This window comes from Candoia aspera, chromosome 2 (assembly GCF_035149785.1).
Source record: "Candoia aspera isolate rCanAsp1 chromosome 2, rCanAsp1.hap2, whole genome shotgun sequence".
Lineage (NCBI taxonomy): Eukaryota > Metazoa > Chordata > Lepidosauria > Squamata > Boidae > Candoia > Candoia aspera.
The window spans coordinates 107464970-107609148 of record NC_086154.1 but is presented as its reverse complement, the minus strand read 5'-3'; the positions used below and the strand labels follow the sequence as shown (position 1 = coordinate 107609148).

Below are 144179 nucleotides of genomic sequence, written 5' to 3'. Positions count from 1 at the left end.
TGTTCGGTGGATCCCCTCTCCTCGCGTCCCGTCCCGTGGCTTCTTCCGCTGGGGAAGCTTGCCTGTTAACATTTGGCCCATGGGGGTGCCAAGACCCGCTCGGGGTTTGAATAGGGGTGTGTACCTGCGCGGGTAAGGTCATGTAAGGCATGGAGGACATCAACGACTGCAGCATGGTCCCGAGGTCCCTTAGTTGGGCTTCCATGGCCGTGAGTCTGGCTTGCGTTTCTCGGTCCAAGGCCCGCGCCGCAGCTGTGATCGGACCGGTCGGCGTCTCCACATAGTTGGGCCACCGATGGGGGTCAGGCGTTTCTGTCCGCTGGTCAGCTCCCTCGACTTGGGAGCAAAACGGCTGGTTCATCCCTCCGTCCTCCACCGCGTTTCTTGCAGTTGGGCTGAAGCTCCACGCCTGTGGCTGGGGTGCGATGTGGGGTGGGGAGATCTCCGCGGGTCTCGGGAGGTATGTTGCTCCCTCCCGTGGTCGGGTCGCCTCCGCCTCCCTCCAGGGGTGGGGCTGAGGCTCGGGATGGGCTGGGAGGGTGTCCGTGGCTCCTGGGGTCCGCACTGCCTCTGGCCGCTGTCGGTTCTCCTCCGCCTCTCGCCATACAACTCGCCTGTCCTGGCTGCGGCACGTCGGCTCCATCGCTCTCCGCTCGTGTTCTTCTCGCCGTCTGTTCCTCCCACGGCTCGTTCTTGTCCGGTGGGGCTTGGCGAGGCTGAGTTTAGGACTCTCAGCTTTATGTCATGCGCTGCCTACTACTGAGTAAGACACAGACACTAATTTAGGGAAAATCAGGTTCTGGTTTATTTCAGCATAGTGCATAGCTAGAAAAAGCTGAGAGTGAAGGGAGCGCGCTGGTACGGGGTTTAAATAGCCCGCGCCGGTCAGCGCCCCCCCCCCTTGGGTTGTGTCATCCCCCCAAGCCCTGTATGCTTCGTTGCCGGTAGGTGAGGGGTCGCGGGGCCCCTGCTGGTGCCCCGGGCTTCTCTCGTAATCGTCTTCTTCCTCCGGCCGGTGATTACTTTCAGCTGGGCGATATCCTTTGCGTTCCTGCTGACAGCTCCAGGTGTGCCTCGTGATCCGCCCTGTCTTTGTCGCTCTTTCTTCCCCCTTTGCGTTCTTTTGACTGGATTTTCCGGCCAGGGTCGTTCCCTTCTCCTCGGGGTCTGTGTCTGTTGTTGTGCGTCGCTTTGCTTATCTTTTAATCCCTTGCTCTTGTTTCCGTGGTATTGTTATGTGTGCCGTTGTGCTGATGCATTCAGCTCAACGGTGCTCATGACAATAGATAATATAATAATATAATATAATATAATATAAATATAATCTTTTCATTGGATCTCTCAGTCTGATACTGATTCTGAATGACTTGGAATGTTGAGAGCTATAGTCCTGCTATACCTGGAGGGCATTAGGCTAACATACAATGTCACATTTGAAAGGGGAGGATGTTAGACAGAGATGAAGAAGCTCCTTTTCTTCCACACTTTTATCCATAACCTAAAAAAATATTAGATAGGGAATCTGGAATTTTAGAACGGGACACTTTTATTTTTTTCTCCTTTTCTAGAGATGTAGCAGGACCTCCTGTTCCAGCAAATATAGAAGTTAATGCAGACAATGGCCAATCACATGGGGCAGAAGAAGCATAATGGACGTGTTTGGAGCTAAAGTACCCTATTAAGGCATTGGCATGGCATACACTTTCAGTATATAGAGCAGTGTTTCTCAACCTTGGCAAGTTTAAGATGGGTGGACTTCATCTCCCAGAATTCCCCAGCCAGCCATGCTGGGGGAATTCTGGGAGTTGAAGTCCACCCATCTTAAACTTGCCAAGTTGAGAAACACTGGTATCTACAGACAAACAGGGAGGTTAAGATGGTGGCAGTGATTAACTTTCTTGTCCTGGAAATCAGGATCAAACGCAACTGGTTCAAACATCATGAAATTAAAGCGCTGCTTTTCGATGAACAGCAATATCCAATATTCATGGCTTTCTGCCCTTGCTTTGGACAAAATCTGAGGATATAACCTTTGGGTGCAAGTAAGGTTGAAATGCCTGTCAACCTCATTAGGTGAAGATGCATACTAAAAGAACACACGTGAGAATAACATCCACTTTATCTACAGTCTTGAAGAAGAGGCTGTAACATTTAGCAGGGAGCAGCCTTTCTCATTCATATCTTTTGATTTCATTTGTGTTTTTCTGAATAAAGGGATGTCCAAACAGAGAGCAGGACCAGAGAAAGAAGCCATAAGCATGCAGTATGATCGTGGGGGCTGCTATCTTTAGTTTGAGTGTCAGCTGAATGCAACATCAGAGACGTCCATGTGTAAGTGAATGTTGCTGATGTACTATAAATGCAGATTCCCAAATGCATTGTGTCAAGATCTGCTTCTGAAATCAGAAGAGAAACCACAGCTCAAATACGCAGCTGCTCCATGTGGTGAATAAGCAATGCTGCAGATGTTAGCATCTCACAGTCCTTTGAGCCTTTGCCAAAGGATCATTCTGGAGCATCCCTCAAGAGGAAGCTTACCAATGGCAGAAGTAGGCAGGAACAAGCAGGGGAAGACCTATGTAGCCACTGGTCTGTACAGTAAATATCATGCCAGGTTGCTTGTGATCATCCTGTCCCCCCCAAATCTTCCTCAGCTGGCTGGAGCAGCCAGGTTAATGCTTTGGGTAGAGATGAAACTGATGCATTTTCTTTCTTTAAGGGGATCTGTGCTGAAAAGGGAAATCATTGGGTTGCTTGGCTACAAAGCTGCCATTGTCTTTTCCCCAACATAACTTCCCAATAATTTGCTTTTCAAAGGGCCCTTAAAATAATGTGGAAATTGTGATAAAAATAATACAAGCCTGACATCAGCTCTGGTGAGTTCATGGAGTCCCAGGCATCTGTGACCTTCATATCTTATGCAGACACTAAGCTTGTCCAGGGCAACCAAAGATACTCAGGAAGAGCTCTCAGGGGTTTCTTGCCTAGACCTGATGGGCTTCTGCACATTGACACGGGTCTTGGCATTCTCTTGGTTGTTCCTTACTTACGCCCTAACCATTAGAGTGCTTATCGTACCCCCCGTACTACTTTTTAAGCACCTCCTATTGGCAATGCAGGCCTTAGAGCTGGAAGAGGGCATTTGAATCATACAGTTTTCAACAAGGGGCCAGAAGTTCCTTTCGACTAACTGCAAAAATCCCATACAAAGGAAAAAATGGTCCCCAACAACCTGTGGCAAGATTTACAAAGCTTGTGCTCTTTCAACCCTGCTATGGAACGTGGAGCATCTGGCACTCAGGGAAGACAATATTGCATCATAATGATAGCCTGCAGATGTCTCCGCAGACCCTTTCAAAATCCATGAAAATGACACATGGAAAGCATGAGAGAACTGTGCAGATTTTGATCCAGCATCAAACTGAAAGTGAAAAGAGGAGAAGGCAGCAAAGGAGTAGATTCAAGGAGAAACTTACGGCAAGAAGTCAGCCCGGGGAGACAATTCAAATCAGAGAAGAGTATTGCTGCCTTGCACATGTTTATTATTAATGCAGATTCATTTTGCATTGCATTTCTTAACCATTGGATCATCTTCAATCACCTATAAGCTGGGGCACAGCAGAGCCCCCTCCCAACAGTCCTGGCTCACTCCCATTCTCTTTTCCTCTCTTCTTCTCCAAAAAGCCATTCTTAAAAAGTAAGCTGTGTTGACCAAATCTGTTTCCATTGGCATAACATCATTTTACTCTAAGGTGACACACTGATCTAATTCTGGGAACTTTCAAATGTCCCATCTGCTTCTTTCATTTTATAGAGGATTTAAAACACAAAATTTGCAGAGCAGGCCTTAAGAATCCTTCTTCTTCTGAAAATGGACTAAAGAAACTCAACTGATGGAGGGGAGCAAAGCCTTGTCTAGGCTATATAAACTTGCAAATGAACTTTTTACTGAAGAACCACATTAAGCTGAAACACACTGGGTCAAGGATGCATCCAAGCTGGCACATTCAGTAGTTTTTAACTACTAGGAAGAGTCTTGTGGAAAGGGCAAATAATGGGCATGTGAGGTTGAAACTGGGAACTGGCGACTGAGTAATGTTTATTTGTACCTTCAGTGTTCAAATTCAAGGATACTATTTGAGTATTTTGGAAAGCCATGCTTTCTTTTCCATATTTCCCCTTCTTTCAGGGGTGGGGAATCTGTGACATTCCAGGTGCTGATGCATGACAACTTACAGCACCTATTATCTTGGCCATGTTGACTGAAAACAACTTTTCAGGAGCATCTGGAGAGTTGTATTTTCATTCCTGTCTTGCACTCTCCATAATGCTCTAGTTCTTGCTGTCCTTACACAAATCTATTAATACTAGCAGCATAAAGAACCTTGACTTTAAGCAATGAAGCAAATTATAGCAGCTGTACTGGTTTCTTTCAACTCAGCTCTGCTGTCTGGAGGAAATGCCCTTCTTTTAGAATCGTACTTATTCTCGTCTTCCTTGCCTGCTTCTTTGTTCTTCGGTTCAGTCATGTTCTTGGCCCTTTATAAAACTCATTTTCCTGCATTTTCATAACAAGCACTATGTTGGCAGATGCTGGGAAAGCCTTTAGCCCAGGAGAGGTCAACAAAGTCACACACCAAGCATTTCTATAAAAATAATTTATTTACAGAAAGCAAAAACAAAAACAAAACATTTAAAGGACTTAGTTCCCTTTGGAGCAAGCCTTGCTTGCTACATATCGGCAGAGAGAAAAAGAGGAAGTAAGAACAAGTCCGGGCAGGTTTCCTCCCCCCCCCAGGTGATTTGCATGAAGCACGTGAGAGGAGACAATCACTTGCAACCTTTTCACCGGGCCAAAATGACTAGGCACACACAGCAGTCTTAATCTGTTAGTAGGAAAACCTCAACACTCCCCTTTTTACACTACAGATTAAGATGCATAACCAATCTTCTCTGACACCTTTATATGTCTTTCCATTCACATTACTTTACCATTATCTCCCCTTTGGTTCAACAGAAAGCTACCATTCTTCTTCCTGTGTTTTTCCAAACCTAGGTTATTATAATTCCAAGGCTTTTTAATGTGAAATGGCTTTTCATGCAGGCTTCAAAATCAAGCCTTTGTTTTTCTGTTGATGTGAACAGCAGCAAATCATCAACATAAATGCACAGAAACATACAGCCTTGTTTGTCCTTCTTCATATATACACAGGGATCTGGTTTTCCTTTTTCAAAACCAAAATGTGAAATGGCTCACTGAGAGCCTGTAAGAATGCAAGAGCCTTTAAATACGTTTGTTTTCTGTAAATAAAATTATTTTTATAGAAATGCCTGGTGTGTGACTTTTCTGATCTCTCCTGGGCCAAAGGCTTTCCCAGCAATCTGCTAACAAGAAGTTCTTCTCAAGAGATCAGAATCTCTCTCTGGATGTGAAAGATTAACGAGCAAATCTCACTTTGGGAACTTCTTCTTCTTTCTTCCGTCCTCTTTCTTTCCTCTTCTATTCTTTTTATCCCCCTCCCATCTGACAGGATTTGGTTCCTGCCCTGTCTGTTGACACTCCTCCAAGTGTGCATGGTAAAACTGTCCACTTGCCCATCCCTGAAAATGCACCCTTAGTGGGTTTAATGTTACCCCCCTATTTGCAAGGCATTGCAAGGATAGTGGGAGATAAGGGATGATAAAGATTGCTACTGCTGCCTTGAGATCAATAAATCAAATATGATGACATTAATAAATCTGATCCCTTAAACATTTTCCTCCAGGCTAAGGCCACCCAATAGAATTGATATAAAATGTATATCGCATTACACTCCAGGGTGTAATTGGAAGTTTGAGAAAGTTGGCCAGTACAAGCCACTACATTATGCTTCTGTCTAGGAGAGTAATGGCAAACCTTTTGGGCTTGGCATGCCAAAAATTCAGAAAATGCCTAACTTGACTCTGCTGGTGTGTCAGCTCACCCACTCAACAAAAGAGAAAAAATTCTTTACATATTCATTTATTTAAAAAAATACAATACAGTCATGCGTGGTGCTATTATATAAAGAAACGTCAAATAATTGCAAAAATGAAATATGAGTAAAACAAACTCAGAAACATGTAACATAATAATAATACGTACCCCAATCCAAGCCATTCCGGGCTTGGTCCCTCCAGCCCCAAGCCAACTCCCCCCCCCCCATGCCTTGTGGGGCTGCAAGCCTCAGCAGGAGGCAGCATTCGTTTGCTCCCCACAAGCGGCAGCATTCACTTGTGCCCCACCATTCATTCACTCTCCAGCTGCTTTCTCTCCCAGTTCCCCATTTCAACCTTTCTGAAGTTTTGCACAAATTGCAAGTAGCTTCTCCAGGAACCAGCTTGGGGGCTGCTATTATTATTATTATTATTATTTATTATTATGCAAATGTGTGCCCTTTTGCACAAATTGCAAGCAGCTTCTGTAGGAACCGGCTTCACACAAGAGAATAGAATAGAAGAATAGAAAAAACTTTTATTGTCATTCCACTATACACCAAAGTGCACATTAAAATGAAATTTCGTTGCAATTGGCTCACACCACAAAAAATAAATACTATAATATATATTCTTTACCATTCAACTCCCCTAATCATTATCCCTAATAAATATCACGGTCCTACATGCAACATATATCACCATGAAGTAAGAGGGGATTATTAAGAGTTCAGGAGTCTAATAGCCCAGGGGACAAAACTATTGCCTAATCTGGCTGTTCTGCATCAAATGCAGCAGAACCTTTTCCCAGAGGGTAATTTCAGTCTACTCGGATTAACGATCAATGCCAAGGGAAGTAGCAATCAAGAAATCAAATGACGTATCATGCTGGGAAAATATGTAATCAAAAACCTATCTAAAGTTCTCAGAAGTAAAGATGTCAGTTTAAAAACAAAGGTGTGTCTGACTCACGCCATGGTCATCTCAATTGCCACATATGCCTGTGGAAGTTGGACATTAAAAAAGGAAGATGGAAGAAGAATTGATGCATTTGAATTGTGTTGTTGGTGAAGATTATTGAAAATACCATGGACTGCCAGAAGAACAAACAAATCAGTTTTAGAAAAAATACAACCAGAATGTTCCCTAGAGGTGAAGATAACTAGGCTTAGACTCTCATACTTTGGGCACATCGTCAGGAAAGACCGATCTCTTGAAAAGGACATCATGTTTGGTAAACTTGAGGGCCAGCAGAAAAGAGGAAGACCTTCCCTGCGATGGATTGATACAATTACTGCAACAATGGATGCAAACATTGTCAGACATATGGCACAAGACCGAACAGCATTTCGTTCTGGTATACATAGGGTTGCCATGAGTCATAAATGACTCGATAGCAACTAACAACAAACAAGGAAAACAAGCCATAATGAGGGTGGGAGGGGTCACTGACAATATTTTGGGCTCTAGACAAACCTTGTGTATACAAAAGGGATATATATACCCCGCCCAGAGTCCCTCTTTTGGGGGAGATGGGCGGTAATTAAATTTGAATTATATGTGTATGTAGGTAAAGGTAAAGGTTTCCCTTGACGTAAAGTCCAGTCGTGTCCGACTCTAGGGGGCGGTGCTCATCTCCGTTTCTAAGCCGAAGAGCCGGCGTTGTCCGTAGACACTTCTGGGTCATGTGGCCAGCATGACGACACGGAATGCCGTTACCTTCCCGCCGAAGCGGTACCTATTGATCTACTCACATTTGCATGTTTTCGAACATGTATGTATGTATGTATGTGTGTATATATATATATATGAATGAATGAATGAATGAGAGGGAGCAAGAAAATGGCAAGGTGAGCTGGGGCAGTAGAGGGCAGGGCAGGGCAGGGCAGCAAGGGTCTTGGAGGTGTCAAGGGTGACTGCGGCAGGGACTGGGCTGGGGCAGCTGCGGCTTCCCGGGTGTGGCAAGCAGCCCCAGAGCCACACAGTTCTGGGGCTGCTTGCCACCTCGCAAAGCAGGGTGCACGGGGGCCAAAAGGGCAGAGATTGGGGGAGAGATAGGTGGGTGGGTGGACTTGCAATGCCTTCTGTTCATTCAGGTTCTTCGGTAACTCAAACAGGGAGAATAGTTGTCAGGTGTTGGTGAACGCTGGTGTGTCACCCAAAACATTGTGGCGTGTCACCTTTGACATGCCCATCATAGGTTTGCCCTCACTGGTCTAGGAGATGCTGCTAAGAAACTAAACACTTCTGCAAAATGAGGGAAGGGCTTTCCCACAAGATTTCCAGAGACTCTTAAAGGATGAATAGTTTTTAGTCTGGGCATGTTGTTTGGACATGGGAAATCCTGGAAGACCCATGTTCGATATTCCCATGTCTACCTACCCACCCCCAAAGTAGGCTATGCAGACAAGGTATCCAATCTCCCTCCTAGCCAAAGCCAAAATGGTGTTGGAGGCCCAGTGTCCAGTGACTGAAAGAGGAGGGAGAATTCTTCCCTGGGATCTTTACTGCCTTTAGTTCAGCATACAGCAGATTGCTGAACTTTACTGCCTCATCCCCCGGCTGCTCCCAGGGTTGCCCTAGTTTGCCTGCTTGAGAAGTCTTATGCCAGGCAGGAGAGAAGACACCAGAAGGTCTAAAGTTGATTTCAGGTTGCCTCCGCCTGATGATGATACGGAGACAATGTCATTCTAATCCTCTGGGGACCTTTTACATGTCTCCCCAAAGTGAGCGTCATTGAACTCAGTGGAGTTTGGAGCTAGATGAGCAAGTGCAAGGCAGCAGCCTTGGTTGCTTAAGAAATTAAGACATCTTCTTCAAGAAATAAAAATATACTTTAAAGTAATTGTAAGCTAAGTGGCATGAGTTAAGAATCAAGAGTGATGGACTGGGGATAGAAAGAACATATATACCAGAAACATAAGTCTTGCTTCTAAAAAAATAGCCATGGTAGAGTGGAAAGCAAAGAAAGAATTAGCATGTGCAATCAGATCTGATCTCTCCCTTGCAAATCTCAGCCACCTAACCGCAAAAAACAAAGATAACAATATTGATATGTACAGTATCTTAACATTTGGATTAATTACTCTCTTTTATTCCTTCCTCCCCACCTCCTTTTCTTCTATCATTAAGACCATCACATTGAACTTTTTGATAGAAAAAGACTTCTGGGCCTAACCAAGATGTTACTTGCAAAAGTTGGCCAGACTACTCTTGGCTATTCTGAATCCCTAAGAATGTCATTCCCTGTGGAGGGTTGAACTGTGGAGTCCTTGGTGCTCTCTGAGCCTTGTTTTCTTGCAGATGTCACTGCCAGACTAGGCAACATCTTCCGTGTGAAAAGGGAGTGGGCCTTGCTCTCTGTTTATATATGGTGGCATGCCCTGCTTGTGTTGGTGGAGGTGTTGTTCTCTCCCTGGGAGTTCCTTGATTGGGCTGTTGTTTGCTGCTTGATTGATTGACTGAGTTAATAGTTCCTTGATTAGGGTATATTGTGATGTTTGATGGTTCATCTGGTGTTAATCCTAGTGTTAGTCTCTGCATATCTGGGTGTTGATTGCTGGTGAGGTGGTGTCAATTCCTGTCAGGTAGATGACTCTGAATATTGAGAATGCGGAGATTACAATTTAACAGGCACCTCTTGACTTTATGCCATCTGGGTGTAAATAGTCTATGATCTGCCTTGCTTAAGTGGGTTTTATTTCACTGCCTCTGTAAAGCTGCTGCTTTTCTTTGTCAGTAGCTCTGTGGAAAGATGAACTACTGTAGTTTGCAGGCTGTCAATCTTTTTCATTCTTTTCCCTATCCGTAAGCAGAATCTGCTGAATTTCACTGGACTAAACAAAAGACTAAATCTTAATTGTTAGCTTAATGTTACCTGTGGGCAGATGAGGGGGACATTAGGGATGTTTCTGCCCAAACGACTGATGATGAAAAGGAGGCTTCTGCATATTGGAGTTTTAATGGTTATATGCTTCCTGGGACATGCTGTAAGGATTGCCTACCCTAATAGACTCAGACTCACAAGCAGGAACTTAATGATATCTGATTTATTAAAGAATAGTATGCAAATACAGAGAAAGCTGAGAATTAGCAAAAGTGTGCCAAATACAAACTAAAAACCCTCGGCTCAAACGTAATCCCTCCCCTCGCCCTGCTGTTGCAAATTTCTCCCCCCCCCCCCAGGTGCTGGTAACCGTTTCTGCTGATGTCCTGGGAAAGGAACCTTGAACACACAAGATAACCCAAACACATTCCAATCCAGCTGCTAACACATAACAATCCCACAAGATGGAATCCTCCTCCCCTCCCAGACAAAACACGCATCAGCCAAATGACATGCAAAAAGTTATGATGTAACGGTAACATTGGAATGGAGAACATGACATACCGCCCCCCCAAAAACACTAAGGAGCAGGTTTCAGAGGATAAGCTAGATGAAAGCGTCTAACTAAAACAGAAGATGGAACATCACGGGCAGACACCCACTCAGGGTGGGGAAAGTGTTTCCACCGAATGAGGTACTGCAGGGTGCCACGAAGTTGGCGAGAATCAAGGACCTCCTTCACCTCAAAATGTTGCTGTCCGTCAATTATGATCGGAGCAGGAGGTGGGGGTTGCGGATGCCAATGATCGGAGTGGTTGACAGGCTTGAGCAAACTGCAATGAAAAACAGGATGTAAACGTTTCAGATTGTGTGGCAAATCCAGTTTAAACGTGACAGGGTTCACAACTCCCACAATGGGAAAAGGACCAACAAACTTAGGAGCCAACTTCTTCGAGGGCTGAGGGGACTTAATGAACTTGGTGGAAAGGTAGACCTTATCACCAACTTTAAAAGCAGGTTGAAGGGCTCGTCGCTTATCAGCGTGCAGTTTATAGGCAGATTGGGCATCAGCCAACGCCTGCTGAATCACTGGCCACGAATCAGCCAGTTGCGCAGCCCAATCAGAAGTGGAGCAGGGCTGTGTGGGGGGTTGAGGCAACTCAGGAATGGGAACAAAATCCCAGCCAAAAACAGTATGGAAAGGGGTGTGCCCTGTGCTCTGATGGTGTTGTTATAAGCCACCTCAGCAAAAGGTAGCAGATCAACCCAATTATCTTGCTGATAGTTGACAAATGCCCTCAAAAATTGCTCCAGGGTTGAATTAAGAGCCTCCGTAGATCCGTCAGTCTCCGGATGCGACGCAGTGGACAACGCCTGCTTGGTGCCCACCAACTTCAAAAATGCATTCCAAAATTGGGGAGTGAACTGTGTCCCGTGGTCCGTGACCAAGCGGGAGGGGCTACCGTGAATCCCGTAGATGTGGATTAGAAAAAGGCAGGCCAATTGCTGAGCAGACGGAATAGAAGCACATGGAATGAAATGGGCTTGCCTGGAAAAGTAGTCCTTTACCACCCAAATCACAGTCTTTCTCTGACTAGGAGGCAAATCCACAATGAAGTCCATGGAAACCTCCTCCCAAGGACGGGAGGGGCTGGCCACCGGCTGCAGTAGCCCTTGCGGTTTACCCCCCTTCCGTTTTGACATGGCACAGACAGGACAAGAAGCAACATAACTTTTTACATCACGTCTTAATGTGGGCCACCAAAATTGGCGGCGTACCAGATGCAACGTTTTGGCAAACCCAAAATGACCAGCCACTTTATCATCATGAGACCTAATCAAAATTTCCCTTCGCAAACTGTCAGGGACATAGAGGCGGTTTTGCTTCCAAGCTAAGCCTCTGTCAAATGTAACATTGTCTCTATTCGCTTGCAACCAAGTATCAGATTTCACCTCTAGCAGAAACTGTTGTTGCAATTGCGAGGGAATTGGCGTTCTTCCCCCAGCCGGTGAAACCGAAGCTGGGGGCAGCTGCGCACGAGTTTGACTGCATGTGACAGCTTGCAACCCCAATTGGGGTGCTGTCCACACTGTACTCACAACGTCAGGTGCCTGGACCGAATCCTGGGGCAGGCGGGAAAGTACATGAGCTAGGAAGTTTTTCTTGCCCGGAATGAACTTCAACTTAAAGTCAAAGCGACTGAAAAATTGAGCCCAGCAGATCTGCTTAGGACTGAGCTTACGGGGCGTGCTGAGCGCTTCCAAATTTTTATGGTCAGTCCAGACCTCAAAAGGACATTTAGTCCCCTCTAAGAGGTGGCGCCATGCCTCCAAAGCAGCCTTGACTGCAAAAGCTTCTTTCTCCCAAACATGCCACCACCTTTCTGTCTCGGAAAATTTCCATGACAGATACGCACATGGCTTCAGGTGGTTGTCAGCATCTGCTTGCAGCAAGAGCGCTCCAATTGAGAAATCGGAAGCATCCACTTGAACCACAAAGGGTTTAGTGGGATCAGGGTGTTGAAGAATGGGTTCAGCAGTGAACAGGCTTTTGAGTTTGTTGAAAGCCAACTGGCAGTCAGGTGTCCAATTGAGCAATGCCCCCGGGTTCTTTACCTTGCGTGTGTCCCCCAACCTCTTTGTACGTAACAAGTCAGTGAGAGGCAACGCAATTTCTGCGAACCCCTGGATGAATTGGCGGTAATAGTTGGAAAACCCAAGAAAACTTTGGAGCTGCCTGCGGGTGCGCGGGCGCTCCCACCCCAAAATGGCTTGAATCTTTGCAGGATCCATCTCAATGCCCTTGTCAGAGATCCTGTACCCCAGGTAGTCAAGCTGAGTCTGATGAAATTCACACTTAGAAAGCTTAGCATAAAGCTCAGCCTTTCTCAGTTTGCTAAGCACCTGTTTCACCAAGCGCTCATGTTCCTCTTCTGTTTCAGTATAAATCAAAACATCATCCAAATAGAGCAGTACACCCTTGAACAAATGTTCATGTAACACTTCATTGATCAATTGCATGAACACCCCTGGTGCCCCCAACCCAAAAGGTAAAACTTTATACTGAAAAGAACCCAGTGGACAATTGAAAGCAGTCTTCCATTCATCCCCCTCCCGTATTCGGATGCAGAAATAGGCTTCCCGCAAATCCAGCTTAGAGAAGATTTTCCCCTTAGCTAGATGTGGTAACATGTCCTTTATTAATGGCAGAGGATATTTGTTTAATATCGAGACCGCATTTAATCCGCGGTAATCTGTACAAAGTCTCAATGTCCCATCCTTCTTTGCTCTAAACAAGACGGGGGCGCCCACTGGCGAATTTGCTGGTTCAATAAAACCCCTGGCCAAGTTTTTGTCCACAAACTCCCGCAATGCTTCCAGTTCCTTTTGCGTCATGGCATAGATTTTTGGTTTGGGCAGTTGCATGTCGGGGACCAACTCTATCGCACAGTCAGTTTTTCGATGGGGTGGGAGTTGGTCCGCTCCTTTCTCACCAAACACATCCGCAAAGCCTTGGTATTGCTCCGGCAAGCCCTCCAGTGGTGTCACAGCGAAATGCGGGGTTGCTGCCACCATCCTCCCCACTGCAGCCTCTGGAGCGTCGTCCTCCCCAGGGGCTTGATAGAAACCATCCCCAAAAGTCGAAGTCCTGTGCACCCAATTTATATAGGGGTTTTGTTGGACCAACCAAGGAATCCCCAGAATGACTAAGGGATGCCCCACAGGGGCCACCACAAACGGCAGCCCCTCACGGTGGCTGCCCATTTGCAACGCCACCATGCCCGTGAAATGGGTAACCGGTTTCCCCCCCGCCGTAGAACCATCCAGCTGGGTGAAGATCATGGGACGTTGCAGTGGAAAGCTGGGTAACTCCAAAGCAGCCACCACGTCAGGGTGCATCAAGCAACGCGAACACCCCGAATCGATCAATGCCCGAACTTCAACGGTTCTTGTGCAGGAGCCTAACTTCACTTTCACGTTCAGTGTGGGATAGTTGGCACTCACCAAAACATGTTCGCACCCGTCCTCCACCACCTGCTCACAGGCACTCCTTAGAGCAGGTGGCTGGCGTTTCCCGCCGGCTGGTGTAGATCGGGCTCCCCCTCGCCCCCGAAGTAAGGAACCTCCTCCACTTCAGTTTCAGCCATGGCTGCCTTCATTTTCCTGGGTAGGGAGGGAGATTTCCCCGACGGCATCCCCGAACAATCATTTCGCATAGCGGTGCTCCCTCTCCTCCTCCCAGGCACGTTGATCAGACTTTCCAGTGGGCGCAGCAGGGCAGGAACCCTTGCTGAGCCCAGCATATCTCATCACCTTCCTGTGAGCGAAGGTTTCATGGGCATGCTCAGCCTTCCCTGCCAGCTGTATCCATTCATACAGGGTATCTGGGTCATCCCTACCGAGCGACCACCTCAGGACCTCTGTGTTCAGACCATCCTTAAAAAGTTCTATTCAGGTAGATTGGGACCAATCCTCAACCTTCCCAGCCAGAGCCTTAAATTCCAGAGCATAGTCTGCTACCAATCGTGGCCCCTGGCTAAGCTCCCTCAGTGCCCGTTTTGCCCTTTCTTTAGCTAACGGGTCTTCAAAGTGTAGCTTCAACGCCCACAGGAATTCTTCGAACTCCTCCAGTTCAGGGGCATCCAATTGACATAACTGCACATACCAATCGGCAGCCCGCCCCTTGAGCTTAGTGGCAATGGCATTAATCTTGGCTCTTTCTGAACGAAAATACGGTCCCCATTCATCCATATAACTCCTTGCATTAGTAAGGAAGAACAACAACTTAGTTGGATCTCTGTCCAATTTAACTGTAAAGTCCTTAACCCCCACTCCGGGCAGTCCCTTCGCCACAGCTGGGCGGTCGGACTTTCTTTTAGCTCCCAGGGATCTCCACTCTCGAGGAGGGGACCTTGAAATTCTCACCCTCGGCGCCCTTGCCTCCTCTCTGCACCGGGTCCTACTCCTTTCCTCCGAAGAAGGTGGGGGCGAAGAAGGGGACGAATGCCTATTACTAGACTCCTCTCTCCTCCTCTCCTGGGGACCCCAGTCTATTGATATTTTCTGAAGCATAAATTCTATTGACTCCAATTTGGCCTCCACCAGTCTTATACGGTCAGGGGTTTGGGAATCCTCCTTTCCCTCCTGCCTCACCACAGTTGGGGAACTCGGGTACCACTGTTTCTAAGACGTTTTGGACATCCCTGGTAGGGGTCCCTGTGTTTCATCCCAGGTGATCAGTTCGCCTGGCGACTCGCCGGTCGGTTCAGGGGCTCTTTTACCTCCAACCTCCTCTTCTCCCAGGCTGGAGCTCGACACCTCCCGAATTTCTGAGAGCTCCCGAGTAGGGACCCTCTCTGTTCTTCTCACCGTGGAGTCGGGTTCCCCCTCACTCGATTCCTCGCTTTCTGTGGTTTGGGGATTTGGTTTGCTCATCGCTAGCACTTCTCCCTCGCAAAATAAATCTGGAAAGGGGCTAACGGTAAATATTTTGAGATTCTCAGCTTTATGTAAGGATTGCCTACGCTAATAGACTCAGACTCACAAGCAGGAACTTAATGATATCTGATTTATTAAAGAATAGTATGCAAATACAGAGAAAGCTGAGAATGAGCAAAAGCGCGCCAAATACAAACTAAAAACCCTCGGCTCAAACGTAATCCCTCCCCTCGCCCTGCCGTTGCAAACTCCCCCCCCCCCCCAGGTGCTGCTAACCGTTTCTGCTGATGTCCTGGGAAAGAAACCTTGAACACACGAGATAACCCAAACACATTCCAATCCAGCTGCTAACAGATAACAATCCCACGAGAGGGAATCCTCCTCCCCTCCCAGACGAAACACGCATCAGCCAAATGACATGAGAAACCTTACGATGTAACAGTAACATTGGAACTGTGAACATGACACATGCTGACAAAAGTTTTGGGACAGGGAATCCCTAAGAGGGAAGCACATCAAATTTAAAGAACTGCTTCAGACTGGAGAGGAGTTAGACTCTCCTTAGCCCATGTAAAGGGCTCCATACCCTCTGCTCTGACAGTCAAGCCCTAGATGGACAAATGTCTTTGTCGTGTGCCAGACTATCTGTAACTGGGTAACATGTGTATCGATTAGCCTAGAATGTAAATAGAATATATTTTTGCTAACTGTGAAAAAAATGGAGATCTGGCCTTGGGAAGGGGGTAGAGAGCAATGAAATGTTAAAGGAGGAGAAACAGCAATTTAGTCCCAAGAAAGTAAAACGTGTGAGAAAGAAACTCAAAATAACCCCACCTTGATTTTGTTTGATGGGACAGAGAGAAACTGGCAGACTTCAAGATTCTGCTATTTTACCCTACAACAATAAAATAGCATTCCTAGAATCCCCACTGCTTCTGTTTCTTGACTTGACTTTGCCAACCTGGGAGGGCTGACATTGATTAATGTACCTCCAATAACAAGTGATCTGTGCTGCACTTATTTCTATCTGTGTGCATTACTTAAGGCATATGCAGCACATATACAGCATATACAACAGGGGTCTCTGACCCAAGGCTGCAGCAGATGGGCAACCAATAGGAACTGTTAAGAAACTTCTTGAATAAAAATCTGTGCATTCACTATAGTCATTTGTAAACATGGCATGCAATTACACTGCTGAGTATGACCTCTTGGTTAATTCAGCACCCCTCTAATTATCAAATAGAGTCTAACCAGCCCTTATAACAGCAGACAGTTTCTGATATAAAATTGGCAGGGTTCATCCAATTTTATCATGAAGATGAAATTCATGTGATATTTTAACTATCTGTTTCTGGGTCCTATGAGATTGTGATTTCTATTCCAATAGAACTACTATTATTCATCTCAAACTGTTTATGTGATCTTGTACAAAACAATACAGGGATGGTCTGGGCCATGCAAACAACCTTTGCCCATGTTTCTATACTGTTTATTCCTAAGACTGGTAAAAGATTTTCTAAAGGGATTTTCCATCATCTTCCATGTTGTGAAGGAGACTAAGATTAATCCCCTCTCTGCAACAGAAAAAGGCAAGGGAGAAAGGGGCCTCTATAGAGAAAAACATTTTAAAAAAAACCTAATTGGGAATTGTAAAGGTCCTATTCAGGCCTGAAGAATACCAGGACAGAGTTGTCACTTAGCAACTTGGAGCAGTGTGGCATGGCTTGGATTCCAGAGTGGGAAGGTGAACAATAATTCCGTCTCACCCGACTGAGAACTCAAAAACTTGAGGATCTACTCCTGAGAGCAAGCAACAGAGCATAAAAGATGGAGAAACCTCTCTCTAGAGAACAGTCATTATTGGAGAGATGGCAAATATAACAAAAGGTTTTGCAAATTGCCACCTCACCCCAAAATATCAGGAAGAAAGGAGTTACTGTTGTTGGCTGCAGTTGTCCATTGGAAATCAAAAAGTCAAGCAAATCTAGGAGGTTACATTAGTTCCTAGTAACAAGATGAGAGAAATAAATTTAATTCCTTTCCCATCATAGGAGGCTTAAATTAAATAGGACCTTCTGTCATCTTGCTCAGTTGTGTCTACTCTGATCACCAGCAGCTTTGCCGGGATTCAGAAAGGTATTTTTCATGGCCTCTTAAAACTCCAGGGATTAAATGAGACCCTTTCATGTGCAAAATGCCTGCTTCACCATTTTTCCTAATTCCATTTTTCCTAATTGGATTCTACAGCAAACAAACAAACAAACACCTCTCTTCGCAATCTACATATGAAAAAAAGGATTTACTGTGAAGCCAAGTCCATTTTCATATTAAAATATAATGGATTCACATTAAAACTAAGCAGTCATGGTACTTGTTTTTTACTGATAAAGAAAAAATGCTTACATTGTAACTATGCAGGATAGAGTTCCAGACTATGGGATCTCAGGCAGGGCAAGTAGGTCAGGGGTCCAATTATCTGGAGGACCACTCGCGAGCACCAAAGAGTTTTCTGTATCCCTTTGCTCCCATTTAGAGGTTGTCTGGATTGTTACAACACAAGTTTAATAACCCTAATCTCAAGTATCAACAAGCTCTTTTGCCTGAACATTTGGAAAGAAATAGACGGCAGAAATTGCCCGAGATAGTGGACCTCACAGTACTATTCCGCTAATTGTAATCAAATTCTCAGGATTTAATTATTCCTACATTAAATTATGCTCTTAAGTAACAGCATCTTTTTGTATCTTTTTGTCCTGGTTGGATAACAACATTCATGGTGTGGGTATTCTGGAAAAATCTTAAGTGTCACGGAACCACTCAGAAAAAAATTATTAGCATATCTTTGATAATAGAATGTCCAAATAACATCCCTGTTTCCAGAGTTTGTGTGTCATAGCAAAACAACCCACCCTAGCCAGGAGTTCATAGTCTGCTTCTGTCAGGTTCGTTGGTAGAGCTTCATAATGTTTGCATCGTGAAGTTTTTTCCATACCTTCCGTTCCAGACCAAAGTCATGGTTGGCATAAAAGATTAAACGCTTCTTTTCCTTATCATAATAGTGATCTGAATACTTCTGGTAGCCTTCAGTGATGTACCCATATGCACTTACCTGGGAAGGCAAAGAGTTATCATTGGGGAGGGAAATAAATGGGGTTGACCTGGAAAAAGCCAAGTTAGGGACGTGAGAAATATAAACTTAATAAATAAGTGCATGAGCTCATTGGATTCAGCGAGATACAGTATCTTCTTCTTCTTCATCATCTACCAATAGCTCCATGTGAAGCTTGTTTGAAGGCTGGGACAGTGGCCGTTTGCTCTTTACCCGCCTGAAAATATTCCCCAGTGGTAGTGACGAGGGGAGGAAAAAAGGCAGACCTACAATAAATGCTCGGCCTATGGGATTGGAGTGGGAGGCAGATAAAATCCTCCCCAGAGTATTGGCTCCCCAATCTTAAAATCAGCTTTTATAATGCAATGAATACGTTACAAAATTATGGCACACATTATCAGCAGTCTATAGAGCTCTGATTTGAGAAAATGGAGCGATACTTGCCATTTAAAGGCATGTGTAGATGGACGAAGGCACACATATAGGTATGTATGTATGTATGTTACCTAGATAAAACATTCATTTGATTAGCATCCCTCAAACACCCAGAACAGGGAGCTCTGGCCGAAAAGCCAATATTTTAGGGATGGTCTATATGATCTTAGTATCATTAAACCATTAACACGATGAGTTATGTATTCCTATATTTTGTCTGGGAGAGTGAGTAAATGCCTGTGAATCTTAGATCTTATTTGCTTTAAAATTAATTGATCCACACCTTGTCCCTCCTCTGGAGAGCATTACCATGAGCAAAATGAAAACATGCAACTTCAAACCAGCTCTATGCGAAGCAAGTGAGGAGAAACTCTGTGCTTGTACAGCTACCATTCTTCTGCAGCTGAGCATCATGGCTTTGAGGGATGAGGGGGAAGGAGAGCACATCACCTCAGGAAGGGTGCTTAACAGATGATATTTGAAAGGGGACGAGAAGGGGAAGAGAGCAAGATTAATTTAAAGCCCTTTGGAAGAGTGGAAGATAACTTTGCCCCCATACGGGTATGGTGAATTAACTCTGTGGAGATGACCAAGGAATCCAAGAACTCGCAAAGCTGTAGAGGAAGCAGAGGAAAGAAATGAGCCCATTGATCCTTATTTCATTGAAATCTGCTTTCCAGGAAGCCTTTGGGGATGTCAAGACTTTCAGTGTTCCTGCAAATAGATTGTTTTACCCAAATTAACTTCACTAAGATAGAAAAAAGACATGCAGCAGAAAAGGCTTAACCATAAGTTAGGCATTAAAAGCGCATTATGTGGCTGGCATGCAAACTTGGAGTTCATGAAGTAAACCAATGCCGGGATAACTCACTCATGCAGAAAGGCTGTTGAGGTGGTGGCTGTTTTAAGTCAATAAAGGAAGGGTTGAAAGAATATGATTGAAGCAACAACAACACAGAAATGGTCTTGCAGGGGGGCAATGGCTAAAAGCATATGTCCTTGTCCTGAGGCGTTTCTCTAGTGAACTAGAGAAAAAATCCCAAATGCTGAAATAGTAGCAGATCCACTGATTGCTCAACAGGTTTTTTCCCTAAGGGATGGCGCAAGAGAAAAATGCCTCTGTTAATTTTGTGGCTCACAGGATCACCTTTAGATTCTACCTAGCACGTTTGAATACTTACCTGATCACAGAGATGGAGCGCAGTTAGAAGAAGGAAGGCACCTGTTGTAGGTCTGTAAATTCGCCAATAGGGTTTTTGTAGACTTTGGGACTTCAAAAACCTGAGGTGGGTTATAAAGCAGATTTTAAACGGTAGAATTGGAAGATGATGAAAGCTGAGCAGGTCTCTCTTGGAGGTGTTCTCGAAGAATCAGCTGCCGTTCCGCACTCAACAGACAGGTTGAAAGTCACCTAGAAGGTGCTCTTAAAGCTGACTACAGACATATTGTCACAACGAATTGTGCTTGTTTTTAAAGTTGCCTGGTTCAATCTGGTAAAGGGGTCCTTTACTTTTAAGCCTGTGAAGGAGACACACTTTATTTTTTCACAGCCACATCCCAGAGAATTCTTGCTCAATGCCAGCCTGATTACTCAAAGCCCAGGAGTCCCATTCTGAACTGCATCTGGTTGCTGGGGATGGCAAAAGGTCCCAACTTTGGAACATGCCAGCCACAAAAGAGCCATTTCAGATGTTCTGAGGGCTTTGAGCGTGAAATAAAACTCACACTATTTTGTTCCAAGCATGAAAGAAAATTCGGTAATTTCAAGAGGCCTAGTTTTGAGGGTTCTGACTTCCAAACACTGAGGTAGAACTGCTGTTTTGTGGCTTCTTCCTTCAAAGTTTCAGACTGACTAGTTCAGAAGCTAGGACTGGTCATGTTCCTGCTACTGTTGCCTGAGACTGGATGGAGCAATGTGGGGGTGGAACATCAAGAGGAAAAAGACAGGTCGATACATGGCAAAAGAAGGTGGTTGCTCAGAGCTGCCTGCCTGGCTGCCTGCCTTCCAGGTTAGTGCTGTTAGTTGGTTTTTAAGGAACTTTGTTCTTGGGAAGCTGGAGTTCAGGTGGGTAAATCGATGGATCCTATGAGCACTGAGCCTTTTTTCCCCCCAGGGCAACTATGCAAAGGGGAGATGCCCTAGTTTGGGTCATTCCACCAAGAGTTATTACTGAACTTCTGCTGAGGTTTAAGTACAAAGATCAGCAATACAGGATTGGGGTGTTGAACTTTATCTCTGTGTGTGTACCCTGTGCACACCCTCATTTCTGATCATAACATTACAGTACTATTCATTCAGTTAGGAAGCATCATCAACCTGCTGGTTCTCCCCAGAGTGGAAGCAAAATCATCAGAAAGCAATAGTGTTGCTTTTGTTAGGTTTGCACCTGGCAGGTAGGCTGCAAAAATAAAATAAAAATCTGTGCCATCTGGAACTTGGCTAAGGAAATGTAAACAAAAACAAAAACATTTTAAGACAGCTAGTTAATCACCAAAGAGTGATTAATTAATTGAAAGGAATGTTAAAAAGTTTACTTGCTTTCTTTGTCCTGTAAAGTGTTGGCTAAAGAAACTGAAAAGACCATTATCTGTTCTTTCTGTTAGATTGGGGGGTGGGGGAAGCTGCTGATAACAGATGTTAATCTAAATATAATTTTCAGATGGTAAAAGTACTATTTACAAGAGATGATGTTTTTAAAACCACACGTTTGGCCAAAATTTCTTCAATTTGAGTATTGTGGCAATCTCTGTTGCACCTGCCCTATGGAGCAACCTCCCCCCACCCCTCCCCCAATTTGGTTGCCGCCATCCCTGCCATCCTTTCAGACGGCCTTGAGGATGTACTGCGCGGTAGTTCTTCCCCTAGGCCCTGGACCAGGAAGTTAGATGAGCCTGTTGTGCAATCTGAACTACGTATCCGGTTCCTGGTATAGTGTGTTTCACTTTATTATATCTTATATTTTTATCATTTCCCTTGTCCTGGATGTTTTTAACTCTTGTTAGCCACCTTCTTAGAGTCATTTAGCAAGTAGGTGGCCATATAAATAGTGTAAATTAAATAAATCAATGAATTGCCACGAGCCGTGTTTTTATAGTCCTAGAAAGAAAGTTAAGGAAGCTGCAGCTGGCCCCAAGTTATCATTGTTTCCTATAGCCAGAACACTAAACATTTCAGTTTTGTTTTGACCAAACATTGAACACTCAGCCCGTTTCATGTTTCATTCCAATAGAACACAGCCAGCTCAGAACAATTTTGATGGAATCTTTTGTGTGGAGCCACTTTGTTCCAAGTTCAAAACAAAACATTGTTTGGTGCATCTATCCATACTGCCAACACTGCTTGTTTGAAATCTTGAAAGTGTTCCTGATGTTTGAAGTTCACTTCACATATGTCTTACCTGTTTTTTGTGTATCTGAGAAAGTCTGGATGAATCACAAAATATTGATCCAAGCTGAAATTGTCAAATTTGTCCCGGGGCCTTCGTCTAGGAAAATAAATATATCTTCAGGCAAAGTATGTGCAGTTCAAATCAAAACTGGTTTGGCCAGCTTTTCTATAAGTTTTATCTTTTCACACTCTGTATCTAATGAGGGTCCAAAGTGTGTGCATACTCTTGCATACTTAGGTGAAAGTCACAATGGAGTAGAGTAATAGCTATCATTAAAAGGAGAGGTGAGGTGAGAAAGCAATAGTGGATCAACAGAGAGTCTTCTTTGAAGAGAAACTAAGGTTGCAAAAATTTTAAGGAATGTGATTGTTTAAAAAGGGGGCAGAGGCATATGGCAAATGTGATAGAATACACATGTCAGGATATATATACTTAATGGCAGCATTAGGATGATGATACCTTGATGCACATTTGGCTTCCCTGTGGTTTGCTTAGGACTCTACTGAGCCCAACTGTGGGTTTATCCACACAGCCTTCATTACACAGCTCTGAGATGGCTCACCTATCCTTTGTGGAGGACCTTTCCTCACATCAGTGCTTCCTGCATGTTGCCAGCCCATTCCTGGGGCAGGCTGAGACCAGATCAAGGAAAGTGATATTTTTCATCAGAAAATGGAATAAAATCACCTGTGTGAACATTCTGTGTTCCTGGAAGAAGTTGGCAACCTGCAGGGCTCCAAATGATAGGACCATGCTCTACCATCTGGCCACAGGATTCTGTGCCTCCTTTGGTTGCCAGAGAGGACAAAACTTTGTCAAAACTTTCTCTTTTTTCAGCTTAGGGAATATTGACATTGTGGAAAACCTTCCTTGAGGTCAGGCTTTCTGTTGCTGTAGCACCTTCCACTGTTTGTGAAATGGGCAATGATACAGAAACTCAGTCCACATACGGTACTTCACCCACCCCTCTCCTCTTGTGTTTGCTGTTTGGAATTATTAAAACGTTACCGTGATGGTAGTCCCATTAACACTTAACAGAACTGAGCGGGACAGAAAATTGTAGGCAAAGAAACTGGGCCATTCAACAAAATAAAAATGAACAATTGGATAGGAGGAGGGATCCCAGGCTTGTATCTTCCTTTACGCTGCAAGTATTCACTTCCAGGCATTTCACAACATGAGCCTTTAACAAGAGATGGGGGAGGGCCACTGCAATTGTGCAGGTCACCAATTTCAGAATGCACCTAAAGCCGCTGGTCGCAGTGCCATGTAAGGGCAGGGGTACTAGAGGACAGGAAATGGGATAGTGGTTTTCAAAACAACACACTTTACTTCCGTTGTAAGAACAGGAGAAAGCACATCACAACAAGGCTGTAGGGATAAGTCCTATGGAAGTCAATAGAAGTTGTGATACTCACATTCTTTTTTTATCTCTTTGCTATTTATTTTCATTAACAGAAAGGTGATGGGCCACCAAATATTCTTGGGGATAGAACTTACAAAATTAGTGGACATATGCCACCATTACACACTTGCATCCCAACACCTGAGGCAAGTATGCAAGTCACAGCTTTTGCATGATGATCTTGTCACTGCATGCCTTGTCATTTGCCCCCCTTGCGTCCCATTGTGGGTGCCCTTGTCCAGAAAGCACAGCACTACTCACCCGTAATAGTCCAAAAATCCCTTCCTGACATTCTTGTTCAGAAGAAGAGCTTTCAGCCATTCATAATCTCTTCCCCCTTCCAGGAAGTGAAGATACTTGATCTCCTAGGAAACATGCCACAGATACACAGGGAGGAGGCACAGCAGATGGAATGCCACAGCATAAAGATAGGGCTGGGCATTCTCTGCTGGTCAGCCTCCAAGTTCTTGAGTGGAAGAGGGAGAAATCAGATTTGGGTTGTGAAACTTGGAGGAAGGTTTAAAGTTTTCTAATCTAAGTAGCCCTCACAACTACTGTTCCCACTAGGAAGAGGAGAAATATGAGGATATCTGCCTTACTTTTCCTGCAGGGATCTTCTTGAATCCACGATTTCCCAGAACCGTAACTGAAGCCACTAAGGAGTAAGCTGTGAATCCATAGAAGGAAGTTCTTGTTCCCACATCTTTCTCATAACCCTTGATCACGGCTCCGCTCACTCTGGTCAAAGAGACCATATAAAATTACAAAGTTAGCCAAATGGAGCTCCCTGACTGGATTCATCAAACACTGTTGGAGAGGGTGACTTGACTCAGGTTTTGACATCACCAAGTTTTTAGAGGAAAGACATTCTAAAAGGCGTCTAGGATATTTCTATTTTCTGTAAGCCAGATCATTTAAATCCCTTTCAGAATCACTGTCTTCCTATAGATGTAGAGGTCTAAATTACAATGGACATTGGGTGGAATACTTCAGATATATATGCATAATTTGCAAGATTCTGGGGAACATAAGTAAATTAGCGGCATCCTAATTTTTGAAAACCAGAATTCCAAATTGGTTCTGAAGGAGAAAAAATGTTGTTCTATCATTTTAGGAAAGATTAAGAGTCAGCATCCAGAACATGCAATTCTCTGGCAGATTCCAGGGGAATATTAAGATATGTACATTCCACACACACACACCCATCAGTTGATAGTGGAGGTTGCTCTCATAATTCCAGCTGGACTTAGGGAATGTCTTAGCTTTAAGCTTTCAGTCAGAGCACTCCTGTGGGCTTCTTTGCTCCTCCGACCACTGGCAACAGTTTCTTCCTGCTATGTAATTTCCCCAGTGCTGAGTCCTGTCTTCCAACATAGTCAGCCTGTGGTGCCTCCAGCTAGCCAATGGGACAACACAAAAAAGCAGCTAGACAGCTGGTTTTTGATGTGAAGAAGAAAAAAGCAAAGCCAGCCAGTCACTGTGGAGAAGTTGCCTGGGAAGATGGGGAAGGAGGCAAGATGCCACAGCATCTTAGGATGCAGGAGGAAATCATAGGGGCCAGGAAGCAGAAGGAGGTGAGAGTTCCCACCAATTGGAATCCATCTGCCTTGCTACTCTAGAGGAAAAGCCGCAAAACTGCCTTTATGGTGTTTCCTCTGGAGGAGGAACGGAGCAGATAATTAATCAGCTTATCTTCCCAGGGCCAAGTGTGTAGGTATGAAAGAAACCTCAGCCTGTCAAATATGACAATCACAGTAATAATCACTATGTTTACAAGAAAGCCTTAAGAAAATTTATTATTAGCAGTATTATATTAGTACTGACAGAGTAGAACAAAAGCTGGCCACTTCTGGCTCCAGTTTGGGTAAACCTAAGGAATCATCTGAACATCCTGCTTGCCATGGCATGAAGAGATCCCACTGTTTGTGGAGGATGTGAACACACAATATTGTCCTCTCTCTACTCTGCCCCACTGCAAAGGCAGCCCTTGCCTGTCTCTTCTTCAACTGCTTCAAGGTTGTATTTTTCAGCTTCTTCCAGCAGTAGCTGTGCAACTGGACTGTCAGACTGAGCATCAGATTTAGGAGCAGGGCCTATTGGCCACCTGAAGCTACTGCAGACACAGACCTTTCTGTAGCCCTTGGCCACTGATTTTCAGCTCCATTTGCTTAGTGGCACTGGGGGAGGCACAGCTTTCCCACTGTGCCAAAAAGCCCTCTCTCCCACTTCTCTTAGTAAAAAGCCATCTCTCCCACCTTTTTTAGTAATCGATAGGTGGTAGGAAAAACAGGGAGGAGGAGGGGATATATTTGGTGCCAGTTCTCAAAGACTTACTTTCCCCCATGGAGTGGCAGCTAGCTGAAGAGCCATTTTCCAGCTTCTGTTCCTCCAAGTGGGTGGAAAAAAAGTGGGGTGGAAGTAGCCAGCACCTGCCCACTTTGCTGTGTTGAAATGCCACCTCTCCTGGCTTCAGTGCTGTAGCACAGAATCCAAAGAGGGCCAATACAGCTGTCTCCCCCCACTACACTTTGGTGTAGCAGTGAGGGCTGCTTTTTATACCTGAGTCCAGCAGTCTTCTGGAACATCACTGGGCACCTGTATAAAGAGGCCCTGCTGCAGCTTAGTGTAGGTGATGCAACAGCTAAGCTGTGGGGGCGGGGGCAGGTAGCTGTACTGCAGGGATGCCAGCAGAAGAGCTGTGACCCTGCAGCTGGCAACCTAATAGGTAAAGTTGCATACAACTTCATCATGGTGGTCTGAGCATCGCCTCACGGTGAAGCCACACGGAGCTTTACCACAGGATTATCGGTGCAGAGATGCTGCACCCCACTTCCCATTTCCTATGGGAAGGAAAAGGGGGGGAAAACCACTTTGCTACTGTGGCTTTTAAATAATTATTTTCATTTAGAATTTATTATACTTATGGCCTTTCTGTGAAGAGCTCAAGTTATATTTGATTCTTCATCTGTCTCCACTGCCATTTAATCATCATATCAAGCCTGTGAGGTACATTAGGCTGGGAGACAGTGACTGGGCCAAGATCATCCAGTTTGCATGACACACTAAGCTAAATAATAATAATAATAGTAATAATAATAGTAATAGTAATAATATTAAACTTGTATGCCATCTGACTCTCAATGACTCTGGGCAGCTATTATGATCCATCATTGCTTTGTAGTGAGGTTAGGAATCATTAACCATCATTGGTAACCTTGGTTTGTTCTTGCATAAGCAGTGCTGGCCAAGGCTTAGTGTAGGACTGTGCGACTTTTGTTGGCCTGAGATCCATGGTCAGCTTCATGTGGCATCTGAGGGCTGTCTTCCCAAGGCAATGGAACCAGGATGTCATGTTCACTGTTTCAATGTGCACCGTACATCGTAATGTTTCACGTGCCATGGTGCTGATGCGCGTTTCTGTTGGGAGGGAGCTGCTGTGAAACCTTGTGCCAAGCTCTGTATCTATGTTCATTTCAATGGAATGTGTTTGGGTTACGTGCTCTGCTCAAGGCCTTTTCCCGCAGACCATCAGAGGCTGTTAGGAGCACCTGGGATTGTGAGCCTGGGAGGATTCTATGGGGGGAGGGATCTCGTTTGTACCGAGGGTTTTTTAGTTTGCATTTGGCGCGCTTTTTCCGTTCTCAGCTTTCTTTGTGATCCTGCACACTATTCTTTAATAAATCAGATATCTTTATGATCCTGTTCATGAGTCTGATGGTGTTTTAGGACAGGCAATCCTTACGCAGGATTTGTTTTGGGGGAGAAGTTGTGAGCTTTGAGGAGTGAAAGGCTAGTGTAAAAAAAACATTTCCTCTTACCGGAACACGTAATCGTGAGAGTCAATTTCCTCGCCCATTCTGGAATTATTCAATATCCCTCCGTTTCCTACTACTGCACAACTGATACACCTGGAGGTCTGACTGCTGTTGCGTGCGAAGAGAACGTGGTGGTAGGGTTTAGGAGGAAGCATGTTTATAACTTCTTTTACCACTGGAACGAAATGAGACATCATTACTCATTGGAAGAGGTTAGCAGGTAACATGAAACAAGACAGCTCCAAACTGGGGAGGACATAGCAGACAAGTCAAGCATATCAGAAAAACTGAATTAGAATATATTACGTTGACTGTCTTGTCTTGGATTTGGGCATTGAAAGTTTAGTCATCTTTGGAGCTTGTAAGCTTCTCCAATGTGGATTGAATCTGGCATTCAGCCACACTAGATGGGCCAGACCAAGAACTCAAAGGCTAAAATGTCTTCCCTAAATCACTGGAGTATAGGAAGGAGGAAGAGGTACAGCACCATCAGTTATGAATGATTCTATTATTATACAGGTAGTCCTCAGTTAATGACCACTCGTTCAGTGACCGTTTGAAGTTACGACAGCGCTGAATGAGTGGTACTTATGACCAGTCCTTGACATTCCAGCCATCCCAACACCCCCACAGTCATGGGATCGTGATCTGGATGCTTGGCAGTCGGCTTGCACTTAAAACAGTTGCAGTGTCCCGCAGTCACATGATTGCCATTTGCTACCTTCCCTGCCAGCTTCCCACAAGCAAAGTCAATGGAGAAGCTGGGAGTGAAGTGGCTCCTGTAAGCCACTCCCACTACGTCTTCTCTTGAGAAGCCTGGCTATGGAATACGAGATCCTGGAGATCTCATACTCCCTAGCACGCATCCGCCTATAGCAGCCCCCCCCCCCCGCCTGCATCCTGTAGTGCTCGCCCACTCAACTGCATCACCTGTGCACCCTCCTACAGCTGGCAGCAGCCACACCCAGCAGCAGGCATCCCCAGCCCAGCCACACTTGCATAGCATCACAACAGCCACCTGCACTCCCTCCTGCACCCAGCAGCAGTTGCCTGCAGCCTGCAGCCTGGCCATACTCACACCGTGCCACAGCAGCCACTCACCCACCTGCTGGTCTGCTTGCAAGCTGCTACTTCCTGCCAGCTTCCCCATTGACTTTACTTGTTGGAAGCCGGCAGAAAGTCATGAGGAGATCCTCGCTTAACAACCCGCAATCCTCACTTAATGACATCAACGGGAACTGCTGGGATTGCCATTGCTAAGCCATGCGGTCACATGACATTGCCATTTACAACCTCATTGCTTAGTGGCGGAAATTCCAGTCCCAATTACTGTAGTTAAGTGAGGACTACCTGTAGCCAAGCTTAATAAAAGTAGTTTTAGCCTTCCTGTGAAATTGATTTCCTGGTCTGGTACATCTAATGGGGCTGACACATGGCAGTGAGATATAGGACTATTAAACCATCAACACTTACTAGAGTCTGTGAGTTTCTGGGTTGGAGGCAGGGAGCAGGAAGGTGAGGAATGTATTCCTAAAGTTTATTTTCTTACCAGGAAAATGCAAGGAAGAGGGCTTAACTTTCTTGAGGTTTGGGGAAGTTTTGTGGATGGGGGTAGTGGAGGTGGCTGTCTCTTCTGTTCTTTCCAGCTTATGATGCAGGTTTGAGGAAAAAGTATTTATTATGTTACTGATTTTATGCCCTACCTTTCTCTTTATTCCACTGCTCAAAGTGGCTTACAACAATAAAATCATACAAAACATAAAATACAATAAAATTGATGCAGTTAAAATCAAAACCAACATCGAAACCAATCATCAATATAATTGGTAATTAAAAGCTTGGCAAAAGAGATTGAAACCTCAAATCAAATCAAATTGTCAGGGTTTTTACTTTTATTTTTACTTTTATTTTATAATTCTTAACATTCTAGGCTCACCCCACTAAGGTAACAAATGTATTAATATAGTAATAGCAGAGTGAACGCTATATTATTATGTGATATCTCTTATTAGTTTGTAGTATATTATCGTATTTCTTTGTTTTACTTTGCTTTTCTCCTTCAAATTTTGCTGGTCATTGACCGAATAAATATGATTTGATTTGATTTGATACCTCATTTTTACAGAATAATTGAGGAAGGGGGTGTCCATTATCCCCAAAGTCTGGTAAATTGAAAAGTATCACGGCGTTGCAAATGACACAAATTTCCTCCTGAATGACATCATTATGGGAATGCCATAAACCAATGCAAATAGCAAAAACTGAATCATTTGCCTAATATTATCATTTGCATAATTACATCACTACATTTCAGTGGAACTTGGTCCATTGCATGCCAAGTCCATGCACTGAGGTTTCACTCTACTCTGTGAATGAAAGCTGAACACACCTTCCTTAACACACTTCCTATGGAGCATGTTCCACAGCCTGGTAGTCATATAGGAGACATCTTTTTCCAGTAGATAACTGGTAGCCAGTGCAGATCTTTCAGCAGAATTTTATTTATGGCCATCTATCTCAACATATGGCTCTGGGCAGCTAGCAACAATAATGAAAATATATAAAATAATGGTACAGGTAATATCCATCAATACAGCACAACAGCATTGGGGCCTAACTCAAAACTTGACTCAACACTGGAATCATATGAACTGGGTTCACTTAATATCCTAGCTCAAGGCTTGGGGAAACAGCCAGGTCTTTAAGACCTTATGGAAGACCGACAGGGTCTCCAGGGTGGAGGGTGAGTATTTCTATATGGTAGATGCCGTGACAGAGAAGGCACATTTTTGGGTCTCATTAAATTACTCTGTTTTATAGAAGAGATCCACAGCATGCCTACTGTGTCAGATCTGGTGGAACAGACAGAAATAATTGGAGATAAGTGGTCCCACAGACAACTTGGTCCTGTGCCATGATCATATGAACCCATACCTTGGACTGGGCATCAGAGGAGAGACTGCTGTTTACTCTCATTGTCTTTCCTCACCAGCAGACTATTTTTCTTTCAAAACAAAAGTGACTGTGTTAAGTATCCTTTTCCAGGCATGTCTTTAATGGCATTGCATTTAGCCCTGAGGATCAGTAATATTGCACCCAGGTTCTGAAGTGGAACACCAGAATTCTTTGGGAGATGATAAGGCAATTTAAGCCATAGAAAAAGGGTCTAGTAGTTAAGATGCTGGGCTAGAAACCAGGAGTCTGAGAGTTCTAGTCCCACCTTAGGCATGAAAGTGGCTGGGTGACCTTGGGCCAGTCCCTCTCTCTTAGCCCAACTCACCTTACAGGGTTGTTGTTATGGGGAAAATAGGAGGAGGAAGGAGTGTTAGGTATGTTCACCACCTTGAGTTATTTATAAAAATAATAAGGGCAGGATAAAAATTAAATAAATAAATATTGGTTGGTATCATCCTCTACTGCATAGTAAAACCAACCCTATTACTGCCAATAAATTTTGTAGTAGATGCTAATGCAATCACATGGAAATAACCTAGGGGCTTTTGTTTCTCCTTATCTTAGGATCCCACCAAGAACATGGCCTTTTCCTTTATCACAAGTTGGGGAAACAAGGAACAAGTTTTGGGTGGATGGATTGATAACCAGGTCAGTATATGAGTACTAATTCCTTCTACCAGAAGAAGTATCCTTGCTTTTGACCCATACTGTGCACCCCTTAATAGAGCTGCTCACATGAGAAATTTAGCTCCATGAAGCCAAACGGTGGAGCAAAATGGTCCATACGCTTCCATTCACTGTCACTGAAGTGACTCTTGTCCATGAAGACTGTGATGTTGCGTAGGAAAACATCCTGTAGCCAATCAGACTTGGCAGCCTTGTTCCTCAGAGAATCTAGGCAGGTCTAAGAAGTGAAGAAAGAAGGGAAGAGAAGTTAAGAGACAACTGTTTGAAAAACCAGAATTGTCCAATCACAGCAGCTCTCCATCCTTTGTGACTTCTTACAGAGTCCTGATAATAATTGATGTGATTGCAATCTCAAAGTGAATATGACCTGCAGTGTCAGATATTCTAATAATTACAATAACCTCAGGGTTGTGATTTATTTTAAGAATAAATTTTCTTCTGATTTTTTTCCCCTGTGGAATGTTTTTCTTTTTCTTTTTTCATGTTAGCTGTAGGATACTTCGTACACTTCCATATACTGCAATTCATTCAAATAATTTTATGTGGGATCAAGATACTGTTCTCCAGTTGTAATCCTCCAATGTTGTTAATATTTTCCTACTCTTCTCTTTCCAAAAAAGTATTTGTTAAGGGAAACATTAAAAATTAGCAAAATTCCTTGAGACTAGTAACGCCAGAAACCATCTGTCTGGAAACACTCTTGGTTAGGTACCAACAAAAGTCACTGAAATGTCTGAGAAAAATTAATAGTCTAAATCCTAAAACATGTGCAAGGAATCCTAATGTGGATGCTAGATTAGAAGAGCACTCAATATTCATTTCTGTATATGGAAAATCCATTAAATTTCTACTTCTTTCTGACATGGTACAGCACAGTCTCAACAAGGACTCGACTTCAGATTCATTTTCTGTCAAGATGGTTAGCAACTATCTTTAAGAAATATTATTGCTCTTTCTCCTTCCATAAGATCCTACGTAATCCATTTGGTTTATGTACTTGGAGAGTTTAATTCCAAACCTGTCCGAAACCTGGGACATGTGGCAGGTGAGCATGACATCTACCCTCACTGAGATCTGTTAGAAGTGAAGTTAACCATGCTGTACTTTGGCAATAGGGTATGTTTTCATTTGATAGCTCTTATCTCAAGCCAAAGCAGATGTTGCAGCCTAGGATAGACCTTCATAACATATACTGTAGTTGCCAAGAAAAAATAAAAATAAGGGAAGAGGACAGGAAGCATCATGCATCATAATAAAATCTACCCTTTGTTTGATTATATCACAGAATATCATTAGTAATATATGTGTGTTGTAGTAAGTACAAGTGTTTTTAGGAAATTTATGGCAGAATCATGCTATAGTTACTTACTGATGGTGGTGTTGAATTATCCAAGAGATAAACGTCATCAAACTCCCAGCGGGGCTCAGATTTAAAGTCAGATGCTTTTAACCTTTTAGGGGATGTTGCTAAAGGAAGCGGTTGTGTGACTTGTTTAACATCAGATACCGATGCCTTGGCAGAGTGTTCTTTAATAAGATTTGTTTTGTTGGATTGTTCTCTCAGTTGAGTTTGCTTTGCTCTAGAGGGCAGTGTGACATTTTCAACATGAAACTGTTGTTGACTGGCTACTTTTATGGCATCCCTTCCCACAGCCTGCTTTCTTGGGGATGCTGGTGTCACATATTTAGCCCTTGCTCTCTCCTTTTCTTCAAGCCCTGGTACCACATCTTGGTTTGTTTTTTCCTTTTTGTTGGTTGCTGGTTTAATACTCTTCCCATCTTTATTGGAGGATTGTGTTGCAACCAAAGTCTCGGCATGGCTTTGACTTGCTGCAAGTATCTCATTACCGTCTTTGGCTTGAATTTTGTTTAATGAAGGGCTTTCTTTCTTCTCAGCTGATTTCTGAGCAGCTTCCACTATGACAAGTTTACTCCTGGTTTGCTTTTGAAGTGATGTTGAGGTATCTTGGAACTCAGCCAGCCTCTCATGGGCATACCGTTCATTGTAAGTTGCCAGTCTCTGCACAGCATCTTTCTCCAGTGGAGAACTGCTTGGTCCCGCTACTGTATCTGGAAGCTCTAATAACTTTGGGTTGGTAGCTACAACTTCTAGAATATTGTCTTGGATGTCAGACCGTGGCACTTTGTTGGCATATTGAAAACTAAATAAGTGTCTGTAATGCAATTAAAAAGATAGTTACATCCAAAATGTATTTACTTAAGGTAGTCCATGTGTAAGACATTTAGAGAGCAGAGGTTTACGTTTGACAAAATAAAAAATCTAAGTAGATCTCTTGAACCCACCTGGATTGCAGAGTTCCTATTCAGTTTAAACTTCAGAAATATTTTGGGACTGAAATGTTTGCCTTTTAAATCACTTCCTTTTATCTTCTTAAATGCTATACCTGATTATAAATTGCTGCTGGTATATTTTTTAGTATAGTTAATTCAAGATAATTCAATTTTAAGAAAAATACTGGTGAGTGGTATATAACATATAAAGCAAACTATCTTGCCTGAGAAGTTTTACACTTTCCTCTCAGATCACTTGGAAGCACCTGGATAGCCCCTTCAGATGCAGAATATCTTGGCATTTATTTATTAAATATTTATTGTTCTCCCCATCTTTTGTTCTGACTTCACCTACTTCTTTCAGGGCCATGCTCATATTTTGAGTATTGTATAGACCTCAACATGTTGCATAAGACTAAACATGGCCTCATAGTAAGTAAATAAATATCTAGCTGTCAGCCCTTTGAGGTAGTCCAGGCAAGAAGCACCAACCATGAGTACTAACATTACCTTTATTGTAAGGTTACAGTAGCAGAATCTTGCAAGTCTGAAAGTATCTCTCCCCTCCCTTACTTTTATTCTCCTGAAAACTAAGGAGAGTACCTTTTGAGATGTTTTCTGCACCCCCACCCCTCCTTCAGACTCAGATTTCATTTATCAGACGTTGTCTAGGCTGTGGCTTTCCCTTCTGTCTCCCAGGTCTTTCCCACATACCATTACACCAGCCTTGGTACATAGCAACACTATTAGTAATGGCCACAAATAGTGCTTTTGCACTTTAAACCAATTATATTTTGATTGGATTGCATTTGCAATTTGTTACATGTTAGATTTAGTTTTATTATGGACATAAGAAATAACTAGGTTTGGGAGCATCCCTATTATAGTAGTTAGGAACAAAGGAAATATAGCACATAGTGGAGGAGAGATAGGAAGAGGGGTACCTAAGCTTTTCTTCATTCTTATTCTGACCCTTTCTTCAGTTAACAGAATTTGGGTTGCCCTGTTAACCTTGCCCTCTAGACTTGATGGATGAGTTGGATGGAATGGATCTGACCTAGCTTTGTGTGTCTCAAGATATAACGCAGTACTAATTTAAGCTGGAGCGTATCAGGGAGGACAGCCATTATGTGTGAATCCACCACATTGAGATTATATCCCACAACTGCTGCTGGACATGTTCCCACTGCTCACACCACAGCAAAATGAACTAGGGCCAGTACATTGCTAGCAGCCAAAACTCCAGGTATGGAGCAGACCAATTCACACTTAATCAGAAGTAGTAATTTCCTGAAAGCATTTACAAACCAGATTGGTAAGGATAAAGAGGGAGAAAAGTGGGCTAAGTTTTCTGTTAATTGGAAATGCTTTACAATTTCAAACTGTATAAGATTCCTTCCTTTCCATAAGGTTCTTTCTTGAAGAGGCCACACCTGTAAAGGAACTGAGAACTCACTTTGGGGAGGTGAATAAGCAGTTAAGGGAGAACTTTCAAAACAGATTACACAGTGTTAAGAATGAGGGAAGTATGAGAAAAAAACTCAAAATAATGCCACCTTGATTTTGTTTAGTATATGATGGGGAGAAAGCAATTTGGGCAGGCTTTCAAGATGCTCTTATTCTACTATCCTACAACAAATAGCAATTATTCTACTTAGGACACATTATGCAAAGACCTAGCTCTCTGGAGAAGACTCTAATGCTGGGAAAGATAGAAGGAAAGAGAAGAAGAGGACAACAAGCAGGAAGGTGGATGGATTCAGTTACAGTGGTGGTGAATGTACCATTGGAAGCCCTGAAAGACCAGGTTAGGAAAAGACCGTCATGGAAAAAGTCTATGTGGTCATGAAGTTGGCAACAACTTGATGGCACATAATCAATCAAAAAACCAACAATGAACATTCCTGGAATCCCTGCCTTGCCTGTTTCTTGACCTGGCCTATCTCAAAGGGCTAATAAGACTCAGTACTGGATTTTTGTACTTGGCATTAGGCTGCAAAGGTAGGGAGTGTACCAACAGATGTGATAATGATAACTACCTTTGTGGGGTTTATCCACCATATTTATAGATTGAATTTTTGTTTCATTTTATCAATGGAAAAGTTAAACAAAACTTCTACTTCTTTACAGTGATTATAAATTCAATTTGCTACATCAGTATCTCTGCTGGTAAGAAAGCAAAATCAGTCCATCGCCCCAGATATGTTTGTATAAATATATTTAGATATTATGCAGTAAATAAAGAAAAGGCAAAAATAATTCCCAGTGTATAAATACTGCCTAGTGGATGTTTGTAAGTGATCTATAAGAGCAGTTTTCCCTTCTTTTATAATTATCTAGGGTTGCCATTGCAGCTCCATAAATTACATTTGAAAAGATTTATAGGGTAGGCAAAGGGACAGAACTGGATCTTGATGGAAAATAGTCTACAATGACTGAAATACTGATAGAAAGTAAAAGAAAATCCAATCTACGACAAATAGTGTGTTTATGCATCAACTGCCATGGTTTTGAAAAACAGGGTACATGATGTATCCATTTATCATGCACAGAAGTATAATGGAAACACACTGCAGGTGTTTAATAGGCTAAGATGCTGGCCTCTTGGAAAATTATTTCCCTGAGAATTGTTGGCTTCCCTCTGAATCACAATCCTGGACATGTCTATCATGAATATTCATCTCCATTGCTTTCCTGCAGGATGATTCAAAAATCTAATGCTACAGGACAGAAAAATCCATTCATGACAGTTTTAGGTTTCACTTGGCAGAAGAGTAGTGAATTAACAAACAGGTTTATGGAACCCAAAATATGCAAAATGGGAATTTTTCATGTCACATTTTCCTCCTATATCTTCAAGAAAAGGATGGGGGTGACTGCTGGGACCACAGCTTCAGTCGTATTTTTCTTGGCAATTTGCTTCTGAGCTCAAAACTTCTACCCTAATTTTCCTAAAAGAAGAATATTCTAAAAGCAACATCATTGCTTTCCTTTATTTTCAGTCGTTCTTGGACATGGTAGTTCCAACCCCAAGATTAATACTAGAAAGAGTGCTATTTTCATGATAAAATAGTAATGGTGATAATACTACTCTGATTCAAGAGCATTTCCTGTTTTGTGGCAAGCTCTCTTAATGGAGGCTATACTCTAAAGTATAATCAAGTTGTGGACACAATACACTGTTCATTTATATAGAAGCATTACTTCTTCCCCCTCTAGAGATTATTCTATCCTTCTGGAGCCTTTAGCACACATGTTCAGATCACATATAATTTCTTTCTAAATGAACAGAGAGACTTAGATACTAGGCAGATGCCAAGTTTCACCTTTTAAAACAGAATACAGGATACAGATGTAAATGCTTTTCATAAAATTGCATACAATTGCATAGGTGTACCTTCTGTCACGGAAACTGTTTGGAATACTTAGTAAATACTGAAGCATCAAATAACAAAGGTCAATTCAAGGAAGATTAAATTGACTTTGTGCCAGTCAGGAGAATGAACAAATATTGTAGTCAAACTCTGCACTGAGATAATAGGCAGGAATAAAACTTCTTCCTCCTGTGAAGGCTAAGAAATTGGCTGTTGCCTCCTCACAATAATGGAAGAGGAGCATTCCACTAAAAAGAGGAGGAGGGAGGTTGTCTGCACACGATTGCTCCCAGCTTGTCCTAATGGGCACATTAAAAGACTTCCCTGCGTTCTATCTAACAACAGAAACCCAGCTCATTACTTATAACACATGCTCATTAAGCACATGCTCATTACTAGTTTCTGACTGAAAACTGTGACACCTGAAAGTGTTATATTGTGGTTAGGAAACTGAATCTTCCTTTTGTTTTGTGACCTAATACCATTGGATATATATATCTTTTTAATATTGAGATATAACAAGAGACCACTACTGATAGTTTGAGAAAATTAAATGATCATCTTTCACTTCATAGCTACTGAACATATTTTTGGGCAATTATACTTGTTGCACCCTACTATTCTATTATTCTTTTGAAACAAAACTTACACCAGTCATTTATCTCAGCAGACTGGTAGTTCATTTTTCCCTTATGCTCAGCTCCACATAAATTCTACCCTGTCACTATTGTTTAAGGAATATGTTCATTATAAGTAGGTGAAAGCTTCTCAGTTAAACAAACGCACAAACACCCAAGATTGACATGTTTCTAGACCTAATCATTCACAAACAAATTGGTTTGTGTGTGTATACATGCACTCACACACACACTTTTAATAAATGTTTAGATTTCTGTTTTATCTAGAATCATATTCACTGTCTTTATTACTGCCCCAGTCAAAGAGACTTCGAGCAGGACATAGAAGAGCAAATCAATAACTGAATCTTTCAAAACCCCCTTAAAAATGGCCATAGTAATATTAATGATTGGAAGATGCCCACACTCAGCCTATGGGCCAAGCAACATGGTTTTCAGGGATTTTCTGAAAGAGAGAAGGGTGGGGGTGAAGCATACGTTTGAGGGCAGCATATTTTTTCATTGATGTTTCATCTATAATCATGTACAAATTGGGGAAAGGATTGCAAAAGTTGGTTTTTAAGTTTGGGAGCAAAGTTACTCACATTGTTGGGACCCATCCTGGTAATATGATAGTCCCATCTTGCAATTAAAACTGGCCCCAGCCCACAGCTATGGGTGAATTAATGATGGAAAACATTTTATAACATCAGATGTCACAAGTACTTGCCTGGAGAACATATTGCCATGTGCACGAAAGAGAAGATACAGATGGTAAGGACAACATATAGTGCATCTCAGTACCTAATCAAAGACCAGCTGATCATGTTAGAGCAAGCAGTATATAATTTTCATCTGAGAAGGATATGAATTTCTTCTTACCTGTGTGCATATTTTTCAGTAAAGCCAAGGTAAGCAGCAAAAGACAGGAGGAGGAACAAAAAGCCTAGGAGAAAGAACTGGGATGACCTAGGAAACTTCCTGCCTGATCTCATGGCTTTATGCTGAACATTCAGATATCTCCACCTTTCCTGGCCGCAGATACACTGCAGACTGGCTAAACCCACAGTGGTATTCCTCTGATATCACCTGGCTAGGGAGGGCAGGGTACAGTCTCAATTCAGTATCTCTGAACTTCATTCCTCTGCCAGAAAGACAGAGAAGGCTACTTCCTCATATAAGGATTACTGTTCTTGGAGGCAGACTGCCCAAGAAGAAAGACACCCGCAAGTTTGGCCTGGTGGTTAAGGCAATGGGCTAGAAACCAGGAGCCTGTGAGTTCTAGTCCCCCCTTAGGCATGAAAGCCGGCTGGGTGACCATGGGCCAGTCATTCTGTCTCAGCCCAACTCACCTCACAGGGTTGTTGTTGTGGGGAAAATAGGAGGAAGGAGTATTACTGTAGGTATGTTCACCGCCTTCAGTTATTTATAAAAATAATAAAGGTGGAATAGAAAATAAGTAAGTGCAAATATTATCTGAGCTCACAAATGTATTTAAGATGAGTGAGTTGTGAAAGGAACAGGGCTCCTTTTCAAAGCTGCAGAAGGTGCAACTTTTTTCAAACCTGCATAAATAAGGTGCACCTGCCCAAAACACAGTGGTTATAAGCAATGACTCCATCTTGATTGTTAGATAAAATATGGGAAATTTGGTTAATGAGCTCAGGAGGGCAACTGCTACAAGCCTGGAAGCAATTGAAATCCTCAATGATGCCAGAAACTGCAAAACTTGAGAGTGCAGACAACCTCCTGCCTCTTCTTGATGGCGTGTTCCCCCTTCCATTGAGTACAACGCTGATGGGGCAACAGACAATTTCTTAGCCATCACAGGAGAAAGAAGAGCAATTTTTGCCTGTTGCTTCCTGCAGTTTGGATGCAATACTTGGCCATTCAACTGATTTGCCCCAAGTACTGACTCCAAGTGAGTATGTGGAAGAGAAAGAGGAGAAAGAAGGGTACAACTTAACATTTCAGCAAACATGCATTGGAATTAATTGTACAAGCTATAATGCGGTGTACATTTCCTTGGGAGTAGGACCCACCCAACTCTTTACTCTTTCAAAGTAAACACGAACAGATAAGGACTAGGAACATTAGTTTATGGCACGCTGATTTATGGAAGTGACTTTCCTCAAAAGGGTTTCTTTTTTTAAAAAAGTGCAATATTTACATTTGTTGAAGTGCCATTTTAATTAACAAAGCACATCTAGTTTTAGATCTTTTCCTGGATTCACACAGTACGCTGTCAAATAAATGCATATATGGGCTGGGTTCATATAAAGTATGACTGGAGAGTTCAGTGTGTCCATCCAGACCCTTTTTGTGCTAAAGGGGGTAGTTTTGAAGCTAGATCTCATCATGCAGAAGTGGAAAAAAGCATCATTGTAAAAAATCTCTTCTATCCTTTGCTAAAGAAATATTTCATATTTATTAATGCACAATAGGAAAAATAACATACACAGCAGTGATAAAGAACCGGTTTCTTAAAAGAAGACCATTCTCTAGTCTCATCTATAAAGTGTTACAGTGATGGAATAAAACAATTACATTTTTCAAAACCAGAGATAAGTTATAATGCAGACCTCAAGATGAGAAAAGCCAGTGCAGCTGAGAAAACTGAAAAGTATAGTGATGAGGCAAAGCCAAGTCCCTGGCCATCTGCACAAATCTATACTTTCTCCAATCCTAACCATATTCAGTCCTAATTCAGTAGGACATAGTATGTGTGAGTTTGTACTGCATATCTTCTAAGGTCTAAATGAATCTATTGTTTTTCCCCCTTTAATGGTGCAGAGAGCAGATAGGATTGTGGGGCAAGCAAAATAAATCCATGACTTCTGGGGAAAAAATACAAATATTAAGGGGAAAAGGTTAGCCACATAAAAGTCCCCAAAGGTGTCGATATCTACGTTAGATGGTGGTCACGGTTCTGATATTTATCACAGACCTATACAAAATGGTATTGAAGGAGGCTGTATGAAAAATGTAAGAGATTGTGTCAGCCGTACCAGGTAGACCAGACAGGAAACATGACCAGATGAGCTAATTCTACTTTACTGTAAGGCTAAATTAACAGAATCTTACAAGTCTGAAAGTACAATTCTCCCCATTTCCTTTATACCCTGAGAAATTAGGGAGGGTCCTTTCTGGGCCTCTTGCCCGGCCACTATCCAGCTGCAGGCTATGCCCTCTCTTATCTGACCATTCCCTAGGCAGCATCTCTAGGCCCAGCCTCCCAAGGTCATTCCCACATACCATTACAGATTGTATGCTTTTATATTAATTGTTAAGCCATGTTATACATGTTAATGTAATTAAAGGGATTTGGCCGTATCAGATTATTAATATACTCTGGCAGCCCAGAATAGCTGGTTTAAATGAGGTACAATTTTTTCCCCCATACAACAGTTTGCTCAAGCCACAAGAGTTGCTGGGGATGCTTTCCTCAATTTTTCTTGGATATGAAAGTTGTGCTTGCCTGACATGGTTACCCAAAGCCAATGTACCGGTTAAGGTGTTGGACTAGGAGCAAGGAGACCCAGATTCTACTTCATCTTCAGCCACAGAAGCTCCCTGGGTGACTTTGGTCCAGGCTCTCTCTCTCAGCCCAACTGGCCTCACAGAGTTGTTGATCTGAGGGAAAAATTGAGGAGGGTGTCCTAAGTAAGCCACCTTAAGCTCCTGGAAAAAAGGTGGGCTATATATCTAAGAAAGATGTAAATAGTTAACCACATTTTCTGGATTTTCACACCACACTGAACCATGTATTAACCATATGGGCTGGGGTTGTACAACTTAAGCCATAATATGGCTGACTAGTTTAGTATTTGGTGTGCCATTCCGATACAACTATTATGAATTAACCTTGGAGGGAGCCTTTTGTAAGGAGGAAATCCCTCTCTGCTGAAGGGCAATTGGGCTAATTTCATACTGTTTTCCACCCCAGATTAAAAATTCTTTATTTGGCTGATCATAGTTGAGTTGCTCTTTTCAGTTTTACTTCTTCCTAAACTGCATGCAGTAACTGCTTTGTTTCCTGTTAGTGTATTTCAGAATCATATGATCACAATGAGGTGCCATTTGCCACATCACCATAGAGTTTTTGGATTAAAGGCAATTGAATAATCTAGTAAGAATAGCACATGAGCAGGGAGCTGGTTAAAAATGGGGTCATTTCTGTTTTAGTTGGCTTTTTGCAGGGAGTACATTCAGCTCCTTTCAAAATTACATTTTTTGCAGCTTATTTTCTTTCAGTTTGGACAATAGATATTTTAAAGTGTATTAACATGATGCATACATGCAAATGTTTATGGGGGAGCAGAGAAGTGCCAATGTTATTGTCAAGTCATTTTCTCCTAACTGCCTTAAGTGAAGATACTATAGTCTTCCTAATAGGAAATTGTTTTCCCTGGGGCAATTGGTTCTCAACAAAGTTGCTCTCTGTTTGCATAACTGGCTCCATTCCTAAAATTCTTTCACCCTTCAGAAGTATTTCTTTTTATGAACCTGAAGAATAGATTATGTCTCTGGCAAAAGCAGCTGAGCAGTATTCTGATGTGGGGAGATGTTCTCACTAGGTGAAGCCCTTGGACTGTGTTTGTCTTGCTGAGAAATGCTCATGCTGACTGCTGTGGGCAAGAAACAGCCTTCTATAAGCTTGACTATAAGTAGTCAGCACATGACAACACAGGCTTCACAGGTTTCAGAGAGATTGTACACCTGGGCTATTCATCCAGAAGGGTGCAGTGATACTTGCAAGCAATGTGGCTTGGTCTTCCATGTGGCAGCATCTCCTAGGCCTTTATTCAGAGCTTTACCTTCAGGCTAAGAGTGAGAACCTTCTTGTTCTTCCCGAACATAAGTGAGATGCCAAAAGGAAGTTGGCTTTTCATCAGATTTAAAAGGATGCAGGAAAAAACGAAACAGGTGTTCATGTCTGTGGATGTTTCGGAAAGAACATTTTATCAATTGTTTTTATGCACATCTTTGTATTACATTTCACAATAATCTAAAGAGCAACATGGAATTACATATTTGTGTATGTTTTGAAATGCTTTAGTACTCTCTTGGCCACACATTGATTTATCTGGAAAATTGATACCCAACATTTTAAAGGCCAAACCCAGAGTCCATGCTCTACATGTCATGGATGTCATGTACATGGAGTTTAATATTGACTCCACTCCCAGCGTCAGTTCTGGAAATCAGTTCAGGGCACACAGCCATTTGTGCCAACAATTGCCTTGTTATAATGTTTCATTACAGCTCCCTGAGGCTTATAAGCAAGGATGCCAAGCAATTGCAATCACAATTATAATCCAAACTCTATTCCAAGGCATGTATTATAGCTAATTGAGCTGCCCATTTGTCTCCAGCTTTCCTTGTTTGCTTGCCAGTTTGCTAGCACATTGAACCAAAATAACCTAGCAAAGCAACCTTGACCCAAGAGAGAAAAAGGAGGGCGAGTGCTGGTGGAAGCTTAGGAAAAGCAGGTTTAAACGGAGATGAGCACCGCCCCCTAGAGTCGGACACGACTGGACTTTACGTCAAGGGAAACCTTTACCTTTACCTTTCATTGCTAAACTCCTATAGATAGCAAGCTAATCCAGTAGCTCATAGACTATCTGATAAATTGCATGCTAGAACAGGAGCATAACACTTTGGGGAAGGGGCTGAGGAGTTGCATTCCCAAGAGTGGGTGAGGCCCCAGCAAAAAAAAAGGGGTGGCAAAGACAAAAACTATACCTGTTTTAATTTAAATTTCAGCCTAATTAACATCAAATTGATCAAGTACTGTTAATACATGGATGCCCCACTTGCTTCAAACTCAAACTCAAATTCTTTATTACAGGTTAGTGATTCAGACTAATTAAAATTTACTAAATAAAACCTACAAAATAGAACATACAAATAAAGCATATGAGATAAAATCTTTACAATCATGTTTGAACTTTTTGGCTAACAGCAATACACAAGTTTTGCAAGCTGCAAGAACAAACTTTGCAATGACAAGAGTTATCTTTGGATCCTTACCAGCTGGTAAACACTGAATGTAAAATTCTTCAGTCCATCCCAGAGATGGAGTTAGGGGAGCTTAGGATTTCTTTGCATATATCCTCATAAAGATTACACTGTAACAGAATATGAGTCTGTGTTTCAATATTACTATCTTTACAAGGGCTGAGTCTTTCAGCATAGAATTTTACAGAAGTTTCCCTCCAGCTCTGCTGATGGTATAATATTGAACCGTAATAATGTAAATGCTCGCCAAAATTTATTGTTTGTAAGCTGATCTAGGTACAATGCTGCTTTGAAGTGTGCATTGAGGTGGTCCAATTGTGCCTGAGGTGTAAGTTTACCATATTCTGACTGTAATTCTATATCAAGGAACCTTTGCCTAAGCACTGCCATTGCCTGACCTTGTCCCATGGGCATGAGTATCTCCTCTGAAAAACCGTGTGTAAGGATTGCCTACCCTAATAGACTCAGACTCACAAGCAGGAACTTAATGATATCTGATTTATTAAAGAATAGTATGCAAATACAGAGAAAGCTGAGAATGAGCAAAAGCGCGCCAAATACAAACTAAAAACCCTCGCCTCAAACGTAATCCCTCCCCTCGCCCAGCCGTTGCAAACTCCCCCCCCCCCCCCAGGTGCTGGTAACCGTTTCTGCTGATGTCCTGGGAAAGGAACCTTGAACACACGAGATAACCCAAACACATTCCAATGCAGCTACTAACACATAACAATCCCACAAGATGGAATCCTCCTCCCCTCCCAGATGAAACACGCATCAGCCAAATGACATGCAAAACGTTACGATGTACTGGCAACATTGGAACGGTGAACATGACATACCGCCCCCCCAAAACATTAAGGAGCAGGCTTGTGAGGATAAGCTAGATGAAAGCGTCTGTCTAAAACAGGAGAGTGAACATCACGAGCAGACACCCACTCAGGGTGGGGAAAGTGTTTCCACCGAATGAGGTACTGCAGGGTGCCACGTAGTCTGCGAGAATCAAGGACCTCCTTCACCTCAAAATGTTGCTGTCCGTCAATTATGATCGGAGCAGGAGGTGGGGGTTGCGGATGCCAATGATCGGAGTGGTTGACAGGCTTGAGCAAACTGCAATGAAAAACAGGATGTAAACGTTTCAGATTGTGTGGCAAATCCAGTTTAAACGTGACAGGGTTCACAACTCCCACAATGGGAAAAGGACCAACAAACTTAGGAGCCAACTTCTTTGAGGGCTGAGGGGACTTAATGAACTTAGTGGAAAGGTAGACCTTATCACCAACTTTAAAAGCAGGTTGAAGGGCTCGTCGCTTATCGGCGTGCAGTTTATAGGCAGATTGGGCATCAGCCAACGCCTGTTGCATTACTGGCCACGAATCAGCCAGGTGAGCAGCCCAATCAGAAGCGGAGGAGGGCTGGGTGGAGGGCTAAGGCAAGTCAGGAATGGGAACAAAGTCCCAGCCAAACACAGTACGGAAAGGGGTGTGCCCCATGCTCTGATGGACGGCGTTGTTATAAGCCACCTCAGCAAAAGGCAGCAGATCAACCCAATTGTCCTGCTGATAGATGACAAATGCCCTCAAAAATTGCTCCAGGGTCGAATTAAGAGCCTCCGTAGATCCGTCAGTCTCCGGATGCAACGCAGTGGACACCTGCTTGGTGCCCACCAGCTTCAAAAATGCCTTCCAAAATTGGGAAGTAAACTGTGTTCCACAGTCCGTGATCAAGCGGGAGGGGCTCCCGTGAATCCAGTAGATGTGGACTAGAAAAAGGCGGGCCAATTGCTGTGCAGACGGAATGGAAGCACATGGAATGAAATGGGCTTGCTTAGAAAAGTAGTCCTTCACCATCCAAATCACAGTCTTTCTCTGACTAGGAGGCAAATCCAAAATGAAGTCCATAGAAACCTCCTCCCAAGGACGGGAGGGGCTGGTCACCGGCTGCAGTAGCCCTTGCGGTTTACCCCCCTTCCGTTTTGACATGGCACAGACAGGACAAGAAGCAACATAACTTTTTACATCACGTCTTAATGTGGGCCACCAAAATTGGCGGCGTACCAGATGCAACGTTTTGGCAAACCCAAAATGACCAGCCACTTTATCATCATGAAATCTAATCAAAATTTCCCTTCGCAAACTGTCAGGGACATAGAGGCGGTTTTGCTTCCAAGCTAAGCCTCTGTCAAATGTAACATTGTCTCTATTCGCTTGCAACCAAGTGTCAGATTTCAGCTCTAGCAGGAACTGTTGTGCAATTGCGAGGGAATTGGCGTCCTTCCCCCAGCCGGTGAAACCGAAGCTGGGGGCAGCTGTGCACGAGTCTGACTGCATGTGACAGCTTGCAACCCCAATTGGGGTGCTGTCCACACTGTACCCACAACGTCAGGTGCCTGGACCGAATCCTGAGGCAGGCGGGAAAGCGCATGAGCTAGGAAGTTTTTCTTGCCCGGAATGAAGTCAAAGCGACTGAAAAATTGAGCCCAGCGGATCTGCTTAGGACTGAGCTTACGGGGCGTGCTGAGCGCTTCCAAATTTTTATGGTCAGTCCAGACCTCAAAAGGACATTTAGCCCCCTCTAAGAGGTGGCACCATGCCTCCAAAGCAGCCTTGACTGCAAAAGCTTCTTTCTCCCAAACATGCCACCGCCTTTCTGTCTTGGAAAATTTCCATGACAGATACGCACATGGCTTCAGGTGGCCAGCAGCATCCGCTTGCAGCAAGAGCGCTCCCATTGAGAAATCAGAAGCATCCACTTGAACCACAAAGGGTCTAGTGGGATTAGGGTGTTGCAGAATGGGTTCAGCAGTGAACAGGCTTTTGAGTTTGTCGAAAGCCAACTGGCAGTCAGGTGTCCAATTGAGCAATGCCCCCGGGTTCTTCACCTTGCGTGTGTCCCCCAACCCCTTCGTACATAACAAATCAGTGAGAGGCAATGCAATTTCTGCGAACCCCTGGATGAATTGGCGGTAATAGTTGGAAAACCCAAGAAAACTTTGGAGCTGCCTGCGGGTGCGCGGGCGCTCCCACCCCAAAATGGCTTGAATCTTCGCAGGATCCATTTCAATGCCCTTGTCAGAGATCCTGTACCCCAGGTAGTCAAGCTGAGTCTGATGAAATTCACACTTAGAAAGTTTAGCATAAAGCTCAGCCTTTCTCAGTTTGCTAAGCACCTGTTTCACCAAGTGCTCATGTTCCTCCTCCATTTCAGTATAAATTAAAACATCATCCAAATAGAGCAGTACACCCTTGAACAAATGTTCATGTAACACTTCATTGATCAATTGCATGAACACCCCTGGTGCCCCCGCCAACCCAAAAGGCAAAACCTTGTACTGAAAAGAACGCAGAGGACAATTGAAAGCAGTCTTCCACTCATCCCCCTCCCCTATGCGGATATGGAAATAGGCTTCCCTCAAATCCAGCTTAGAGAAGATTTTCCCCTTAGCCAGATGTGCTAACATGTCTTTTATTATTGGCAGAGGATATTTGTTTAATATCGAGACCGCATTTAATCCACAGTAATCTGTACAAAGTCTCAATGTCCCATCCTTCTTCACTCGAAACAAGACGGGGGCGCCCACTGGCGAATTTGCTGGTTCAATAAAACCCCTGGCCAAGTTTTTGTCCACAATCTCCTGCAACGCCGCCAGTTCCTTTTGCGTCATGGCATAGATTTTTGGTTTGGGCAGTTGCGCGTCGGGGACCAACTCTATCGCACAGTCAGTTTTTCGATGAGGTGGAAGTTGGTCCACTTCCTTCTCACCAAACACATCCGCAAAGCTTTGGTATTGCTCCAGCAAGCCCTCCAGTGGGGTGACAGCGAAATGCGGGGTTGCTGCCACTGCCCTCCCCACTGCAGCCTGCAGAGCGTCGTCCTCCCCAGGGGCTTGATAGAAACCATCCTCAAAAGTCAAAGTCCTGTGCACCCAATTTATATATGGGTTTTGTTGGACCAACCAAGGAATCCCAGAATGACTAAGGGACCCCCCACAGGCACCACTACAAATGGCAGCCCCTCACGGTGGCTGCCCATTTGCAACGCCACCATGCCTGTGGAATGGGTGACTGGCTTCCCCCCCGCCGTAGAACCATCCATCTGGGTAAAAATCATGGGACGTTTTAGTGGAAAGCTGGGTAACTCCAAAGCAGCCACCACGTCAGGGTGCATCAAGCAACGCAAACACCCTGAATCGATCAATGCCCAAACTTCAATGGTTCTTGTGCGGGAGCCTAGCTTCACTTTCACTGTCAGTATGGGATAGTTGCCACTCACCGAAATATGGTCGCGCCCCTCCTCCACCACCTGCCCAGAGGTGCTCTTTAAAGCAGGTGGCTGGCGTTTCCCGCCGGCTGGAGTAGATCGGGCTCCCCCTCGTCCCCGAAGTAAGGAATCTCCTCCACTTCAGTTTCAGCCATGGCTGCCTTCATTTTCCTGGGTAAAGAGGGAGATTTCCCCAACAACTTTCCCAGACGATCATCGGTCTTTCCCTTCAGGCACGCCGCCGCTCGGTGACCTTCCTTTCCACATCGGAGGCATTGTCCTTTCGCATAACGGCGCTCTCTCTCCTCTTCCCAGGCACGTTGATCAGACTTTCCAGTGGGCGCAGCAGGGCGGGAACCCTTGCTGAGCCCAGCATATCTCATCACCTTCTGTGAGCGAAAGTCTCATGGGCATGCTCAGCCTTCCCTGCCAGCTGTATCCATTCATACAGGGAATCTGGGCCGTCCCTGCCAAGCGACCACCTCAGGACCTCCGTATTCAGACCATCCTTAAAAAGTTCTATTAATGTGGATTGGGACCAATCCTCAACCTTCCCAGCCAGAGCCTTAAATTCCAGAGCGTAGTCTGCCACCGATTGTGGCCCCTGGCACAGGTCCCTCAATGCCCGTTTTGCCCTTTCTTTAGCTAATGGGTCTTCAAAGTGTAGTTTCAATGCCCACAGGAATTCTTCAAACTCCTCCAGCTCAGGGGCATCCGATTGACATAACTGCACATACCAATCAGCAGCCCGCCCCTTGAGCTTAGTGGCAATGGCATTAATCTTGGCTCTTTCTGAGCAGAAACACTGTTCCCATTTGTCCATATAACTCCTTGCATTGGTAAGGAAGAACGATAGCTTAGTTGGATCTCCATCAAATTTAACGGTAAAGTCCTTAACCCCCACTCCAGGCGGTCCCTTCACCACAGCTGGTCAGTCGGGCTTCCTCTTAGCTCCCAGGAAGCTCCGCTCACAAGGAGGGGACCTTGAAATTCTCACCCTCGGCGCTCTTACTTCCTCTCTGTGCCGGGTCCTACTCCTTTCCCCTGGGGAAGGTGGGGGCAAAGAAGGAGTCGAAAGCTATTACTGGACTTCTCTCTCCTCCTCTCCCAGGGACCCCAGTCCATGGACATTTTCCGGAACATAAATTCTAGTGACTCCAATTTGGCCTCCACCAGTTTTATATGATCGGGTTTGGGAATCCTCCTTTCCCTCCTGCCTCACCACGGTTGGGGACATCGGGTATCGCTGCTTCCAAGATGTTTTGGACATCTCTGGTAGGGATCCCTGTGTTTCATCCCAGGTGATCAGCTCGCCTGGTGACTCACCGGTCGGTTCAGGGGCTCTTTTACCTCCAACCTCCTCTTCTCCTAGGCTGGAGCTCGACCCCTCTCGAACTTCTGAGGGCTCTCGAGGAGGGACTCTCTCTGTTCTTATCACTGTGGAGTCGGGTTCCCCCTCGCTCGATTCCTCGCTTTCCGCGGTTTGGGGATTTGGTTTGCTCATCACTAGCACTTCTCCCTCACAAAATAAATCTGGAAAGGGGCTAACGGAAAATTTTTTGAGATTCTCAGCTTTATGTAAGGATTGCCTACCCTAATAGACTCAGACTCACAAGCAGGAACTTAATGATATCTGATTTATTAAAGACTAGTATGCAAATACAGAGAAAGCTGAGAATGAGCAAAAGCGCGCCAAATACAAACTCAAAACCCTCGGCTCAAACGTAATCCCTCCCCTCGCCCTGCCGTTGCAAACTCCCCCCCCCCCAGGTGCTGGTAACCGTTTCTGCTGATGTCCTGGGAAAGAAACTTTGAACACACGAGATAACCCAAACACATTCCAATCCAGCTGCTAACATATAACAATCCCACGAGATGGAATCCTCCTCCCCTCCCAGACGAAACACGCATCAGCCAAATGACATGCGAAACGTTACGATGTACCGGCAACATTGGAATGGAGAACATGACACCATGTGTGTGTATTCTCAGTGTGGAGTTTTTTTAGCCATTAATGCTAGCTGTGTCAGACCTTGAGGCTGGAAATGAAGCTGTAGCCAATATTTAAATGCACACAGCCATGCCCTTGTTTCGACGTTTGTAAGTCCTGCCTCCTCCTGCAGGGAAACATTAGCCACGTGTTTTGCCCCTTGGAATAGCTTAGGAAATCTGACTGTACCCTTTCCAAGTTTGATAATTAATTCCTGGGTTTAATTGGGCTCTGTAGAACAACTGGGATAATGTCTTGGCTTCAAAAAGCTTGAGGGCAGCTGGTATGTAGCAGACACCTCTGGAGAAGAGGAAAGGAAGGATTGCTGCAGAACTCCTCTGGGCATCTGAAGCCACTTGAGCAGTGTGCATTTCATGCTTCCCAGGTATTTGAAACTGGGGGGCTGCTCTGTTTTAGGTCCTTCAAGAGTCCAATGCAAAGTACAAAGAGTCCAGTGCACAAAGAATGTACAATGCGCAAGAGTCCAATGTACAAAGAATGGAATAGACAGAACTATTCATGACAGTACTCCTGGCACTGACTCAAAGAGCTATGATTCGAGTTAATAGCAGTGGACAACATCAGCATGCCATTTCTAGTGGGATGGATAGTAAGTGAACTTATGAATAGTAGCTTAATGTAAAGGAGGCATACACAGCAAAAAGCAGAAATGTCAGTTGAAAAAATCATCCAACCAATCACATTGGTGAGTTAATAAATACCTAGCAAAGCCTTTCTCCAGTTTTGCTCAGCTCCTGGTGACTTCATATACATGTCCCTTTTCCCTTCTTAGTAACAGTCAAAAAATGATTTGCTGGGTTTTTTCCCAGAATTGTTTTTTAAAAAATTATTATTAAATTTATACACCTCCCATCTTAACATCCTAGTCCAGTATACTGGAGCCAGTTTGATGTAGTGGTTAAGGTACCAGACTAGAAACCAGGAGACTGAGAGTCCCGCCTTAGACACAAAGCCAGCGGGATGACCTTGGGCTAGTCACTCCCTCTCAGCCCTAGGAAGCCAAGAAATCTTGCCAAGAAAACTGCAGGGATTAGTCCAGCAGTCACCAGGAGTCAACAATGACTCAAAGGCACACACCCACCCCGCACCCCCAAAAATCGTGTTTGACGTGTGGGATTTCCTGGTGCACTTCCTGGTGCACTTCCTAGGCCCAACCTTATTTAGCTTTTCTGGGGATTAGCCAAGATTGGCCAGGAACTGCCATGCACTGTATTCTGACACACAAAATCATAGCATGTTCCCTCCCCCTGGTCATGATGGGCTATTTTTTTCTTCTATGCACATTTATTCTCTGGAAACATGAGCAAAGGGCTTTTTAACTCCACTCCAACTGGGAATAGGGCGGCCATTTGTGCATAACCAAAAAAGTGGGTGTAGATTTCCCCAAATTTGCATGTACTAATTTACGCCTATATGTTCATTGAAAAATATTTCCTACACTTTAAACAGACACTGTTCATTTTGCTATAGGGGAGGCTGTGATCTGTGTGTCTGCCCAGTTTGTTAGCCAAGTGCTAAAGGTTGAGGGCTTTAGGGCTCTGCCTCCTCCTTCTAAGGGCTCTTAAACACGACCACTCCGGGACACCCACTTAGTAATAGATGCTCTCAGGTACAGGTGCAGCCCTTCCAACAGAAGATGGTCTTCTTTAAGCTGCATCCTGGCTATGGGATGCTTCTTTCCCAACAGATGCAGAGAACTTAGTAAGGAGACAGGGTGCTTCTGTCATTCCAGTTGCTGTCCTCTTTGCTACTAGAATGCCTTCCTTTTTCTCCTGTTGGGAGAGGTTGCTATTGCCTGTGTGCCTTAGGAGAAACAACGCCTAGATGCTTATCACATTCAGCAAAATAGTACAATGTTCAGCATTTGAAGTTTAATACACACTTTTTAAAAATCCAAGCAAGTGACATTGTTGGGAGTTTGAAGGAGAGTTGGCACCGCGCTCCAAGAAGCCTGGGGATAAGGGGCAGGGAAGGGGAGAGGAGCAAGGAAGGTAAAAGATCTGCACTTGGAAGGGAGAGAGAGAGGCAGGCAGTGGAGAAGAATCTCCTTCCCTTTTCTTGCTCCTTGTGTGGGGAGAAGGCAGGGGAGACGGAGATCAATGTGGTGGGAAGAGATGGTGGGCAGCATAGAGTTTACTGGTGGGAATAGCAACCTCATGGAAAGTATTCCACAAGGTCAATATTCCCCTGAGGGGCCCCCAAAAAGAAAAAAAAAAGTTAGTTGCTGGCTAGTGTTTAGTTTCCAAAGCAAAAATGACCACTGAGGCACAGAGCCCCAAGGCTGGATGGGACGGGACGGTCCTTCAGCAGGATAATTGGAGCACCTCAGGTCCCCAATTTCCTTCAGCCTCCTCCTCCCTGCAACACAGAATGTTTGCATATGAAGGTCCGTTTGGTTTTTATGGAAAACAACCTTTTGCTGGATCATCTTGATCTGCTTGGAGCCTGCTTCAGTAGGCGGCTAGCCTATGCTCCAAGGGGAGGCCATGTCCTCAGCACACAGTAAGCAGACTCTTTTGTGGCTGAGGCAAGGGAGCAGTGGAGAGGGTAAGCTTTCATGGATGAGAGTCTACTTTCTTAGCAACACAGTTCTATTCTCAGTTTCTATTATTTACTATATGTAGCAAATGCCCAATATTCTGTAGGCAATGTATCGAAAATGTTAAAACAGGTCACAGATCTATACATATGGGTGCAGAGGGAAGAACAATAAGCAGAGTCAAATGGCAATGAAATGCAACACCATCCAAAATGAAATGTATGTATGTAAAGGAAGTACAATGGCTATTCACAGCGGCAATAATTGGTAAAGACCACAATCATTCCAGCATAATTTCACCTCTAAGCATATTTTCTGGAGAGGAAGGAGCCTGTTTTGTTCAGTAGGACTTAAGACTGAGGGAATCAGAAAGTGATTGGTGCTTGCTTTCCTGACATGAGTGGAAGGGGTAAAAAAAACAGGGGGATTTATCAGTTGAGGGCATGATAAGCACAGTATGGACAGAATACTAGATCATCATCATGGCCGAAACAGAGGGAGGGGTGGAAATCCAGAAAGATTTCTTCAGCTGGCTTCATTTCCACCTGGTTTATACACAGAAACTAAGCACCTTAAAGCTGTGGGGTGGGAAAGCCCCAGCTCTCTCAGAAGAAGAAGAAGAGGAAGAGGAAGAGGAAGAATTATGCCTTTCATCCACACAGCAATGTTGATAGACTCTACTTACGAAGGAGCATAGGTGGGTGTGGAATGTTGCAAGTACACCAGACAGTTGAAGAAGGGAAAAAGGCATTGGAAGACTAGATAGTGGAGGACAGTGAAGAAGATGCACTGAAGCTAGTACACCGTGAAGGCTTGCTGAATACAGAACAGACCAAACTGGTCTATAAGAAAGACCAAATGAAGAATAGAAAAGAGACGTGGCAAGGCAAAGTATCACAAGGCCAGTACATAAAAAACCTAGCAGGCAAAGCAGGTAACAACAAGACCTGGCAGTGGCTAAGAGCAGGAAGGTTGAAGAAAGAGACAGAAGGGCTAATTCTGGCTGCACAAGACCAAGCCTTAAAAACAAATACTGTAATACAAAGCCAGAATTGAGAAGACAGCAACAGACAGCAAATGCCGTCTCAGCAAAGGAGCTGAAGAAACAGTGGACTGCCTAGTTGGCTGCTGCAAGAAGATCGCAGAGACTGACTACAAACAACAGCATGACGAAGTAGCAACAATGGTGCATTGGAATATCTGCAAGAAATACCACTTGCCTGCAAGCAAGAAACAGTGGGACCATAAAATAGCAAAGTAATAGAAAATGAAGAAGCCAAAGTGCTCTGGAACTTTAGAATTAAAACAGACAAGCATCTGCCACACAACACCCCAGGCTTAACCATTGTTAATTAGACAAAAAAGTCTGGATAGTGGACATTGCAATACCTGGAGACAGCAGAATAGAAGAGAAAGGAATGGAGAAAATCACAAAATACAAAGACCTGCACATAGAAGTAGTACAACTGTGGCAAAAGAAAGCAAAGGTAATAACAATACTAATAGGCGCCTTGGGTGCAATTTCAAAACATCTGGAGAACCACTTGAACACCATCCGCATTGATAAAATCACCACCAGTCAATTGCAAAAGACAGCTTTACTTGGAACAACTTACATCCTGTGACAATACCTTTAACACCACCAACATCTGCCTGTCCTAGATCCTTGGGAAGCACTTGACAGGTGGATAAAAATGCCAAATCCAGTCTAAACATCTGTCTGACTGTGTAACCAACCATAATAATTTATTAAACTAAGCCTGCTTCTCAACAATTCTAGATGGCTCACAACAATCAAAGAAAGAAATTACAATAAAATCAATAGAACATAAAAGATAAAAGATAACAAATGTGATGAAGTGAGGGGTGAAGAGGCCTGGGTGAAGAGCCAGGTCTTTACGGCTCTTCTAAACAACAGCAGATGGGGGCCATCTCAGGGGGAGCCTCGTTGCAGAGGGCTGGTGGTGCTACAGAGAAGGCACACCTCTGTGGTTCTGAGAGATAACATTGTATAATCAAAGGAACCCGGAGCACGCCAAACCTGCAGAATCAAATCAGCTGGGCAGGTGTTATGGGAGACAGGCGACCCCTCAAGTAACCAAGGTTACAATTTTCATAGAATCCATTTGATCAATCCATTTTGACACTAGATTCATGAAGTAATAACTCCATTGCTAGAAAGATTATCAAGAAGCTCAGTGCTCGTCCACTTTTTAAAACGTGCCTGTGCACTCCCAAACTGCTTTGAGTTTCAAAGCACTACAACTGGGTACATAACACACTGAACCACCCGCCAGCCATATTTTAGCCCTAACTTGCTCTGTTTTAGAAATCTGTGGCATTTCCTGCATTAAAGATGTGAGGCATATTTGGAAGAAGCTGAGATGAAAACGTAATTTTGACCCTTATGCACATGATACATTTATAGTTTGCATAATGCCAATTTGAATATTGCAGGTAAATGCTTGTTTTTTCCCTTTTGGAAGTCATGGGCTTTTAGGGATATTAACACCTCCATCACTACATCATTTCTCAAGTATTTAAACCATATGAGTTACTGCAAGGGGAATCGGGATTGCCTGTAACAGTAAAATGGCAGTATACTCAACTGATACATCTTAGGGCTACACAGCTTGTTCCAAATGCACTAGCAGTATCTAAAACTCCAGATTTATTGCCAATATTGATGCGTGTTTTGGATGAATTTAGATCTACAATATTTTTAAAAATAAACCATTATACTCTATAGTATCACATAACTAGATATTAGTTATTTGCAAGAAATGGAAATCACTGGTATAAACTGGAGAAATATCCCATATTAACAAATCCTTGGTTAGAAGTTTTCAAGAATATATTAATTTTGTTTTGTAAGATGAGATTGATGCAAGAAAGGATCTTATTTCATATTTATTTATGCTTATTTAGCATGGCAGAAAATGTTCTAAAAGGATTGGTGGAAACCTCAATACGTTGGAAGGATAAAATGGGTGAGCAACATTTAGTCATATGATATCAGCTAGTTGTTATTGGTAATATCCATTTATTTGTTCATATGGAGTTACGAAGATAATACAGTTTAAAGTTGTGAATGTACTTTTGAATTATATACCAAACGTTTGGAGTTTGTCGTTACATCAAGAATTAGGAATGCATGGAACATGGAACACAGCTAGAAAGATGACCCATCAGGGTTGGAAAGATAGTGGTACTCCAGAACTGCAGTCCTAGGTTAATTATATGTGTTTATTCTCTGTTTATAGACTGGGTCTACACTGGAATGGAAAGACTTACCAATATTATTCATATAGTCAGATCAGGGGTTAATGATGTGTTTAAAGTTGTGCTGACTTTTTTTTATGTAATGTGCTTTTCCTTTTCTTAGTTTTTGCTTATTTTTCTGAACATTGAAGCATTTAAAAAAAAATTCTATACCCTGCATGTTAGTCTCACGAGAACCCAGGAAATTGGTTGAATGAACCATGATTAAGTTAACTATGGATATGTGTTGCTACTCTTCCACAAAGAAACAAAGGTTTCTTTGCTCTCAGTGCTGTTAATGGCAAGATTCTTAGTACAGTAATCAGCAGGAAGGGCCATTTGCCTCCACCCAGTTAGGTTTTTATATTCTTATGAATGACCCCTGGAGATACTGTATGATCAGCACACCAATGAGAGCCAGTTTGGTCTAGTGGTTAAGGTACCAGGCTAGAAACCAGGAGAGTGAGAATTCTAGTCCCGCCTTAGGCATGAAAGCCGGCTGGGTGACCTTGGGCCAGTCACCTTCTCTCAGCCCAACTCGGTGCAACGTAGACTAGCCTCCTTGTGGTGGTACACCCCAGGCAACGTGACTTGTCACAGCTAAATAGTCTACACATCTGGCTGCTGGACCTCATAAGGATTTCCCAGCAAGAAAAAATCAGCATGAACACCAAACTGCTATGCCATATGATTAAAAACAAAACAAAAGCACACCAATTACAAATTCTGTGTTAAAAGGTATACATAATAAAAATCAGTCTTTTATGTAAGGCAGTTACTAGAGCTGCATATATAAACACAGTAATTAGGTGCTAACAGCTCTTTTTCTTAAAGAGCAATCAGAAGTGAGAGATTTCTCAGGTACAAAAGGCCCATTTGAAAATTAAAGGATGGGTATTCAGAATTTTTAAATCAGTCTTTCCTGAGCTGATTTCTTTTATTCATTCTAATTATTTATATGACAACAAAGACTAGAATAAGCAGAGCAATGGTCTTCCAATGATAATGTACAAAGCTGGACACAGAGAGAACAGGAAAAAGCAGATACAGTGGATGCTTTTGAATTCTGGATCAAGAGACAATTACTAAGAGTTGCATGAACTGCAAGAAGAACCAAGTAAACCATCCTGGACCCCCAAAAAGACAGAATTTTCCTTGAGTTGGTGATCAGCAATCAGAAACGCATGTACTTTGGGCATGTGTTTGGCAAGGCTAATGCAAATAGAAGGGTAAGACAATGGATACGACACATGAATAGGAGGAAAGAAATTACAGGGCTGCCCTTGGAAGAGTGACAAGCTGGTTAGAAGCTGATTAAGATGGCAAACATTTGACCATGTTGTCATCTGGAATCAAGATGACTTAATAGCAGGAAGAATAACAGAGCTGTGCTTTGAAAAAGAAAATGAGAGGAACTATACTTGATGGCAGCCTGGTGATTGGAAGTAGTTAAAATGTAAGTGTTTATTATGTTCCTGAATGCCAGAACAGAAAGGAACAAGCAAGCATCCATTGGAAAAGTTCTGAACACTTTGGGGCATCATTGAGAAGGTACTGTCTTGTGTTCTTCTCAACCCAGCCAGTTTTACAGAAGCAGAATCTTTGATTATTTATTTACTTGCAAAATTTGTAAATTGCCCCAAATGTGAGACTCTGGGTAATATACAGACCAGGGTCATAGACAGTACAAAATGAATTGTAATTGCCGTTCAGAGGGAATTGAGTGATTATACTTCCTTATAATAATTTGAGATTAATGAGTCTTTTAAAGTTAACCTGTATTGTAAGATGGTGGATTTGATCAAAAATTGAATTCTCTAGATATTTTTCTAACCCACTCCAGCCTAAACCTAGAAAGTAAACCCTGCACAGAACTACATTCTGTCCAGAACTAAAAACCCTTCCTAAATATTATGTATTACCCAATTTATTTCTTCTTTTCTGTTTTGCTTTTTAAAGAATAGGGTAAGTGTGATACCAGAGCAGAAGTACAGCCTTGAAGAAAGATGTCTGAATAGTCCAGAATGGACAAGAATAACTGAGATCAGAATTCCTGTGGGATATGCTGAGATTATATATTTAGAGGTCCTCCTCCAGAAGCAAGATTATAATCATTAGCAAAAAAAGGACAACAGCTACCTGTTCTAATCCCCTCTACTAAAATATATCCTCTATGCTACATACTCCTACTAAAAAGTAATATTCTTCACTTAATCATTACATTATGACTTTCCCCAAAATAGCAGAAACATAAACCCAACTAAAAGATGCATATACTGTACTATAAAGATAATGCTGCATGTGGATTTCTAACCCCAAACAGTCATACATCTAAAGCAGGGTTCCCCAAAGTGGTCAATATCAATCCCCAAGGGTCGATGGGATTATCCAAGGGTCGATAAATGTCTGGGGGTCAAAAGGTGGTCAGTAAATGTTTGTGGGTCAATAGGTGGTCAATAAGTAATGGAAGGTCAACTGGGGTCAATTAATATTTTGGGGTCTCTGTAGAGCCATGTCAGTCCCTAGGCCTGAGTGCGAGGTGGCTAGCAGCGAGGCAGTGTTACCAAGGTTGGATGGTCAGCTGCCAGCGAGAGCAGCCTTGAGTTGTCTCTTTTATTATTGTTATGGTCCATAGTACTATTAGTTAAAGTATTTATTTTCATATAAATATATATGAAATATCATAATAATAAAGTATATTATTTTCATATAATAAATGTCTGGGGATCAATGAACAATTTGAAACTTCATGAAGGGGTCGATGAGCTGAAGAGTTTGAGGACCCCTGATCTAAAGCATAAAGTATCAATTTTACATGTTGCACAATATTTATGCTATTTTAATAGGGTTGTTAATCTGAGTTGTTAATTGTTTTACACTATCTCAGTTAGAAAAACCCTTATGCTCTATTTTTACTATTCATTTTAATTACTGTATTTGGTTTATTAAATGTTGTATTTAAAGACAGCTGAGGTAACCCTTTTTTTGAAAAAAATTCAGTGCTTTTATATGTAGGCTGACCATATTTCCTTGAGACAAAAACAGGACATTGGGATGGCAAAATGAGACTGGGTTAAACTTATGTAATACTATGTAATATTCCGTATTCATGAAAAAGTAAGATGATAAAAAAGGTTTTAAAGAGTTTTTAAGATCCATTTGCTGGTCCTTGCTGGGAAGGTGCAGGAGGGGCAGGTGCGGCAGTGATTGGGTCCAGAGAGGCTGGTGCAGGGGTGGCGTTGGGTGGAGAGGTTGCAGGAGGGCTGAGGGCGGCAGCGAGCTGGGATGGGAGGACAGGAACGGAGGAGTCTAGTGAATGGTTGTCCCCGACAACCTGTTCCTCTCTGGCACGCCCTTTTATTTTATTTTCTTCCCGCTGTTTTGGCCTGAGAGCCAATCGGCTTCTTTTCTGCTGGTCACGCTTTTCCGACCATCTTCCACTGCACTGATTGGCGTCAGCGACTCTTCCTCTTGCTCGCCGCTAATCAGCTGTTCCTGCGGTTCTCGCTCTAGGTTTCCCGCTGGATTGAGAACTACTGCCAATGGGTAAGTCAGCCTCCTTTTCAATTTCAATTTCATTTTTTTCCCGCTTTTCCCAATAACGGCTCCAACGTTTTTTTTAAAAAATGGGACAAAATTGACATTTATATTAAAACAACAGGACGGTTGGGAAATGTTAAAAAAACAGGACATATAGTCAGCCTATTTATATGGCATCTCTACTCAGTGGACAGAGAAAGCATATGCTACAATATGCCAGAAAACCCACAAACCCTTTTAAAAACAGTATTTAAAAAAACATATTAAAAACATTTAAAATACATACAATACTATAAAACTGAGGAATCCTCTAAAATCAAGGAGTAGCTTTGAAAAACTATCTAGAAAGAATGTGGTTTGACTAGCATCTAAAAGTCAACATGGTTCCCTGTAAACCCTCATCAAACTCATCACAAAGCCTCAAATTAAAAAACAGAGATTCCAGCAATGTACTTAGAAGGGAGATGATATTTCAGATAAGTAAAATATCTATCTTTGTAGGTAACAACCAACAACTTGAATTTGGCTCAGAAACAAGCAAATGAAGATGTTTCAGAGTCTGTAAAATGCACTCCAGACCAATTTCATGGAGTGTGGTTTCCAAAAACATTTCAAGATTAGCCTTATATACACTCTGTTACCATAATAACATCAGAAGGCAATTAATATATTATTAAAGCAATGCATGTAACTGTAATAAATCAAATCTTGGTTGATATTAACAAGAAACACCAGGAGCAAACAATAATGCAAAATGCATTTATTTAGAATTAGCACCATCTAGTGGGCTAAGAAAATTGCAGTTTAATTTTTGACTATAAATTATTTTCATATGTAGTATAATTGCATTATAAATTATTTTTGCTCCCCTAAATTGAGATAGAAGTATTAAATTATTACCATTCAAATAATTCGCTATGTAAGTCATATTAGATGCTTTTGAACTGTGGTGTTGGAGGAAAATTCTGAGAGTGCCTTGGACTGCAAGAAGATCAAACCAGTCCATCCTCCAGGAAATGAAGCCAGACTGCTCACTTGAGGGAATGATATTAAAGGCAAAACTGAAATACTTTGGCCACATAATGAGAAGACAGGACAGCCTGGAGAAGATGCTGATGCTAGGGAGAGTGGAAGGCAAAAGGAAGAGGGGCCGACCCAGGGCAAGGTGGATGGATGGTATTCTAGAGGTGACGGACTCGTCCCTGGGGTTGCTTGGGGTGTTGACGACCGACAGGAAGCTCTGGCGTGGGCTGGTCCATGAAGTCACGAAGAGTCGGAAGCGACTGAACAATAAACAAGAAGTCATATTAATATTCCCAGATATAAATCAAATACCAACCTGCCCCCCCCCAAATATTGTCTCTTAGATATACATATTTTGAAACACTTTTTAAACAGTTTAGTGAAGCCAAACAGGAGATCAATTTTTTAAGAAAGCAAAGAATGTGAACAGTCATATCACAACAGATTCCTCAGTTTATGTTCCAAGACAATTACAGGACAATAGATAAATAGTTTGCATTTTTGCACAGCATAGTTTTATTTGAATATATAAAAACACATTCTACATTAAACTTGCATGAATGCCTTGGTATCATGCTCCCTAGTAGGCCTATGTGAAGCTTTGACAGAATTTTTCACTCCAAAGGCAATTTGGTCAAATAATTTCTTTGAATCAAATGTTTGAATAGATTGGAGGCATCAAATCAGGAGCATCTTAATACCTTTTGAGATTCAGTGGACCTTCTGGTGGTTTCTGGCTTTGTAGTCTCAAAACCTGTTGCAGCCCTCTTTCCATATACTGTAAAGAATGGCCATTGACGAAGAGATTGGGTGATGTGATGGGCTGATACAGACATGAGATTGATGAGTTTTTCTAGAGTACTTCCACAGGTATGCTTATCAGAGTGCTCCTTACCATTTTGTTTAGGTGCGTTCACTTGGAGGGAGAAACACAGGCTTTTATTTCTTTGGCTGCTCTTTTTCAAACTGGTTTATTCTTTCTTTTGTGATCACCAACTTTTCTCCAAATCCATATATTTTTCCTTATCTTTCCTTAACTCTTTATCTGCCAAACCTGTACTATAGTCCTGTAGCCTATCTATAAGTCTTCAGCTCTTATAGCCATCTTTCATTCTCCCCCCTCCCCCAATAAAAAACAACAAAAATCCAGGTTTCTTTCTGCTCCATGCCTTTGTTTTGTCTTGCAAAGATGTTTTCATAGTATGAGCAGATCTAAAATGTGTGCTTGATATTAAGACTATTGGGTGTGTTATGTTTTATATTCAATGCTTTATATCATAGCCTAATACATGCACAATAACGGACAGAGAAACACTTTCTAGTCTTTTCCTCTTTTTAAAATTGCTGCATAAACCATATGTAATGTTTGATTGCCAGAAGAGGCTAACTGCCCATGAGCCATGCCAATGTTCAATCAAATCATTAGCTTAAGCGATCTTTTTGTATTTTGATACAAAAGTTGTTCGCGAATCAAAAACAAAGAAAACGATGAGTATCACAGCACACCATAACACCTAAATGTATCAGATAACAAGACTTTATGGCAAAACAGCTGCATTTGTGCCACTGCACTTTGCCCACTTAGCTGGTAGTGTTGTTCATTAACTAGAACATCAATATTTGGTTTTATATCCTGACACGAAGCCATCTTCCGTGTGGCTTGCAAATGTTCATCAATCAGGCTTGACTTCAATACAGATTTTTTAATTTTTATAGATGATAAAAAAAGGTTTACACTTATATGTGCGTGGAAACATTATGGGTTGTCAGGCTTCTCTCCTTGCAGTCTGGAGAGCGAAGAGTAACCCCAGGAACAAAAATCTCTCATTTGCAGTGTTTTTTAGGACAGTTAAGGTCACAACACAAGAATTCCAGCAACTCTACTTTCAGATGAAAAACCTATTTATAAGCAATCTAAGGTGGCGACACTCCGGCCTGTTTTCTTATGCTTTTTCAATGCTAAGGGGAGAAGGCTTGTCTGTTTTGTGGAGAAGGGGCATTCTGCCCATATAGGCCTTTACTGCTCTGGGCTTCTTAGTGCAAAATGCAATGTAAAGCTGCTTCCTGATATATGAGGATACTAGGTTTCTTCCCCAAATATCCCCAGCATTACTACTAAGGGAAAATTGTAAGATGGCAGCTGTGGAGGCAAAATGAGAAATGCTTTTCTATGACTTCACTATAGAAATAAACTAATAATGATACAACTGAGGGACAGCCACAAGGGCTGAGGATAGAGTACCTGCTTGCTTATCGTGAAGAGGTTTGCAGTCTTCCCTGATGGAATGGTGAGACGCTGTGGAAAGGCCAACAGAACCCAGTTCAAGCACCTGGCCAGTGAAACAAGCACTGGGTAGATCCCCAAGGCCTGCTTCACTAAGAAACCACAATCATTGCCTTTTTGTTTACTGTGGGACACGCATAAAGCCCACCTCCTTCTCCCTGGTGCTAGTACAAGGGTCCTCTTCCCTCCCTCTTTACCCATCATGAAGTCAGCACCAAATATTGAGCACAAAACAAATGGTGGGAGAGGGAACCACCTTCACCCAAAGCACAAACCATCTCACTTCCTGCAGAAGCACAGACCTAAGCACAGGCTGCCTGCTGAGTAGCTCTGCAATAATGTTAGAGCCAATTCATTTAACTACCTGCATAAAATGACCTTGCCCTTTTCTCTCTCTTCATTTCCATTGAGCAACTACTCAACCATCCCATCTCAATACATTAGTTGAAGTCTGTGCCAATCAAATTAAACTCTGCCTTATACATTTCTGATTTATTTATCAAACTGATATGGCTGCCCAAAAATGGGATGGCATGTAAAGTTTTAGACCAAAGCAACTGGCTATGAATTTCATCATCATAGCCAACCCATGGCACTGACCAAAGGGAAAGTTCATAAAAACAGAAACAGGGGAACTTTAGCACACACAGAATGTATGCTTAATTTAATGGCTTGTTATTCTGAACCTGAAAATATTATTGCGAGGAGCAATTATTTGGAGGGCTGCATGTGGTAAGTTTGAGGTCCCTGAGTTAGAGGATGGTAAGGTCTACGATCTTGAGTAACATCTTACTTTTTAAATAGTTTTTGAAAATGTTTACCTATAGAGTCAGAAACTTTCTGTATTGGTTCAGCATAATCTCTGTACTGACTTTTTAACTGGACAATTTGGAAATTGTTGTGCAGTCCTTTCCTCATTCCTGCTATCTCAGACTTAAAAGAGGTGCAGGTGAAGTATTTCAAAAATGTATTGCAATAAAGCTTCTGAAGCAATCTGGCTGAAATTTTGCACTGTTATCTTCTCAAGAGTGTACCATCTTTATAAAAAATGAGGCAGTTGCATGCACTTTGATGATTCCCAATTAACACCTATGGTTGAATAACATCTAATTTTGAATTAATTCAAACCAGAGTTTGTTACCTTCAGATCTTGCATTAATTAATCTCAAAATTTTATTTGGACTTCTTGGAAGCATAAATCCATGGCATCTCATGACCTAATCTTCAGCATCTCATGACCTAATGACCAAAAGGGGGCACTAGTTATATAGATAGGCATTAAAGGATTTAATGTGTGTCCGTCTCTGTCTATCACTGCACTTTGTCTTAGAGATTGCTAATCTGAGATCACCTCCTGCTGCTTTTCTTCCCAGGCACACACACATGGAGAACATGCTCTTGGACTCTCCTTCTGGTAGGATGTAGTTAGCTAGGTGCTAGGCTTTGTTTGTCCACATATTTCCTGTAAATAAATCTGTTACTGTTATAGAACCTACTTGAATAATCAGTGCTCAAGTCAGATTCTTGTTCTCAGGAGCATTCTATTGCACACACATGCAAAGAACACTTCGGCCTCTAACAGGATCCTCACTGATTAGAACTCTCCTACTCCTAGTAATTATGTTTATGATTGCAAAACAATTAAAAGTACAATCCTATGCACGTTTATGCAGAATTTCCACTGGTTTCAAGCTGCAGGCTATGAGTACACTCTTATGCATGCCTCCTCAAAAACATATTCCCTGGTAAAAGTGCATAGGTCTGCAGCCTAAGTCCCATTCAGTTGAATATGTTTAACGTGCTAGGTAATGTGTACTCTTCCTTTCTCTCCACTACAAAATGTAGTAAAATAATTAACACATTCAAACCCTTGTATTAAAGAAGACTAAAGCATTTTAGTAAAAGGTTGAGTGATTTGAAACATAACTGTGTTTCTTTTCCAAGCTCATCCTCCAGCACATTTGTCTGACTTAGAACAGCTCCTCACAGAAAAGTATCAGTATCAGCCACAAGAATAGGTGAGGTGTTCTTTTCTTCCCCTCAACATTTGTAGGATACAGGGGTTCAACTAGGACAATGTTGCCAAACAAAGGCCTGATTGAAAAAGTACATCTTTGTAGGCAGTGAAACACAAGGATTCTTTTGTGCAATAAAAATACATTCTTTATTCCCAGAAAAAAATGTGTGTGTCAGATAAATGTTCAAATATTTTCATTAAAGACATTAATAAGAGGGAAGCACTAACATAAGCCTACATTTACCATAACTTTTTCAAAATCTGTCAATATACTCTATGTAAACATCATTGTGCATTATTCTAGGAAACACCCATTGCTATGAAAGTAATAATCATACCCTATCACTGAGTTGGGATATTGCAATTTAAACTTTATTCAAGATTCATTTCAGCTAGATACACCAAAACTATTTTTTCCAGTGCTTTAAACTGCTTACTTTTTGGCTTCTGGTGGAAATGTTGGACTGAATGGCTGTGCCTGCTGGTTCAGCAGGCAGAGCTGATAACGTGGTAACTTTTTTCAGGCTCAGGCAGGATTTTCTGAGGCCCAGAAATGTTCTCCGGATCAAGGAGAATACCTGGAACCATCCCCTCTGTCCTCTGGACGGCTGCTTGTAGCCAGAAGATTGCGAACAGCATTTCGCATTCAACTGGTAAGAGCCAGCTGGGAGGCAGGGATTTCATCACTTTCCAAGCCGCGCCGTAGCCTTAAAGGGACACTAAGACCAGCCACCCCATTTCTAAATTACCAATTTGTATTTTTTTTTAAGCATATGTACCCCAAGAGAGGCTTTCTACAGCGAGGAGAAGCTGGTTCTCTTGGTGCTTAATGTTATTTTTGGGATTACTTTTTTTTTTTTTTAATTCTTTTTAAGTTTTGGATTTCGTTTTCCTTCCAATGGAAATTCAAAGATTGAGATTAAACAACAGTCTTTCTGTTATTATTTTTGTCTTAAATTTGAAGATATTAGCATTTTCCTACATGTTGAATTGGCTAATTTGAACCTTCAGCTGTTTTCACTTTCCCTTGAGAACTGTCTATCTCACTCTCACTTTATGTAAATACACTCCAGAACTCTTCCATATCTTCAACTTTTGCTGGTTAAGCTCCTGGGAGCACCATAATCTACTGCGTGAGACATGGAGCATTTCAAACAGATTCTTTCTGATTTTCACCAGGATTTTAAACAGATTTCTTCCGACTTCTACTGAGCTTTTATGCAAGATAGCCAGGATATTGTGGAAAATATGAAATCTAACATGTGCCATCAGTTGGGTGTGTGGTAGATGAAATTGAGGAATTTAAGAGTGATAGAAACTTTTAAGACTGAGATTGGGATTTTTATGGAGATGCTGGATGAAGACTGGATAACGGAGTTGGAGAAATCTAAGGAAGAGAGTGATCTGCAAGCCATAAGTAAAATCGATCTCCTGGTGGAATGCCATGAAAAGAACCTGGAATCTTTGAGCGGAGCAGTTAAGCTGTCTGATTCAAGAGGAAAGCTTTGTGCATATTGTGGGGATGTTTACTGCTTTGGTTTATTTGAAGTGGGATTATGGGTTGAAGAATGTTCATTTGGCTTGCTTCAAGGATTTGACTGATATATGCCTTTAAAGATTCAGATTTACTGCTTTGAATTGGCTTTGTTTTTTGGGTTTATCAAGGTTGGGATTATTAAAACTGTTGTATTAGGGTTAAAGAATGTTTATCTGGTTTGCTTTAAGGATTTGATTGATGTTATTCCCTTTTAAAGATATGGAATTACTCTTTTGAATTGTTTTTGTGTTTTGGGTTTATTAAGATTGGATTAAAATTGTTGTATTATTAAGTATAATAGGAGACAATTTATGTGCTTTTTAATTTGATTCTTATTAGACAGAAATGCATAGAATAGTGGTAGGAAGGGAATAATTAAATAGGTTTTATCTTTTGGAGGGGAGAAAGAGGTTTGGGAGGTTTATATGAATTTTTATTTTAATATAAGGGGGAGGAGTAACTGTATTTAGTGATTTTTATTCTATGTTAAAGTGGAATTACTTATAAATAATGTGTTTTGGTTTAACACAGAGTAAGAGATCGTTTGTGGAAATTTTTGTATATCCTTGCTGTTAAAAGTCGGAAGCCACATCTTTCTGTAAATTTTAAAACAATTCTTTTGTGTTTTCATACTATAGTTTTTTTCTCTTTGTAATTTTTTGGGTTTTTTGTAGTTTTTATTCTTTTCTTCAAACCTAATACAATTTACTATAAACTGCTTACTTTTTATTCTGACACATACATAGTATGGTGCCATGCCACTTACTAATTCCCCAATGGACTTATTAGCAAACATAACTATCTTGGAAGTTGAAATAAACCTTATTATGGGTTCTATAATGGTCATGGTACTAATTGACATCTAGCTGGTTCAAACAGGTAGACCGACCAACAAATTGAGTGGAGTGTGGAGGTATTAGGGAACAATGACTGACTGCACTCTTCTGTCCCCAAAGCAGGCAGTTGGAACTTCAAACAGGCTGTTTCTGAGTTTTCTGGAAGTGGTCTGAATTTGAAACAAGCGTTCTGAGCCTGGAATGTGCCCTAGTAGTAGTCTGATGGAACCATCCATGTTGCAGTCAAAACCAAGAATGATCAGAATGGCCAGTTCTGAAGCTGAAACAAACTGTTCAGAAGCAGACTACTTCTGGAATGGTCCAAATAACTTGTTCCCAAATCAGAACAGCTCATTTTGAGACCTGAATGTTCTATGACAGAAGCTTTGCACATCTTAATTACAGGCTAAGTTGGGAAGTCAAAATGCATATTTACAGATTTTACAGAAATACTACAGATGTAATAGTATTTGGATGTTGCTAGCACCTCTGTTTACATTCTATACTCTTCCTCACCCACACATATATATTCCCTACAGATGACCATAATTAAACTCTTATAGTGATGTTGGCACAGTCTTAAAACTGTACAAGTGTTAGGAAACATTTGTCACAGTCAATTCACAGATGGATCAACTTACCTTTTAAGTTCTCTACAATACCAAAAAATAAATCAGTTGAATGCTCTGCAAAGTTAAGTAACAATAGTAATATTTACATCTACATTTCTCATATATCTATATAATAAATTTCCAGGTTACCAAACGTAAATCTGTTTCATTTACTTTGGATAACTCCATGACTGCCAAAGAATTATTTAGAACAGAGAGACCTCTGACTGCTAACACCAATTGTCCTACATACATACTGATAAATGGCACATGAAAGTTTCTTAACCATTCTGGAAGGCTTTTTTTTTTCAGTGTTTGACATCTGCAGGGGATCATCCTCAGTCTAAAGTAAATGCTAACAAATTGATGCATACATTCTTTGGTTATTATGTAATTTACAGTATGTTCCCAAATCCTCCCAGTGAAATGGTCATTTGTAAATTTATAATGAAATAATGGAGAAAAGAGGACATAAATAACCTGATTATTATTCTTACAAAAACTACAAACAAAAGGATGATGTTGACATGTGACAACATTTTTTACTAATTATGGAAACAACAGCTGTGTATTGAGAGCGAGCTTTGAATTCTATCAGATGAAATTTGGGAGATGGAGAAAAAAAGAGACAATGAAGTCCATTGTAAACTGCCTATCTATTGCTCTTTACATTATACCCTTACCAGCAACATTTCTTTTTTCTCTTTTCTGCTTTTTTTCCCCCAACTTAAGGAAGAATTATATGAAATTTGAAAGCTAAGTCACTATTAGTAGCATTTGCAGCTGCAGTTGCTGTAGCTATTTGTATTTTCTCTGATAGACCAACTAAGCCACTTTTTTTTTTTTACTGGTTATGGGTGTTATACAGAACCAGTCCTATCACAAGCTAGGCTTTTTTACCCCTATTATCCAGAAATACAGTTTAGGAACTTAAGAAAATTCCTTATATTAAGCATCTAGAAAACATAATCCATGCCCTTAAAGTTCTTAAACTTGTACGTTTCCAAAAATCAGCTGAAGTAAAAAAGCAAAACTGGTACAAGGCAATATGCTGCCAAATGCCATAATAAATTTCTACATTGTTGTTTGGGTGTCATGGCTATTGGTCCAAGTCACCTCTCTGACACAATGCTGCTGCTTTTGGACAGAACCTTACAAATTCCTAAATGTCTTGCTCTGAAATAGGTAGTAGTCTTCAGTGGCACTAGCCTCTTGGATTAAGCTATCTGTCCACTGAGGTTCAACAGGCATGTTAAATATACAGTATCTTGGAACACAGCTGTTTATACCCTTTCATGATGTCCAACCTCAGCCATTTATTTCAGATATTATTATTTAAGGAAAAAAAAACCCTATTCACTATGTTTCTACGTATCTCCTGATATAAATATCATAGAAACTGTGCTTCTTTAAAGACTGGGATAAAAAACAAGGCACAAGCAGATATAAGGTCCATTTCACAGGTTTGTGATGTTTTTCATTACAGCATCTTACGTTGTTATGATGTTATTTTACAGCATCCCTCCAAGGGAGTAAAATACCAGTTGCATTAACATGAGAGCACACATTTGAAGTCTTCGTGATAAAGACAGACCCTTTTTTTTTCCATTTAACAGAGGACTATCATCCCAAAACTTATTTATAGGAACGCATCTGTTAATCTATTATTTACAGGAACTCATTTGTTAATCTGTGACATATATATAAAGTTTTAAGCTATATTTTCTAAATGTAGTCAGCTCATGTCTCCTTTTTTCGCACCCAACCTTCCCGAAAATTATAGTTTTTAAAAAACTCTTTCCCAGCTACTCCAAAATCTGATACAATCTTAGGACTTTCTTCAGATCTGCTATGAAGATATCAGCTCCCTTATCAGATAGATCATTGACATCTGGCAAGAAGATGTCTGATTTATCAGAGGTAATCAAATTATGTGACAGAAAGTGCACACCAATTTCATTACAATAATCTACCATTATCTTGTTAACATGTTTTTGAGCTTTTTCCATATGTTCAGGTTTTTGATCTTTCTTCCAAATACGTCTTGGTAACAGTGAAGACCAAACTATAACAGTATCTGGGAATGCCCTTTTAAGAATGCCCAAATCATTTTTCATTGAGATAATGAGTGAAATATTATTTTGGGGTAACAGATCATCTTCACCAAGATGAATTATTACTACTGATGGAGGAGATCGGAGGTGATAAATTTCATGCACAAGAGGAATGAGCTGCTTCCACATCATGGTCTCTATCCCATGCCAATACACATCCGCCCGTGAAGTTGAGATGCCCAACTGCAATCCATGTGGGTGACTTTTGGCTCTTTTCTTTGAGGCCAAGATCACAGAATTCCCACATATCCATATTTCCTTTGGCGTAGGTTGCAGATTTCCAACACCTAAAAGCAAAATACCACATTAACTCATTTGGTTTGAGCTCTATATAAGTTTACTATTCCAACATCAGAACTTCCAGCAATAATGCCCCCCAAATTAAAATATTATAAAAACATTACTATGTTGGGCAACTTGTATCAACACTCTCAAGAAGTGCAAGATAGTTATATTTTCAAGAAGCCTATTAATATGCAGTTTCAGTTGCAGAATACTTTTAAGAAAACAGATTACACAAATGGAATGAACAGAAGGAAGAGGAGGATGAAAAGGAAATCAGCTCAACCATGAGGTTGAAGATAAACTGGCACACCAGCAAGGATTATGCTCTTAAAACATATATGCTGATTAACAGAAGCAGATGAAAGAATGATTTTTCTCTTATTTCTGAGCCCCCACCATTCCAAGACAAGCAAGAGCTTGGCTTACACAACCACTGACAATATTAATTTTTCACCTAGGAGCAGCAGTAATATGTAAGCAAGGAAAGTCATAAGAGCAGTGCTATTTGTAGATTTGTGATCTGTCATGGCGTTGGAACAGCCTTCCCTCTGAGATTTAGAAAACACAAACTCTTCTGGCCTTCCAGGTTATTAAGACCTGGCCTTTTCCCCAGGCATTAGACCCAGGACCCCAATATGTATGTGTTCTTGTAAAATTGTTGTACAGTGCTTCAGTTTTTCTTCTTTGAACTGGATTATTTTTAATTTTGATTATAGGGTTTTTATATTGTTTTTTGTACTGATTGCTTGCCGCCCAGAGTTATGTATTTAAGATGGGCTGCCATCATATACATTTTCTAAATATATCACTTGCCAGTCATTGTGAGACCATCATGCATGTAAATGTAGCAGCAGTTTAATTTGAACTAGAGACAGCATTACTGCTGTATTCATGGCATCTCTCTGGAGCTCAAGAATCAGAAATACACAGTTCTTTTCACCTGAGCTTGAATTGTGATTGTCCCACTGCTGTAGTAATCACACCGTATTTCCAATTCTGAATGGGAAAAAAAATTGTGAAAAGTAGGATGAAGGGGCAGGATTAAAGCTTGAGATTGATAGAAATATAGCCAGGGAATACCACTTTACTTTGAACATGTTTAAATTTTAGAACCAGATGAATTGCATCCTAGCAGGAAGTAGCTGATGATCTGGCTGAATTCTTGTGTATTATTCTTGCAAATTCCTGGAGAATTAGTAAAATGCCAGATATCAGAAAAAATGTCATCCCTTTTTTCAAAAATGGGGAAAGGAAGAATTAGTAAAGATCCAGTCTGGAATTAGTATCTGGGAAAATTCTGTAGCAAATCACAAAGTCTGATCTATAAGCATCTTGAAAACTGCACAAATTATCAGAAGTCAGCATGAGTCAAGAACAAATCTTGCCAGAGTAATCATACCTCATTTCTAATCAAGTTAACTTTCTTAATTGTAGGAATGTTGACGACATAATATATCTTGACTCTGGCAACACATTTGAAGTACCCCATGAAATGCTGATTCACAAACTAGTTGGGCTGAAAGGCATGATAATTAAGTGGGTATATAACTGGCTCATGCTCAAAGTGTGCTCACCAATGATTCCTTATCAAACTGAGAGGTATTGAGTGGGGTGCCATAAGGATCTGTCTAATCTTCAATACTTTTATTACTGACTTCAATAAGTAGAAAAAACATTAATCAGATATGCAGATCATAGAATTGACAGCTAATGCCCTAAAGGAGACATATCGAACTCAATATTGATGAGTTAGAGAAATGAGCTGAAAGTAACAATATGAAACTGAAAGGAACAAGGCCAAAGTTCTTCACTTAAGAAACCAAAGTCAAATGTAGAAGTATAGCCTGTTAATAGTACTTGCAAAAAGATCTTAGAATAGTAACTGATTGCAAATTGAATGTGAGCCAGCAATATGATGGATTGTAAGAAAGCAAATGCAATGTTAGACTGCATCAAATTTCCAAATCATGGAAAGTAATCATTCTATTCTATTCTGCTTTGGTAAACTCCACTGCTTTGCATCTCATTCTCAACACCACAATTGAAGAAGGATTTGGAGAGATTAAGGCAGGTTCAGAGATTAGGGCAGATTCAGAGAAGGATTACAAAGATTATCAGAGGACTAGAATGTAAACTCTATGAAGAGAGATTGAACGAGCTGAAAAAAGATGACCAAGGTCAGTCTGATAGTACTCTTCAACTAAAACTCATGAAAAGAGGCTACAGAGAGAGAGGTCAAGACCTATTATTTCTTGCTTCAGAGTACAGGATAATGGATTTAAGTTATAACGCAGGCTCTGATTGGATATTAGAAAAAAAAATCACGACAGTATCCTGAGAAGTGGTGTGCTCCTGTTCCTGGGATATGTTAAACCAAAGGCAAACAGCCATTTGTCTGAAATGCTTTAATTTGAATTTCTGCACTGAGCAGGAGGCTGGATTTGATGACCAAAATGCTCTTTTCTAATTCAATGATTCTAAGTCTCTGTATTTCATAATCTTGATAATTGAAATTAAAGCTGCAAATATGATGTGGGTATTACCATAATTAGTTACATATTACCTGGTCTTTTCAATAGCTATTGGGGTGAAATAAAGCCACAGTAATCAGTCATGTCATATTAGGCATCTACGGATTGAGAGATTTTCTATCCCGCTCATTTGTGCTCATTTTTCTGGCAGAAGTATAAAACCAACAGAAGTGTCACACATATAATGGCAAGGTATATATAAACATGAAGAGGTTTCTATTCAAGAGAAACGAAAACATTTCCAGGTTGGTTGGAAATGTGGCCTCAACATTCTGGTAGCTACCTTATTTAACTTACCCTCTGCTGATGACACAACAGTTATTACAGCTCTACGTTTCTCATTGACTATCTTCTTCCTTTTATCTAGTCCTGTCACCAGTGGGATAGGATTCAAGTCTTCCTGAGAAGCTACTCCATTGCTACCATCCAAGTTCAATGCTGGAACACTTTCGGCAGCTACCACGGCTGCTGGACCTAGTAAGCCACGTTTACCAGCTGCTACAATTGCCTCTAGGGCTTTTGAGAGAGAGGAGCTGGGGGGGATGCCCTTGGAATCAGGGGGCTTGGCATCTTTATTTCCTGTAGTCTTACAGAGAGCAAGGCTGTTGTCATTGTGCCTAATGGGTACCATTGCAGAAAACAGGGCTTCAGACTGTTTGGGATGATTTAACCATATGGCAGAAACAAAGGACTCTTCACCGAAGCTGTCTCCACGGTCCAAGAATCATCCTTAGAAAAAGACTTGCCCTTCTCAGGATCAGCACTTTGCTGACCTAGGCGGCCTGGGTGGATAATGCTCCAACTAGGAGCAGCTGGGGACTCTGCTGTGGAGTGATGCTAGTCAGAAGAGGCAGAGGACAGGGGCAGAATATAGGATCTTCCGGGCAGATGTGGTACCAACTCTAGGGCCGCAGGACGTCGAAAGGCCTGCCCTTGCCCCCATCTGCGCTCCGTCTCTGGAGGGAGTGGAGGAGCTTCCCTGGAGACAGGCCCTGCCTAGCATCAGCCGTTCCTAAGCCAGGAAGGGTCAGGGAGTGACTCCAAAGAGCCTCCTGAGAGCCGAGGTGTCTCCCCGACAACTTATTTGCGATAGGAACGTCTAACAGGCCCTTCCCAAAGGCCTGTTGCAAAGGCCATTCAAAAGCGGCGCCGCTCGATCGAGTCGTTCACGCCGCCGGGGGTGGGAAGAGTCAAGCACAGCGGCCCGTTACCCTGGAAACCACTTCCCAGTCACGTTCTCTCTTCTAATCCCGACCGAGGTTTAATCAAGAGTCACGGAACAAGAGCAGCAGGACAGAAACCGCGGAATTGAGCGGAAAATGGCTCCGCATGGCCGCCGTATTTTTTTTTTAAGTATTCGCCTGGAGGCCTCAGAAATACGCACGCGTATCTAGATTAACCGAGTTCTGAAAGATGCGTAAATCAAGAGGCGCACGGAGCTCTCACTTCCAGGTTCCTTGAAGCTCTTTGTCTCCTGGGAAGAATCGAGCACTGTAATAAAAAAACAGTGGACTAAGCCAGGCTTTTATTCAATTTCTATTACAAAGCAACGACTCCCGCTTAAATTATGTGAAAAAGTTACTTACTTACTACAGGAATGTTACAGCATAGGTATATAAGTTTGATGTTTATTCGTTTAGTCGCTTCCGACTCTTCGTGACTTCATGGACCAGCCCACGTCAGAGCTTCCTGTCGGTCATAAGTATATAAGTAGGTATTGAAAAAAGGTACCGTTGAGCGTTTGCCAAAAGTCACAAGCTCAACAGCAGCAAGCCCCATCTTCTCAGAAGGGCGTTATTATTGGTGGGGCGATTTTTAAATATTTCTAATATTAAAACAAATCCAAATACCCCAAATAAAACCCTAGATAGAAACGCCATAAACTCTTCATCTTTCTTGAATAGCTGATCATTCTTAGCTAGCTTATGGTTTGTGTTTTTCCACTGCTTAACCGCGGCTCTCGCTTCCGCTCGCGGGGAGGAAAACAGAGTGAACGACCTCTTAAGGCGAGAGTTGCAATGTCTGAGCTATTCTTGATTTTCTTAGATCTACATTCCCCTTTCTATGAACCCCGCAAACGTGCTCTGCGCGCGGGTTTCTATACAGTATGCAGATCAGGAGTGGGCACTTTTTTTGAGCGCTGCAAGTGGGCGCATGCGCAAAAGGAAAGATTGTTGCAAGGAGAGCGGGCTCCGTTTTCCATTACGCCGCAGTGCGGTGTCCTGCAGGAGTTTGGGCTGGTTGGGAATTCTGAGAGTTATAGTCCCAGGATACCGGCCTGGTTCACAAACGCACTAAACTATAGAGACTGTGTTTGTATGGCCATCTAATCCTTGATTAACTGACCTCAATCTAGTTTTCTATATTCCACAGCACATTGAATCATAAACTATTCACGCTGGAAGGGTTCACACAACACATTAGGACCAAAACGCAGGGTCCAGTCTATTGCTCAGGGCGTTGTGAGTATCATAAATCTGGGAGATTGCTCTGTCCTAATTACTATTTAAATGCACACTTGTCAACCAGCTGAGTAGAGTTCAGCTATGCTCCCGTCAGATAACAGGATAAAATGTAATTGACTAGTTTATGGCTCTGTGTTGGCGGACTTCAGCCCTGAATAGGTGCAGGCTTAAAGTCATTGCAATTTTGGCTTTCCCAACCCGCTTGGAGTTAATTGGGACCAGATGGGTAACACTAATGTTTATGTGTTTTGCCATCTCAAAGGCTAGTTCAGAAGTGAGAAAGTTGATTGAACTCTTGCCTTCAAAAGGATTCCTCAAGCTGGGAAAAAATATGTAAATAAATATTTAGCAAATTTGCACCACTGTAACTAAAAGTTGACAATAAATTCCACACTGGCTGTGTCACATAGCAATGAACTGCAAACCAACCAGCCTACATTTGGCCTAGTTTGTTGGGCAACCACAGCCTCTATGGTTAATTATTCAGAGTAAGTATGTTGTGTGAACACAACTAAAAAACAACCTCAGATAAATTTAAGGTGTTGGAAAACATGAACTGGATATTATTTAAATAGTGACCCCATAAAGCCTGAAGACACATCATTTTTATATTATTTCATTTTAATTTGCATGAGAATGAGTGAGTTCGTCATATAACACGCTTAGCCAAAATGCGATCTGTTTGGGTGTACTATGGCATGTGAACCTAGCACTGCAACTTGTAAATAATGCAAATTCAGTGAACAGAGGTATAATCAATAAACCATGGTTAAACAAATGTGTTAGCACAGTAGTGTCCCAGGGGTGTATCTATGTGGGGGGAAAAAAAAAGCAAAGTAGAAGGTGTGGTCTTGTGATGGAAGCCCCACTGAAGTTGACGCATGTAAAAAAGGCGTGGAGCTTGTATCACAACATTGTAAATCTTGCCCTTTTTGATCCTCCCCCTCGCCCCCAATGGACACCATTTTTTACCATAATGTATAAACTCACTTGCGGATAAGTCATCATTTTGTCTTTGTTCACTACCAACTTAAGGGGCTAATATTTAGAATATACTAAAAAAGGCATTAAAATATATAATTAATTCAAGGCCATTAAAAAAAATTAGCCACTTTGAAAATAACTATCACAGATAAAATGATTGGGCAGAGCAATGGTGGTAGTGGCTTTTTCTTTCTCATCTTTTCTCCTACAGTGTTTCCCCTTCTTTCTTTCCTTGTGTAGTCAGTGGCTCGGTTTGTGTGCTGTACTGATAAGGTGTACTCATGAGCCATTTATTCTTGAATGTGGCTATTATTGACAAGTGGAGCGAATGCCTTGTGGATGATAGAGAATTAAGTGGGGTAGCTTATACCCTAGAAGATGAAAATAAAATTCAAAACTATATTGATATAGTTGAGAAATGGGCTAAAAATAACATCATGAAATTTAGCAAATACAGAATTATGTACTTCACACACAGGAAGCAAATGCACAGGGTCAGAATGGGAAATATATGGCTTGGCAATACTACTTGTGAAAAAGATCCTGAACTAGTATTTGATTGCAAATAAAATAGGAATCAATACTGAGAAAGGGCTGCAAAAATGGAAAATGCAATTTTAGACATCAGCAGAATCATAGGTTCACTTTATTCTGTATTTGTTGGTACCCACCTCAATATAATGCCAGTTCTGAGCATCACATTTTAAGAAAAATTCAGACAAACTACAAATATTGCCCATAAAAGGGTAATGTGCATGATTAGGAAATAGAAAAATGTTAGGGAAATTTGAAGAGTTTAACAGGAGATGGAGTATTCCACTGAATGTGTCCAAGTAGAGGCCAGGTAGCCATCTGCTGTATTTTAATTTAGATTCTTGAACAGAGCAGACAGTTGGATTTGACGGCCAAAATGACTTCTTCTAACTCTGTAGTTCTTCGATTTCATAATATGGTTTGCATTATGTGAGTCCAACCATTGTGATTTTATAAGCCATGGTTTATGTCTTAGTCTGGTCTGTGAATCCAGTTGGTTCTGGCTTCATGTGATGTATAAACCCTGTCAATTTAGATGGCAGTTACAATGCAACTTTAGGGCTGGTGTAGTTTAGAGCCTATGGGGTTTGTATGTGGAACAAAACAATTCACAATCCTGTGGATAAATGCCCTTTTCTGGCAAGATCCATTTGCAAGGCTACTATCCCCAATGGTCTTCAGTTATCGTCTTTGAGAGTTGAGGAACCTCCTTTAAAATAATTTTTCTAGCTGCCTGGCGTATATAGTACTAGTACTTAGTAACTAGAGCCTCGTGTGGCTCAGAGTGGCAGGCGGCAGTATTGCAACTGAAACTCTCCCCATGACCTGAGTTCGATCCCAGCAAGCACCCAGCTTGCTGGGGAAGGTGACGACAGGGGAAGGCAATGGCAAACCACCCCGCTACAGTCTGCCAAGAAAACGTTGTGAAAGCGGTGTCCCCCCAAAAGGTCAGACATGACTTGGTGCTTGCACAGGGGACCTTTCACCTCACACTTAGTAACTACAGAGACGTGTCCTTAAATACGTCATGAGATATTGTGCTCATATGGTGCATCCTTGGTGCTATCAGGAAAGTAAGCCAAATGTTGTAAACAGAAAAAAAAAAAAAAGGCCCAAAATGCTGATTCACTCCAGAGAGGTGGATTTAGAGCAATCTCTGTTTCTGTGCAATTTTCAGTTTCACTTTTCTTACCTCAAATAGCATAAGCACAAATACCAAGCTTTCAGGTTGGACATACACATTTAATTTTGCCACCAGTCCTGAAATATGTGGAACAAGAATACTTTTATTTAAGAAAACAAGAGAAAAGTTTTCAGAAATCATTAAAATAACCCAACATTCTTTCAGCAATATACCTATTCACCATCATACTATAAACAGTTGGAGAAATACCCTGAGGAAAAAACCCAGCACCCTCTTTCTTCTCTGCCACCTGGGTGGTGAGGTTCAGGTCTGTTCTTCTCTTGTGTCAAGATACAGATCAAAGTCTCCCAAACTTTATTAACTGTCTGTACAGTCTTGGCCAGACACGCAAGAACTTGTTAAGTAAGGTTCCCAGATGAAAGTCCCTAAATACACATACAAGCAAGCTTATATAGTCAATTTCATGCAAGGCATTTCAAATGGTGCCAACCCACTGGCTAATCTACATCTGATCATTTACACATTTCTAAGCCAATAGAAAATCCCCCCCCCCAAAATTACCTTTGCACACGCCTGTCATAACAGTGCCATTTCCAGAGCAATCTTCCAGAGGGTTTGTCCCGTTATCTACAGCAGCTGTTTTGTGGTGCAGCCTGCAGTTCCACTGCACCCAAAAGGCACCCTTGCACCTGCATGACCATAGCAACTGTTTGCTTTTCTATTCTGGGCTGTTTCAGCTAACTTTGCATCCCAATAATGAAGTCGTTTTGGCCAGGGCTCCACCTCTTTATTAGGACTAAATTCCTCACAAATCCCCCAAATTCCTCTGGGTTCATCCATCTCTTACAAAAGGCAGTGTTTAAATATCTTTTTGAAAATAAAATAAAAATGAATTTGCTCTAGGCTTGTTAAAATATAGGTATTTGCTCTTCTACCTCAGCAGATGGCAGCACCAAGTCAACTTTGCTGACCTTGGAAGTTAAGTAGCATTTTTTTTTTTTTTGGTGGTGCCCTCAGTCAGTCTTGACTCCTGGCGACTGCCTGGACTACTCCCTGCAGTTTTCCTGGCAATTTTTTTGGAAGTGGTTTGCCCTGGCCTGCTTCCTAGGGCTGAGAGAGCGTGACTGACCCAAGATCACCCAGCTGGCTTGTGCCTAAGGCAGGACTAGAACTCACGGTGCCTTAACCACTACATCAAACTGGCTCTCAAGTAGGATTGGCCCTGGATTTTACTTTAATTGGTGATGGCTTGCCAAAAACGAGAAAGAGCCTGGTGAAACCTTTTCAGAATAACAGATTTTATTAAAGGACCTAAGCTTTTGTGAGCTACAGCCCACTTTAACAGAAGTCGGAATCAGTAGAGGGTCTTTGGCTAGGCTGCAAGGTTGAAAAAAACATCCCAGACTAAGGCAATGCCACTTCTGTAATGTTGCTAAGAACACTGCATGTATGCAGTAATCAGAAATCAAACTATCCACGTAGTTGCCATTCACAGGCCTTATCAAAATATTCCATCAAAAATGTATATAAAACTATGTAACTTCTAGAGTTTGACACTTTTTTATCTTAAGTATTTACAAAGTTAATCTAGAAAACCAATTTCTTTGGAAACAAAGCTGAGCAAAATGGCATACACTATTTACCTGCTCTCAACAGTGGTATTTCTGATATATTAGCTCCATTTATCAGACCGATTGGTTAGTTACACTTTCTCAACAAAATGCATTTTGAAAAAGTATGTTTCCATCATGATAGACATAAGTTCAAAGACAGCTTGTTAAATATTACCCACTGCCTATAACATACTACCTTCCTGTAGCAGTGAGTTATTATCAGTAACAGTGTAACCTCACTGTAAGGAATGACAACAGCATTTGGTATATCTTAGCTATTTGTGCTACAGACCTGCTTAAATATTGATTTGACACAACCAAATGACTTTCATTCTTTCTCAAAAAATCATTTTTAAAAAATACAGTAAAAAAACTAATATATTTTCTTAAGCCCAAACTTAAAATGATATAATATTCTAATTATGTTGAAAATTACAGCTCCTATGCCTTTAGTATACTGAAAGAAGAACTTACAGTCTACATGTCATAAAGCTTAAGTTGTTCTTTGATATCAGTTTCAGACATCTCTCCAAATGTGTCTGATTTTTCCTTTAGAAGGGTGAAGATGGCAGCCAGCTGCTCTCTCTGAACCCTGCCAAGAAGAGAACAACAAAAAAGAAAAAATGGAGATACCTTTGTCTGAGAAAGATTAGTGGAGTTTGACAAGATAGCTTGTAATATGGGATATTTCGTGTCTGAAATGTTAAAAATGCATGATGGTGAGATGTGTGAGTGAAACTCTTTTTTTACACAGATAATGAAAGACTGCACACATTTGGTCTGAAATGCTGGGAATCTTGGTTTTTAATCTCCCGTCAGGGTGCTTATTGATGGTCCCACATTCTTTTCAGACGTATTTTCACTCATGGCAAGCTACCCCTTGGATGGATTCCCTGATATCATGAATTCCAATGTATATTTTGGATTGTGAGAAGTCATGGAAGGCTCTAAGACTATTCACCTACAGATTAAATAATTGAAATGGGTGAAAAATCTCTACAAGTGGAGAAAAGAGGCTCAACATAGCACACATTGTGAGCAGGACCATTTTCAAGAACAAGCAACATCTAAGGAATCCAGCACGCTTTACAATAGGTCTAGTTCCCAAATGTACTTCTATTAGATCTCCACTTTTCTGATATCATTGATAAGGAGGTCTACCAATTAATCAGTTGCAATGAGGACACAATTAGAGGCAAATAAAGATGTGTGTACTGTCATTCAGTGAATGGGATCCACACAGAAAATGCGTTACTCAGAATCTGTCTGCACATGTGTCTGTGGGCTGGAATATGACATTAGATGGGTCTCAGCTCTGTGTATGTCTGGATTGGTTACCTTACCCACCCTCTTAAGAGACTGGAGCCCTCAATCCATCTACTTCTCACTGTTTTAAAATTAAATGTTTTTACCTGGAGCTTAGAAGGTATCTCCTTTAATTCCGCTTCCCTTATCTTAGGTTTAACAGGAGTATTCTCAGCTCCCTCCATTCTTCCAAAGGTTGCTTGCTTCTGAACTACCTGCTGAGTATTAGTGTGGTATAGTAGTCAGGTCTGCTGCTAATGCTGCTGTAATTTCCTGAATAGACTATGGCATCCTGGGCCCTTTTTTCACATCCACTAAAACTTGCAGTACTGTATGCCTAGATCTGTTTCTTATCTCACCTCTGCCATCATCTGCCAGAACTCCATGTAACTGAGAGGGCATTTTTACAGTTTTTAAAGTCCCCCTCTGCTCTTCGGGCTTTCGTTTAGGGGCCATTGCTCCCTTCCAAGCTCCCGTTCCTACTTCCATGCTGACCAATGCTGGTTCTTATATACCTCGCCTCAAAAAGCATAGGTGTCAAACTGCACTTGCTCCTAGGATTTTTTCTAAATGCCTACATGCCTTTAGCACCACACCTGTCAGTCCACCAAGGGGAAAAAACTATTAATTCAACAACATCATGCTTAGCCATATTGTGGCATGTTTGTTTTTAGCACAGTGTACAGTGTCAGTCCAGTTGCCCAGTTATGTGAAAAATGGTTAGCAAAGTTTACCTGTACAGTAGATGCCCTTAGTTAACTAGTAATACCCTTTCAGAATTACATCTATACAGTTGTTTAGCACCCTTGATCAAACTGTATGTTTCAATGAATCTCTAAGTGACAGAAGCTAACAGAACCTTTACATAGTACAAAATTAAACACATTTTCTCTGCAAATTTGAATGCATACTTACTATTTATGTGCAGCTGTTAAAAGATTAAAAATAAAATAATGGTGAATGTGGTGGTAAAATGTTTGGACACCCTTCCAATCAGTATTTGTAACACTTCCTTTGGAAGAAATAACCACTTCCAGTTGTTTCCCATAACCACCTAAGAGTCTTTCTATTCTTGCTTTTGGAACTTTTTCTCACTCTTCCTTGCAGAAAACTTCTAGCTCAGAAATATTCATAGGTCTCCTTGCAAGCCCTGCATGACTGAGACGCTTTTGGAACTTTTTTCTCAGTCTTCCTTGCAGAAAACTCTAGATCAGAAATATTCATAGGTCTCCTTGCACGCCCTGCATGATTGAGACTTCTTTATAGAATTCAGTAGTATTCAAGTCTGGGGACTGTGAAGGACATTCCAAAACCTTTATTATTCTTTCTTGTAAGAACTTAAGCTATGATACTGTTTTCTAAGGCAAATCAATCATGACTTTTTTAGTTCAAATTCAGATTTACATTCAAATCTAAATTCATTAGAGGCAAGAGGTGTATGTATACCATGCGCATTTACAAACACAATGACCAGCCATATAAACTATTTAAATGTTTATTGGACTGAAAAATGGCAATATACATTTTGAAACTGCTAGAAATTATAGTCCTTTGTACAAGATCTACCTTCACATTTAGAAAACAAACCAAAAAACCACTCAGACAGCAATTTTTATCATTATTGAGGAGATAGCTTTGCTCATTGCCACTAGTCATATTCCTTGTATAATATATGTATTGCTGTATACTGAAAGATTACATTGTATATAAGGCATTCTTTGCATAGTTAATGGTGTTTGGAACACTGAATCCATCAAACAATATGAATTGGAGGCAAAGTGGTTGCTAACAAATATCTCAAAGCAGAGTGTCCTTATATGAATGGGATTTGGTTGCAAACTGTACTATATTAGTGAAAATAGATATAGAAATGGAAGCTTACCTTTTAAAATTTAAATATAGTCAAAGCTTCCTGCTGTTTCTTAAATAAGCTGGGGGGGGGATTAGGCTAGAGGAAAACATTACTTAAACCTCTGTGTCCCAAAAAATGATTGACTAAATAATTTCAAGTATTTCCAAATAATTAAGATTTTGTTTTAAAAAATAACTGGGGATGGATTATGAAGCTTTCCCTCAAAACACAGGAGAGCAACATTTAAAAAAATCCAATCTATCAAACAGGAAGTGATTATCAGTAAAATATCAAAATTGATGCGATGACAGAACAGTAACATGACATAAAAGATGGATATATCTTTAATATTATTTAGGAAATGTAAAATTGGTAACCCAAGGGCCATTTTACAGCTCACATTTTCAGATTCCATTTTTGGGAACAGGCTTGAAGGGTTAAGAAACAAAAGCATTAGCTACTGAGCAATAATGAAGCTCTTTTAATCCTTGCAATTAAAGTTAGTCACAAACTGTTATACTAAGACTGCAATCCTATACTCATATTTTGGAGTACACCCCACTAAGTTCAATGGGACAAACTTCTGAATAGATGTATACAGGATTGTGCTATAAATCTTTCTTGTTTCTTAGGACTTCCTTCTATCCAAGATGAACGACTGTTTCTTTTTCAAGAGGCCAGAGCCTGTATCATACAGCCAACCTTCCAACTGTGGGTGGAAGGAACCTTCAAAAGGTTTTATATCTTAAAGCTCCATCTTCAAATTTATCTAGAAAGTTTTTGGTCCAGGACAGAGTGGTGAAAAGGGGTTAGCTAGCTTGTTCTACTATCTAGACAGGTCCATTGTAACTGACCACTTTTGCCCAGGTTATCTAAATAATCTTTGTTATGTTTGGGGAGGCTGCAGATATGGAGTACTGAACACAACAAAGTGTGCTTGTTTTTTTTCCCCCCCAAAGGTCTTACTTTTACATCCAAGAACAGAACCCTCACAGTGTAGTCTGTTACTTTCTCTAGCCATATAATTCTCCAGACCAGACACCCCAACTCTTTCCAGTCTTGATATTACAAGGATTGATTCTGAGGAACTCAGCTTCAGTCAAACAGAAAGTCTTATATTTTGAGGGATAATTTTTCAGTTGTGTTTGGGATTTTGCCTTTTTTTTTTTCTCAAGCCTTTAAAAATGCCAAAGGAAAAGCCTTAGGAAGAGTCTAGGGATAACTTCATATAGTCTTCAGTTCTGCAAAGAGAAACAAGAAGAAAATAAAGAGAATACATTTTAATTGTGTCACCTTGGGTAAGTTATATATTACTAATGCTTTAATTTTTTTTAATAAGAGGAGAAGAACTTAGTGCAGGGAAGGAGTTTTAAGGAAAGTTTCTAGATCTCTTGAGCACACACAAAACAACATCAGGGTGCCTCACATTTTAAGAAGTTACTTCATCATTTGCAGCAGGATAGTCTACACCCAAGAATATGAGTATCTACAGCACCTCTTGTTTTCCATCAGGAACATTTCACATTTCTCTCTAGCCCTATAAAGTGAAAACTGGCACGGATCTCTTGGATGTTTGAGGAAAGGAGAAATACAGAATTGTGTCCCATGCCAAGTACCACCTTCTTTAACAATCCCATGATCTGTTGCTCAGACTCATGAGCCAAGCCCTATAAAATGATTCCCAAGGATCACTCTTACTAAATCACCATGATTCACATGTGGTGCAGGCTTGGCTCAGATGTGGTGGTTAAATATAAACTGTTCTATTTGTCAGAAGCCGGTTTCTCTAAGCCCAGAACTGGAACTTGCAGTGAAGGGGACTGTCATAACTGCATAGCCATCAACAAGTTCCTTTCTGTATTGGTAGCAAACACGTTCCAAAAATGTATCCATTCTAGGAATACTATTTTCATTTTCAACAGTGTGTTTTTTGTAAGTCAAATGCTGGGTTCATAAATATTAAGAAAAGGTATGCTTGCTAAGAAACCACTTTTGAGATGATGTGGACATTTGTAAACCATTTATCATAGACTGCTGCTGAAAAGACTATTGACTGTCCTAATATCCACTTAAGTATCAGGCAGAGACTTTACAGCAGGACAGATGCATAAAAGGTAAATGTTGTACTTTTTAAGCTGAAAAAGTCTTACTGCTGCACAAACATGTTTTTCTCTTTAAATTGAGGACATAAATATGTATGAATTAATGACCATCTATAGTCATGCAGACCTTCTACAGTTAATAAGATTAAAACGTAAGATGGATACTCTGAAACTCCAAGGACACATGAAGTCCTCAAACCTCTCTTCTGCCCCCTGGAATTTTCTCTAGTTATAGTTGCTGAAAATCTGTAGCTCCTTAATGTTTTGAGGTAGGAAACATGGACATGAAAGTATAAACTGGTCCACATGGATGACAAACCAGCCCCCACCTCCTTGGTCTTTTCTTCCCAAGAAGTACTATTTGAAGAGACTATGGCCATGGTCTAACTACTAACTCTTATTTTAATAGACAATGGCTATTAAAAGATGGCCCATCCCAGGGTTCCAGCTATAAGCAAACAGGGATTAGCTCTGTAAAGAAGTGGCCAACAAGCTATTCTTTAATGTATTGATATGCCTGTCCTTGTGGTTTATTTTTAAGGGACAGATAGACTGCACTTTTTTCCAGTTACATTCTTCATGGTCCATTTTGTAAAGTTCCTTTGGGGCAAACAGGCTGAGTAACATTTGGAAGTCCTGTCTGGTTTCTGTTTGTTTTTTAGCTGCACAATTATACAGAGGGTGTCATCACAACATAATGGCTATGTTGAAGCTTTTCTATCTCCAACTATCACAGCTGAAATATTTCTTCCAAGCATGGATTACAGCATCAGTTGAGAACACAGGCAGCAAGGAGCTCTCTTGCTTTCATGTGTTAATGACACTACAGCAAGTCATCGATATGCCAGGTCGATACCCTAATTCTTTGGGGCAATGATACAGAAATTTTTGGAAGCTTGGGGCCATATTGTTTTAAAATTATGTTTTTCATAGACTACAAGCCTTGATGCAACAACAGTAGCAAAAGCAGCAAATTCTGGGCTGGGAGAGGGAAGATTTTATTGGATGTGTTAAGCTTATTTCAGATTTAATTCCCCCCCCCCCCGGTTCACTGTTAGTTTGCTGCTGAATTTCAACAGTGTGATCTGAAAACCTCCAGGGGCTGGAAAAAAATGGTTAGGGGATCGTGCATAGCGTGTAGTTTACCCACCCCATCTACCATCACTCCAAAATGTTTAATTTTGCTAATACACTAACAGTTCAAACTGCAGTCCATTTAAACCAACGGCTTTATAATTTACCTAAGAAACCTAAGACTTGCCTAGAGTAATTCTTTGCTCTAGAATTGCTTAATCTGATGGAATATTATCTAACTCTTATCATCTCTTTTGTGGGGACATACTTGCAAAATACCGGGTCAAAGCTGAGAGCTGACTTTCAGACAAAGAGCTTCTGGGTTATAAGTGGAAAGTGAATCCATCCAAACTCCCCTCAAAATTCCATGAATGAGGCAAGATAATAAAACTCTCATTCGTACAGTCCCATGATGGGTGCTAATTTTCATATGTTCTGGTAGTTTCCTGGTTTTGACCCACCTCTTCTTGCTTGGTGACAAAGAAGAACTGTACCCGCAACATCTAGTAAGTTTGCAGACAGAAAATGGCTGACTGTCGCAGGATCAGAAATACAAAGTATACAAGAATATACTGGGAAGGCTGCAGATAGGCCACAAAGAAATAGCAAGACTACGGAGAACTAGAAGCAGAGCAGAAATGGAAACGAATCACAAGCTCAAAGCAGCTTTCCCTTCCCCTCTGTCTTCTCTTGGGCCGCATACTGCGGTTGTGAAGAAAAAAAAGACTTCAGTTCATTGGTTGAAGGACTCTACAATTCCTGTGGAGACCCATGGAGACGGCCTTGAGGGGAATATTCAGAAGCCATCTCCCACACACACACAACAGGGCAGAAGCATTCCTTAAGATGTGGGAAGGCAGGTAGTATTTGGAAGAGATTCAGGCTGGCTCCTCTCAGAGTCACTGGGATATAAGTGGCAGGGGAGGAAAAACAAAATCAGACTTGCAAGTGTCTGTTAATATAGCTTATCTCAATAAAGCTGACTTCTAGTCTTCTTTTGGAGTCATTTCCTGATCTAGACAACCCCAAAAGGCTGAAATTCTCCCTGGTGTTACTGATTTCTTAATATAAATGAAGTTCTACATACATGAAAAAAATCCAAGATCAGTTCTATGCCAGACACATTTAGGAAACGTGTGACAAAAGAGAACCAGGTAGAGGCATATAAACAAACCATCAAATTTTTATATGTTAAAATACAAAATTGGATTGTATGGCTTTTAAGAAAACAAACCACTGCTTTTGAAAGTAATAGCAATTTTAAAAGCATAGAGCAGTCAGCTGCTTTGCTGTCCCAAACATCTTTTTGATTTGCCACTTCTCTTTCTGTACACTGCTGCTGGATTTTTCACAGGGCGTTTAGGTGCTAAAAACGAGATAACTGCTGCTGGAAGAAATGTCTTGTTGCCAGAAAATATTGGGTGGGGCCATTTTTTGATGTTTGGGAGATTACCATTGATCTGCTTTTTGTGTCGCACTTTTTTAGTAAATAAAAATATTTTAAGAGTTGTTGATAACTGAAGCAGAAGTAGGAATGTGCATTGGGTTATTTTCACACGTAATCGTATCTGCAGCAATATCCAGCTCTTTCCACCAGTTGGATGATGTCATTGCTAAAGTTACACAAAATCACAATCCAGATGAGATAACTTATTGAAGGCTTAATGAATCTATGCCTTCCAGAGGTGTTGGGGGAATGCATGGGATTTCACTATGGCTGGAAGGCAACAAGAGAAAGCTGATTTATGAAATGTGGTCTGATCTGGAAGTCTTCCATAGGTTAACAACTTGAACAGCATTAAACCGCCCAGAGTCCCTCTTCTGGGGGAGATGGGTGGTGGCAAAATTTGAAAACAAACAAACAAACAAACAAAACCTAGGTTGAAGATTAACATTCCCTATCCTCATACCCTGTAGAGGGACAAGGGCAACAACTGAAATCTGACAACAATGCCTGTTGTCCCCAACCTGGTTTGACTGGGAATTAATAGTAATTATAGTCCAAGCTATCCAGAAGCCTCAGCCTGGGGAAAGCAAGTGTAAAGAAACTCCTGGCAGTTCTACTGAGCGCACTAACTCCCCCAAAGGGTCCGTAGACTCTTCTTGCCCAATCTCAGGGGCTCTATCATGCTGCAGAAGATGAAATGAAAAAAGAAGCAGAAACTTACCAGCCTCTCTTATCCCAAAGAAGCACCATGCTGGACAGGAAAGCAAAGCTGCTGGTAAAGGAGTGAGAGGAAGGGGAGAAAGCAAGTGGAGAGGAGGCAAATGGCAAGAAGAGGTGAAGGTATTCACCATCCCAAGGCAGCACATAGACACACAGGGTTTCAGCAAGCAAAAATCACGAGGAAATCAGCAGAAGGGGAGCATGCACTGGAGAGCAGGGTTGGCAGATGCCAAGGGGTAACTGTTCCAAGAGATCCCCACCCCTTTGAAGGCTGGTGTTTGGGAAAAGGGAAGCTGGGAAAATGTTTGGATGCCTTGGTTAACCTTTTGCTCCTTTGGCCTATATAGAGGAGCCATATGAATTGTCCAGTCCAAATTTAAGCATACCCTATATACTGATTTGTTGTGGGTACGAAGACAAATCTGTTTTTTTTTTAAAGAAAAGCAGCAGCAGAGTCCAAATGGAAAACTCTGCCCCCTCTTGCTGTACCTCCCTGGATTTCAGCAAGGGATTGTGACCCAATAGTTTTTAATATCAGATGTACTTCTTCCATTTATTTATGTGATTTGAGTTTCAGAGGGTGGAATCCAATTTGCTGCAAGCTCTTCTCATCCCTGAAGCCTAGATGAACGGCAAGGACAACCGGAGGAGCATCTCTATCTCGCTCCGTTCCTCATCTGATGAGTGAATGCCTACTGCTAAGCCAGTATTTGTACATCTTCTCTCCCCCAAGTAGCTAACAGAAAATGTTAATACTACTATTGAACCATCTTCGTTCTGTATTCCCCACCTCTGGTGGAAGGGGAGTAGGAAAGCGTGGCGACACCTTGTACAAGGGAAGTTCCGTCATGCCTTATAGAAGGGGAAGAGACCTACATATGCAATTATATTTCCAAGAAGCACCCAAGCAGGATTTGAGGGCATTAGCCTCTCCCACTGTTATTCCCAGCACCCAGTCTTCAAGAGGCATAAATCTCTGATCCTGAAGGTCATATGCAAACATCAAATTAGCAGCCATTGGCCACTTTCTCCTCCATTAATTTCTAATTCTTCCCAAACTTGGAGATACTTTTATATTGTCTTTTGCTCCGGATACCCTGTAAATGGGAGAAGCAATTTTCTAGGCTTAGCGCAGATCTACTGTCTTTTCTCTTAACCTTCAAAACAAGTGTCAAACTCTCAATGTTGCTCACCTATCCAATTGAAAGAAAGGTGGTGAGAGAAGTTTTACAGCAAAATGACTACAAGAAGTACATATTCAGTTGATAAAAACAGGTTTCCCCTCCTAAACCTGATGTGTTATAGTCGTTTAGCAATGGGTAGAGCATTTACAAGGTAGGGAACCTTCAGCTCTGCAGATGTTGCTGAATTACAACTCCCAATATGCCACTCCCCCATTGCTCACCCTGGGTGGGGCCAGTGGAAGTGGTAAATTAAAAAAGCATTTAGAGGGCCACAGGTTCCCCACCCCTATAAAATTAACCTGTATAAATCTGCTATTATCTTCTGAAAATAGCAGATTTGTACAGGTTTATTTTGGACTTCAGTAAGGAACAGCAGTTGAGGAGATTTATCTCTCCGCTTGCTTAACAATACTAAACACCTTGTACTAATACCAATTTAATCTTCCAGAATTCCCCAAGAATGTTAGGAAATGTAGGTTTGAGAAATGTTCTGAAAGATACAACACACCACTCCAAAACTACAAGTCCAAGGATTCCTTGGGAAAGGACTAGTTGCTAAAAACTGGAGGAGATATGCCCAGATAATGCAAACTAGCAAAAGGGCTTTCGTAGGCAATTTCAAATAAGAAAACATGCCTAGATCTACTGAGAGCATCCCAACACGAGGCCTTTACAGTGTTGTCTTTCAAGGAAAAATGCAAAATACATCTCAGTAATTAAAAGATTAGAACTGGAGGTATGCAGGAAACCATTGTTTAGGCTTCAAAGCATGCATTAAAAATGTTTTATAAATAAATGCATAATGCAAGTCCTATTGAAATCAACTGGGCATACCAGGCACAGTATTTAGGGCTGGAATGGACTTGAATTTAACCTATTTGGAATGCAAGTCTGCCGTTCTATGAAGAGGCTTGAGAACTGAGCTTGTACCCACAATCTAAATATTATTTATAGACTTGACTGAATAGATGCAATATCACCAGCCTGAAGCTGATGCCTCCATGGGGAGCTATGACTAATCCTTGGAGCCTCTTTGACTGGCTGCTCTTCTTCCCTGTTGTTTTTCTTCCTCTTCATGCTGCCTGACTCCCAAAGGAGCACAGGGAGCAGTAAAGAGAAAGAGAAGTATCCTTGCTTTCTCTGGAAGACGCTGCAACCAAGGCCCAAGAGAAGGGTAGGGGCAGCATGTCAGAAAGCAGGAGAAACTATTTTGATGCCTATACAACAAGCTAAGGACTATTAGTCTTCGGTCACAGCAAAGCCCTCAAGGTGCAAGTTTTAGGTCATAAACACCAGAGCAAACATGGGAGACACTATATCTTGTAATGCAAAATATTAAAGATCTGCAGTACCATCCATAATGCTCAACCGATGTTTGTTTAAGCAAAAGAGATTGAAACATGTACTTATTCTGATTGATTGTGCCACTGATATCCTACGGTAACTAAGAACAGGAGCTTTACATTGAAAAATAAAACCTCTCTGCCAGTATCAATGTACTAACTCTCAGGCAAGCCACTGTCAGCCTTATTCCCCTCCACAGAAATTGCTGCTTACAACTGATTTGGATGGACAGTTCCTCCAGCCCCCAAATGTAGAGAGGTGCCACCCATAATTTAGCCAAGTTGCCCAAAGTTCAGGTTTTCAAAGGGGAGGGACACATTGCTACTCTTGGCTAAAAGCTGCGGGTGAGATGATGGATGAGAAAGGCCAGCAGCATATGTTCCACTAGGCAACGGCCAGTGCACCTCCTTTGTTCCGCTGAACTGTGGTGCTCACGGTGAATGAAATGGGGCACAGAAGAGAGGAGACTAATTTATTAGTTATGGATAGGGAGAAGGGGAGGGGGTGCAGGCGGAGGGGGAAACATGGTCAACTTTAGTTTCCAGTCACATTAGCAGAGGTTATAGGTGGAACCACTACTTCTAAGAAGCATCATCTCCTTACCAAAAAGATTTGCAAGAATGTTTGTGGCCGAGGACCCTAAGGTACTTGCTACAGGGATGTGAGGTCAGAGGTCAGCTCAATCCTGCAATATAATAAACGCAGCAAACCTGGGTCACATCAAAATGGCAGCAGTGTCAGGCAATGCCCAACAGGAAAAAGAAAGCCAGGGGAGGGGGTGCACACGCAGGCACATGGGATGAAGAACCAAAGGCTCAAAGGGCAGATGGCATGGCTTTCCTCAACTGAGCCAGTGTAGCTCCTTACCTGAGGGCAACCCTGCCCAAACAAACCACAAGAAAGGAGGAGGGTTTGGAAAAGCCTGAAATGGAAAAGTGCTGATGCTACCACCAGCTCTCCAAGGGAGGGAAAAGAACAAAACAAAAGCTGGGAGAAACAAACACAGACAGACAGACAAGGTCACAGTGACAAGAAACAGAGAAACCATTAGAAGAAATGCAACAGTCTGCCAGCTGCCCATTAGTGCAAGAGGTGGGGGGAGGAGGAGTTTGCAAACGGACCTGCACAAGCCAAGGCAGCAAGCATTAAGTAGGGCAGATGAATTTGGAAAGTGAATACAGGGCACAGGAAACACTGGTCAATTGTGTAGCTGCAGTCAGCGTCAAGGATGGAAAAGGTGGCTACAAAGCCCTTTCATGCCTTAGGAAACAGCTGCCTATGGAATTACTCAGGTCTTTGTCAGGTAAAAGATGGGTCTTGATCATCTTTAAACACTTGTGTAACAGAGGCCAGCGAATCCTGCCCAGTTATTGTTGCATTTATCTCCTCTATATTTGTTCAGTTTATTTATTTTACAAGGCCGCTCCAAATACAACCCATTCTGAGTGGCATAGGATTCCTGAGTGTGTGCCTGATAAATTAACATCTACACCTGACTTCTCCAATGTGGAGTTCTTCAGACATGTTGGATGCAGACCCTTAACATTTCCAACCAAAATGGCAGTTGAAATACATGATTTTCAAAGCAGGCCTGCATAGCACATAGTATCTGAAACAGATGCAGCATTTGCAGCTTTACATTTAGTTCCAAAGGGCTCACAGTGCATCTGCTGGTTGTATAATGAGATGAAGTATGTAATTCAAGGTATAGCAACATTTGGTCAGCTGCCTGTTGTACACAACTGGTATGTCAAATTTTGGTACATGACAGCATGCTATGCATGACTGGCTGCTACAGAGCCACACCATTTCCCAAGTTTATAGCTATAGCCTCTAAAGGCCTATTGATGTCACTCTTCTCAAAGTGGCCAATAGAATCAAGCAAGTAATTAATTTCAGTATGTGGCCACAACTAGCAAAAGTAGATTCATCAATAGGGAGAGAAAATTGAGGAGATAAATATGAGTCAAACCAAGCACAAAACAAAAATGAATACGGCAATGGGATAGTTATCTAGAACCTCTTTTGCCTGCCAGCAATGCATCAGTTAAAAACCAGCTAATAATTTTGGAAATGTTGATATTGGTAACAGTGGAAATGATAGAAGGAGCCCAGCATATTAAACTCCCAGGAATATTGAACATTTGATAATGGAGGAATGGGAAACAATCTCTGCTCCAGGAACCTTGATTCTTTGGAACAATGTTTTTCAACCTCGGCAACTTGAAGATGTGTGGACTTCAACTCCCAGAATTCCCCAGCCAGCCATGCTGGCTGCTTTCCACTGCTTTGGAAGGTGCAGCCTACAGTCTGAGTATTAACAAAACATATAATTGAAGGAATGCAGCTCATTTGCACTTTCGGGATTCATACATGTCATGAATGCAAATATGCAATGTGTCCTGAATGCTGTGATTGCAATGGAAGAAAATAAAATAAATAATCATCTGAGATGGCTCAGAGTATTGATGGTGATATACAATAACTTTGTATAAAATGTATACCAAAATGAGCTTTGATTGTTCAGGGATGAATCTCAGCAAATAATCAAAACTCGTGTATTTGTTTCTTTGTTTTATCGCTAAATTAATGTAAAACTCTTCTGAAGAACCATCTTACTAGCCATATTTGAAGGCATTTCATCAGAACAGGGAATGAGTATCTCTTTGACTAAAGAGACCATTTCTAAGACAGGCAACGAAGCAGGCAAGGTGGCTCCAAGCCGCTTCCTGACCTACAATTCAGTACATAAATGCATATGCCCATACTTTAGGGAAGAGTGTATGAAATTTTCTTCTTCCACAGATATACTGTATCCGGTAAGCATCTTTTTTGTCTTAGTAGATTATCCCCCTCCCCAAATTAGGACTGATAAAAGGATTCTCTTGATAATGGAGGAATGGGACACACAGATACACTGAATACACACACATTTAAAACCTGCTAAATTCACCTACAGATTCCCTTGTGTGTCTTCTCCACATATTTACACAATTGCTTGGCAAAAAAAAAAAATCCATACCATAAATGACTACCAGCCAGTATATTTTCAGGGGGTTAAGAATTAAATTTTGCTTGTTCATGTACATCGTAGATCAAGAACTGGGGAACAGGAGGCACATAGGCATTCAGGGCTTGACATTCCTAGTTAAACATTGGGAACACTGGTGTAGGCAACTTCTCATGCTACAGCACTGCGAGGCTGACAAAAGCTGCATTGCCTGAAACTCTGCACAGATGTTCAGCTGAAGGAAAGACTCACATCTGGCCCCTCTTGCTATAAGCATGCACAACTCATACCCCAGCTTCACAAGTAGCCCTCCCCAAAATACTAGTAGGGCCCCAAACTCTCCTCCCCACTTGTCAAAATACTGTAATTTTTAATTTAGTGTATAAAATTAAATACACAGGAAAAATCATATTATGGCTTTATTTAACTGTATTTACTTTCAATTAAGCCAAATTCAGTTTTTCCCTTCATTCACCCAATTTTTTACCATGACCCTTTTTGTAGCACACAACCCCACCCACACTGTGTTACTCGAAGTATCTGCCGCTTTCTGAACAAAAGAGCTTAGGATCCACAAAGCAACCAAATTATTTATATTGAAAGCAACCAAATGATACTGAATTCAGTGGCTTATCTAAGCCTAAACTGAATTGTCTGATAAAAAACTTATCTCCTTAAATGTTCTATGGGAATTTTGTTTGCAGCAGTCACATAAGATTTGATACCTAATATTATTATGACTTTATTGTTTTAGTTATTTCAGCTTTTTTCCCTTATTAGAATATTCTGTTCCAATACATACAATTTTTATAGATTTAGTAGAATTTTCAGCTGAACTCCAGTAGATGAAAGATCAACATTTTTGCTATTGTACAGGTAGGCCTTGAGTTACAACTGCAATTGGGACTGGAATTGCTGTCGCTAAGTGATGCGGTTGTAAAGTGCGGCATCACATGACTGCATCACTTAGTGACAGTAATCCAGGCAGTCCTGGTTGTTGTTGTAATCCCAGACGCATGGGTTGTTATGCAGGAAATGGAGAGAGTCCCAGGTAAAGAGTGAAGGGCTGCCGCAGGGGGGTGGGGGAGGCCCTGTGCAGCCTAGCACAGGCCACACATGAGTTGGGGGACGGGGGGTGCTGTGGTGGAACTCAAGCTCAGGAAGGCTGGGGAAAGAGGACGCTGGGTGCATGTGAGTTCAGGTAGGCCAGGGAAAGAGGGTGCAGGGTGTATGCATTTGTGCAAGCACAGGGAGGCCGAGAAAAGAGGGCATGGGGTGTGTGCGAGCGAAGTGGAAGGGGGGTGTGGTCTGTGTGAGCAAAGAAAGGCTGGGGAGACTTATCAAATGACTTGCAACCTTCCCTGCTGGCTTCCCATTGACTTTGCTTGTAGGAAGCCAGCAAGGAAGGTTGCAAATGGCAATGTGACCATGGGATGTTGCAACCAGTCGTAAGCATGAGCTGGTTGCCAAGCATTCGAATTTTGTTCACGTGACCATTGGGGTGCTGCAACAGCCAGAACTTCAAGGACCAGTCATAGGTCCCTTCGTTCAGTGCCATCGTAACTTCAAACGGTTGCTGAACAAATGGTCGTAACTTGAGGACTACCTGAATATCATAACAGGTTAGAAATTTTGTTACTCAAGGAAAGGCTAATAATGCACAACAGAATTGTTTTTATGAAGAAAGTATTTTTAAAGCAAGGCTCAGGCTTTATGGGGTTGATTAAATTTGCAAGCACATGACCCTCTAGTCAGACCATTAAGGGATCAGACCTTGGATCTCTCTTAATAAACACATTTTTACTTAGTTCACTGTAAACATAAGGGAGCAAAATGTGTTGCCTGTATCACTAAGTAACAAGACAAGCCAGAATTGCAAAACCTTTAGCAAAGGGAAATACAGTATTAATCCATTTTTTTAAAACCAGGAAGACAATGTCCTAAGCACACGCTATCAGAATATACTTATTCCCAGATGCATCTGTGATGCAATTCCTCTACAGCACTATTCCTAAAAAAATTCTGAGATAGCAAGTAGTTAATTGAGCTTATTTCTGAGTAGCCAAATGTCTGAGAGCCAGGAAGCCATTACAGTTGTCTTAATGCTAGACTGAAGTATTTGACCCAGATACTTTTTGGCATTTATGGTGAGCAAAAAGGTTTTTTGTAAAGTGTTAGAATGGGAAGAAATTCTCACTTCTTTATGCAGGACATGAAGAACCATACTGCTATCACTTTAATGTTCCTGATAGTCATACTAAAGCCAAGGAATGACAGCTGCCTAAGATAAGGACCAAGATATGGAACCATAAAACGTATGGAGAACCTGGTTTAACTGAGTTTGCTTGGTGGTTTTGGCACCAGAACATCCATTGTTAAGTCTTGCTACTTCGAGAAAATGCTCTGTGAAATGGGAAGTAATCAACAGATCCATTTCCAAGGAAGTGGGCAAGGTTCTTCATGACTGAGACACCGCCCAAGAATTAGTCTTGGATCCTAAGAAGAATATACTGATTCAAATACCTCCCCACTGGGAAAGCTAAATATACACAAGCCTAGTTATTCCTGATGAGACACTGCATCTTAGAGGAAAGGAGTGTGGGCAGAATTTCTAGTTATTCTGTTGAATTTAAAGAAAATCCAACTTACCTTTGTTCTTCTTCAAGTTCTTCTTTGGTCATCATTGTTTTATACTGGTTTCCCCTCAGTTTTCCAGGACTATATTTAAAGGAGAACTTTTCATCTGCTACAAAAGAAAGGGAGAGAAAAGAGAAAGGCTATTTGCTGTGGTCAAGTCATTAATAAACTAGCAGATTAAAATACCTCATTATAAAAATCAAATTCTGGTCAATCTGATTGTTCTCTTCCCTCCTTCCCAGATACGTTCATATATGCAGTGGAGTCCAGTATCTGAAAAGAAATGCTGAGTCCTGCCATCTTACCTTGTTATTTATGTGTGTTCGTGTTTTATAATGAGGGGTTTTCATCCATGTATGTTCCACCTTCTGGGATAAACAGCAAAATCTCAAAATATTAATCATATTCTCAGAGAATCCTCTACCCTCAGTTTGAAGGAAGGCCAACACCAATCCTTTTCAGTCCCTAGTATATCCAATTAAAAGGGTTAGGTTGCTAATGATGGAAACGTTTTTAGAGATGAATTATTGTGAACTTAATGGATATCCCCTCCCCACAAAACTGGTAGAAAACAGTTTTTTTTAGCTCTTTAGTTTCCAAGGGTGGGAAACCCTTGGAACCCAAGGCCTTCTATATATTATTGGACTAGAGTTCCCAATAAGTCTGACCACTGCTTATATTAGTGGGGGTTGATGGGAACTGGAGTGTAATTGAGCACTACAACTTTATCATGTCAAGAACTTCAAACTGAGTCAGAGGCCACTTATCCACAGCAGGCTCAAATGTCTCACTGTCTTGTTTTTTCCACCAGCTGGGAGGTGCTGTCTCATGCTACCTTTCATGAGGTTACATTCCACAACTATGATAGAAATGATCATCTGTCAGGAGGACCTTTTCACGGCAGAGTCCCATTTATCATGAAAATATCAAACATACAATCAGAATGCCATTCCTAATAAGCATTATCTTTAAGCCAGCATTTCTCAACCTTGGCAACTTTAAGAAAGGTAGACTTCAACTCCCAGAATTCGCCCTGGTCAATGGAAAGTTCTGTAAGAATCAATTGGATATCAGTCAAATAATTTTAGAACAAAGCTACATAAAAGTTGTTTTCTTTCTGTTTCCCACTTCCATCTAATATGAGGGTGCAGCGTTGAACAGAATTTGAGTATCTAGTATCTAGCTAGTTGAACAAGAGAAGTTCAACTTTCTTTCTGGAGTTGCAGAAAGGATTCCAATGATGAAAATTATTTGATATAAATTGTTTTGTAGAATAATAAATCATGGTTACATAAACCATAGGATAGTATAATGTGTGAATCCAATTTCTGTGTTAATATGGGCCACTGTAAGGCTACTCGCTGGCTACAAATTGATGGAAATCAACCACACAATTTTTTTTCCACCATCTGATAAGAACAGATTTTTTTATGCTGTAACTTGGGGCTTTGCCCTTTTCTTTATGTTATAATAACAAACTATAAAGTTTTCTTTTCTGATCCCTACAAACCACATATCTGCCCTAATTTAAGTGCTATTATGAGCCAATACCCAGCCAGAGATTTTACTAGATGTTTTTTTTTATATTCTAAATCACTTCTAAATAGTAAGATTGGAGATCAGTTAAAAGCTCCAAACTAAGGAAATGTAACTGTATCCCTTTTCTTTCCTTTCCTTTCCTTTAGCACTTACATAAAGATTGTATTTAAAATAAACTCTGCACTAGGTAAACCATGGAGCAATACTGGTGCATCATTGGAAACTTCACAGAATATAAAAATCTTAGTGGAAAGAGGATGGTTGAGAATGTCATTCTTAAAATAAACTTTTTTTGCAGCTACAGTGTTGATAGTATGGTTGTCGAGGAGGTTCAGTGATGTTTTCACCATTATGAGCCACCACCCATTACAGAGTCTGAAGAATGCAGCTAATCTGGGTATGCTAATATGTCATATCATTAGCAACATAATGACATAACTGTCAACAATTTGCAGCTCATTTGGAAGAATACAGAGCCATCAAATAGGATTATCCTAATCTGTAATAAGCTTTAGCCAGAAATGACATGTTATTTCATTGAAGGTCCAAACACTGTTTGCCTTTAGGACTGCTAGGAAGCAGATGGGAAAGAAGATGGGAAGAAAAACTTTTCTTTTCTTTCTGTTAAGGCATACGTGTCAAGGTTTAAACAGCCAAAATGGCACTTCCTATACCAGCAACACAGACTACATCTGAGAGTGAAGAAGAGTGGGCATTGTGGTTGTCTCTTGAGAAGTTTATAATCTCTGCAGAAGTCTGTAATGCTGGGAGAGGTAGAAGGAAAGAGAAGGATGACAAGCAACAAAGCTGGATGGATTCAATTATAGTGATGGGTGTACCATTGAAAGACCGAAATGGCCAGGTTGGGGACAGACATAATTCTGGAGAAGACCTGTCTATGTGGTAGCTAAGAGTTGACAGCAATTTGATGGTACGTTATTAATCTACAGGCCCAGTCAACTGCAAGGCTGTATTATTTCAACCCAGATTTTCAGAATAAGCTCAGTGACTTTTTATTACTGTCCATTCACAAAGCTTCTGATTCTCCTAGGAAGACTTTATACAGTTTGATTCATTTTAGGCATTACGTGAAGGCCTTTTAATCTGGCTCTTTATAGTACAGTTTTCGGCTGTGAATAATACAATGTGAGTAACTCCCATTGAATTACATAGGGCTCAGTACTGAGTTGACTTGGATTTTTATCTTCTGTAAATGGTTTCTACAACTGTTATCTTAATATTACTGCTCTATATTGTTGTAATGCCCAAATGGGTAGCTTTGTTTAAGAATGTTGCAGAAATAGCAACAATAAGAGTTTTGTGGTATTTTAAAAATAGAGGTATGAAAAACATTTTGAGTTGGAGCTACTTCATTCTCAAAACAGGTTGTTCCATCCTCATTGGAAGGGTTCCAACCTCAAAATAACTTTTAAAATAATGGTTACTCAGAATGCTTCTAGTGAGAAAGGAACAACTTGTCTCAAGCTTAGAACAGGGAGTTTTGAGCCTGAAACAATTCAGGGTTGAAACATTGTGCACATCTGTCCTTAAAATCAAATTTTATTGCAGATTATTATAGTATTTATAGCCCATACAAATGGGTGAGTGTATACAAATACATGTGCATGCACATGCATAAACATATATACATGTATATGATTTGAGAAACCTTTGCAGCCCATACGTAGTATGTCTAGTGTGAACCAAAACTACTACTAGGAATGGAGGCATTCTGACCTTGAATTCTAGGAGCTGAAATCTAATACATCTTCAGAGCACCAGGCTGAGGAAGGCTGATGCAATGATATGGGTAGGATACTAAAATTTCAGATAGAATCCAGCTGTATCTCACTGATTTGGGCTGGGAAGAATCCTGACCCCAGGACTCAGATGAATGAGGGCAACAGCTGTATCAAAGTGCTGACAGCTTTCCATCTACTGCCCCAGCACCTAATTTTAACACAAAATTAAAAAGCAGTCCAATTGTAGAGCAGGCAATCAATTTAGAAACAGTTTAAATTGATTCAGACCTTTTTAAATGTATTGAATAGGTTATAGGCCTCTTGCACTGCCTGTTTCTAATTTAACTCCATGTTTCTCTTTTGTCTTTTAATCTAATACGAAAGCTCTCCTCTTTTAACATTACAACCCCACTTCTGCAATTTATCCATACCCTAATGCATAGCTGAAATTATCCTTCGGTGGCATATCCTTTGGTGGACATGCTCTTTAGAGCTGGTGAAGGAAAGGGAAGGGAAATCTCCTCACATATGCAGCTCTTCCTTGCCTCCATCGAAACCCCAGAAACAAATTCTGGACTTGCTGGATGTGTAACAGGAGTGGAATGACCTACTTTAAACAAAGCATCTGGAACGAAACATTTTTAAAGGCATACCTAAACCTACTCTCCGTCCATTAAAAGCCTGCAAGAAGACACATCACTTCTTCCAAAGGTCACTTTCTTCCAGCCATTTTTTCAACAGACAGCATCAGTTGAAACATTTCTCACTCACTGCATCTGGTGCTGCTATGCTTATTTACTCAGAAGTGAGCCCAGTTAAATCAGCAGCACTGATACAGACTGCTCCATAGCCTAAATAAGATTAGGCATGTCACTGTTGCTGCCATTTTCTACAAAATCTGTGGATTCCTTCTGTTGAAGCTGGACTCCAGCTCATGTTCAGATTCAACAGAAGCAAAAAGAATCTCCTTTTAAAAATCAAAACAAACTCCAAAAGGAATCAGGCTGCATACTTTAGAGGTGGAAATACACAGAGGCAGATTCATTTAAAACAGATGCTTACGATCATGGCTGCTGCAGAAACGGATACAAAATGGATTAAGCAAGCACAACGTTTGCTACCTTGCCTTTTAAATTCCACGTGACAGCTAAAAGCCTCACTTTCCCAGCTTTACCAGGCCTATGAATGTGTCTGAATTATGTAGCTCTGATAATCAAAACTAGATGCAGAGCTAGATGGTCTTTCTTTCCTTTTCATTCAGCAATTCATTGCACATGCTGCACCTCAAATAATCATTTCCAAATGTAGTCTTTGGAATCCCATCTTGCTCAACACTGTGCAGAACTGGAAATTTTGGGAAGTCGCAGTTCTCACATTTGCAGGCCAGGTATCTCTACAGCAGCTCTGCTGGCTGGAGAATTCTGGAAGTCCAAGTCCACCCATCTTAAACTCGCCAAGGCTGAGAAACACTGCTCTAGACCAGCCAGCCTCTCCAGTTCTGGAATCTACCAGGGATCTGCTGAGCCACTGAGTTCTGATTCCTGCTTTCTTCTAAATTAAAGGTTGAGAAGGTACAAGTGTGGCTTTTCTTGGAAAAGGAATTTGGCTCAATAGTAGAGCAAATATTCTGCATGCAGAAGATACCTGGCTGAATGTCCTGTTATATTTGCCAGGTTGTTAAAAAAAAAGCTGGATCTCATAGCAGACAATAGAAAGGACTCTGCCAAAAATCCTGGAGTCAGCCAAATGAAACAATGCTGGGCTACATGACAAGCAAGAAATTTCACCCAAATGCCATGTAGCTTCTTGTATCTTATTTGGAAAAATGATCTTGCACTCTTTCTTTTTTTCCTGCTACCCATGAAACTCTTTCTGGTTTGGAAATGAAAAATATTACTTCGCTGCTGTGTATCAGAATGAGAATTAAGACATATGAATATGGCCAATGAGAAATACGGCAACTCTTTCTCCCCTGTAAGATGGTCTTGCTATGTGAACTGCAGCACAGATTGTGTATATGTGCCTCCTCCTCTATAAAGCAGAAAGTAGACATGATGTGATATGGATTAAGGACTGTTTAGAAGTAGTAGAAGCATAATCCTCCTGAGCCGATAGGTTTACTGCCTCAAAATACAGCAGGAAAGTGGGGCAATGAAGTGTAGCTCCTATCTATATCCTCCCACCCCTTTCTGGAAAACAGACCATTTGCAGTAGTATAAGAGTTTATCAATCTTTCCAGCTAGGACCAGAAATCTGTTTCAAATGATTGACTTGACTAGAGTGTTGGCTTGAACTGAGGAATTTTGGTCCATAGGATAAAGCTTACAGGTTAACCAGGATGGGTCAAACTATCCGGCAGAATAAGAGAATTGCCTCCCTCATCAGATATTGGCAGCTACAGGCAGAATGTACAGCACTGGGTATCACACACAGTTGGTCCTGGATCCCCAATGTAGGTTATTGCTTCAAATGTGGTGGGACAGCTGTCCTATAAATTGTGTAGAAGTGGGTTTGACTGCCTATCCAGCAGGCTTCTGGGTCCAACATATTGATGAGGAACTCCCCCATCCTTTTGTTAAACACCCCTGGCCATAGGGGCTTCATATATGATCCCCTTACTGACGAACATGGCTGTATGTATCAACTCTGGCTCTCCTTATGAAATTGCATCTGCCCAGTCTCCTAATTGACAGGTTGTAGGTCAAACTGGTGCAGCAATGTGACTGTGCTTTACCAATTGGCTCCCGTTTCCAGGAGAGTGTTCTGCCATTTTTCTTATGCGCCTCTATGCCTCTTTTCCTTTGTGGTAATTGGTTCCTTTTTCTCTGCCCTTTGCTGTCTTGTTAAAAAGTTGTGACCTTTGGTACTCTGTGGGTTTACTTATCTATCCTTTCCCCTTTCTTTTAGGGGGAATTTAAATTTAGGGATCTGTGAACCTTTTGTTTTCCTTTGCCCCTTATAGTTGGCAACCCAGAGGCCTAACAGTTAAGGCACACAGGCTTCACGGTCAATGTCCACCTGTTCTCAAGGTGAAGGCTCCTATCTTAAGCATATCCTTGTGTTTGGGGACTATACTGAACACAACATTCCCTCCCATCTCCAACTGGCTCTTAAGCAGAGACTTTTACTTTTATAGCTGGTGGTAAAACATCCCCCAATCACTCTCACACGCCTGGGGTGAGGCTGAGAGATCCGCTCCAGCAAATGGAGATTTCACTCCACTCTTTACCAGCTGCATGTGATTTTTATACTGTGCCTGATATCTCGTCATTCTTCATTAATTCTTTCCACTGTAATTGTCGAATTATACCTGCACTTCTGTGTTTCCTCTTTCTTGTAAAATAGCAGCAGTTGCCTAGGTAGAAAGCAGAACCTTCTTGTATCCTTTTTAGTCAACAGATTCTGTTCATCAGAAAGGAGAAGTGAATATGTTCAACTGTGCAGGTTCAGCGCTAATCCTAACCGTTCTACTTTTTAATTGATCACAGACATTGTCGCAGCACAATCTTGTCTTACCCAGTGGGAGGGACTGCAACTCAGATATACCCTTCTTGTTCTAAGGATGTGTCCCTACTTGGAGGATTTGAGGATGGGAGAGTTATGTATAGAAGCACCCATTTGAAATTCAGTCGTTCCTTTCTCCTGGTTTGGGGAGTCTGACTGGAGGAGTTGCCCCAGAATGTGTGGTTTGTACATCTTTTGTCTATGACCATTTTTAACAGAATGTATCATTCTTCATAGGGCTTAAATCCTTAGTTTAAGTTTAGCCATACTGTACTGTTAACCAGTATAGTCTTAATGAAGTGACCAGGATTGTTTATTTGTGTTTTGATGTGTCCTGTTGGGTGCATTAACATTCAGCAAACGTATGGTTTGGGCCAGAAAGCTCTTGTACAAATTCCTAAACTGGGCTTTCTGGCCCAAACCACAGCTATTTGCTGTTTGTAAGAAATGCAACTTAAATTAATTAATTTACTTCAGTTGGCAAAATATCTTGAGTCAGCCCCAGAGATAGCCTTGAACACTATCTCTCAGCCTAATTACCTCCAAGGACAGAGATTACAATATGGAGCAGCCTCTGAATGTAGCCTTCTAAACTCTGCAGAGAAAGAGTGTCTGGCTAGTGCAGCCTTCCTCCATGTGCGCGGGGTGACAAATCCTACAATTCCTAGCTAGAATGGCCATTAGCATCAGGTTGCTGATGGCTGGGTTGATGTAATACTTGCAATTAATTAAATTCATGGAAGTGTTTTATGCTCCTTACTTTCCCAATGCTCTGTTTACCCTTCTGTCTGAAAACCTGGTGCAGAGATTTAAAAAGTGGTGTGCGATAGTCCAGTTCTTATTTAAAGCCATAAAACACTACAGATCTGCTACCCTTACTTCAGCAGAAAAATTACTACACTGGCCCTATGACTCTTTTTCTTGGAACTCCATAAAAGTCAGGACCATAGAGAGAGAAGTATTGCTACCATCTTGTTCTAAACAATAAAACCCAGAAACTGGGATTGCACACCATCTAACAGAACTGCCGGCTGCAATATTAATATGTCACCACCCTATTTAGGTTTCAGACTTAGTGAATGCCAACTTATGCACCTTGTACAGTTTAAGGTGCCCATTATCCTCCCCTGGGGAGAACTGCAACTCTCCATAAACAAAAGCCCTACAACCATCCTCCCCTTTGTTCTTCTCTTGCTTTGCACCCCTGCTAATGGCTCAATAATCAGGAGGAGGAAGTAGCCTGCCTTGAGTCTCACCTGCTGGGAAAGCAGCAGGTCATCTTCTGCCTTCCCCCAGGAGGGAGGGGCTGTAGACCCTGAACCAAGTGAACACCATATTTAACCACTGCTTGGAACTTTCAGTATAATAAATTATGGATGCATAGCATGGCCTGGGAATATATGTGGGGGTAATGCCAGGTGTAGAGATACTGAGGAGTGCACAGGGAAGGCATTTCACAAGCTGATAAGTCAGTTTCTCACACAATTTTAATTGACAGTGTTTTGCAGCCGTGATTAATGAATGCTCAGTGTGTTGGGTATAAAGCTTTATAAACCTGCCCCCTGGCACGGACATGCCATGGCGGAACATTGCAAGCATACCTGGTGTCCATCCCAGGGAACGTTGCATGTTTACTCCTGTAAGTATTTACCTTTAATAAAGCTTGTGTTGATCACACTAGCTTTCAGCTCCTCTTTCTTGGAAATCTCTCATGGATATTGGCCCCTGGAGGGCATTTACATTTGCATTTACATGTGGGGAAACAGGAGGCAACCCAGTGCCAGGCCTACATCAGGAAGCCATATAGAGCAAGTGATAGACCTGCCTTTGTCCACTTTCCCAGCCCAGGACTGTCCTACTGTTTGCTCACAGGAAAAATAAATGGCCTCAATCGGGGTGCTTTCGCATGAATGTCTCCCAGCAGTGTGAATAGTCAAAAGGATGCTATTCTTTTTCCAGCCCTTACTGGAATTTCTGCAGTAAATGAAAAAGATTGAAAAAGGCTTAGGAAAACCTATGAAGCTTACCAGGTTGGACAACATCATCAAGAAGCTCTGTTGAACTTTGTGAATTAAGCTCAGTAAGTGCCTCTTAGCTGGCAGCATTTCTTCTACCCTTTCTCTCTTCCCTGGATGTGAATAGGCCAGAACTTAACACTTAAACAATAAAGATTCACAATTACTATGTCAAGGGAGAATCCTGAGAAGAAATGTGACTATGTACAATTTGTCAAGTTCTGACCCTGATCAACACTACCTTCCATTGCAACAGAAAGGGTGATTTCACAGCCAATGAATCAATAAATCCTTCCCAGTTAGCCTGGTACCATCCTTCATTCACTTCTTGACAACTGGGGCTGTTTGCTGCTTTAGAAATGTTCAGTCCCATTTAAATATTTTGGAATGATTTTCCCCATGTGCTGCATGATCTCCTCGTACAAGCAAAGGAAAAGACGGTGGGAGCTCTGTATTTTCAGAAATCTATCAACTTTTACAGGATCTTCTGAAGAACCAAAATTAAGGAGACCTTAAAAAGACCTTGAGAAAAAGTTCAGAAGGACCTTGTTCAGATATACTACAGGTAAAAGAACATCAAGTTGTCATTTCTAAATTAAGAAATGATATGGAACTGAATTATCACCTCTCCCCTGAAGTTAATCTTAGGGACCATGCTTACATCTGGCCAACCACAGCATAAATGATACCTGACACACTGTTTTAAATGACATATATCTTCATATCTTCATTCTCATCCCCTCCAGAAGCCACTATATTCCTCCTTAGCTGTTCCAGTGTTAATGTATTGTTTTTCTTCTTCTCCAACGCAAGTATTGCCATATGAACAATCAATGGTGCCTCACTGATGCTGCAGCTGATGATGTGGTCACGGCCTGGGATCTGCCTAGCTCTCATTAGCTGTTTTAGGTTGCTGCAAACATGCCCCCAACTCCATCAGTTGCTGAGCATGGCCTCCATGACCATCTGGGGTTGGGAAGCAGGAAGGACTGAATTCTGGGCCACCTTCTCAGCCTGCGTAATGCCTGTCTCATGCTTTTGAGGAGTGGCTGGGTGCTACATGGGCTGTTTATAAACACGGGTTTGCCACTCTTTAAATACAGATCTGCCTTTCTTTCAAAAAAGAAAAGAACACTAGTTCTTGGATGCGTGGCCTGCAGGTTCTCTTTTTCTATCATGTCTTCTCTGAAAGAATGGATGGATTAATGAATGAACAATAAAAAATGGCTCTTTTCCTCTTCCAGTTGGTCATTAACAAAATTAGATATTAGGGTTTTAAGTAACCTTGTCTGTATTTATTGTGATCTCCGATGTCTGACAACATACCTTTCAAATATTACTAAACCCAAAACTTACCATCTTCAGTCTCAGGTTCCTTCACCACTAGTTTCTCATTTTCTGATTCTTGATCTTCTTCCTGAAACAGAAACGTTAAATATAAAACTGTTGCCAAGCTTTTGGCAATAAAACTCCCTGCAAAGCAATCCAGTTCCTGTAGAACATCACCTGAAATTATGGACAGAATTTTAGTTGGAACTCCGGAAAGGATCCTACAATAAGTAAGTCTTACTTAAAGATATCCTGAATTTGCCTATATTTTGCCCCAGCTGTTCTTGTGGGCAAGAGGAGTGGGCAGCTGCAGTGTTTATTAACACTTATGTCTCTTTTGAACGTATCATTTTTTTCAAAACAGGATGACTCTAAGGGTTAGCCAAAGATTTTCCCAACAGATACATCTGGTTTTAAAAAGCGAATGAAAGCATGTTTAATTCTATATCTGCAAACACATATTTTCACACTTATTGGCTGATGTGTATGTTCATTTTTTTCCCTATCTGCTTCCTGCCTGATGGTATTATATAATACACGTATCCACCTTTGCTCTTAGATTCCTAGTCCCACCTTTTCTACTCTGGGTTGTTTTGACTGCCCTTCCCACCTAAATGTACACACATGTACATACAGTATAGTCTACTCACATGCTTCAGGAAAATAGGGTTACTTCCATTTTTTTTCCCTCAATAAGAAAAAAATATTTTTTTGAGATCAAAGTAGCCTTGTGAACACCCAGGTGCTCATGGGCATAAAGTCAAGAAGCACTTCCCTGTCTATATTGGCAAAGCATTCACATGACACTAGTGGGAAAGGCAATATGTTATGTTGGGGTCCAAAACTCAGGACATGGCCACTTTGTTAAAGAAAGCTGGTCACACTCTGGTCAGTTCTGGCAAGACAAGAGCCTAGACAGCCCCTGTGTTATTTTTGGAATTCCATGGAAGAACGGTAGGCAGTCGATCAGTAACCTGACTAAGCCTTCTCCAACCTGTCCCCCTCCAGCTGTTTTGGGTCTGAACCCCCCAGACTTCCCAGCCAGCAAGTTGCATAGAGACAGCGGAATGGCACTGTGCAATCAATGATACTTAATGCCCACTAAAACTACTCCATTGGTTGGATATGGTTGGCTCTAAAGCAGTGGTAGGTGTAGTGGTAAAGGCATCAGGCTAGACACCGGGAGACGGCGAGTTCTAGTCCTGCCTTAGGCACAAAGCCAGCTGGGTGACCTTGGGCCAGTCACTTTCTCTCAGCCCTAGGAAGCAGGCAATGGCAAACCACTTCTGAAAAACCTTGCCAAGAAAACTGCAGGGACTTGTCCAGGCAGTCTCCAAGAATCAGCCACAATTGAATGGATTAAAAAAAAAGCAACTGTCTTCACTAGTTGCTTATTTATACAACCTGAAAAAAATATAGTTTAAAATTCTATGGATATGATTAATAACTCCAAATAGAATAAAAACGGGGGGGAAATCAGCTTCTGATCAGCCTTGAGACCCAGGGACTCTGCAATTTTGTACTTAGGCTACAATTCACAGTTACACTGATACTTTTTTACTCCCTTTCTTGATTTTGCTTATTCTGGTTATTTCACATTACCTAGGGGCAGGATAGTTATGAAGGGAAGGGCCATAATTAGGTTTGGGTCAAATGAAGAGCACATGCTGAGGATTGGAGAAGGTTTCATGTTTAATCCACATCTGGCAGGGACAGTCTCTTCTCTGACATTCTGAAATGGACCAGTGGTTTCCCTCATGGTATACATCATTTTCCATCCTCCTGTGAGCAGCTGGGACTGTGTTACGGAGCATCTCTTCCGTTCCCTAGATTACTGTTTCTCAACCTCGGCAGGTTTAAGATGTGTGAACTTCAACTCCCAGAATTCCCTAGCAGCATCGCTGCTGGCTGGGGAATTCTGGGAGTTGAAGTCCACACATCTTAAACCTGCCGAGGTTGAGAAATACTGCCCTTTAGATATTTCCAAGCCCAAAGGTGTTTCTTCTCTTCCAGTCTGAAATCTATTTCTATGGCTACTAGAGCTAGCAAAAAAATGCACAAAGGCATTTTGGGTAGTTTAATGAAAAAAGTGAAAGTTAGGGGAAAACCTCTGATCCCTCCAATTGGATCCTGAGCTGAGAAACAAAAATAAGGAACTGTTTCCTTTCCCTTATTTGGTAGATGATTCTAGAAATGCCCCAGAACTGTAGGGGGCTGGGACCCCAATGGAACATTAACTCTCAGGATAAGAGAGGTATCCATTTTTGAGCTGGGTAAAGCTTCATATTCATCTTAAGCTGAAGAGACCTTCTCTCTGTCCAAAATGAACCCTAGAAAATGTAGTTTCATGATAGGGTGACTAGAGATCCCTGGGTTCTTTAGGAAGCGCTTCAACCATTTTAATTCAAGGTGTATTTGCATACAGTCTGGCTCCAAGTTTACCATTAGGGAGAAGTTGGCCCTAGTAGCACCTTAACTGGTCAGTCCATTCGTTCTTCTTATACTCAGCACAAATGCTTAAGTAGGGGCATGCATGCACACAATCACACTTACTTTTTCATTGGTACTTAGGTGCCATAATGCAAAATAACAAGGCAGCAGGCAGTACTCATTTTCCCTGTGAGCCTGGGAGGAGTGGAATGGTCAACCAGATTCCAGATGGTGGGTGGGCCTGCTTCTTTCCCAGCTCCTTGAATTTCCCTGGTTGTGTTCAGTGAGACAGGGCCTGACAGCTGCCGCTACCATTTGCTAGATTTGTACAGGATGGTGTGTGCACAGAGGGCTGCCAGAGGAGACTGTCCCTCTCAGTCACGAGGACAAAATCAAGCTGGAGAAGAGCCAAAGAGCAGAAGGGAACAAACCCACAAGGGCCCTGCTGTTATCAAGAAGAGATAAAACAGCTATATTCTCCTTGCACCAAAGGTCTTGGGAATTCAGAAAGCAGTTTTATAAAACCCAGGAATTTCTGTTATCTCCAGATCAGATACAGCTGAAGGGTGTCACCAGGGAAGAATGTATACTATTCACTAGCCTCCTCAGCTGCATTTTGCATTCATGCTCCCTAACTCACCAAACCCAGCGTCACTACTTCCTATGTACAACCATCTATTTTAGTACACATTTCCAAAAATGGAAGCTCCTTTTTTGCCTCTTCATTCACTTCTTTCCAAGCCCATATTTGGGGGAGAGGAAGTGTGACCCAGCAAACAGATTTGCTTAGGTGTACTGTAGTTGTAGAAAGCATGACAGAGGCAAAGTGGTTTGGCTTGGTCCCTGTGCATGGTTAGGGATGCACGCCTGCTCAAAGAAGTGCTCTCTTCTTACTAATGGGTTTTATGCTGATACTCTAACACAGAGTGTTTCTCAACTTTGTCTGGTTTAAGATGTGTGGACATCTACTCTGGGAGTTGAAGTCCACACATCTTGAAGTTGCCAAGGTTGAGAAACACTGCTCTAACACCTGAATCATGTCTATTCAGAAGCAAAATCTGTAACTGCAAACCAACCAAGCAGCTTTCCTTAACTTGGTGCCTCCCAGGTACATGTATTTATTTAAAACATTTTTTATCTTACTCCTTAATCAGAAAACGACCTAGAATGCTTACCAATATCAGTAGTGCAAAATTCCCTGCCTGCAGATGTCCAACATAAGTGACATTATATATAAGTGAAAAAGGAAGGGTGAGGAAAAAATCAAGCCCAAGCTCTTATTTTTAAAGTTACACTCTTAAAACTAGGAGAAACAGTTCTGTCACTAGCTGATAGCTGAGGGAGGGCCCAAAGCTGCCACTTTCTCAGTGGAAGCAATGGGAAACCCATAATGCTGTTCTCTGCTTTGCAGCTTGCTGGGAAGATCTTACTGATTGAGGATGAACTACAACGGGCATTTCTCAATAGGGGATTCCTTTCTCTTTGGTTTCATGTATTAACACACAACTATTTGTATGGAAAGAGAGCACAGGAAAAAAAGAGTTTAGAGATTTTGTTCCCACTGTACAGCTCTGTACAGACTCATGTTGTGCTGGGGACCCTCATGGTATTTCATAATAAAATCTCAGAGCACACAGAGGCTTCCTTATCATTATCATATGTTGACTCTTCTATAAGAAATTCTCATGAGAGGGAGAAAGGGAGGACAGGAAGAGAAAGAGTTTCATCTCCTAGGGGGGGAAAAAACAGCAGCACAACTTGTTCAGGTCACAGGGCTCCCCAATATTTGCTGACGACAATTTTGAAAGTGGCGTCAAAAGATGTGACACAAAGCTTTCCTATAGGAAAGTAGGAGACCTGAAGGAGATAAAGTAGCACAAATCTGGGAGTATCTAGAGGGCTGCTATGTGCCCCAACAGTTTATGCAGCTGCTCCCACAGACAACGATCCCTTGCTTGGAGGCTTAATCCAAAGGACCTCCTTATCCAGGTCCTGCCTAGGCTTCCACACCAGCAAGGACTGGGCCTATGGATTTGCCATGGTTTGGTCTTCATTCTTTGGATCAGCCTAATTCTTCAGCAGATCTCTCCCAACACAGCAGAGTTTTACACCGAAACGTTTCTTAGGCTTTCCATGTTTACTGCCTTTTCAGGTTGCACCCTCAGCTGCAATGAAACCAAAGAAAGACCCAGCTGTCAAAATGGGAACAGAAGCCAGCTCTCTCCCTTGCCACCAACTTACCTTCCACAGCCCTGCCTGGCAAAATCCTGCATCTTTTGTCCGCCACCATCTAGGCCTGGTTGCTGGAAAGGCACTAATAAAGAGGAATCAGGAGGAAATGCATACAGCAACCTTCCCGAGCTGCCTTTGTTCAGAGGAGCTGGATTCCAACTCCTATGATTTCTCCTCACTGGAGTCAATGCCTTTCCTAGGAGCTGCGGTCCAATAATTGGGGAGTGGCTCTACATTGGGAAAGGCTAGCACGCGGAAATGTGGGTTGCTTTATAGTGAGTTGGGCTCAGTTTTGCCAGCAATGCTCTCTAGTTCAAGTCTACAGCCTTTCTATCCTTACCTGGAGGTGGCAGAGACCAACGGTGGGTTTTTCTGCATAGAAGTCATCCAGACTATTCCTGAACTAGAAGGGAAGTTGCTTGGGGAGAAGGTTCAGATGGGTCCTTGCTTTTATGTATGCTTAGGTGATGGAAAGACCTAGGATACCCAGACTTTGGTGTCCATTAATGGTATGCCAAATACTGCTTGCCTTCTTCTCCTTGTGAACTTCTAAAACTGATGCTGTTATTAATGCAGCTAAGTTATGAAGCTTTCTTCTTTTTTAAAAAAAGTTTAAGCTAACTGAACTGGCCACTAGACAGCATTGTCTGTCAGGGCCGTGGACAGAACTTGGTAGTCAGTGGGTCTGCTATTGGGACCCAGTTAACGGGCAGGATAAGAACTTGGGTCACTAACTAAATTTGAACCCCCCTAAACCTTTGTTTTTGAGTCTGGGAACATGTTCCAGCGGGTCCCCCAAATGGACACCAGCACAGCCGTAGCCACACTGTTAAGTTTCTCCTTGTGGATTAAGCTTAGCAACATTCATGTTTGAAGCCTGATTCATCTGCTTATAATTTCCTCCTGTGCCTGTTTTGCAATGAGTCACAGGTATGGCTGCAGATCTGCCAGCTGAGTCTATTTGAGTAGTTATCTACCGCTATAAGGGATTATCTACTTCCTGAAAATATGTTAATCCATCAATCTCCTCTTCACTTTTAGTTTAGTCAGTTTAACCTAAAACAAGTGCTAAATCAAACCAGTTCTTCTTATAAAAGTTTTACTTACGTTGCAGGTTCAACTGCAATAAACCAGTTATGCTTGGCAAGTACTAAAATAAATTCAGTGAAACTCAGAATATACAAATGCAAAGAGTCTTGCTAGGAAATTCAGAATGGGGGGTGGGGAGGGGTCATGCATATAAAACCCAATTAACCTGTGGAATTCATTGCTACAAAAGATGATGATGGCCACTGAGTTGGATGATTTTAAAAGGAGTTTGGATGCACTTAGGGAGGACCAGCTTATCAAGGGTGGTTTCTCTTGAGATTCAATGTTCCCTCTAGACTTGGGGCAGGAGGCCTCCAAATCCTAACTTCAGAGACGTTCAGAAGGACAGGGCTATGTCTCCATCCCCAGCTTGCAAGGGCATCTCATTGGCCAATGTGAGAAACAGTAGATTAAGATGGACCTTGGGCTGATCCAGCAGGGCTATTCTCATGTTCTTATAACATGGTAACCATTACATTCATAGGAATGTGATGAGAAAGGCAGTGGTGAGGAAACACTTCGAATTATTGCCTTACCCATGAGAGGCTGTTTTGGAATCTATTTTAAATTTTATTTCTGAATGGAGAAACTCATAGCAGTCCCCTTGCTTATTTCCTACAGGCTCCATCCTATTGCTCACAGATCCAAGGCTCCATTTTGCAGCAAGTGGTAAAGCTGCCAGAAGTTCTTTGCAGAAGGAAAAGACATGAGGGAAATGAAAGCTGCCTCTGTTACACTGCTGTTTTTAAATATGAAAAATGAAGTTGCAGTACCAAATACAGATATAGTTTGCAGGAAGAAGCCATGCAAACTCTTTATCCCAGAGAAGGAGAAGGGGTGTGAAAGGAATTTAAACACCCAGCTTGAAAGGGGAGTTTTAAAAAGGAAAACTACAGGATGGAAAATAACTCCTGGCTATCATTCTGAAGTGTGTCACATGTTGCCATTTATGGCTCTGCTTTCTTATCCAAGCCTGATGCAAGATACTGCAAGAGGAAAAGGAAAATAACTCAGTCTGAAATAAAGGCCCTGCTGCACAAAGTCAATGACATCATTTGCTGTTCCCTTTCAACCAAATCCTGCTTCTTGATCTCTTCATCACTGTAATGAAGGAAACAGCTGCTAAAGCAAACAACATCTCCGACTATTGGAATAATCAGTGCTAATCTGGGGGAGGCTTGAGGCTGGGTGTGCCTTTGAAAAGGGACGAAGTCTTCTTGCCTGCCAAAAAGTCGAGGGTGTTATGCTGTTATGTACACAGACAGCAATGGGAAACGGAGAAGAATTCAAGTCAGAGCCGTCTGCAAGTTTGTGCGTTATACACCACATGCCTGAGTAGACACACTGAAGAGGGAACCCCATGGAAATGAGAAGAGAGATTTTGATATAAACTCATTATTGTAATTAATCAGTTATATTGACTGGTACAAGAAATAACTAACATCAATCAATTGGATATGGAGGGTTTCGTTTTTTAAAAACAAATAAGGATATGAAAAAGAAATGCTCCCTCTTATTTTGCGTAATCTTATTATAAAAAATATTAGCTTAGAACATTAAGGAAAATAAGAAAAGCCAAGGTTTTAATATAAAAACAGTACCTAATTCATTTGCAGACAATATGCTCATTTTTTAAGGAATCCAAATAGACACGTATGTCAATTTCAATGTGAATTTTTAAAAAATCTTGCAGTGGCAATTTTAAAGAAATAATCTGTTTTGTTAACTAACATTGATAAGGAATCCTAGAATAAGCTTCAACAAGTTACTGGACTTCACATCAGTCTATATGGAATAATTATCGTAGCACCCCTGAGAAAAACAGAATTATGAAGTCAGTCAAAAATATTATAGGAAACCAGCAATAGTGACAACAACATGCAGCCAAGAAAAATAGAGTTATTCAACAAAAAAACTAAAGTAGCTCAATAAAACCTTATCTTAAGGGGAGAAAACCACAGGGGGAAAATGACTTTTAAAAACTTTTCTACAATCCTGTAATAGTGGGACTCTGTAACTCCCTAAAAGTAGTAGCCTGATCACACCAAGGTGGGGCCACTGTTAAGAAATCTGGCCTCATATTTATGGTCTTAATCGTGCATGTGTGAAGGACCTTTGTGTGACCAAGAAAGAAAACAGCTCGAGCCATCTTACCCTCAACTAACTTCATATGCTGGCCAGGGAATTCTGGGAGTTGAAGTTTGAAAAACACTGATCTAAGGCTTTCAAACAAGGTGGGACCATCTTCCCAGGCTGTCAGTCACACTCAAGTCTCTGTAGGGTCTGCTGAGAGCCACACTAAAAAGTAAGTGGTAATGAAAGGAGAAAGCAGGCAAGGGGCAGGAAAAAAGCCAGAGATCAATTCCAAAATACAACTGATGTTTAATTTTACTCAGAATGTACCCATAAATAGACACCTTCCTGGATTATTTATTTATTTATTTATTTATTTTCCATAGCCTGATCCTGTTCCAAACCTTAGCAGAGAGAAAGTGAATTGTTTTGCTGTTGGAATCTGATAGTGCAACAGGCTGTGAAATGTCGGTGGCTGATTTGTTCAGAAATGAACAGGGGGCCTTGGTGTATCCACCTCTGATTTAAAAACAGTCCTTTGAATTGGGGTTGAAATGTACTGAATACCAGGTCAAGGGATCCATCTTTATAGTTCCTCTCACTCCCTAGAGGATGACATTCAGCACCAGCTGGAGTTTCCAAATGGCCTTTAAAAGTGTTGCTATTGGTCCACTTCAGAGTCACAAACCACAGACAGATCAGACTTCTTCAGATAGGGCTGCAGCTAGGGGTCCAGTCGAAACCTGCTGAAAGGGCAGGGACATCCACAGGGATAGTAAAAAAAAAAAAAAAGTTGAGATGGCAGCTGCAACCGCATGAGTGAAGCCCCATCCCTTTTTAGTGTGAGCTGCAACCCACAGAAAAAGAGGCAGGACAGCAACTGCAGGACTGTGGACACCTTCTTGAGTTTTTTGACCCCTCCATCAGCCCTTTTTGGTAGACAAGGTCCGCTGCTAGGAGTCTTAGAAAGTACCGTAATGTGGTTAGGGCATTGTAACAGAATCTTGAAAGCATGTCAAAACCCTTCTCTATTTTAACCAGGAGTGGTTTTGCACTTCTTTGTCATGCTTTCTACTTTCTCAGGACTGAGATAACATTTTTGCAATGGCTCCACATTCTCCTGGCATTCCATCATTATCACCTCTGCCCCACTGCCTCCAGCAAATGTCACTGCCACAGCCTGAGCTTCCCCAGTTAGGAGGAAATCCTAGAGAATTCCCAGATTGCACACAAAGTCCTTCAGGATGTGTGCAGTTCCAACTCTAGTCAGTTCTAAATCTCCATCCAGACTAGTTGATTTCCCTGACAGTTATCCCCTAAGCTGCCTCTAAATACTGGCCCAAGATCTCACATACAGAAGGAAGCAAGCAAACAAATCTATTTTAAGAATGATTTTTTCATCTCTAGATCCTTTTTCTTTAAACTTTGTCTACCTGACAAGCTCCAGCCTCGTACTGCTTCTTCTGGCTACCTGAAGCTTGCAACACTTCTCCCATCCCAAGATATCACCCTTGAATCCAAGGCAAGTGGTGTAGACAGCCACAGAGATAACCTTGGAGAAACTATGCAGAAGTGGTCACAAAACTAAAAGTATAAGAGGGAGGAAAGGGAAGACATTGTTAGGCTTTCAAGATTCGGTTACTATGACCTATACTTTATTGAAAAGGATACTTACGGTCAAACTTGTAGAATCTGTTTCCTGGCCTACCTTGAAGGGCTGGCAGGTGGGGAAAGGCCCACTCTTTCCACAGGCATCCTGAGGCCTCAGTGCCCAATGTCCATACAGTAATTTTGACAAACCGACCTTTGGACTAGTTCCCACCTGTTTCCAGTTGATGGTATTCTAACCTATGGAAACCTGCCATTTCAGTGACTCAGTGGCTAGAGGGCTGGATTTATCTGAACCCAGGTCTCTTCCTGCAAAATTATTGGTGGCTCAGATAGCCCCTTCTTTCTTTCCCTTATCTACACAGTCCATATAATAAAGGCTTATTTCACTGTGATGTTATATCAAGGAATGAGGGCCAGTTCAGTGTTGTTCTACAAGAGATGATAATTTGTTTTCCCATCAATGAACAGCTCAGGCTTTGGGGCTCATTTGCAAGGAAGTGATGACCAAATGTTGTGGCCAACACAGGATTACAGGGCTCCAGAGTCCCATAGAAATCAGAAAGGCTTATTTTCCATTTTTTAAATCTGCCCTTCAAGCTCAAATAATAGATTTCTGAAACAAACAAACAAACAAAAAAGAATTGAAATACTGTTTCTCCCAGGAACCATTATCTACAACTGCATCAAGGTGCCAGCACTCCCAGCTGGGTAATTAGAACTAATTCTGGAGAAATTCTTTGTTATCAAGCAGGTCTACTATTTCTTCCCCTTCTATATTAGTCCCAACCCACTAGGCAGCAATAAGGGAAGGAGCTGATACAGACTTCTGTGTCTCACCCAGCCCATCCTCTTGGGATGCTTTGCAAGCTTATTTGGTTCTGCTGTTTTTAACTCATTTCTAATGTAGTTCATTAATAGCAGACCTCCAACTGCTGATGATAAACATCATTTCGCCTGGGCATTGTTAGCATAAATAGATTCTGTGTCAGCTTAGAAACTGCAGGGATTGCTGAATTCAGTGGTAACCACTCAGGATTGTGAGTCCAAAGAAATTACCTTCAACTTCTTGATTGGCTGTTTGGGATTGACTGTGTAGCCTTGAAGATTTCCTACCAGTATTCTTTGCCTTTATTTCTTGTAACTGAGAAAGGCTTTCTGCAGATACTGACTGATAAACCTAATTCTTCTTGAAGCACCTTTTTCTTTTATAATGTTCATGGCTGTCAGCAGTTCAGTATTACGTATCCCGCTGTTTAGCACACTATAGGTAGCCCTCAACTTATGACCATTCATTTAGTGACTGTTTGAAGTTATGATGGTGCTGAAAAAGTGTCTTACGACGGTCCTCGCACTTACAACTGCCACAGCATCCCTGCAGTCACGTGATCAAAATTCAGGTGCTTGGCATGTACTTATGACAGTTGCAGCGTCCTGGGGTCACGTGATCACCATTTGTGACCTTCCCGGCTGGCTTCTGACAAGCCAAGTCAATGGGGGAAGCTGGATTCACTTAACGACCATGACTCACACTATGATTGCTGTGATTCACTTAATGACCATGGCAAAAAAGGTCATAAAATCATGTGTGACTCACTTAACAACACCCTTGCTTAGTGATGTCCCAATTGTGGTCGTGACTTGAGAACCAACTGTAGTTATTGCTCATCAAAGAACTCCTTTGTCATCTTGGCTTTTGCAGAACCACACGCAGTGTTTCCCTTTTATACCTGGACAAGCATAGCTTGTTCACATATGAAATATTGTAAGATGGGCTGCAGTTTCACTTTGTAAAGTCAAGTATTTAGGTTCGGGTTCTTGTTTTTCTTTTGGAGAGGACATTCATATCATAGTCTCATCAGAATTAAGTGTTTGGTTGCTTTGAAAAAGCACTTTTTTTCCCTCCCTTGCAAAGCTCTATTGCGTGAGATACTGTCTGCTCGAAAGTCATAAAAACTGGTTTCTGAACAACACTGCAGTTTTGAAGATGAGATGAAGAAGGTTCTGCATGAACCAGTACTTTCTACAAATCTCTCTTGAATGATTAAATTAGGATGCAGGGGAATCACCGGGGCCCGTGGGAAAGCCACTATTGCATAATACAAATTACCTCAAAGGGCATTTTTAACATTAGGATGAAAATCCCTAAATTGGGTCTGAGTTTGGTCTGCAGACACCTAATGTACCCCTTGCTGATGTTACAGAGGGCTGGATCTAGTTGGTATGTGGATGAAAGACCATATGAGACCTGCCTCTATTTCATCTTGAGCTCCATCATGGAAGAAAGACAGAATATAAATGTACTACATAAGGTGCTCTTTACAAGAGGGTGGTAACCAGCTGGCACATACAAAGCTCCAAGTGTACTTTCACAGTCCCTGAAACCCTTTCAATAACGTCTTTGCTTCCTAATTTAAAAGCTGACCTGCATTTTCCCAAATGTATTAAAATGTATAATGCTTTAGAAGTACTGCATTTCTTGTTTTGAGGTGGTAGGATTTGGAGGGAGGGGTTTATGTGGCGGTGCAGGCCCCGGGATGCTAATTTGGAATGAATTTGGAATGAAAGTTGCTTAACTTAGAAAGGGATATTAATATCCCTATTAATGTGATACATACTGGGCTCCATGCATTATTACTTCCATTGCAGATACAAGCCCTATCACCTCTAGCAGCAAGGTGGGAACTGTGGTATTAAGTCTGCTTGGTTGGGAAAGGCTGCTTTAAATTTTTAATATGGTCGAGTTAACTTTGGGAACTGCCTGCAAGAAATGCCTGCTTGTTGCCCAGTCACGTCCTGTTAGGAGGAGATCAAGCATTATTCCCTATGTACAGGGGGACCAGAGTTCCCAGCCCCTAAAATAGAATGGACAATAGCTTATTAAGGCCCCTTTAATTGGACTCACTGCTGGCATCTGGCATCCATCCTAGCTGCTGTAACAAAGGAAGGCATTACAACAGCCTGGATGTGTGGCCTGAGCTCATCATTTTACAATTCGGGAGGGTGAACTGCTGGGTCCAGCCCCATTTGCTACTAGACATTTTAAAATCTTTTTCAGAAATATGCAAGAGCCTACAAAAACTATCCAGTGCATGAAGGCCGAGAGGAAAAAGAAAGTGAATCCATAATTTGCCGAAGACTAGGAAGGAGACCATAATTCAGGGTTGTGTGAAAGGTGAAAGGTCTCCTGTCTAAGCACCGAGTCATGTCTGACCCTTTGGAGGGATGCCGCTTTTGCGACGTTTTCTTGGCAGACTGTAGTGGGGCGGTTTGCCATTGCTTTCCCCAGTCATCACCTTCCCCAGCAAGCTGGGTACTCATTTCACCGACCTTGGAAGGATGGAAGGCTGAGTCGACCTGAGCCGGCTACCCGAGAATCCAACTTCTGCTGGGATTGAACTCGGGTCGTGGGGAGAGTTTCGGTTGCAATACTGCCACCTACCACTCTGCGCCACACGAGGCTGTCAATTCAGGATTAGCAGTGCATTTCCGCTATACCTTTTGTGTAACCGTTATAGAATTCTGCAATGTTTAAAGATGAATTTTCTGTCTTTTGCAAGTATCCATCTATACATTTTCACTGAAATCATACAATTAAGCAGGCTATATGTTTTCATAAATGGAATATGCGTATCCAACAGTAGCACAATTCTTAGTGGGACTTCTCTCAGCTAAATGATTTGATCATTTCTCATTCTTCATTCCTCTCCCCTCTTATTCCTTCCTCTAATCCATGACTACTTTAATGCCCAATAATAATTCCCAAAGCTCCTCCCCATTAGAATGCAAGTGAAAAAAGGGCTGTGTAGAATTTTCCCTTTTTATGCAAATTTCAGGGTGGCTGGCTATAGTGATCTGAAATCAAAAAGATGTTCAGGAATAAATATTCTGCAATCACTACCATCCAGCATAACAAAGGAAGATTTTTTTAAAAAAAGAAAGGACTATCTGGGTCTCTGATTCCTAAAACTCCTGCCTGCCCCAAGGAGAAAGTCCTTCAGAGCAGCTGGAATAACATCTCCCCACTGCTCATTAATCAGAACCTTGTCTGCTTGAAAAGCAAGGCGTGTTTGCAGGCAGCTGACTCTGCAGGGGGAAATGTCAGTTTATTGAAGAATAAGAGTGCTGTAGTCTAGCACAATTCATTTTCCACATGGCTGTGCCTTTCAGAGGTGGTCCCTGCCTCCAAGGAACTAAGGCTGCCTGCTGCCCTGCATTTGGACATCTTTGCTTAGTTAATGACAGCCAGGCACAATCTTCCAGATCACATTTTAAAATGAACCCTTTGTAAGGCAGAGGGTTAACTAATGAATAATTCTCTCCCTCACACACGCATATACCACACCCATGGCAATACCCTGTCTGTGAAATTGAGATAGTCAACTGTACACGTACAAGCTGTCATTGGATGCACAGGCCCATGTACAAATTAATCTTAAGTTGCATTGATCTTAGCCATTTAAAGCCCTCTTTGATTTCAGTTGGTTCAGACCAGGTTCACACGTCACTCTAGGCCACAATGCAGCTTGTTAGGATCAAGCTTAGTGTATTTTGCAAATCCAACCACAGCACTGCACTTGAATTCTACCCATTGTGGTTTATTCAGTAAACCATAATTAAGCAAACCATGACTTAGTATGCTGTAAGAACCTAGCCAAAGCTGGAATGATCCACAATGCTTAGGGACAGAGTGCTCTTCAGCTAGGAAAAGAATTACTGAAATGTGAAAGGTGGAAAATGGTAAAAATAAGTATGTTGTACTGCCAAACAGACCAACACAGAGAAAAAACCAACTGTTTCATTTGTAAGAAAAAGGAATGGGTCCAGCAAGAGATGGGGCTCAGAAGTGAGTCTATGAAATTTTATTTTCCTTCATACATTCTATGAACTATTTAAAATGTTTCCCTCTGACTTCAGTCCCCACAAATACTTGTAGCCTATAACTCCCATCACCAATGATCCCGACAAGTGACAACGTGGGCTGAGGAGAATGGAAACATCCAACCTTTGAAGGGATCTAGTGAAGGTGTCGTTCATTGGAAAGTGTAGCATCTTCCTGTCTGGTTCCATATCTTCCTTTCTCTGTTCTCATGTGTCATTCCATTTCTGGGAAAGATGTGATGGAGGGAGGGACAGAAGCAAGGAGAGGAACGGGTCTCCCCTCGGATATACCTAGGCCAGCTCAAGAACATTTCATGACTGAATTGACGCACAATATAGCACTTCCTTCCCACAGTCAGTTTTATTTCAGTGCAGGTGATGAGATATACAGCTGCCTCAGAGGGCAGCAGGGCAAGCCACGTAATATCCAGAACTCTCTTCCTCAGCACTTCTGGTACTGTCTTATTCTTCTCACTGTTGCCACTGCCCTCACCCTAAGCAGCAGGGAGCTGTCTCACCTTGCCTAATTGTAGAGCCAGAATCTTCCTGGTTCTGCTTTGCTGGATCTGTAGCTGCACAAAATCAACCAACAGTTCCAATGGTTTGTGGTAAGTTGCACACCTCTTAAACTTGCCACACATGTACAGAACACTTCCAGATACTAATACCATCACCCTATATCAGATTCTGGAGGTCCTGGACTCAGTGGAGCAGATCCATTCAGTTCATATCTCTACCTTACTCTACTCCCACAGCCTCTCTACAAATACATTTGGTATCTTATCTCATTGAGATAAGTAAGGCTTCACCCTTGTCCTCTTTTCAATGATCTGGCTACAAGATGCCATTTTCCTGTTGCTGCTGATAGCTTCTCCCTTTGCAATGGGAAAAGAACAATATTGAACAGGATTGTGCAGGATAGATATGAAGCCTCATCTACTCCCTGCCAGTGATCTTGCTGCAGGTCTCTGAAATTCAGTGGGAACATACCTAACAATTTCCTGCACCCAGCTACAAGATGATAAACTTGGCAGCTGGGATATGCCACTGCTGCCTACATGGGGTTTACAACCTGAGTTTGGATCTTGGAACATGTCTTGGTAAATATTCCTATGCTCCAGCTTTTCCCTCTTTCTGAAACAAAACAATCTCCCCAGTTCCTTCATAAGGAAGTAATGAAAGAGAAGGCTGCGTGTACTAATATATTTTTGGATTTACATAATTTATGTTGATTTACAAACAGATACCAGTCTGTGGCTTTATTACTGTGCTTGATTTTTAGAGCAATATCTAAGGTCACTGCAAGCAAAGTTCTTACATTCATAGCAAAGCTGAGTGACTAAGCAGCTGAGCTGGGCCTCTTAGGATGTTGCACATTGTGTTCTTGCTCGGGAGCAAATTTGTTTTTTTCAAGGAAAATGGCAACCTTGGGTTAATAACTGGCACCTGTGAAAAACAGCAGAAATGTACCCCATCTGAAATAATTTTCTGCTTACAAAAACACAATGTTCTTGTGTTTAATAGGTTGGAATGAGTAGGTAGCACTTGTAAGTAGCAGGGTTACTTTCTGCATGAATATGTGTAGGCATAACAGAGTTTAGAATGAGCGGGACTTTCTCCATTACTGCATAATAAGGCAGGCAGGCAGGCAGGCCGGCCCCATGACATCGTGCTGCATGAGGCAAAACACAAAATGATGCCCCTCCATTCTATGTATAACAGTTGAATGAAACTATTTCATCTCTGGCAGTGGGGAAGCATCTTCCATGACAGCTAGTCATGTATCACATCCAGCTCCCCACCTTGTCACAATTTGCCAGTGCTCAGGTTCATGGTATCTGCTGTCTGAGGTAGCCACCGAGCTGACAGTGTGGAGAAGATAAAAACAAGTAAAGAAATACATGGTATGAAATACAGATGGGCTTCTGAGGATCTCTTACTGGGAAGTCAATGGAATCTGTTCCCTTCCAGGAAGTTCAGCCAAAGTAGGCCATATCACAGGCAAGGGAGCAGCCCTTAAGATACAAAGCTGTATCTTGAGCTCAAGCTTCTGTATCAGAATTGCAGTATCTTTCAGTAGGACAGCAGATTCAAAGCTGTTTCTCCATCAGCACTTTACAGCTTGAAGAGCATGTAAGAAGCTTAAACCCATTTCTGATCCAGCTCACAGGACAAGAGAAGGATGTACAGATTTTAATCACTGTTGCCAGCTCCATCTGCACCAAATGTATAAAATGTTCATTTTCCCATCCATCAAAGAGTGAGAGCCAACTTTGCAAGATGCCATTGTTGTTTCATGAAGGAATTGCTCAGGCAATTTCTATGACCAAGAAATCAAGCTTCAAGATCAGCAGAGACCTTCCAATCTTTCCATTGATCCCAGCAGCTGATAAAAGGATGGGTAAATCTAGTTTAAGTGACTTGACCAGAACCTAAATAAAATGGACCACAATATATCTTTCCTGTTAACAAAGGAAACATTTGTTTATTTATTTTCTATCCCGCCTTTATTATTTTTATAAATAACTCAAGGCAGTGAACATACCTAATACTCCTTTCTCCTCCTATTTTCCCCACAACAGCAACCCTGTGAGGTGGGTTGGGCTGAGAGAGGGGGACTGGCCCAAGGTCACCCAGCCGGCTTTCATGCCTCAGGTGGGACTAGAACTCACAGTCTCCTGGTTTCTAGCCCACTGCCTTAATCACTAGATCAAACTGGCTCTCTAACATGCTGCTCTCAGTAGGGTGGAAAAAAAGTACCAAAATCTGGAGGAAATTATTGTACTTTTGCATGACCAGAGACTGATTCAGACACAGACAGTTTCTCTCTCTCTCTCTTTCCCTCTCTCTCCACAAGCCATTTTCTAAGTAACAAATTGAATAGACAGGACACTGGCAGGACACTAGAATATATTATTTATGCCTTTCATTTGATAATATATTCATTCAGAGTCATTCATTTGCCAATGATTCTGAATAGGAAGAAAACAATATTGATAAAGTATTGCAGACACTGTCCACCAAGGCATCTTGGTGCATTTTGGGATGGGGAAGAGAACTGGTCTTTCTGATAGATAAAATTATGAATAATTTTCTTCTGCCTCAAGATGGAATTCTTCGGAATTTAAATAGATCTTTCTGAACCTGATACTCACTTCATCTAGGTCGCATTTCAGTTCCCATTATCCCCAGTCAGCACTGCCTTCAACCCAGAGGGAGTAGGTAGGAAACACTGATTTAAATTATTCTGCTTATAATAACAAATCCCAAATCCATATGATGGGAAACCTTTATTAGATCCAATTGAAAGATTACAAATAGCATCCCATCTCTCTCCCAAATTCTTCATCAGACATGATAATAAACAAAGTAAACAACTACACCAATATAAAACAATGGAGGATGGCGGTGAATGGGGCTAATGCTGAAGCCAGGGTCTTTTTGTTAAAACTGCAACATGCTTCTGGCAACTGAAAGACTGCACATGAATTATAACACATGAGTACAGCCTGCTCCATCAAAGGAACTGCATGGGAAGAGGACTTGAATTCCCCTGCCAGCATGGCCACTGGGCAAAGGTGAACTATATTTATGAGTCAAGGTAGGAGGGAGGGAGGGAGGGAGGGAGTTCATATGTACTGTATATACTTGCAGATAAGCAAAGAATTTTAGTTGCCAAAATGCATCCAAAATATTGGGTTCAGCTTATCCACAGATGGGTTTATCAACGAGACTATATGGCAATACTTTTTAAAAGTACCCATATTTTCCATATATACTCATATATAAGCCTATCCGCAGATAAGCTGACCCTCGAATTTTTAACAAAATGCCATGAAAAATGCAGGTCAGCTTATCCATGGCGGTGCATTTTTCATAGTACTTTGGGTAAAAATTCAAGGGTCAGCTTATCAGCGGATGGGCTTATCTGTGAGCATATAAGGTACATGCTTTCATCCAAGGATTTGTGCCTGTGCATATTATGTGAATGGGCCACCACAGTTCAAACACCATAAATAGAGCTCAAATACCACAGTTTTCTCAAATACAATGTTTTTCATTAGAGCTAGCTGATTTACCAGTAAGTCATCTTCTGTGAGTCAGTTGATGAGTTTCAAGCAACAAAGAATGCATAGTTGCACATTGGTATATAAACTCAGCCAGAATGAATCACACACATGATAAAGTTGCAAGTATGTTGGAATTTGTCCTGAATACCAAAGCCAGGCCTCTGTCCTGCAATAGCTGGGGCAGCTGCTTATTCTTATTTTCACAGGTCATTCTCAAATGCACTCTGATTTCTTTTTCTTATTTACTCAAATCCCTGCCTTAAAATTGTGAACTGGCTCATTTGAAAAAGTTTACCTTTACTGAAATGAGATAACAAAAGTTCATTTGGAGCAATAGATCTTTAATCGGGGGGGGGGGGGATGATGACACACATCATGAAGTCAAACTTATATACTTTGTATGATGATATTTTGATGCCATCATGCCTTGTTCTAATGCCGATAACAGCTTATTCACACAGGCCATTATTCTATGTTGCTGAACAAAGCAACATCTGGGCATGATCTGTTCTTCTTGTGTGTCTGTTATCTACATTGTAAAGAACTGCATTTACAACATTGCTAAGTATAATAAAATTATCAAAATATGCATGGATAGCAACTCCAGCGCTGACATAAGGATGCTAAGTGTGTGTGTGTGTGTGTGTGTGTGTGTGTGTGTGTGTACAACCTCTTTCTCCATAAATTCTGGGGACTACTTTATCAACTAATATTTTAGCTACCTAATTAATGTTCATACTGGATTCATGCACAGCCTGATAAATGATCCTTCCAGCCAGTTAAAAGGAAAACAGGCTATCATTGTTTTTGTCTATGTCTCCTGATATAACAATCCAATTAAAAGAGACCATCTGCCTACTTAGAAAAGCACTGATATTGCTAGAAAAGGGACACTGACCTCATGGTATCTAGGTATCTCAAGAGTAAATTATTCTAGAGTATTCCTGATTAGATAAAGTTCTTTTAATAAAATCATGCCAGCCTAGATTAAAAATTAGCCACGAGGCATGCAATGTCATTATACTTGGGATATACATATAAATCCTTCTCCAGTCCTTTCTTGGCTTTCAGAAGTCGTTATGTGGTCATATTTCTCCCCAAATAACTGTCTAGATAGCAAAAACTCTAATTCTTCCTTTGGGAGCCAGCTATTCTATATTTTTTCTTCACAATGCAGTATCTGACTCGCTTGTGTGCCATATTACATACTGTCCTTCCAACATGATTTATCCCTCAGTTTTTTGTTACCTTTGTTGCTATTTGTTCTAAATAAATTAGTATTTTCGAAGTTGTAGAACCAATTTTGTAATATTTTTCATCTTTGGCCTGAGGCAGATAGTTGGGCAGGAACTTTGTGACTGTTTTCCATTTCCTCTCCTTTGACAATGTGGTAAACACTCAGCTGTTATTTTATTTTAGAGGAGCCTAATTTTCAATATGTAACTACAAGAGTTCCTGCACTATTTTGCATGTGTTTATTAAACATTAGAATAAATTAAACTTAAACTGTGATGTGCCACCTCCTCCTTTTTTGTGCATTAATAATACTAAGTATAGTCCTTTATGGAGCAAGAGCTGCATATGAAAAACAAACTAGGATTTAGTAAATATTGTACTGAAAGCCTGTGTTCAGAAAGATTCAATTCTGACCCATCTCTTGTACTATCTCTGCTTTCTCAAGAATCAGTGCACACTTAATTTTTTCATTATTTTCTGTTTGACAAGGATTATTTGTTTGGCTTGACATGGAAAGAAATGACTCTTTTGTGGAAAAGTTTGGCCTAGTGGTTAAGACTCCAGGCTAGAAACCAGGAGTCTGTCAGTTCTCGTCCCACCTTAGATGTGAAAGCTGGCTGGGTGACCTTGGGCCAGTCACTCTCTTTCAGCCCAACCTACCTCACAGGGTTGCTGTTGTGGGGAAAATAGGAGGAGGAAGCAGTATTAGGTATGTTCGCCGCCTTAAGTTATTTGTAAAAAAATAATAAAGGTGGGATAAAACAAAAATAAGGAAATCCAGATTAATCAAGTATTTAAACATGAGATCCTCCCTTTTTTAATAGAGTTAACTTGGAATACTCCTGTCCAGATTCCTAGCATGCTCCTGTACATGTTTATTAAAAAATCAGCCCCACTGGTTTCAGTGGGATTCATCCTCAGATAAATGAGAATAAGATTGTGATCTAAGATCTTCTCGGAGGTTAGAGACTATACAATGATAACAATAACATTATCAAATATTCATATTGAAAGGGCCTCAAGAAAATGACTGCATGAATTTGATGACCCAGTGAAGCAGGCAAAATTGATAGAGTTGGTTAGATAACATGGCATAACTCCGCAATGAAACCATGATGGAAAGGAAAAATGAAAGATAACAATTCAGTAGTCCTGCATGTAGAAGATCCTAAATTTAGTCCTTAGCATGTTAAGATGAGAAAAACCTGCCAGAGAGCCTAGAAAGCAACTACCAGCACTGGCTAGATTTGTCTCCTCCCCCAAGATGGCACCTTCCTGAGATCATGCAAATAAATTTGGAGGAAATCAAGTTGGGAAAGGCTGCATTACAAGGACTGGCACAAAGCAAAGCTCTGCATTCCAAGTTTAGGAAAATTCTTTGGAGGATTGAACACTTAGCCTATGGTCAAAAACTCCAACATTCAATCAGTATCTCCTCAAAGACATTTCAACTATTTTTTTAATGGATTTATTTTAGCTCTAGCTAGAAACATTCAGGATGTCAAGTTTTCAAAGGCTAAAGAGCAAGCATCACTCTCCCTTTTGACCAGCACCACCAATCTTGAGCTCACTTTAGAGCCAACTAAACAAATAGCTTGCTCAGAAGACGCTTGGCACATGCCAGCTCATGCATGAGCTCTGCCAGCCCAAACCTTTCAAGTACTTAAGTCAATACAGAAAAATGTATCTCCCGCTAGATGCTGGTCAGGCACAGCCTCCCTCTAAAGCTAGCCAAGAAAAGCCAGGCAGACGAAGGAATTTAAATAGGGCTATTATTCCTACTAAAGTGGGGGATGGCAGAGAAGGAATACATCAATTTTTCTCCCCCTCCTGGCTTTTGAATATCCAATGGAGTGGAACAGAGTCAGATGGGGAGACTATTGTGTAAAACTATCTCCTGCTATTTCAATCTAAAGTTGTTAAACAAAAAAATCTAGTGATCAAAACCTAATGGCAGTAGGTAGGAGAAACAAATCCCAACCTCCTACAAATCGGCTGTTTTTTTTAAGCCAAACATATTCCATCTTTTAGTCTTTTGATCAGTAGTCAAAAAATTCCAAAGAATGTAGGCTGAAAACTTCAGAAAGAAGGGAACCTGGTTTAGCTACATATTGAATTCTTCTGGACTGGGATTTCTAAAATTGTAGCATATCCTTCATAGCCCAGGACTTTTTCCAGCCCTCTGTTCTTTTAATATGCTTGCTTACTCTTTAAAACATGCTTTGAGTAGTTTGTATAACAACACCAACCAGTTAAACCAGTGACCTGAATAGGATTAGATTAGCCTAAATCAAAATATTCTGGTTCAGATTCCAGCCAAACCCATTGCTCATTCATCCCCATGGGGCCTGGTACTTTCACTCTCATACACACTGTTTCTCTGATTCTTCATATCACAAGGCTGCACTGATCTTTCCCCTGAAATGATAAAGATGCTGCACTTCCAGGTCCAGATTGTCTTTTAACTGTTCTGAGTCACATGCCCTCGAGGATTAACTGTTGAGGCCAGCCTGCCAATTGCGGGGTTTATCCAAATATAGTGGTGGGTAGGAATATTTGCTTTTTTTTTCTTTCCCCCAAAGCAGTGTGCTAGAGAAAGGACAGTGATTTCTTGCCAGAAGTCTGAAGTGATCTCTTGAACATTAGATACCAGGCTGCATAAAAACTGCAGGCTAGGTATGGTATGTCTTTATATCAGCCATTCCAAACCCATTGTCTTCCAGGTATATTGGAACATCAGGGAATTGTAGTCCCTAAACAGCTGAACGGTGCCAGGTTTAACAGTTCCGTGCAATCTTTCTCATTCCCGCTAAGATCACTTGGGATCTCCAGGATTAGGCTAAATTGGAATCCAGCTTATTCTGCAATAGCCTCCACCCAATTCACTCACAAAAGATGAACCCCTATGCCAGTCCACAAGCTCCATTTGGTATAGCAAAGGGATGGTCAGCCTATCCCACAGGACATCTCACCATATCTAGCCAACATATTTGTCCCATTTCGGTGCAATTCCCTTTTCTGCATAAAGTACAATTAACTGCATTTAAACAAATGAAGGATTTGGGGATTTCCTTTTCCTCCTAGCCCATTTCACTGCTCAGCTTTAAAAAATAGGGCAGATAGCAAACAAACAGGGCTCCCAGCCTTCAAGTGGGTCCAAGTCCCAGACTCTACTCTCCTTATATGGACACCTTTTGAAGACTAGTTACATGCATTGGCTGATGGCAGACAATGTTCTTGGGGAAGAACTGGTGGAAGAAGAGATTACAACAGAGCCCTGGGGTCTTACATAACTATTGGTGGGGGCATTTAACTCCTAGGATTGATAAGGCATTATTTTTAGGCTTGACAGTAGCCTTCTCCAGTCTGGTCCCTTCCAGTTTTAAGTATAACCCTTACCATCAATGGCTAATGGCCATGCTGGATAGAGAAGCTGGGAGTTGTAACCTAAAACATCTGGAGGCAACCAAACTGGGGAAAGTTCCTCTAGAGAGACTGGTCCCTGTGCCCTCAATGGAAAAGTCATCTGGCAGAATCCTGTTCCCACTGGCCAGCTTTAAGGAAGTGTTGCTTTTGGTGGGGGGCGGTTTGGTGCCTGGACAAGGCCCTGCAGTTTTCTTGGCTAGATTTCAGAAGTGGCTTGCCATTGCCTTCTTCCTGGGCTGAGAGAGTGTGACTGGCCCAAGGTCACCCAGCTGGCTTCGTGCCCAAGGCAGAACTGGAACTCGCCCAGTTTCTGGCCTGGTGCCTTAACCACTACACCAACTGGCTCAATTTCTTTAGTAAAAAGGTAAATTCCATTATATATTCCATTATATAATTGGATGTGAAAAAAGAGAAGAGTATTTTAAAGTTATTGCTTGTAATTAAGTTCAAACCAAAATATATCTATTGAGAAATGGGTTCCATGGTGTAAGGTTTTACCCTTACTGATTATGTATCTGTTTAATGATGTTTTATGGCTGTTCTTGCACTTGTGCATTGCTTTAAGCTTCTGTCTGGCAGGAATCAGAAGCGGCAGACATTTGGGAAAAAAAGAATGGCAAAATCCAGAATAGAGGTTAAATAAATGATACAAAGCAATTAATAAATGTACTGCAAAACTAGTAGCACAAAAGCACACTTATCTCTGTACAATTTGCTTCGTAACATTTTTGAGTCCCATGACTGAGCAGTATACCTTGTCCAATTAATTAATGTGCATGCATAATTCACAGTGCAATATTTGTGACTGTACAGATTTTGTAACTTTGGATGAACAAGGAAACACGGAAGGAAAATGATTTTAGGTGTAAAGAGTAATGATAGTTCTGATGTGACATGAGGAAAATGCTATTTCAGACACAGAACTAACAGATAGCTTTTGTTGTTTATTCGTTTAGTCGCTTCCGACTCTTCATGGACCAGCCCACGCCAGAGCTTCCTGTCAGTCGTCAACACCCCCAGCTCCCCCAGGGACGAGTCCGTCACCTCTAGAATATCATCCATCCACCTTGCCCTTGGTCGGCCCCTCTTCCTTTTGCCCTCCACTCTCCCTAGCATCAGCATATTTTCCAGGGTCTCCTGTCTTCTCATTATGTGGCCAAAGTATTTCAGTTTTGCCTTTAATATCATTCCCTCAAGTGAGCAGTCTGGCTTTATTTCCTGGAGGATGAACTGGTTTGATCTTCTGGCAGTCCAAGGCACTCTCAGAATTTTCCTCCAACACCACAGTTCAAAAGCATCGATCTTCCTTCTCTCAGCCTTCCTTATGGTCCAGCTCTCGCAGCCATATGTTACTACGGGGAACACCATTGCTTTAACTATGCGGACCTTTGTTGTCAGTGTGATGTCTCTGCTCTTAACTATTTTATCGAGATTTATCATTGCTCTTCTCCCAAGGATTAAGCATCTTCTGATTTCCTGACTGCAGTCAGCATCTGCAGTAATCTTTGCGCCTAGAAATACAAAGTCTTCACTGCTTCTACATTTTCTCCCTCTATTTGCCAGTTATTGATCAAACTGGTTGCCATAATCTTGGTTTTTTTGAGGTTTAGCTGCAAGCCAGCTTTTGCACTTTCTTCTTTCACCTTCATCATAAGGCTCCTCAGTTCCTCTTCGCTTTCAGCCATCAAAGTGGTATCATCTGCATATCTGAGATTGCTAATGTTTCTTCCAGCGATTTTAACTCCAGCCTTGGATTCCTCAAGCCCAGCATGTCGCATGATGTGTTCTGCGTACAAGTTGAATAGGTAGGGTGAGAATATACAGCCCTGCCGTACTCCTTTCCCAATCTTAAACCAGTCCGTTGTTCCGTGGTCTGTTCTTACTGTTGCTACTTGGTCGTTATACAGATTCTTCAGCAGGCAGACAAGATGACTTGGTATCCCCATACCGCTAAGAACTTGCCACAATTTGTTATGGTCCACACAGTCAAAGGCTTTAGAATAGTCAATAAAACAGAAATAGATATTTTTCTGAAACTCCCTGGCTTTTTCCATTATCCAGCGGATATTGGCAATTTGGTCCCTAGTTCCTCTGCCTTTTCTAAACCCAGCTTGTACATCTGGCAATTCTCGCTCCATGAATTGCTGAAGTCTACCTTGCAGGATCTTGAGCATTACCTTACTGGCATGTGAAATGAGTGCCACTGTTCGATAGTTTGAACATTCTTTAGTGTTTCCCTTTTTTGGTATGGGGATATAAGTTGATTTTTTCCAGTCTGATGGCCATTCTTGTGTTTTCCAAAATTGCTGGCATATAGCATGCATTACCTTGACAGCAGCATCTCGCAAGATTTTGAACAGTTCAGCTGGGATGCCGTCGTCTCCTGCTGCCTTGTTATTAGCAATGCTTCTTAAGGCCCATTCAACCTCACTCTTCAGGATGTCTGGCTCTAGCTCACTGACCACACCGTCAAAGCTATCCCCGATATTGTTATCCTTCCTATACAGGTCTTCTGTATATTCTTGCCACCTTTTCTTGATCTCTTCTTCTTCTGTTAGGTCCTTGCCATCTTTGTTTTTGATCATACCCATTTTGGCCTGGAACTTACCTCCGATGTTTCTAATTTTCTGGAAGAGGTCTCTTGTCCTTCCTATTCTATTGTCTTCTTGCACTTCCGCGCATTGCTTGTTTAAAAATAATTCCTTATCTCTTCTGGCTAACCTCTGGAATTTTGCATTTAATTGGGCATATCTCCCCCTATCACTGTTGCCTTTTGCTTTCCTTCTTTCTTGGGCTACTTCTAGTGTCTCAGCAGACAGCCATTTTGCCTTCTTGGTTTTCTCTTTCTTTGGGATGTATTTTGTTGCCGCCTCCTGAACAATGTTGCGAACTTCTGTCCATAGTTCTTCCAGGACCCTATCTACTAAGTCCAGTTCCTTAAATCTATTCTTCACCTCCACTGCATATTCCGTAGGAATATTAGTGAGCTCATATCTAGCTGATCTGTGGGTCTTCTCTAATCTCTTTAGTCTGATCCTAAATTGTGCAAGAAGAAGTTCGTGATCGGAACTACAGTCAGCTCCAGGTCTTGTTTTTACTGACTGTATAGATGTCCGCCACCTTTGGCTGCAAAGGATGTAGTCAATCTGATTTCGGTGTTGTGCATCTGGTGAAGTCCATGTATAAAGCCGTCTCTTAGGTTGTTGGAAGAGAGTGTTTGTTATGCAGAGTGAGTTGTCTTGGCAAAATTCTATCAGCCTATGTCCTGCTTCGTTTTGTTCTCCCAGGCCATGCTTACCTGTAATTCCAGGTGTCATTTGACTGCCCACCTTAGCATTCCAGTCTCCCGTGATGAAAATAACATCTCTTTTAGGCGTGTTGTCCAGTAGGTGCTGCAGATCCTCACAGAACTGCTCTACTTCAGCTTCTTCAGCATCTGTGGTTGGGGCGTATATTTGGATCACTGTGATGTTAGATGGCTTGCCCTGAATTCGAATTGAGATCATTCTATCGTTTTTTGGATTGTATCCAAGCACTGCTTTAGCCACTTTACTATTAATTATGAAGGCTACTCCATTTCTTCTGTGGTCCTCTTCTCCACAGTAGTCGATCTGGTGGTCATTTGATGTGAAGTGGCCCATTCCAGTCCATTTCAGTTCACTGACGCCCAAAATGTCTATCGTTAATCTTGACATCTCACCAATAACCACATCCAGTTTGCCCTGGCTCATAGATCTTACATTCCAGGTTCCAATGGTGTGTTGATCCTTAGAACATCGGATTCGCTGTTCACCACCAGCACCGTCGGCCGCTAGCCGTCCTTTCGGCTTTGAGCTAGCTGCATCATCACGTCTGGGGCTAATTGAACTCATCCTCTGTTTCTCCCCAGTAGCATTTTGACCATCTTCCAACCTGGGGGTCTCATCTTCCAATGGTATACTGACATATCTCTGGTTGTACTGATCCATTTAGTTTTCACGGCAAGAATACTGGGGTGGGTTGCCATTACCTTCCCCAGGGATCGCATTTAGTCTGACCGCTCTGTCATGACCTTCCCGTCTTGGGTGGCCCTTCACGGTTTAGCTCATGGCATCATTGAGGTGCTCAAGCTCCAGCACCACGGCAAGGTAACGATCCTTTGCTGAAGAACAGATAGCTTTACTTTATAAAATACAACTTTTCTTTGCAGAGCAGACTTTTTCTAAAGTAATCTCAGTCATAAAAGGAATCTCTTTGGGGGGGGAATAGGGAAAAGAGATATGAGATTGACAAGACCCTCAAATTTCATGTCAAAATTTGCTATGTGTTATTTGTTTGCACAACACACTTATAACCATGGTTTACTTAATTAACCCAAGTACCTTAATCCGCCCAACATCCTCAACCATAAATTAATTCTGAGGAGTGGATGTATAAAGTACTAGGCTACAATATAATGGGTTAGTCTGCAGGTCAGTGTAGAATGCAAACCCAGCCAGAGTTCACAAAATAATCATTTCCATACCAGTCTTGCTTGTGAAGAGAAACTCAGCAGCTTAAGAGGCAAGGCAAATACTCTTTTAGTCTGCACTGATAATCATATAACAGGCATAGCAGCAACCTACCAATATTTTCAGTTAGAGGCAGTAAATAGACCATAAAATGAGGCAGTCAATCTTATATATTTGGCCAGGATCAATGTAAGTATCATAGAAAGCAGGCTGCAGGGAAGGCAGAACTATGAAGGAGAAGAGAACAGAGAGAAGCCATTCCAATAAAAGGAACATAAAAGTTACTTCTGCTTCTCTGAGTGATTTCTGCAGCCACCGCAGGGGAGTGGCTCCATCTGAGCGTTTTTGCCTTGGGGCTGCTGGCTAATGTTCTGCGTGGCAGGCTCTGCTGTGAGTTTCCACCTGGGGAAGCTGGCCCACGCTTTGTGCCTTGCTGGTAGCTTCAAGCAGTGCTAAGAAGCCCAGCTGGTTAATAGACAGCTTGACCAGCAGGCATGCTTCAGGCAACTTCTCCACCTTACCAATGCTTCTGGGAAATTATGCAAAGGTAAAACGGATCCCTGAGGCATAAACAGGGAGAAGCACAAGGCTGGGGTGTGAAAAGTAATCATCCAGACCAGGGATGGGGCAATGGAGGGGGAGGAATTTCATTTTCCTGCATGATGGCATCTGGACCCAAGGAGCATGTTTTTAATACAGCTGACTTGGCACTAATTCTATTGTTCGCTTTGCAAAGCAAAAGCTGTCTTAATCTGATCTGAAAAGTCATTGCTTTAGTAGGTAGTGGCACCTGGCTGACCACATCTGGGCTATGCAATTAAACTGATTTGGGCCTGGTTATTAGTTGGATGGGAGACTACTAGGAATTTCCAGGATTGTAGGCTACATGGGAAAGTCGATAAACACCCTAGAGCAGTGTTTTTCAACTTTGGCAACTTTAAGATATGTGGACTTCAACTCCCAGAATTCCCCAGCCAGCATGCCACTTCCAGGCTTTTGCCAAGAGAGGTTCATAAGCTTCTCCATTAACAAAGCAGATACTGAGTTCAACTGGAAATAATTTTAACTTTATGTCAGGCTTTTTCAAGGATAGCCTCACATTTTCTTGGTCCTTTCCAACTTTATAATGCTATGATTCAGAGTCTCAAGCTGCCAACCCCTTATTCTGGAACAGGCTAATCAGAAGTCTCACAAACACATCTGGCTAAAATAGTTTCTTTATTGCAGCAAGAATGAAGTTGTAGACACCCAGAAGATTTGCCTACTGCAGAATACAGAAATCAAAGTTTAAATATATCTTTGCTCCAGGGTTTAAATTCTAGGCCTTTTTCTTCTAACTTTTTGAGTCAATGGAAATTCGGCCTTTCTCTTCATGGCCTTAAGACTAGGAGACACCTGCTGAGCATTGACATAACAATTCTGTCTGGCTTGTGAATCACTGGTTCCCTTCTCATCAGCCTCATTCCTGCTAGTTTAAAAGATGCTGAAGAGGCAGGGAAGAAAAGTGGATGAACCAGAAGCAAAATGAACTCAGCCGAGTGGATGCAAGATTCACTGCCAACAGACTTTCCTTGGCGTTGCAGTCCAGCTGGACTTTGGCTCTCTGCAGGTCTTTTGCATTAAGCAAGATCCCTTCACTCATATGGCTGATTATCTTGGCATGCATTTTACAGCAAATCAGTTGAATATCCTTATGACAGCTTTACAGCAAGCCACTACATGTTTCCCCTGTTACAGATGGAAGCTATTAAGCCAGTAACCTCAACTGAATCAAGGTATTCTGGGTCATATCTCAGTCAAGTCTCTCATTCATTATATACCCCACAAGCCTGATAAATTCACATCCAAGCCCTACTAGTAGAGATAATTTGGTATAGCTAGTAAGAGTTTCTTTACTGGTATATTTGGTGCAATAACATGGAAAATGATACATATTCGGACCCACTGAAATCTCATTGTGAAGTCAGGACTCAAGTGGGATTTATGTTGGGGATCTACAACTCATGTTGTCTACAATACATCACTTCTTACAAAGCCATTATTTCCATATAGTTGCAAGGATCATCATGATGATTACTTTTATGCAATACAGATTCAATTTCATATTTTGTGAGGGCAGAGATCAGGTGACAGAATCTGTAGCTCAGGCTATCCCATACAATGGCATCATTTCTATGTAAGTATATAATTATGTAAGCCTCATGTGGCGCAGAGTGGTAAGGTGGCAGTATTGCAACCCAAACTCTCCCCACGACCTGAGTTCGATCCCAGTAGAAGCTGGATTCTCGGGTAGGCGGCTCAGGTCAACTCAGCCTTCCATCCTTCCGAGGTCAGTCAAATGAGTACCCAGCTCACTGGGGGAAAGGTAATTATGACTGGGGAAGGCAATGGTAAACCACCCCACTATAGTCTGCCAAGAAAACGTCACGAAAGCGGCGTCCCCCCAAAGGGTCAGACATGACTTGGTGCTTGCACAGGGGACCTTTCACCTTTCACATATAATTATGTATCATTTTCCTTTACAAAGTAGAGGAATCACCAGTCTCCTTCTACAAATGTAAGTGCTCATGTCACAACCATTTCATGGAGGTGAGCTTTTTGCTACCTTCTGGATCCTTTATCACTGGTTTCTGCTAATCTGTTGCTAAAAGAAAAGATTAGCTATGTAGCTCCTTCATGCAGCTTAAGGTCTAGCAGATCTAATTATTTACATTTACCTATCTTTAGAAGCTAGCCACATCTTTGCTGCAGCAGATTAATACATTTACTGTGGCATAAGAGCTTGGATGGAATACATTCATGCTTAAGATGGCAGTATTGCTATTTTGTGCCCTCACAACTTTTGAAGGCCACACAGGGTGGGAATTCTGGAAATTGCTTTTCCAACACATCTTGAGGGCACTAGGCTAAGAAAGGCTGCTCTAAGCCGACACAGAGAAGTTTTTTAATGGGGGAATTGTCTCATGTCTCACACTTGAGGGAGATTTCGCACTTTAATGACATTATGGGGCAACTATAGCAAGAGAAGGGGTGGGACTCAAACATTTACCTTCAAACCTCTCAGAGCCTTCAAAAGGACCAGCCTGGTGCCATCCAGAGTAATCTCTCTATGCATATTTATAACTAGATCTTAATCTTGACTTCACTCTCTAAGCGTGGCTCCCCCTGTAGTTAAAATGGCGTCATTCACTCACAAGAGAAAAACAACAGGAGGCTATAATATTTCTCTCTCCCCATCCAAAAAACCCCCCACCCCAGTAAAGATGTCTTTATGCTATTGTCAGAAAAGAAAATTAAAAACTTGGGAAAATTAAGGGTTTGGGAAAAGAAATGGCATATTCTGGAAAGGGAAAGGCTGGCATTTTGGCCAGAAGAATTGTATACTGTAACACTTGTCAGGATTTGGGCTAGCAAAAAAAAATGCTTTCAGTGCAAATCCAGAAACATGTAAATTAAGGGGGGAGGGATGAGAATTCATCTGAACTTGTATAAAGGAGCTTATTGAATCAGTCAGTACCACATCTGAGGGATTACACTCCTAGGATGCTTGAGCTCTTCAAACCTCTACTTAAGAAGCCATTAATGTTTTTAAAAAGGTATCCTGATTTTCTGAATCCTTAACCTGTAACCATCTCAAGTGTCTAGAAATGTTAATATCAAAGCTATAAATATGTTTGCTCCGCCTTTTAAAACAAGATTCCAACCTTCCTTAGAAATACAAAGAGAACTGAACTGTTCATGCCACCCAGGTTTGAGACACTGTGGGAAGAGAGCCACAGTACTTTATGGTGGAGGAAGAGGAAGAGGAAGAAGAATCTGGTGCCATCTTTTCCGACTAACACATTTAAATGAATTTAAATCCTAACATCAGTCTAGCTGTTTTATGCATCTGATGAAGGGAGCTGCAGTTCATGAAAACTTATGTCTCTTAATAAAATTTGTCAGTCAGGAAGGGTGCTGCAAGATTCCTGATTTGAAGCCACCCAAGCACATTTAGTGAGGGGATGGCAAAAACCTGATGGTTGCTGTTTTCTGGAGCTGGGCAAGTACAACTAACTTCCATTCTCAAAACCATACCAAATCTAGCATTCCAGTGTGGAGGCAAGGCACTCTCTTTCCTGCTAGTTTCTTTTTAACTGGTTACAATCCAGAGCTGCATGTAGTGGGTGATTGGTGGCCTTTTTTTTTTTTTACTGCTGTTGCCAAATGCTAAGCAAGGGCACATTTCTGAGAAAAGAGGAATCCCCGGGCTGTCACACACTCCCAAGACTATGAGAAAAAATATCAACTGCAGCAGGGAGATGTAATTTCTCAAGGCCAGAAGGGGCCATCAGAGGGGATTTCATTAAAAACTATGCCAAAAGGCAGAAGGAAGACTGCAAGTCCTTTTTTCCTTTGCAATGTAGCCCAAAGGCAGAAAAATATAAGCTCCTTCTAAAGCAGGATTCATAGAAATCAGCACAAGCAAAACACATTACTGGGGGTGCACATTTCTTCCATTATACACATAAAGCTGTGCTAATAATAGCCTTATCAACCCCACTAAGTTGTACATCTTTATTTTTTCAAAGGGAGATGGGTGGCAATGAGGACTTCACAAACCACCCACTTTTAGAGCATTCCCTGCTCACTTTCTCAGGAGCAACAGGTGACTTTCCTGAGCTGGTTAGATCTACCGAGACAGAGCAAAGGAGTAAGCGAGGCTGTAATTAAACTGATAGGCAGCCAGCCTCACTCCCGCCTCTGACGCGAGAGGCACGTGAGGGCGGTGCAGGTCCCCCAAAGTCCTAAAAGCAATTAATTAAGAAAGGGAAGACCTATTGACCGTAAGGAAGACAGGAGAGCATCTCCGCCAACTACCGCCCCATCCCAGGACTTTTCACCGGGACCGGCTGGCTTGCAGAATTTGTTTGGACAGATGGAGCGTGCCTGTCCTCCGACTCGGATGCGCGCAGAGCCCCACGCCGCGCGGCCTAAAGGCAGCAGCGCCGTTGCCCGTAGCGCCGTATCTTTACCTTGCTCTCCTCCTCCTCGTCCTCTTCCTCCTCTTCCTCGTCCTCCTCCTGCTCTTCTACAACCTCCGGAGCAGCGGCGGCCGCGTCCCTCTCCGCCTGGCTGGGCACCTTTCGCTCCTCCTGAATGTGACTCCGCTGTTCTGCTTTGACTGCCCCCGGGGCAGCCTCGTCCTCGACCTCCTCCCCTTTTCCCTTCTCCCGAAGCTGTTCTTTCTCTTCTTCGTTCGCCCCCTCTTCAGCCCCCATCTCCTCCGCGGCGCCCCTTCTCGGTTCTCTGCTTACTACCGCCTCCTTCTCCTCTCCTTTCTCTTTCCGAGGCTCCTGTCCGGCCGCCTCGAATTCCCCCTCGTCCTTCTGGAGTGCTTCTCCGTCCGTCCGGTCTACCGCAGCAGCAGCGCTCGCCTTGGCCTGCCCTTCTTCCTTTGCTGCTGCCGTCTCCGTAGCTTTGTCCTCTTCGGAGGATCTCAGCTTGACAAAGACCGACGCTAGAATAACAGCTAGGACTGTGAAAAGCAGCGGGACTGCAACGTACAAGTCCACCGCTACATCCATGCCTCCGGCGGCTCTGCGGCGCGAGACTCGAGAGCACCGTCCAGAACTGACCAGGGAGCCGCGATGGCGGGTCGTTGCCCTCCCGTGCCTTTTCTCCCCCTCCTTCGGCCGCTGCTGCTGCTGCCGCCGCCGCCGCCGGGCAACTGAGCAGCTGGGACTGAATTCAGCCGCCTGAAAGCGGCGGTCGGTTAATTCCCTTCTCTTCTAAAGCCGAAAGCGGGATAGGGTTTCACAACACCCGCGTCACTTCGCTGCGCCCCGCCCACCGCTGCCTCTGGTGCCACTCCCGGGAAGCCGAGGGCGGCGGGATGGCCATTTCCACTTACAAGCCTTAATACGGGGAAAGGGGGAAAGGGAAAGCGAGACGGAAGGAAGGAAAGGAACGTCTGCTTTGCGAGGAGGGCACAGAGCCATCTTCAGTAATATTGGGTCGTGTAAACTTCCCCGGAAAAACCTGAGTTGAATTGCACCTTGTGCTAGACCATAAACCATGGTTTATACATTTTGGCTCATTGTAATCCACCCTCCCAGATCATTCTATTAGAAAGTGACTACATTTCTCTTCTCTTTATCGAATTTATAGGCCACCCGACTCATAGCAGCAATCAATACAAAACAAACAAAAGGCGGTAATTGGAAATTAATATACCAACTCTCATAAAATTTTCTTAATGGACACATTTCTTAAGTTAGCATCTGGGGAGAAAAATCTGATCTTTAGGATGGCAGGATGGGGTGACTCAAACCTCAGTGGGGATCCTGTTCCAGGGGTAGGCTCCATGACAGAGAAGGCACTACATCCAAGTCCCATCAGATGACATTGGTTTAACAATGGGACTTGGAGCATGTCTTCTCTGTCAGATCTTAATAGATGGGCTGAAATAATGGGGGAAAGGCACACTGATAGCCAAGCCACATGCCTTGAGGGATTTTATAGGTCACAACCAGCACCCTGAATTACACCTGGTAGCTTACTTGTCACTAGTGCGGCTTGAGCAGCAGAGGTGTTACATGGGTGTACTGAGATACATCCATATGTACCACCACAGTCTGGACCAGTTGTAGCTTCTGAGTGGTCATCAAGGGCAGCCTCATGTAGAGTGCATTGCAGTAGTTGATATGCTAGGTAAGTGCAGCATGAGTGATTGTGAAAAGGGTCACCTGACCTAGGAATGGCTTCAATTGGTACACTAGATGGATCTGTACAAAGGCTTTCTGCTCATACCTACCACCTACTCCTTGAGCTGGAACTGTGAGCCCAGAAATTCCCCAATCGTATGCTACATCTGTGTCTTAACAGCCAGGAAACATGCTGAGACAAGGAACTGGTCTCTAATGTTTATTGCTAGTACATAACAGGAATCCTAACAAACTGAAGAAGCATGGGAAAAACCCAGACATATAAACCCCAAAGGTTAAGGCGGTCCCGATCTGTGTCTCTTTGAATGGCTGACCAATTCCTCAGTGCTACGCATGCGCTTAACAGTCTGGATGGGAGCCCCCTGCTCACCATCCTTACTCATGACAATCTGTCTGGGGAAGTGCAAACTCATCCAGAGCTGAAAGTGGAAAGCCCTTAGTCGTGGGAGAACCCAAAACACACAGCCACTGGGTCTTGTCAGAGTTGAGCTCTAGCTATTCCTCCCCATCCAGACCCCACCATCTTAGGACAATGAGACAAGATTTTGAGGGCATTGATTGGTTGGCCTGGTATACAGTTGAGTATCATCAGCATATTGTTATCTGACTCCTGGCCAACAGATGAACTCACTCAGTGGCCTCATGTAGATGTTAAACAGAAGGGGTGACAGCATTGAGCATCTCACATGTCAGGAACCTCAAGCTTGACCTCTCCCCTGTCAGTACCAACTGGAACCAGCCATGAAGAAAGGACACATGCCTCCTAATCCCTGCTTTGGTCTAGAAGGATACCATGATTGATGGTATTGAAGGCTGCTGAGAGGTTAAGGAGAACCAGACAACTGAACCACTCTATCCCAAATCTGCCAGAACTCATCTACAAGTGAGATCAGTGTGACCTCTGCACTATGTTCTGGCTTGAAATCCAGGGTTCAAATAATCCACTTCCTCCAAGGACCTTTGAAGCTGCAATCTGACAACCTAAAAAGGGAAGGTTGGAGACTGGATGAAAGTTGTCCAGCACTGTTGGGTCCAGTTATGGTTTCTTAAGCAGGGGGTGTGCCACTGCCTCCTTTAAGGCAGGCAGAGCTATCCTCTCACTCAAGGATGCACTAACCACTGCATGGACCCAACCACATCTCCTTCTTGGTAGACCTTAATTATCCAGGCGGGGCTTAGATCTAAAGGATCTAAAGGTTAGCATTCTGAGAATCCTGTCTACTTCCTCAGGAGTTATAAGGTAAAACACCTCCCAGGTAATAGGAAAAGACAGTGCCTCAGTCAACTTGCATAGACACACCCAGAGTCTAACTCTTGAGTGAATCCGATCAGGTGTCTAGAATATTTCTCACAGTAGCCTTGAAGATATACCTGTGATTTCTCTCTTTCTAACAGACTGGATCACCTTACAAGACCACTGGCTGGCTGCCTGCCTGCAGATGCAATGAGAGCATTAAAATAAACATGATTTGCCATACTTTTCATCATGATGTAATCCCTAACATGGGCTCTTACACGATTGGTCAGATTCACTCTTCATTGTCCTCTAATAGTGCTGTAGGTGTCTCTTCTGTTGTTTGTTGGAATTATCAGGGATCAACTCAGCATTGTCTCATAAGCATAAGGGGGTCGCTCTAGCAAATCACATCTCTATTGTGCTTGTGGGATGTCACGTGGGTCACCTGACTTCCTCTTCCTCCTCCTCCTTGGGCTTGGGGATTAACAGTCCCCATTACCTTGTGGGCAGACATGCAAGCAGGAGCTGCTGCAGCCCTCCTCCCACCATCCTCTGCTACCAAGTACCAGTAATAATTAAGTGCTTTCTACTGTGAACCTACCTGTATCAAGATCTACTGAATAAAAGTAAGCTATCTATTTTTCTTCATCTAACTACAGTGTGAAGACTGAATTTATTTCTGAACATAATTAAGCTTAATGTGCAAGTTCCTTTTTTGGTTCATGCTTCTACTCTGCAAAATTGCTGTTAGCTGCTTGGAGTTCTTTTATTAACCTTTAAAAACTCCATCAAGGGTTATGGGCCCAGTACAGACCAGTGCAACCCAGCAGAGTCCTGGGTTGACCATACTGACCAAGAACTGATTTTTGGAAAAGGCTTTGGCCTCAGCCAAAAAGAAAGCCGCTTGCACATTTAAAAAGGCAAAGTTTCAGAATTTTTTTTTCTTCTCTCTGCACAATGGAGAGGAGGGAGTTCCCCCCATACCAAGATTGACTGAGGATAATTACTCAGCATGGCTATTCAGATTGAGGATGCAGCTAGATTTTGAAGATTGCTTAGATGCTCTGGATTTACCTGAACCTAAACCAGAGGATGGGGAGGAAGCCAAAAACCAATGGAAGACAAAGGATAAGAGAGCTAAATTCTTATTGCCAGATCCCTCCCAGATCACAGATTAGCAGAGATTAAAAATATTGCTACTGCTAAGGAAATGATTGAGAATTTATGCACCCTACACTCAGAAGCTGATGATCAGAAAGTGATTTCTTTGTTACGAGAACTGCATGCATGCAATTTGGAAGACAATGTAAATGTAAATGACCACCTGATCAGGCTACAGGCAATCTTTGATCAGCTAAGCACAGTCCAGAATTTCTGTCCTGTTCAGACTAAGTACCAGACAGGTTCTCAAAGAATATTCTTTATTAAATAACTATTTACAATAAGTAAGTCCTTGATATGTGAGACTGGGTTAAGCAAGCCCAACTGGGCCAACTGGATCCAACTGGGACACGAAGGCTGGAGGCAACAGTTCTCGAACTGGAACAGTACTGGAACGACACAGATGCTGTGAACGACTCACTGGATCTGGGATCAGGACTACGAACAACAGACAGGGATGAACTGAAGACTTGGAGCAGGACTCAAACTCAGAGCAAGGTTAGACTTGGCTGTGGGTTCTGGACTAGGCTGGGTACTCTGAACTGAAGACTTGAAGACAAGGCTTGAAACTGGAGCAAGGCTGGACTTGGCTGGAATCCCTGGACTAGACTGGATTCTCTGGACTAGAGGCTTGGAGCAAGGCTTGGAACTTGGAATGAGGCTGGACTCAGCTGGAAGCCCCGGACTAGGCTAGATTCTCTGAACTGGAGACTTGGAGCAAGACTTAGAACTTGGAACAAGTCTGGACTTGGCTGGAAGCCCTGGACTAAACTGGACTCTCTGGACTGGTTCAGTACCTGAACACGACTGAGCACACGAAGCGTGGTTGGACTGGAGCAAGGACACAAGGTGGTGCTGGAGTTTCAAGGCACGAAGAAGCTGCTTGGAAGATCGTGGAGTTTCAAGGCTGGAAGCAAGACTGAGACTGCTGGGCTTGGTGAGCAAAGGATCCTCGATGGCAGCAGAAGCAGGATGCAAGTCCTCTTCAGAACGAAGCAAAGGCTCTGGTTCCTCTTTGGCAACAGACGCCATCTCTGATGCTGGTAGGGACTCTTCTGCAGACACTGCAGGCTTGTAGGATCAGTTGTCTCCGGCAGCTTGCTGTCTGTGCGTCTGCCTTTTTTCCCGATCTTTGGTGCACTTTGAGTCTCCTGCAGCCAATTGGGCTGCCTTTTCCTTTGCACGCTTTTTAGCCCATCTCTGGCGTGCGCTGATTGGCATATACAAATCCTCCTCTGGATCTTGCCCAATCAGCATTGTGGATTCTTCCCACTCTGCTGAGTCATGCTGGAGTTTCATTTTTCCGATTCCAGCCTGGTAAGTTTCCAATTCCTTCTCTGACTCAGAAAGTGAAACTAATTCTGAGTCAAAAGCAAGCTTGGTTTCGACAATCTCACGAACAAGAAATTTAAGATGTCTTTCATGCTGAGTACTTTACCAAATAATTTTTTTCCATTTATTGCAGGTCAGAATATAGAAGGGAAAAAGTTTTCTCAAATTTTTGGAATGATCAGATCAGAAATTCAAAGACAAAATTTGCATAACAATAGAGAAGCTGGCAGAGACATTGGTTACCTAGCAATGAAGGGTAGACATGAGCCAGAGCAATCAGTGACACATCAGAAAAACAAAAGCAAAGCAAAGAGAGCCATTGTGTGTGATTCGTGTAAAAAGCAAAGACATACTGCAAGGTTCTGCAGAAAAAAGAAGGATTTTTTCAAGGTTAAATCCAAGGAAAAATCTTTTAAAGGTGAAAAGGCTTTACACAAAGTTTATAAAGCTGATACCAATATATGTCCTAGACAATGGGTAATCGATTCAGGGGCC

The 144179-nt window shown here is 42.0% G+C and overlaps 2 protein-coding genes and 1 long non-coding RNA gene across 5 annotated transcripts; all 3 read right to left on the bottom strand.

The window, feature by feature from the left end:
* Positions 1-18037: 18037 nt before the first annotated feature.
* ST6GALNAC1 (ST6 N-acetylgalactosaminide alpha-2,6-sialyltransferase 1) lies at positions 18038-38420 on the bottom strand. Its single transcript, XM_063293019.1, has 9 exons — positions 38184-38420; positions 32388-33192; positions 31067-31235; positions 27380-27551; positions 24161-24299; positions 23823-23926; positions 22166-22252; positions 19949-20048; positions 18038-18332 (listed from the first exon to the last, which is right to left on the bottom strand). Exons 1-9 carry the CDS (start codon positions 38294-38296, stop codon positions 18162-18164), a joined length of 1860 nt encoding a protein of 619 aa, XP_063149089.1. The 5' UTR covers positions 38297-38420; the 3' UTR covers positions 18038-18161.
* On the bottom strand, positions 29067-29919 carry LOC134492341 (uncharacterized). The gene is made up of 2 exons (XR_010067430.1): positions 29489-29919; positions 29067-29234 (listed from the first exon to the last, which is right to left on the bottom strand). It is a non-coding gene; the product is annotated as an uncharacterized LOC134492341 (long non-coding RNA).
* Positions 38421-65337: 26917 nt separating the features above from the next.
* Positions 65338-139043, bottom strand: MXRA7 (matrix remodeling associated 7). 3 transcript variants are annotated; one of them, XM_063292917.1, is made up of 5 exons: positions 138263-139043; positions 105740-105800; positions 95596-95692; positions 79383-79500; positions 65338-69639 (listed from the first exon to the last, which is right to left on the bottom strand). In XM_063292917.1, exons 1-4 carry the CDS (start codon positions 138812-138814, stop codon positions 79386-79388), a joined length of 825 nt encoding a protein of 274 aa, XP_063148987.1. In that variant the 5' UTR covers positions 138815-139043; the 3' UTR covers positions 65338-69639; positions 79383-79385. The 3 variants fall into 3 exon arrangements, with proteins under 3 accessions (XP_063148987.1, XP_063148986.1, XP_063148988.1); XM_063292918.1 differs by lacking the exons at positions 65338-69639; positions 79383-79500 and adding an exon at positions 81712-83306 and having other exon boundaries at positions 138263-139037; XM_063292916.1 differs by lacking the exons at positions 79383-79500; positions 95596-95692; positions 105740-105800; positions 138263-139043 and adding an exon at positions 72466-73503.
* Positions 139044-144179: the final 5136 nt, after the last annotated feature.

Bases quoted from the DNA above. Each gene is read 5' to 3' on its own strand.
- ST6GALNAC1 (XM_063293019.1), bottom strand. From the start codon at position 38,296: ATGAGATCAGGCAGGAAGTTTCCTAGGTCATCCCAGTTCTTTCTCCTA. The intron at 27,552-31,066 runs GTGAGCAGCTCT...ATTTCGTTCCAG, and splicing joins CATGGAGCTAAATTTCTCAT to TGGTAAAAGAAGTTATAAAC. The intron at 18,333-19,948 runs GTAAGTATTCAA...TTGCCTTCCCAG, and splicing joins CGCTCCATCTCTGTGATCAG to GTAAGTGCATATGGGTACAT.
- MXRA7 (XM_063292916.1), bottom strand. From the start codon at position 72,799: ATGGTACCCATTAGGCACAATGACAACAGCCTTGCTCTCTGTAAGACT. The intron at 69,640-72,465 runs GTAAGTTAAATA...TTTTGCTTTTAG, and splicing joins TGTTGTGTCATCAGCAGAGG to GTGTTGGAAATCTGCAACCT.